Below are 144,179 nucleotides of genomic sequence, written 5' to 3' on the forward strand. Positions count from 1 at the left end.
TTTGACTGAATGCTGGTTTTTCCAATATGACAATTTGACAGAAGCCAGTCCTTGGAATGGCTTCTGTTGAACAGACATCAGTACACATGGACTGAAAGTGGACTGGTTCCTCCTGAACCAGAGTCTGTCAGTCTGTGTATACCCTGCTTAAGACAGAACCAAAAACATAGCGTTTCGAGTTCAGTACAGGTAGAATCCAATCAAGCTAAACTTAGAGCAACGCAATTCTGTTTGGGGACGAAGAATTCCAAGTGTCACTAAAGCTAGAGATAAGGGTTAATCCTCCAAAGAAGAATTTCCCTTCACTTTTGAGAGTTTTCCTCTCTATAATAGGCCACAGGTTTGATACAGAAGTAAGCAGTTGGGTTTACTTTGTAAAAGTAGTCATGACATCATCACTATGTTGCACATAAACTAAACCTAGTAGACCCACCCACTACAGAATCATACCTCCCAACTATCCCGGACTCCACAGGACTGTCATAGGCTATTAAGTCCCGGGGTCCCACGGATCTGAGCTGAAATCCCGGAGCCCACGGCCGGGCTCCACTCAGTGGGATATTTTCAATGAATGCAATGTGTACTCTCAAACGCCTCACCCAGTGAGGACTCCTGCTTGCCTGCGCTCTCTGCTTCTCCCCCTACACGTCAATCCTCTTCTCAGTGATTGGTTGCTAGGACTGCCGATGTCCTAGCAATCGATCATGAGCTTTGCAGGTGCCCAAGTTAGGAGCAAATTACTAAGTCAATTCAATGGACAGCACACAGGGCTTTTGCTGACATACTCCTGTGGGGTGCCCTGGGTCACGAGAGCAGCCATAACCAGCAACTATCCCCAAAAGCTGCATGTAATCGCTACACTCAGAATGCTTAGGAAAGCATCCCCTAGGCTTGTCCTGGCATCTGAATTCTGTGCTGTAAGGGGATCTTGGGGGGGACAGGGAATAAGAGGATTTGTGCTGGGGGATATCTGTAGGAGCATTTGCACTAAGGGGGGCAGAGGGACATTTGTACTTAGTGAAAAGGGCATTAAGAGGGAATGTGCTAGAAGGTGGTCAGGGTAATTTATGCTGGGAGGGAATAAAAGGATTTGTGCTGGGAGATAATTAGGAGACAAAAGTATTTGTATGGGGGGGGGGGGTTCTTTGTGTAGGGGGGATGTGGGGTAAAATAGGAGAATGTATGTTAGAAGGGGTGTGGGGGAAGGATTTGTGCTGGGAATGGGATGTAAAATAAAATAAGTTATGCTAGAAGGGGGGGTTTAGGAGGAGGATTTTTTTGCTGGGAGTGGGGTTTTGGAGAGGATTTGGGGTAGTAGGGGGGATTTGGGAGGGTACAAGGATTTCTGCTGGGGGTATTTGGGGGGAGGGGATTGCCGCTGGGAAGGGGGATTTGTGCCAAGAGGGTGAATTTGGGGGGGATAAGAGGATATGTAATAGGAGGGATTGAGGGGAGCATTTGTGCTATGGGGATAATTTGGGGGGAGAAGAGGATTTGTACTAAAAGGGGAAATGGGGGGATTGGGATAGAGAAGACCAATGCTGGAACGTGGGGAGGATTTGTGCAGGGAGGAGTGAGTGCAGATTTTTTTCTTTTTTTTGGGGGGGGGGGGGGGTACGCGTGCCGCATGCTTATATAGGTCTCAAGTGTCCCTCATTCTCAAGTTCTAAAACTGGGAGGTATGCAGACTGTCTGCAGACAACTACAGGCAGGGGCGGATACTAGACCAGTCACCCTGCACATGGAGAGAAAGCAGCAGTGGCTGGTCTTTCTTGCAGGAAACTCCCAAACAGAGGCAAAGTGCTGGAATTTTTTTAAGCTGAATTGCTGTACAGATGACACAAATTCAAGTAACAAATATGCATTGCTCTTGTATTTAGACAATATTTGTTTATCCTGGAGTTCTTTCTAAGTCATTGACAAATCAAGCAAGTCAGTCAAAATTTTTTTTAAAAACTACTGGATCCCAATCCACTTCTCTCTCATGACAATCTGCTTGTCCTGATGAAAAAAAAATAAAAACGGTGCTTTTAGCAATGTCTGGGCTTTTAAAAAGAAATGGGCTTTATGGTGACTTAAACTTTTAATGTTTTTAACATTGCGCTGTTTTTTGCCTACTTACCTCCCTGCCTGTCTCCAGCACTGCCCCCGGGGACTAACAGTGAGGAGGAAGAACTTGCAGTGTGACAAGCACTGAATGGGTGCCGATCAGGAAAGGGGAGTGTTGGGCTCTTTTAATGCTCAGCAGAAGCGCATCTGCTGAGCAAGTAAACAAGGTGCCGGACTCCATGAGAAAAAAAAAACGTTATTGCTTCAGGTTACCCTTGCACACGGAAACACTTGGGTGCTCAGTACTAGCGCCTACTGAGCAGTCAAATCAAGTTCCGGCATCTGCTCCGTTAGGCCCTATTCACACCTGGGCATTTTGGGATTGCATCAGAATCGCTGCGATTCTGCTCACAAACTCAAAACACACTACAATCACAAAACACAGGTTCGGGTATCATTTTCAATGGCACCTAAAAACGCGGTGTGGCTTTGTGTGTTGTGGCACTGATGTTGGATGAGAAGGCCTGGCTCCAGTCTCCGCTCTAATTCAGGTGTTCTTTCGGGTTGAGGTCAGGACTCTGTGCAGGCCAGTCAAGTTCTTCCACCCCAAACTCGCTCTACCATGTTTTTATGGACCTTGCTTTGTGCACTGGTGCGCAGTCATGTTGGAACAGGAAGGGGCCAACCTCAAACTGTTCCCACAAAGTTGGGAGCATGAAAGTGTTCAAAATGTCTTGGTATGTTGACGCCTTAAGAGTTCCCTTCACTGGAACTAAGTGGCCAAGTCCAACCCCTGAAAAACAACCCCACACCATAATCCCCCCTCCACCAAACTCTACACTTGGCACAATGCAGTTAGGCAAGTACCGTTCTCCTGGCAACCGCCAACCCACACATGTTCATCGGATGGCCAGACAAAGAAGCATGATTAGTCACTGCAGTGAACACATCTCCACTGTTCTGGAGTCCAGTGGTGGCGTGCATTACGCCACTGCATCCAACACTTTCCATTCCACTTGGTGATGTAAGGCCTGGATGCAGCTGCTCAGCCATGGAAACCCATTCCATGAAGTTTTCTACACTCTGTTGTTGTGCTAATCTGAAGGACATATGAAGTTTGGAGGTCTTTAGCTATTGACTGTACAGCCGGTGGCAACTACTACACACTGTGCGCTTCAGCATGTGCTGACCCCGCTCTGTCATTTTCCGTGGCCTACCACTTCATGGATCAGTTGCTGTTGTTCCCAGTTGCTTCCACTTTGTTATAATCCCACTAACAGTTGAGCGTGGAATATTTAGTTGCAAGGAAATTTCACGGATTGACTTATTGCAAAGGTGGCAACCTAACACGGTACCACGTTTGAATTCACTGAACTCCTGAGAGCGACCCATTGTTTCACAAATGTTTGTAGAAGCAGTCTGCATGTCTAGGTGCTTGATTTTATACACCCGTGGCCATGAAGGGGATTTGAACACCTGAATCCAATGATTTGGAGGGGTGTCCCAACACTTTTGGCAATACAGTGTATGTGTGAACCCAGGCTAAAAAAGCTACTTGCCCACAGCAGGGCTACATGTAAAAAAAAAAAAAAAAGCGGCTTGACAAGAGGAATACAAAATTTGAAGCCCATGTCCAGGATCTGTCTGTGTGTGGTGGCTCTTGATGCACTGACTCCAGTTTCAGTCCACTCCTTGTGAAAGTCCCCAACACTTTTGAATGGCCTTTTCCTGACAATCCTCTCCAGGCTTCGGTCATCCCTGCTGCTTGAGCACCTTTTTCTTCCACACTTTTCCCTTCCACATAACTTTCTATTAATGTGCTTTGATACAGCACTTTGGGAACATCCAACTTCTTTTGCAATTACCTTTTGAGGCTTTCCCTCCTTATGGGGGGTGTCGATGGTTTTCTGCACAACTGTCAGGTCAGCAGTCTTTCCCATGATTGAGATTCCTACTGAACCAGACTGATAGACCATTTAAAGGCTCAGGAACCCTTTCCAGGTGTTATGGCTTAATTAGCTGATTAGAGTGGGACACTTTGAGCCTAGAATATTGCACCTTTTCACAATATTCTAATTTTCTGAGATTGTGGATTTGGGGTTTTCATGAGATGTAAGCCATAATCGTCACAATAATAACAAATCACGGCTTGAACTATCTTGCTTTGCATTTAATGAGTCCACCTCATATATTAGTTTCACCTTTTAAGTTGCATTACTGAAATAAATGAACTTTTGCACGATATTCTAATTTTTCGAGTTTCACCTGTATGTGACATGCTGTCATCAGAGGTGTTGTCTTTCATGACAGCACTCTGAATGAGAACGGCTGTTCTAAAGTATTCCCCTCCGCTCCGACCATGGCTGCTACATATAAGATTATAGAGGGAGGAGCAGAGGAGCTAGGCCAGCACAGACAGTAATTACACACAGCCAGAAAATGAGAGGTCTATGACATGCAACGAAGGAGAGGGCTGTGCTGAGGAATTGACTAATCAACTTGACAGCAAGTTCAAAGGCACGTTGGAAGTGAATGTAACCTCCCTGGCGGTATTCCCGAGTGTAGCTCGGAGTAAAGTTTCAGTACCACAAGCGGTAGCCCCCGAGCTACACTCGGGCTTACCATGCGGCGCTGCTTTGGGATCCCTCGATCACTTACCTTGTCCTGCGCTCCTCCCCGGCAATGTAATCCGGCTGATGCCAGCATCTGTCTTCTGGGTTCCGTCCTGCGACGTCGGGACGTACGGGGGATGGAAAGGCAGGAAATTTGAAAATGACAAAAAGTGACATTCACTAAATACACTAAAATCACATAGTAAAACATTACTGTATCAAAGCATTTCACGTACATTTTGTCCCTAGTGCTTTGTTCTGTGCCCTGCCTGCATTTTTACTTTTCTTTCTGCCTGGAAACTGAGAAATGTCCATGGCGTCCAAAAAGCGTCCTTTTAGGTCAAAATCGGTTTTAGACCAGCTAGAGAACAGCGATAGTGAATTAGAACAACTTGCAGAATTGAGTGATAATGATTTGTGAGGAAATTCGTCATTAGACACTAAAAACGATTTTGTGACTTTGCTCAGTGATGTGCGAACTTGGCGCTATATTTCAAATTTCAGTGTTTTTGGTTTGATTATATTAGTGAATTAAAATTATTATATTATTATTTTTTATGATTATTTATTAAATTATAATGTATGATTTCGTGTTTCAAATTGTAACATACCCGGGATGTTTACTAGACTCTTGTTCGGACAGATTTCAGTGAGCTATTCCTAAAAATTACAGGCCTACAATAAAAAAAATACATATTTCCATGCAAAAAAATGTACCGCTTTGAGTCCAGAAATATGGACATAATCAGACCGATAGGGAGGTTAAATCATCTATTAAAAGGAAAAACACTGCAAGAGTTTGGAATCATTGAGTTTTGTGTGCTTTTACCTGTAGGGGCTTTTTCAAGACATAGTTCACCTCAACCAAAAACAAACTGTGCATCTTCAAGCAAAATTGAATAATGCTATAGGTGTATCCATTTATGTACTTAATGAAGCCAGACTGAAAATCTCCTAGGACATTGCTAAGAGACACCTAGCCGCTACTGTTCACCTTCACCATCACAGGAGCAAGCTTTTTCTCTAAGGGCCCATTCACACCAGAAACTGCATCTACTGCACTTTTTTTCATGCATAATTGCAAACATTTGATACACATTTTTATGATCGTTTACATGCAGTTGATGTGCGATTTCCAACTGCATTTGTCCTTTGAAGTTACTGCTTTCTTCTTTCGTCCTCTGGGTGTTAGGGTTTTATGTGCATGCGTTTTTGTGTATTTGCAGTGCAGAAAAATGCAGCTTGCTGTATTTTTTCTCACTGCACTGCACTGTAATGGTGTGAACTATGCTAATAGGATAACCTGGATTTTGAACTGCCTATACAGTTGGAATACAGTCAAGAAATGTATCCAACTGCATCTGGTGCGAGTGGGCCCTAATTCAAACTCATCACATGCTCTCTTTCTCCCGATGCAGTAGCTTTGAACTCAGCACTTGAGAGCTCACTCCTGTGATAGTGTAGCTGAAACAGCTGGGAGTCTCTTAGCAACATCCTTAGCAACGCCCTGGAATTTTCTAGTCAGGCTTCATGGGGTACATAAACGGCTTACACCTATAGCAAGGGCATTATTCAACGTTAGTTTGCCTTTATCTGCAGAAACCCCTTACCTACATGGGCCGTTTTTTTGTAAAGGTGAACTAACCTTTTAAAGTAAACCTAAGCATCCTTTTTCCCCACTGTGCTCTTCAGCCTCCATTCGCAGTAGTGCGGCTTTGAAATCGCACTACTTCAGATAGAAGTCAAAGCAAGTCACAATATCCGCAAAAATTAGTGCAGGAATCTTTTTCAAGATCGTTGCGACAAGAGTGGCAGCGATATGAACAGTTCCATTGCTGGCAATGGGGTGCAACTTGTCATGCGATTTGAAACTATCAAATCGCATGACAAGTCGCAGCGATATGAACTGGGGCTTAAGGCTAGGTTCATACCTCTGTGTGTTGCTATGTGTTTTTCCACCGCACTTTGAGTTATTGATGTGTTTTCTGAGGGGGTTTTGCAAATAGGAAAGTATTGACTTTGATGTGACTTGGATGTGATTTTGGATGGCTGCAACTTGGATGCTACTTGAGTTCCAGAAAGTGTAAAGTTGCATCTAAGTTGCACCCATCCAAAGTTGTATCAAAGTTGCACCCAACCAAAGTTGCATCAAACTCGCACCCTTCCAAAGTCTTGACTTTGATGTGACTTGGATGGGTGCAACTTGGATGTGACTTTGGATGGGTGCAGCTTGGATGCTACTTGAGTTCCAGAGAGTGTAAAGTTGCATCCAAGTTGCACCCATCCAAAGTCATATCAAAGTTGCACCCATCCAAACACGCAGCAAAGTCAATACTTTCCTATTGGCGAATAAAAGAAAAACACATAAAAACGCACTACATGCATTTCTGCCGTGTGTCCATTGAAGTCTACTAAACCAAAAATGTTGTGTTTAAAAAAGTCCCATATCCTTTCCAAAAATGCAACGGCTGAAAAACGCATAGATGTGAATGCGTCCCATAGGAAACCATGTTAAATGGACTGTCTACCGTGGATATACACTGTGTTCCAAATTATTATGCAAATTATATTTTTGTCATTTACCTAAATAATTGATGTAAATAACAGTCAGCATAATTCTCATGTTATCAACTATTAAGAGTACAATTCAAATTTTATTGAACAAACCTCCTAATGATAACAGGATTTTTGTGAAACATGAAAAACTTACAATGCACTGTTCCAAATTATTACGCACAGTAAGTTTCCAAACACTTTATAGGTTGTAAAGAACTGAAATTTGTCATTTGTTGTGTTTGCAGCATATTTACTGAAATCAAAAGCTATTTCAATCAAGCTTTTAACATCATTTTAACTTTTTAAACATTTTAACAGGTCACGTTACATTGTAACATAAGACCCCTTATTTGATAGCAGCTTCACAAGTCTTGCATCCATTGAACTTGTGAGTTTTTGGACAGTTTCTACTTGAATTTGTTTGCAAGATGTCAGAATAGCCTCCCAGAGCTGCTGTTTGGATGTAAACTGCCTCCCACCCTCATAGATCTTTTGCTTGAGGATGCTCCAAAGGTTCCCAATAGGATTGAGGTCAGGGGAGGATGGAGGCCACACCATGACTCTCTCTCCTTTTATCCCCATAACAGCCATTGATGCAGAGGTATTCTTTGCAGCATGATATGGTGCATTGTCACGCATGAAGATTATTTTATTACGGAAAGCATAGTTCTTCCTTCTGTACCAGGGAAGAAAGTGGTCAGTCATAAACTCCACATACTTTGCAGAGGTCATCTTTACACCTTCGGGGCCCCCAAAGGGGCTGACCAGCTCTGTTCCCATGATTCCGGCCCAAAACATGACTCCACCACCGTCTTGCTGACATCGCAGCCTTGTTGGAACAGGGTGGCCATCCACCAACCATCCACTACTCCATCCATCTGGACCATCCAGGGTTGCACTGCACTCATCAGTGAACAGGAATGTTTGAAAATTAGTCTTCATGTATTTTTCTACCCAATGCAGCCGTTTCTGCTTGTGAGCATTGGTTATTGGTGGCCGAATAGAAGGTTTATGCACAGTTGCAAGACTCTGGAGGACTCTACACCTTGATGTCCGTGGGACTCCAGAGGCACCAGCAGCTTCAAATATCTGTTTGCTGCTATGTAATGGTATTTTAGCAGCTGCTCTCTTGATCCGATGCATGGATCTGGCATAAATCTTCCTCAATGTGCCTTTATCTGCACGAACCCACCTGTGCTCTGAATCAGCCACAAGTCTCTCAATAGTGCAATGATCACGCTTACGTTTTTGTGAAATATCTAATGTTTTCATACCTCGTCCAAGGCATTGAACTATTTCATTCTTTTCGGCAGCAGAGAGATCCTTTTTCTTCCCCATATTGCTTGAAAATGGTGCTCTGCTTAATAATGTGGAACACCCTCCTTTAGTAGTTTTTCCTTAAATTGGGCTTACCGGCCAATCTAATTATCACAGGTGTCCGAGATTGTTTTCAGTGATCAAAAGAGCCCTGACACACAATGCCATCCATGAGATAAACTGAAAAACAAAATATTTAATCTTTGTGACACTTAAATAGAATTTGCATAATAATTTGGAACACGGTGTAACGTCTACACACCCCTGTTAAAATGTCAGATTTCTGTGATGTAAAAAAAAAAGACAAAGATAAATCACTTCAGAACTTTTTCCACCTTTAATGTGACCTATAAACTGTACAACTCAACTGAAAAACAAATTTAAATCTTTTGGGGGGTGAGTAAACATAAAAAACTAAAATAATGTGGTTGCATAAGTGTGCACACCCTCGTATAACTGGGGATGTAGCTGTGTTCAGAATTAAGCAATCACATTCAAAATCATGTTAAATAGGAGTCAGTACACACATGCCATCATTTAAAGTGCCTCCGATTAACCCCAAACAAAGTTTAGCTGTTCTAGTAGGTCTTTCCTGACATTTTCTTAGTTGCATCCTACAGCAAAATCCATGGTCCGCAGAGAGCTTCCAAAGCATCACAGGGATCTCATTGTTAAAAGGTATCAGTCAGAAGAAGAGAACAAACTAATTTACAAGGCATTAGATATACCATGGAACACAGTGAAGACAGTCATCATCATGTGGAGAAAATATGACGCAACAGTGACATTACCAAGAACTGAACATCCCTCCAAAATGAATGATAAGATGAGAAGAAAATTGGTCTGGGAGGCTGCCAAGAGGTCTACAGTAATATTAACTGGCTCCTGCCCGCCATATAAGGAAATGACGGACAGGCAGCGGTTCTCTTGTTCTGGAAGGACATCATATGACATCCTCCCACTCTAACTGCGCGTGAGCGCCCACGGGGGCACTCTGTGAGGTGATCGGTGGTGCGCCGTAACCCTGGGACACAGCGGATCACCAATCAGCGGAAAGAGATGATGATGTTGGCTCTGTCATGTGATCAGCTGTGTCCAATAACAGCTGATCGTATGTAAATAAGGAAATGCCGGTTATCGGTATTCCTCTCCTCACGAGCTGTCACGCTGACAGCTCGTGAGGAGAGGAGAGCCAGTAATTGGAATTCCTCAAAAGGGACATGTACACTGATCATCAGTGCCCTAATGATCAGTGTAGCCCCATCAGTGCCACCTGTCAGTGCCTACCAGTGCACATCAATGCTACATATCAGTGCTCATCTGAGCTGCCTTTCAGTGCCAGTCAGTGACGCCTATCAGTGCCATATAGGAGTGCTGCCTTTCAGTGCCCATCAGTGATACCTGTCAATGCCCATCAGTGCCACCTACCAGTGCCTCCTCATCAGTGCCACCTATCAGTGCCCATCACTGCAGCCTCATTAGCGCATATCAGTGAAGGAGAAAAAACACTTATTTACAAAATTTTATAACTTTTTTTTTTCAAAATGTTCATTTGTTTTTGGTTTGTTTAGCAAAATATAAAAAAAAACCCAGGTGATTAAATACCACCAAAAGAAATCTCTGTCTAAACAAAATGATAAAAACTTCATATGAGTACAATGTTGCATGACCACGCAATTGTCAAAGTGCGACAGCGCTGAAAGCTGAAAATTGGCCTGGGCAGGAAGGGGGTAAAAGTGCCCAGTAGTAAAGTGGTTAATGGAGCCGCAGGAATATCTGGCAAGTACTGGCTGTGTGGTACATGTGACAACAATCTCCTGTATTCTTCATATGTCTGGGCTATGGGGTAGAGTGAAATACTTCTTACGAAGAAATACATCCAAGTCCGGCTACATTTTGCAAAAACACATCTGAAGTCTCTCAAAAGCATGTGGGAAAATGTGTCATGGCATGATGAAACCAAGGTTGAACTTTTTGGCCATAATTCCAAAAGATATGTTTGGTGCAAAAACAACACTGCACATCACCAAAAGAACACCATACCCACAGTGAAGCATGGTGGTGGCAGCATCATGCTTTGGTGCTGTTTTTCTTCAGCTGGAATTGGGGCCTTAGTCAAGGTAGAGGGAATTATGAACAGTTCCAAATACCAGTCAATATTGGCACAAAATCTTCAGGCTTCTGCTAGAAAGCTGAACATGAAGAGGAACGTCATCTTTCAGCATGACAATGACCCAAAGCATACATCCAAATCAACAAAGGAATGGCTTCACCGGAAGAAGATTAAAGTGTTGGAATGGCCCAGCCAGAGCCCAGACCTGAAATTGATTGAAAAACTATGGGGTGATCTGAAGTGCACAGGATGACAGATTTGGAGAGTTCTTGCAAGGAAGAGTGGGCAAATATTGCCAAGTCAAGATGTGCCATGCTGACATACTCATACCCAAAAAGACTGAGTGCTGGAATAAAATCAAAAGGTGCTTCAACAAAGTATTAATGTAAGGGTGTGCACACTTTTGCAACCATATTATTGTAGTTTATTTTTACTTCCCTCCACCTAAAAGATTGCAGTTTGTTGTTCAACTGATTTGTGCAGTTTATAGGTTACATTAAAGGTGGAAAAAGTTCTGAAATGATTCATATTTGTCTCATCAGAAACCTGACATTGTAACGGGCATGTAGACCTTGTTATATCCACACTGTATATATACTGTAGTGTGTTTCACCAAAATGTAAACAATGTGTAAAAAGGATTAGTTGTGAGCCAGGCCTCACACGGACTTTAACAATAACAAGTGAGTCCTGACATTGGCAATGCATTGATTACAAGAGTCTGTATCTATGGCCAGCAAGGAGGACTTAGGAACTCCAGAGCTGGGTCTATGATGAAAGACTAATTCGGATTGGTCGCGTAGTCTGGCTCTGTTAAGACCTCCTATCCGTCAGCTGTGTGGATTGGTCGTACTGCTTGAGGGAGAGTTCTTTCTTTGTTCGCCCGTCCACGTGGTATCTTTATTACGGTAGCTTAGCTTTCTCTGGCTGCGCGTTTGTTAGAGGGTGTGCGGTATGTTGTGGCGGAGTGCGCGGCTGGTAGGTGATGCACGGTAGTCTCCCCCGCCCCATCTGTTCTGTACCGGGGAGGGGGGGTCCCGGTGTCTCCATCCCCCGGCTCTCGGTGATCGCCGCCTACAGGAGTCTATGAGCGGCCCGAGGTAAGCGGATGGTGGGGCCTGCGGACTGCTCCACTGCACAGGAGGGAAGGGGGAGGCGGAGGACGAGCGGCTGAAAAGGAGAAGAGCCAGGTAAGAAGGTGTGTGTATGAGGGCACAGGGAGGGAGGTCTCCCTCAGGGGGTGAGGACAGAAGCAACCAGCCGGGCCTGGACTCACCTCCCGCTTCACACTGAGCGGCCGCTCCAGGCCTTGGCTTCTCTTCACCTTCCCCGCATCTCCCCTCAGCACAACTGGCACGGCCTGCCTGCACTCCCCGAACCCACCTCAACACACTGCATGTCTGTCCAATGGGCACTACACCAGGACTACTGTACACCTTCTCTGCCAGAATACTGCGCACGGCCTGCCTGCACTCCCTGAACCCTACCTTGTCACTCGGCTCACTGCAACAGGCACAACTGCCCTTGGCCTGTATTTACATGCAGCTCTCTGCACACTGCTTGCAGGAAGCCGAGCACCCCACACCTTCTCTCCCAAAACACTGTGCACACTGGCCAGGGCAGGCAGAGCTCCCCCAGGGCATGTACTTGCCTTACCTGCTGCTGTGCACACAGGCCAGGACAGGCAGAGCTCCCCCGGGGCATGTACTTGCCTTACCTGCTGCTGTGCACACAGGCCAGGACAGGCAGAGCTCCCCCGGGGCATGTACTTGCCTTACCTGCTGCTGTGCACACAGGCCAGGACAGGCAGAGCTCCCCCGGGGCATGTACTTGCCTAGCCTGCTGCTGTGCACGCTGGCCAGGACAGGCAGAGCTCCCCCAGGGCATGTACTTGCCTAGCCTGCTGCTGTGCACGCTGGCCAGGACAGGCAGAGCTCCCCCGGGGCAATGTACTTGCCTTGCCTGCTGCTGTGCACGCTGGCCAGGACAGGCAGAGCTCCCCCAGGGCATGTACTTGCCTAGCCTGCTGCTGTGCACGCTGGCCAGGACAGGCAGAGCTCCCCCGGGGCATGTACTTGCCTAGCCTGCTGCTGTGCACGCTGGCCAGGACAGGCAGAGCTCCCCCAGGGCATGTACTTGCCTAGCCTGCTGCTGTGCACGCTGGCCAGGACAGGCAGAGCTCCCCCAGGGCATGTACTTGCCTAGCCTGCTGCTGTGCACGCTGGCCAGGACAGGCAGAGCTCCCCCGGGGCAATGTACTTGCCTTGCCTGCTGCTGTGCACGCTGGCCAGGACAGGCAGAGCTCCCCCAGGGCATGTACTTGCCTAGCCTGCTGCTGTGCACGCTGGCCAGGACAGGCAGAGCTCCCCCGGGGCAATGTACTTGCCTGCTGCTGTGCACGCTGGCCAGGACAGGCAGAGCTCCCCCGGGGCAATGTACTTGCCTGCTGCTGTGCACGCTGGCCAGGACAGGCAGAGCTCCCCCGGGGCAATGTACTTGCCTTGCCTGCTGCTGTGCACGCTGGCCACGACAGGCAGAGCTCCCCCAGGGCAATGTACTTGCCTGCTGCTGTGCACACTGGCCAGGACAGGCAGAGGTCCCCCAGGGCAATGTACTTGCCTGCTGCTGTGCACACTGGCCACGACAGGCAGAGCTCCCCCAGGGCAATGTACTTGCCTGCTGCTGTGCACACTGGCCAGGACAGGCAGAGCTCCCCCAGGGCAATGTACTTGTCTTGCCTGCTGCTGTGCACACTGGCCAGGACAGGCAGAGCTCCCCCAGGGCAATGTACTTGCCTTGCCTGCTGCTGTGCACACTGGCCAGGACAGGCAGAGCTCCCCCAGGGCAATGTACTTGCCTTGCCTGCTGCTGTGCACACTGGCCAGGACAGGCAGAGCTCCCCCAGGGCAATGTACTTGCCTTGCCTGCTGCTGTGCACACTGGCCAGGACAGGCAGAGCTCCCCCAGGGCAATGTACTTGCCTTGCCTGCTGCTGTGCACACTGGCCAGGACAGGCAGAGCTCCCCCAGGGCATGTACTTGCCTTGCCTGCTGCTGTGCACACTGGCTACAACTGGTAGAGTTTGATCACTGTGCACGTTAGTCACAACAGGCAGAGTTCCCTGAGGCCTGGATCCACCTTCCCAACCTGGTCACTGTCCACAACAGGCAACGCTCCCTGGGGCCTGGATTTACTTTTCATGTCTGATCACTGTGCACACTGACCGCAACAGGTAGCACTCCCTGGGGCCTGTATTCATCTTCCTTACCAGAACACTGTGCATACTGGCCACAACAGGCAGAGCTCCCCAAGGCACGTACTCTCCTTACCTACTGCTGTGCACACTAACTGCAACAGGCTGAGCTCCCCCGAAAGCTTGTGCTCATGTTACCTACTGCTGTGCACACTTACCACAACTGGCAGAGTTTCCCAGGGTCTGTACTGAGCTTCTCTACATGAACACTGCACACACTGTTCACAACAGGCCTCTGTTAACGTTTGGTGTCTGATCACTGTGCACATTAATCACAACAGGCAGAGTTCCCTGAGGCCTGTGTCCACCTTCCTATCCTGGTCGCTGTGCACACTGCCTGCAACAGGCAGCGCTCCCTGTGGCCTGGGTTTAGTTTTCATGTCTGATCATTGTGCACACTGACCGCAACAGGTAGAGCTCCCTGGGGCCTGTATTCATCTTCCTTACAGAACACTGTGCATACTGGCCACAACAGGCAGAGCTCCCCCATGGCCTGTACTCTCCCTACCTACCACTGTGCACATGGCCACAACAGGCAGAGCACCCCAGGGCCTATGTTCATCTTCCTTACCGAAACGCTATGCACACTGGCCACAACAGCCAGAGCTTTGCAGGGCCTGCGTTGACCTTCTCTACCTGGTCACTGTGCATGCTGGCCACAACAGGCTGAGTTGCACAGGACCTGTGTTTACTTTTCATGTCTGATCACTGTGCACACTGTCCACAAAAGGTAGATTTCCACCAGGTGTATGTTTACTTTCAACACTTTCCATGTCTGGTCACCATGCACACAGAGCACCTCAGGCCTGTTCTCACCTTCCCTGTGTGATCACTGTGCACACTGTCCACAACTTGCAGAGCTCCCCAGAGCCAGTGATCGCCTTCCTGATACTGTCTGTAACCTCTAGGATCATGATCTGGAAATATCCTGAACACAAGACCAGACATGTCTGTGTTCAATTGTATCCCATAGCAACCAATCAGTACTGATCTGACTTTTCTTTGGTTGCTCTGGGTTACTGCATGGAATAATTGGTACACTTTATGTGGTTAATCAGATTGCAGGCACCTTATGTCTGGGGTCACATGTGTGATGACATCTTTGTACTACTTGTATACCCAAATAGGGAAATCTGCCAATGCTCATGTTTCATTAAAGTAAATCAAAGTACTTATTTATTGTACCGCCTTTTGCTTTCTTTATACACATAGGGATCCTGCCTGTTAAATTCTCATCCTTTCTCAGGGTGACAACACTGGTATTTATTCACTGCAGAGCATTTAGTGTTGTCACCTGCTCGCTAAGGAGAAGGGTTGTCAGCATTGTGGCTGCTGACAAACCCCCTTCATCACCAAGTAGCATTGTACATTGTATATAGTAGGAAACCCTTCATCTAGAGCAGGGGTCTCCAAACTTTCTAAACAAAGAGCCAGTTTAATGTCCTTCAGCCTTTAGGAGCCTGGACATTGGTGTCAGTGGGAGGAATAGTGCCCCATCGTTGGCGTCAGTGGGAGCAATCGTGCCCCATCGTTGGCGTCAGTGGGAGCAATAGTGCCCCATCATTGGCGTTAGTGGGAGCAATAGTGTGTTATATCAGTAAGAGGAAAGTTGGCCCAAGGGCCAGATCCAGGCAAGCAAGCAAAGGGCCACAGTTTGGAGACCACTAATCTAGAGGGTGTGATACAGGCCACACTTGGATCCTAGCTTGGCTAGAAAGAAGACCTTGGTGTGATCACAGGAACAAAGCAGAGGGTGTCTTCAGTCTTGGGACAAGGTAAGTAAAAAATGTTTAGAAAGGTGTTAAAGGTATAGTCCATCTTTTGCAAAAATGTAATAAATGCACCCAAATGGATAAAGAAACTTGCATGCATTAGATTTGTGCATAGACGTCTGAAGAGCATTGCAGCAATGGCCTGTGAATCCTGTTGCAATGCACATGCTCCTGCACTGTCACATTCCAGCCCCAGGGCTGTACCAGAGGTGTTAGGCTAGGTTTGCAACATATGCGGGTCCTGCATGCAGCACCATGTATTTTCATACACTTGAAAATGCATCAGGTTTTCCAATGTGTGTGATGCCATTAAGAATTAATGGTACCCCCGCATGTCTAAAAAAGAGTAGCACGTTTTGCCAGCAGTTTGGGGAACATATACAATTTAGATGCTTTCCTGGACCCGTTACATGGAGCTGAAGGATGTAAACAATGGACTTGTGCTCCAGATGTGAGCTGTGTTGTAGTAGACTTGTAGAGGGGAGTTTAATGGAGCAGTTTTGCGTGGCAACAATTCAGCTTCCAGCTTTCATTTTCAAAACTTAACTGAACAAGCTGAAAATAGAAGTTGATTGTTTACCATGCACAGCTGCTCTCTGTTGATAAATTCCCTGACAGGCTGGTTGTACTGAAGTCAATCGATGGATCAACTTCAGTACAACCGGCCAGCCCATATGTGAATTGAATCTCAGCCAGTCCCTGCTGAATCCGTCTGAGATTCGATCGATCTATGGCCTGCTTAAATGTAAGAAATCACTGGAATGCTGCAGGGAAAGGCACAGGTCAGGTAAGTGGGGAGTAGTGTGTGGTGGTGGGGGAGTTGGGGAATATGACCATGTTTCGTGTTACACCCTAAATATAGGTGAAACATGTTTCCAAAGCTGGACTGAGCCTTTAACTGCTTGTTGACAATATTCTCATTCGCATCACAATAATTTTAATGCACAATAAGTAAGATGACCTCTAATAACTGTTAGGTTGATAGATGGTGACTCTGCCACTGGAAGTTTTCTGGAGTTGCCAGTAACAGGGTCGCTAGAGCCCGGCATATATATCTTTCTGTTCAGCCCACAGATCCCACAAACCGATCTATCCCTGCTACACAGTGCAGATGGATGAATTTTCTGCTGCAGCTATTTTATTTTGACAGCTGACCTGCTAGCTGTCACAGCACCTGAACAGTGCTTATTTCTGATAGGATTCAACCACTGTTCAGCTAACACTTTTCAGCCCAGTGCCTTTCATTGAGGGATGTCACCTGGGAGGCAGCCAACAGGGTCACCCACTGAACAAATTTAGGCTGGATCGTTGGGAACCGGCTGCAGTTTACTCCATGTATGGCCATCTTAAGCGATCACTGCATCTGGCTACAGAGGGAGAGATCCTTCACAGACAGACAGGCAGCCTCTAGCAATCCTTCCACTGGTGATTTTTCTCAAACAGCAGAATTGCCCGTCTGACATCAGCCCTACTTCTCTCAGTAGGAAGGAGATTTAATGGCCCGTGTAGCCCTAGGCTTAGACATTGTGAGCAATTGCCGATCCCTAAACCTACCTAACAGACTGAAGTGACAGGGCAAACTTTATCAATGGCTATTGCTAATTTACCCTCGTCGTCTTTAGGGCCTTAGAAATGCTGCTACATTTGCCCTTGTTGAAAATGTGTGCTCGGTACAGTTTAGGGCTCAGCTGTTGCTAAGGATGTGTTCCCCGTGCAGTTCAGGCCCCTGGAGATGCTTACAAGTATCTGTCAATTGAGAGAGGAGTGACAGCACATATATGCTCAGCTCTAGCATATGAAGAGCAGCAGGTAGGTGTGCAGTAGACTGGGAGTAGGAAATCTCTTGAGACTAGAAGCAGCTTGCTGTGGCCGTTTGTGCTGATGTCACTAAAAACATGTCTTCTGTCTGATAATGTTACTCAGTTGTACGAGATAGAGAGGTAAGCAGGAGGCAGGACACTTCTGGGTTTCTGATCTGCATTACTTGTTCATTATTCATTATCATTGTTGGCAGGCACGTCTCACAACAGGCAAGAGATTAATGTTGTTTAGGTAAAAAAAAAGTATACTGATGACTTTTTCTTTTTATGGCCTTGTGGCTGTTCTACATTTATGACTTTGCATGTGGCATCATCAGCTCATTTGCGGCATGTCATTTCAGTTTAGTATTTTACACCAGCATTTGCTCCTAAAATATACTTGTCTGGCAGTACAGTAGTTTTGTTCACCACTCTGGGTATGTGTAGGACAGTTGGGCATAATTCACATTGAGTTCTAGTGTGGTATATTTTATAAAATGGTGCTGCATTGAAAACACACCAAACTATACATAAAGGCTCAGAAGTGTGCACCTGTCCTTAGATGACTTAAGTCCTATAATAGTATTATGTTATCACCTGTATACCTTGTTTTCAGTGATAAGAATGCTTGTCGTTTGAATGAGCAACCTTTGTACAAACAATATCTATTGTAATATTTGTTCTCTTTGTTATTCATGCATAGTATTTCATGTTTCTGTTTTTATTTTCAGATATTGCATATTTCTCACCAAACTGTATTGTCAAATGTATTTCAAAGTTTAGTGTACTTTATTCTTGCAGTTTCTGATCATCTAAAATTCAGATAGCAATATCTGCCATGAACATTGTCTTCATATGTGAAATTGTAGTGTTTACTATGTTCATACTTAAGATGCCTTGTATATTTAGCAGGGACCGGACAAATTTCGAGCCATGAATGGGCAGGCTTGTTGTACAGAAGGTGATCTACTGATCGACTTCTGTACAGCCAGCCTGCCGGATTTCCCTTGCTTGATCAGTGCTGCAGGCTATATCTGTCAGTGCTGATCAGTGTATTCTGACGGTGGGGAATTCTCCCCGCTGATTGGAAAAGAAAAAAAAAACACTAATGTATGGGCTGCTTTAGTCAGGAGCACATTTTTCTATTTGACAGTCTTGGAAAGGGCTTTAAGCTTATCTCTGGGGAAAACAACCACTTCAGGACTGGCAAGTTACACATCCGTCATTACCAGGCCATTTTATTTAGTTTTCAGCACTGATACTTTGAGAATTACTTGCTCATAATAAATCCATTTCTTCATTTGAGACTGATAGAGCTTTAATTTAGTGGTACTGTATGTAGTGACCACTGGGTTTTTTTAGTTTTTTACCATAGAAAGGAAAAATAAGGTAAAACAGTGATCTTATTATTTGGAACTGAAGAAACATGCTGGCATTGAGGTGGTAATGTTAATGTTTGCTTAGGGCTCCTTCACACCAGCAGGTTTTTGTTGTTGTTGTTTTATCAAACTTTATTGAAGTGTCACAAGGTGAGTATCAGCCACCCTGCAGTGATGCATGCTGCGCTGGGAAACAATACTGCACACGGTACTTTTTTTTTTCAGCACATGCTACTGCAATTCAGTGGTTTGAACCGGCCACACCGGAGCCAAGGCTTTTTGCCTGGTCTTTTTGGACTGCGATTGATTAGCTGCCCAAAGCAATCCCACTGCATCTGGAGTAAATAGACCCTTAAAGTCACCCACTAAAACCAAGTGAAAATCTTCTGTTATTAGTGGATGAAATGAGTAGGATAAAGTTGTATTGTGTGCAGTGGCTAGATGTTGTGCATTAACCCAAAGCAATTAAATGCACCCCTCAAAACAATCCCACAATTATTGGTCAATAGCATTTTAACCCCCCAATCATTGGTGCTCAGTTCCTCCCCCCCCCCCCCCCCCATTCTGATTCAGGTAATGGGGTGGTTTGGGGATGATATATGGAAACTAGATTCATATATTGCCTTAACCTCCCTGGCGGTATTCCCGAGTGTAGCTCGGGGTAACATTTCAGTACCAAGAGCGGTAACCCCGAGCTACACTCGGGCTTACCATGCGGCGCTGCTCCGGCGTGTGTTCTTCACTTACCTTACCCTGCGCTCCCACGATGTGTCCCCTGCAGCATCCCCGGCCATCTTCTCCGGCCGATGCCGGCATCCGGCTTCTGTGTCCTGTCCCTGTGACGTCGGGACGTACGGCGGCGGGAAATTTAAAAATTTTAAAAAATGTCTTTTTTTTTTTTCATTTTACACAGTAAAACATTGCTGTTTCAACCTATTTCACATACATATTGTCCCTAGTGCTTTGTCCTGCGCCCTGCCTGCATTTTGTCTGTTCTTTCTGCCTGGAAACTGAGAAATGTCCATGGCGTCCAAAAAGTGTCCCTTTAGGTCAAAAGCGATTTTAGATCAGCTAGAGAACAGCGATAGTAAATCAGAACCACTTGCAGAATTGAGTGATAATGATTCGTGGGGGAAATTCGTCATCAGAAACTGAAAACGATTTTGCGACTGAGCTCAGCAATGTGCGAACTTGGCGCTATATTTCACATTTCAGTGTTTTTGGTTTGATTATATTATTGAATTACATTTTTTATTATTTTTATGATTATTTATTAAATTATAATTTATGATTTTGTGTTTCAAATTTTATCATATCCGGGATGTTTACTAGACTCTTGTTCGGACAGATTTCAGTGAGTTTTTCCTAAAAATTACAGCCTACAATAAAAAAAATACATATTTCCATGCAAAAAAATGGTACCGCTTTCAGCACCAAAAATCTGAAATAATCATACCGCCAGGGAGGTTAATATGGCTGTAACAAGAAGCATGGTCTAAAACTTGGCCTTTAAAGTGATACTAAAACTTTGTTGTTTGGTGTTTTTTTTTTTTTTAAATAACAAACATCATACTTGCCAGCTCTGTGCAGAAATTCTGCTCAGAGCAGCCCCGATCCTCTTTTTGGGTCCCCTGCTAGTGCTCCTGGCTCCTCCCTCTTGAGCAGTGCCCCCAGGGAAAGCTGCTTGCCCTGGGGGCACCATTACATGCTTGCTCACGAGCCGCTGCTCTATGCACCCCTAAGACACGTAGAGCCGTGGGTTGGTCCCAGCCCTTACTGTCTCCTCATTGGCTCACTGGCTGTGATTGACAGCAGTGGAAGTCAGTGGGCTCCCATTGCTGTCTCAGCCAATGAGGAGGGAGGGTCTCCATACAGAGGAGGCTATTGTGAACATCGCTGGATTGGAGGGGGCTCAGGTAAGGATTGGTTGATCCATGGAAGGTTAAAAAAAACCTTGAGTTTTTAGAACCACTTTATTCAGTATATCCACAATTGAATTTTGGTTTAAAAAAATAGTGGATGCAGTTATATATATGATGATACTGAGCTTTCCACAGGTCCTCAAGCCCTGGTTCATACCGGATCCCACTTTGACATCATGCGACTTCAAGTGAAGTTACACAATTTCAAAGTCATGTGTCAGAGTGACTTCAGTTGCAACTTGGAAGACATCTGTGCGACTTCATGCACAGGTCACACCTGAAATCACAAAAAGTAGTGCAGGAGCTACTTTCAGAATTGGAGCACATTCTTCCATTGCGAACAGTAGGGTGCGACTTGTCATGTGATTTGACAGTTTCAAATTGCATAACAAGTCACACCAGTGTGAACCAGGGTTTAACAGGGATTTTCCAATCTGGTTCACCTGTCAGTTTTTCAGGTGCAGGTCTATGGGCAGGCAAGTGTAATAGGACTTGCTTACATCTGCCTTCCTCTGAGTCCATCCAGGTCAAAAAGAAAAAAAAAAAACCTGTTTCTGTTTCCGGACCTATACGTGACAGCTCAGGTAGTCTGATATAATGTCCATTTACATCCGGCTACCTATAGAGCCATCATGTGCCAATCACAGTCCGTTGTTAAATGCTGCAAATACTGAATGGGCATAAAAAAATTACATCTGTTCCATCCTTCTCCCATTCGGCAAAGGATCTGCACATGGATTCCCAGCTGAATGGAGCGAAATGCTGTCATCTGGAAGGACCCTTAAAATGGCAAGTTGGTACAGAAATGTATGACTCCTTACACGTGGGCGTTATAATTTACTGATGTTTATTCAGGAACTTGTGACTCTCGTGTGCAAGGGGCCAAAAACTATATGTAAAGACCTGAGTAATGTTGAGTATAGACGAGTATAGACTATAGATCAGTATAGACTCAAATGTAAGATGTTCTATTTTTGTTCTACTGCTCTATACTCTATGCTGTATTACTGATCTTTAGTTAGCTGTGTGCAATGTCTTATAGACAACAATGCATCTCATATTCGATCAGTAAGAAACTCCAAATTTTTTACTCCCGTGTGCAACAGGCCTAAGTTGAGATCTCCATGGGTTCGGTGTGAATTTGGTGTCCTTGCATGTCTCATACTCTTCATCCGCTCAGGTCACTTTCCTAGTGGGAGGACCATGGGAAGTAACTTTAGATCAGTTAGGTGGTGCTAATGTTTGTGTTGAAGAAATCCTAGTGATATGTATGGCTGCAACTAATGATTATTTACATAATCGATTACTTGGTCGATTATTGCCTCGGATTTTCAGATAAAAAAAACCTCAAAAAAAAGTTAATATAATGTATATGTAGTGTATAATTTAGTTAATATGTACAGTAATTTGTTGAATATCTGTATGCAGTGGTAAATATAAATAACCAGCTATATGGTTAGGGAACCAAATATCTTGTTCACTCTCAGAATAACAGACTGAAAAGATACTGTATTGGATCTGGCACATACCAGCAGACTCAGATCAAAATTTTTATCTAATGGAAAAAAAAAAATATAAAAAGACCTAAAATGCTGTTTTGAAGATTTTCAAAAAAGATTGTAATATAATATTATAATAAAGCAAAAAAGGTAGCACTGCTATTAAATTAAATGTTTATATATATATATATATATATATATCTCTGAAGTAGGTTATACAGCAGGGTATTTTAACAACTGGGAGTCCAACATGCAGCTTGGGTGCAGAGGGGAGTATAAATCTTTTTTTTATATTCTAGTACTAAAAATTGAGACTTTTCTTGAATGGATATATTCATTTTAAATAGAATGCACAATACTGGTGAAGTTTACTAATTTAATTGTAATGCCTTCTATTACCTCCAGTCTATCAGCTTCCAGCTTCTCTGGGTTCAGGTGCTGGTCTTCTCTGCACAGAGCCCTTAAAGTGATTTTGTAAACTTTTTGATTTTTTTTGTTTTTGTTTTTGTTTTTAAACAGCAAACTTGTCATACTTACCATTGCACATACAAAACCATTGCACAGAGCAGCCCCGATTCTCCTCTTCTAGGGTCCCCCACTGTAGCTTCTGGCTCTTCCTGCCTTAAGAGTGCCTCTAGAGCAAGCCACAAAGTATAGTATGGAGTGCCCTCCTCACACATAGACATTCACAAGTTCTCGGGCACTTACTGACATGTATGTACAACATACTGAGCTGTATGTGTGCTGCACTGTATGCTCTTATATGTAAACATACATTATTTTGCCAAAAGTATTGGGACACCCCTCCAAATCATTGGATTCTGGTGTTTCAATCACCTCCAAGGCCACAGGTGTGTAAAATCAGGCACCTAGGCATGCAGACTGCTTCTACAAACATTTGTGAAAGAATGGGTCTCTCTAAGGAGCTCAGTGAATTCAAGCGTGGTACCATGATAGGTTGACTCCTGTGCAATAAGTCCATCCGTGAAATTTCTTTGCTACTAAATATTCCACAGTCAATTGTTAATGGTATTATAACAAAGTGGAAGCAACTCAGCCATGAAGTTGTAGGCCACGTAAAATGATAGAGCGGGGTCAGCGCATGGTGAAGTGCGCAGAAGTTGTCAACTGTCTGTAGAGTCAGTAGCTAAAGACCTCCAAACAGATTAGCACAACAGTCCATAGAGAGCTTCATGGAATGGGTTTCCATGGCCAAGCACCTGCATCCAAGTCTTACATCACCAAGTGCTATGCAAAGCGACAGATGCAGTGATGTAAAGCATGCTGCCACTGGACTCTAGAGCAGTGGAGACGTGTTCTCTGGAGTGACTAATCATGCTTCTCTGGCAATCCGATATGTCTCTGGGTTTGACTGGTGTCAGGAGAACGGCACTTGCTTGCCTGCATTGTGTAAAGTTTGGTGGAGGGGGGATTATGGATTAAGTTTGGGGGGTTTTTTGGGGGTTTTTTTTCAGGGTTGGGCTTGGCCCCTTAGTGAAGGGAACTTTTAAGGCGTCAGCATACCAAGACATTTTTGGACAATTTAATGCTCCCAACTTTGTGGGAACAATTTGGGGATGGCCCCTTCCTGTTCCAACATGTCTGCTCACCACTGCACAATGCAAGGTCCATAAAGACATGGACATGTTTGGGGTGAAGGAACTTGACTGGCCTGCAGAGAGAACTGACCTCAACCCATTAGAACACTTTGGGATGAATTAGAGTGGAGACTGCGAGCCAGGCCTTCTCATCCGACATCAGTGCCTGACCTCACAAATAAACCCTACAAAGACTGGGATGCCATTAAAGTTCATGTAAAGGCAGGCGTCCCAATACTTTTGCCAATATAGTGTATGTATAATGCAGTCTGTATGCAGGCCAACTAACTGGCTGACCACCTTTATGTCGATTAGTTGTTTCAGCCCTAGTGGTATGTCTTCATGAGGGTGAATTTCTGTCTATAGCTTTGGTCACTTATTGTTTTAGTAAACAGCAAAAGTTAGCAAAATCTTCTCAGAATCTTTAGACTGAAGGTACTGTAAGGATCTAGGAGTTTGCTTGTCACTCATACTCCCTGCATTCTGCAGTCTGGGGTATGAACAGCCTGTGTAGTACTACTGGGGGGGGGGGGGGGCGGCGCTCTTGAAAGTGACAGGCATTCATTAACATCTTGTTTGAAGATTTTAACAGCACAGCATATGGTTATATCCAGGCTTTTGAAAGATATTGTGGAAAAAGAACAAAGAGCAATTGTGTCAAAGGAATATATTCCATTTTACAGAAAATTTCACTGTCTAACAGGGTTTGTAACTGGTCGTTATTAGCTTGTCAATAAATTATAAACTCACATGAAGTACTACAACTCCAAACCTCAGTCAACATTTAATTAAAAAGTTCAGATGATATATATATATTTTCTTTTTTCACTTTTCTTACAAGAAACACAGCTGTCAGTAGCAGTAACAGTCTTGATTCTTATGTTTGGGAGAAAGGTGTATTGCATTGTAATGAATTCTGAAAGATAGGGAGTAGCTAAGAGAGGCTGTTGCTGGGTGTAGCTATCATGTGCTGAATGCAAAATATGTTAAATGATACACATGCAAATTAAAAAACTGATGTTTGTAGAACTCAGTTTCCTCTTTCTGTGCATTTGATCTATTATCAGACAAAGGTATCATTTAGGTAGGTGTGAGCGGCCATAGAGTACTAGATTTTCCCCTCCTATTAATTGTGCTCTGCCACCTTACCTAGTTGACACATGGCACGTGGTAAAGATTTTATTCCTCTTCCTGTGCACTGATTACTTGCAGCAGTCTTCAAGGATGTTGGGAAAAGCTCTGAATGTGATAATTAGTATATCCAATGCGGGCAAATTCTCATTATCACTTTGGAATTAACCTTCAAACTGCTCAGTTATCTCGGGACACAAATCAGTTGCACCATTTCTGAGCATTGGACTGTGTATAGCCATACTGCAGAACAGGTAACGAAGATTGCCAATTCACATCCTATGAATAAGCCATTTTAACATTTAATACCTAATGTTATTGATCCCACAGATAGAACTTTGAAAAGGTTAATATATAGTTCTAATTGTGTATATATAAATATACCCAGAAATATTACATTGCAATCCTAGAAGCATGCACAATAGGTTTACACTTTGCCCCTTTGTGAAAATCGTGCTTTGAAAGTCTTGCTTCTTCTTTCAAAACAATGAGCATGCCAGCTTTTTGTGCTATTTTTCAGAAACTTTTTTTTTCTAGGTGTTGCCCCAGGAATAGCCTTGCAATGCTTTTAATTACCATTGCGTTATTGACATCCATGCTGCTGACATATCTGTGCCTTCTTGAAGGTTTTCACATTCAGAGGACAATTGCTAATATCCCTTGAAGACAGAGTGGGGACAATGCACGATGCTGCTGCCCAGGCTAATCCCTATAGCAGAATTGACCTAGTTTTGGGTATATTGCAGGTTTGCGATCTAGTTTCTGCAGGGAGACGAGACAATCTGACTCCACTGGGAATAAATAAAACCATTCCTCTGGAACTGACTCCTCTGGTGATACTGTGCATAGTTTAGGAATTCTGGATAAATTATTTTCAGTGGTACTATTTCACAGCATTGCAAATATATCCGTCTACTGATTGTTACATTGTTCAGTGGTTATAATACACTGCAGTAAAATGTTTTTCACTAGTTTGGATACCTCCCACAAAACTGTAATACATTTATTGGTTAAGAGAATCCTTTTCTGCTGGTTGAATCCTGCCTATTGAAAATATTATAGCAGGTGTGAATGGAGCCATCTGTTAACCAATAAAACAGAAGAAGTGTGTTTTATAGAGTTTTGCGGTGACCTGAATCAGGAGGCCTTGGATTTTCAGTGATTGCTATAGCAAGAAGCTGAATGTGATACAATGTTTAGTATTTACCACAGGGAAATCTTGAGTAACATCGCATGGTGGCTGTGGGATTAAAGCAGGTATAGGCTACAGCTCCCAAGCCAAATATGCCAAAGTCCAACTGGGTAAAGCTAACACTGTTGTATCCATTTTCCACCCAGTGGGCTTTCCTTGTGACCCAGAACATGAATTTGGCCTTTTTATTAGAGGTAAACAACACAGAGCTCTCTACATACAGCAGGGATGTGCTGTTTTGTTGTTGTTTTCTCCTTGCAAAGCATGGAGTAAAAACCAGCACATTTCTTAGTAAAACGGCACACAATAATCATTGGTAGGCAGTAGCACACAGGTAACTCTTGATTACCCCTAAATGTTAACCTCTTCCCAGCCAGTGTCATTAGTACAGTGACAGTGTATATTAGCACTGATTACTGTATTGTTGTCACTGGAAATGTCAGCGTCATTTAGTCAGTTGCCACCCAGCATCAGTTAGTGTCAGATTGCCGCCACACTGTAACAGGCCCACTATAATTCACTGCTTGCCGCCATTATTAGTATAAAAGAAATAAATACATAAAAATTCCAGTATGTATACCAACATTTTGTAGACGCTATAACGTTCATGCAAACCAGTGAATATACATTTATTGGGATTTTTTATTTTATTTTTTACCAAAGAAATGTAGAAGAATATATTTTGCCCTAAAATTATGACTTTTTTATTATTATTATTATTGTTTTATAGCAGAAAGTTAAAAATATTGTTTGGTTTTTTTTTGGGGGGGGTGTCAAAACTTTTTTTTTTTTTTTGTTACCACCAAAAGAGAACTCCAATTTGTGTGAAACATTTATATAAATTGAATCTGGGTCCTATGCAATTACAGGTTAAAGTAGCACAGTGCCAAGTACCAAAAAATAGCCTGGTCATGAAGGGAGTAAAACCTTTCCGAAGCTTAAGTGGTTCATAGCCAATTATTTCTCACAGGTAAATACAAGCAACAGTGATGACTGCTTGATGGACCTGGCATAGCCTTGTTGCTTGTAATTACCTAGGGCTACAAAATGGCTCTTGGTTCAGTATGTGATGTGCTGGTGCTACTTTTTTTAAAGCATCCATGCCTCCGTGATTTATTTTTCTGAGATATTTCTTTGAAACCCCCTCCCCCTCCTAGCATTTCTGGCTGTTGCCCTCTTGAGTGAGGGCAGAGGATTCATGTGGCATTTATTTCCTGGAATTCATCTGCAGTTGGCTTAGATATGCCATAGTGCGGGCTTAGCTGGAGAGACCCCTCAGCTAAGCCCACACTATGGCATATCTAAGCCACACTATGGCATATCTAACCCTCTCCTGAAGACTCCTGGGATGTACAACATAATTTGCCTAGGCCTGGAAATCGGAAAGTAACTGGCAGTGGAACTTCACTCCCTCAATCAACACTGACTATTTTTAATCCATATGCTGGTAGCATTAGTAAATAGTTAGGAAAATATATCCTATTTTACATGTTTCAAACTATTTTTTTGTAAACATTTCTTCAATTACATCCTAGTTTCCAGGCTTAGACAAATGAAATGGTACATCCCAGGAATCTTCTAGAGGGGTTTCCTTGGCTAAGCACAACCTAATGTCTTCATGCCTGAGCTAAAGGCAGTTGGATTTCAGGAAGTAAATGCTACAAGAATCACCTGCACTTTCTCAAGATGGCCATGGTCAGAAATACTAGGGGGGGGGGGGGGTGGTTCAAAGTGATTTCTTAACAAAATAAAGCATGAAGACATGGATGTATGGGTGAGTTTGCTTTGAATATTTAAAAATAAATTAAGCAGCACTTTTGGTTTGTGGTGCTTAGATGAAGTGTATGCGCAGACAGCTTACACTGACCACCTGGAGGAGACCTGGATGGTACCAGAGATCTACTGATCGCTGGTGCAATGCTTTCCAGGTTCCTAAAACAAAAAATAGTGAATGTACAAATGTGCATTTTATTTATTTTTGTTAAAAGGTGAACTTATCCTTTAAAGACTGAGTTGAGCTTTAAAGCCCAACTCCAGGAAAAGTAAAAGTTACTTACCCTGATCCTCTGATTCCCCCATTATCTGGCAGTGGGCTGTCCCTTGGCCTCCTCACATCCATTAGAGAGTTGTGGGCCCTTCATCGGTCTTGCTGAAATCAGAGGACTTTAGACCACTGAAGTGCAAGGGAGTGGAGGCTGTATAGACCTGTCTTGCAGCTCAAAGGAGCCTGTGTGAGTGGTTGATCACTCTAGCCAGAAATGAGCAGTTAAATCTTGCAGTGCAGGTTAGTTTTTTCCAATGTTCGGATTTAAACCAGATTTAGACTGTGAGCAAGTAGGCTTTTATTGCAGAAGAGACATGCACTGTCTCTTCTGCAATGAAATACCCGTACCTGCCTGCTCACTGTCTCCTTCCGTACTGTAAACTAAGCTGCGCATGCACAGCTTACAGTGCTGGGTCAGTCTCTTAGTGCCCTGACGACGGCCTCCTGCAGATGCGCAGGAGTGATGTCACCCCGTCGGCCAATGAAGAGGTTCGAAGACCAGAACTTAGAAGATGATGCTGGTGCAGGACTGTTTGACAGGTAAGTATTGAAATATTAAATATTTCACCAACCAAATCAGTTTGTGCTTGCAGCTCCTCATGTAATCCTCTGCTTAACTCTCTCTGCATTTAACCACTTTGGCTCTATTGAATTAGGAGTGCTGTGTCCCAGCATACTTTTAAAACACAACATGACTTCATTAGCTTCATGTGAGTTTCATGGGGCACTCTGGTGAATCAATCAGTTCTAGGCTTCTGATCTTGCAATAAAGCAACTCTGTACAATACTGACCAGGTGCACAGGTATCTTGAGGTGCTTACTACTGAGGTGTCATACCAGTAAACATTTCACAGCTTCTTTCTTATTTCGGGCTCACTTTCAGTGAAAGTTAGCAAATACAAGATTTATTTTTGCTTACTTATTTAGATGAAGTCCCCAGTCACACTGGATAGGAATTGGAATGTGATTTGCATGCTATGCAAGTTGCACCCTGTTGTCCGCAGTTACAGCGGTCATATCAGTGTGGTTCTGACTTGGTAGGAGCTGCACCTATTTCTAAAGTAGTACATACACTACTTTTGGTTCGATTTACATCGATATCTGTGCCAGATGTCTTTCAAATCGCACCTGAAATGAGCATGTCATCTGACTTTGAAATCATGCAACTTCACTGTAAGTCGCATGATTTCAAAGTCGGGTTTGGTGTGATTGGGGTGCCCAGTCATACCGGTGCGATTTTGCTAATAGAAATCACACCTGAAATCGCATCTAATGAATGTGAATGTCAGTGTCTTAACATGTGCGATTTTCTGCAGCATGATTTCTAAAGTAGTTCTTGCACTACATTTTCTGCAGTTGTTGCAATTTCATATACATAGAATATAATGGAAATCGCACTGCAAATTGCAAGAAATCATTGGAAAGTAGCAATAAAGTCTTCAGAAATCGCACATGAAATTGCACACAAATCTCGTGATTTTAAATCTCAGCGGTGTAACTGGTGACTTACTCTATGTGAACCTGACACTTTAACTTGGGTTTTAGGGTCAGAGGTCAACAGCAATCTGACAGTTGCTGACCTGTCTACTGCTTGGCTATCAGATTGTCCCCCTAACTCCTACGAATACATAACATGGTGGGATAACGGAGCCCTGTCAGGCTGGATCTGCCCTGTTTTAGTTGACCTATGACGTTGACACCCGTGTGTGCGTGTGTGCGTGTGCGTGTGTGTGTGTGCGCGTGTGTGTGTATATATATATATGTATGTATGCATATGTGTGTGTGTGTATATATATATATATATATATATATATATATATATATATATATATGTATATGTACATGTATGTGTGTATATATATGTATGTGTGTGTGTGTGTGTGTATATATATATATATTATAAGCTCGAAAGAGCAGGGCCCTTGAACCCCTTGTGTATTGTACTGTTTTGTCTCATGTTCTGTCCCCCCCGCTATTGTACAGCGCTGAGCAAACCCTTTTTGGCGCTATATAAATACTGTATAATAATACTATAATATATATATAAAATTAGATTAAATATAAGTCTATACAATTGTAATTAAGACGTTCTGACTTTCTTTAATGCTTTCCCAACTCTCTGTATCAGTAGCACACCTGCTGACACCTGCCAAATAGGCAACACAATGACAGACCTCTACTGTGTGTGACTCACTTCTCTCCATAGAGAGGCTTTCTTTATGCAGTCAAATGCCTTTTTCTCCTGTGCATCTGTTACATTGTATCAATGATGGCAGCAGGACTGGCAGGACAAAGCCCAATGATTAATAACTATGGAGAGTCCTGTAAACACTGATTTTTAGAACCATACTAAAGAATGCTACCCTGTCTGCATTATCAACTTTCTGCAATATGATTTTACATTTTTTTGCATATACTTTCCTTTTAATCACTTTACAAGATTTGCATAGCTAGCTGTGTAGTTAAAAATAAATGCTTTAAAGCTGAGTTCCACTCATCCTGTCAAAAAATGTCAGCAGCTACAAAAACTGTAGCTGCTGACTTTTTAAAAAAACAAAAACAGCCACTTACCTGTCCCCCAGTCCTGCGGTGTGTACCCTGCAGCCATTTCACTGGCCGTCCTGTATTCCAGGAGGCCGGCATCTTCATTGTGGGCATCCGGATACTCACTGCGCATGCGCAAGTAGCAATGCGCTTCATGAATAGTCCTGTAGTCTTCTGGGACCTGTCACATGTCCCAAAAGACTACAGGGAGGGAGGACAGCTTCTGCTTCCCATCGCCTAGGCGAATGGACCTGAAGTGGGATCGGGTACCCGCTCCCCCCCGCCCCCCAAAGGTGCCAATCCTTAACAGGGAGTGGGGGAGCAGTCCTTAAAGCGGAACTTCCCCTTTTGGGTGGAGTTCCTCTTTAAAGTGTTTCTCCTAAGAATTTTTTTAAGTTTTGGAAGCATTGGGGAGGGTTAGACGCTATGCCAAGGTCTTATTGCTGCCTGTGTCCCCATTGGAGAGATTCCCCCCTCTGTTTGTCCTGATTACCATTGTCACTGAAAGTGAGGGGAAATCCAAATTTACAAGCTGGCTCCAAAACAAAGGTTAGGGGACAATCTTCCAATGGAATCCCCTGTTCTGGAGACAAAGGTCCAAGTGCCCATTCACCCCTTAGCCACTGAGCATTCCTACTGTTTCATTTCACACAAACATGCTGCAAAAATGTAGGATGCAGTTTTACGCAGCACAGCGTGTTATGACAATGTGTAAAATTGAAAAGAAATACCATTTTGCTAGAAAGTAATGAGTGCTTCCAAGCATAACGCTAACCATACACTTTCAAAACCAACTCCAGGAATTAGAAACAATAAACACCCTAGACTGTCTGAATACCCAAACAGTAACTGCATCCTGGTTGACTGCAATCATTGTTCAGCCAAGATTATTTTTTTTTTTTCCCAACAGGACCACTCATGACTCAAATTTTGACCGATTCACCAGGAATCTGTCAAAATTTGAGCTGTATATGCCATGCCTAAGCCCTCTTTGTATGCTGAGAGTCGAAACTGTTGCATGAATGTCTATGCAAGCAGGTGGTGTTTGTCTTTCAGTGCAGATTCTCATATTTATCTTTTCGTGCAGTCTTAAAAAACTGTGTTATTACCTTGTGATGCAGTGATGGGTGTAAAATCGGGCATTTAACCGAGTCTTGTTCTTGTTTAGACAGATGTTAATCTGTGGCAGCCCATAGAAATCACATAGTGGCATTTATTGGTGTATGTAAATGAACTACTAAGAGCAGGTTTTGTGATTGTTGTTATAGGTCGTTTACATGCTATAACTCCTTGAATCATGTTATTAAATAAAGGCCTTCATTTTGAGAACTGACACTGAACATGTTTTCAGTAAATAAAACTGACAAACATGGGAATAAACATGTTACTGAACTATAAATAAATATATCTAGCCAAATGTTTAATACATGCATAAGCCCCGGGCTTTTTCGCTTTGAAAAGGACTGAAGGAAAAATAGTCTGATGTGACTAAACTCCGCACGCTGTCCATCGTGAATTTGCGTTGAGACTTGAAGCTTTGCAGAAATCTCTATAGTGAAAGTCATTTAAAGGTCAGTCAGCAGACAGATGTAAACAGCAAGTAATTCCCCCCCCAGTGCATGCAGTCTGACTGTACTGGTAGGTGACACACAAGAAGAACTAGCAAGTATTTAAATATTCATTCACACTGTACTTAAAATAATCTGTTTTAAAGAAGGGTAAGGTTTAGGGCTATTCCAGGTGCCAAACAACAAGGTATTATTGGACTTGTAATATTCCGCGTGTGCAGCAGAAACTGATTCAGACATTGGGGACTTTTTTTTATGTCTAAAGGATGGATATAAATCTTAATTCAAGAACAGGAAATTGATATATTGCAGTTATAATACATATGTTATAGATATATTGCAGTCCTTAAATGTGGTGACTGCATAATTTTTTTTTTTTTTCTTTACCTGGCAATTTTGCCAGTAACACATTTTCTATCCTAAGGTCAATTCTGTTCCAGGGGCAAATGTGGCAGGCACACAGGCAGGCATGGTTGCCAGCAGCATTGTTCTCAGTGATGTTGAGCAAGCCCCATGTCACTGAAGGTGCTCTGCTGCTGTGACTGTGTAATGGGCACAGTGCCCAGGTAGGGAGCTCCGTAATGTTGAGCCTGTGATTTTATGAGGATGTGAGGATGAGTGTCTGGTATGGGCACTGTGGCCTCACTGTGATGCCCAACCTGATTGGCAGCATGGCCTTGCCCATGGTGAAAACTATCACTCACAGTACTATATCTAAGGGGAGCAGCATTGTCACTGCAGGACAGGAAGTGTTAGGACTACAAAACACATCCCCCTCTCCTCATATCCATAACTTTGGGGGGAAGTGTTCTGTAGTTGTCAGAGATCACCTAGGCAAAAAGATAACACATGGCAGCACTGAATTTCTGGCAGGACCAACACTTTTTTTTCCTTATAACAAATCACTTTTAACATATTTAACAGACCATATGAGAGCAAAAAAACCTCCAAGCGCAGTTCACACCTATGTCTTTATTATAATAATAACCCAATTTAGCATTTTCGGACTGCTAGTAATAGCATGGGGAAAAATAACAACATGGGGAAAAAAATCCAAATCCAAAATATGACTCTGCAAGTAATAAATGTGAATTGGCACTGGGCTGCCCTACAAACAAACAAGTGCTCCCCCAGCAGTGAAAACCTCCAGTGAAGTTGCATCTGTAGTCTGCAGAAAGAGGGGTGGATCTGCTCAAGACTGTCAGTTATTTTCCTTTCCTGGGGCAGCCCCAACCTCTGCACTGGACCAGCAGTGTGAACTGCCCTACTGCAAACATGGATCATTTTAGATGCACATAGAAACATACATTATTATTATTTTTTTTTTTGGGGGGGGGTTAACTTTTGTCTGAGTATAGATCTATGCTTGTCCCATGTTTAGCAATTTACTGTTGACTGACTCCCTATCTCTGCTGAAAGTTTATTCCGAACATAAACTACTCTTTCAGTAAGGTAGTACTTTCTGAGATTAGTTTTGAACTTTCCTCCAGTTTAAGGTCATGTCCCCGTATTTTTCATCACATTATAGTGGGTACTGTATTTACAACAGTGGGTATTTTTTTTACACCAGTGCACTACAAAATTACAGGTGATCAGTTACCAAGCAGCCTGATCCCAATTCTGGTTTACACTGTAGCATGTACAGTGTTACATAAATGTTTAGTGCAGTGCCTGGTACATGCAGCATTGTTAGTGAATTGTGCTGCTGGTCCACACATGTCAAAATGCACCTGTATGAATAAGCTATAGCAGTGCTTATCCCACACTTCCAGACAGGGAGTACAAATAGAATAATTAGTTCAGATTGGCTGGATTTGGTCAATAACAAGGGGGAATCGTATATACTCTTTTTTTATAAATGTGCCTTGAGTTGTAACTTGAACCGTATGCCAATTCTTACACAACCTGTCAGGAGTTCTTATTCAGTTCTGTGTCTCCTTTACCGTACCCAGAGGCCACCTTAGTGGAGTTGCAGATAGTTCCAAATGTACATTAGTTAAAGGAGAACTGCTGTTTTACTAAATAGTTATGCATTAGTACCAGCAACCTGTGAAAAACTGCCCATATAATGGGACACATTTTCTGAGGAGAGGCCCTATTTCAGAAATTCTGCCTACAGTCTCCTGACTCCTATATCCTGGCTCTCCTGAATGACATTTTTTTCTTCCCTTTTTTTTTTTTTTTTTTGTTTTTTTTTTTTTAAGGCATGGTCCACATTTTGATTTGAAGGTGGTGAGTTGGGGAATGTGACCACATTTCACACCCTAAATATGAGTGTGATGTGAAACATGGGCCTGAAGGTGAAATAAGATTTTAATGCAACCATACACAGCTCTATTATCACTTGTTCAGCCCATCCACAATAACTGACGCAGCTGCCTGAATACCTGAACAGTGACTGCATCTGAGAAGTTGTTTTTTTTTTTTCCTAAACACAAGGCATTTTCTTTTTTATTGTATTTTTATTTGGGCTTTCATAAGAAGCAATCGGCAATGTACAAAAAAACTACCATTCCTGACACTGACATGGAGAACAGAGGCTCTTCTTTAGATCATAACATTAACAAGAAGGCAGGAGGGACATAAAGTGGCAGAATGAGGCAGTAAATATTGTTGGGTTGATTTACTAAAACTGGAGAGTTCAAAATCTGGCGCAGCTCTGCATAGAAACCAATAAGCTTCCAGGTTTTATTGTCAAAGCTTAATTGAACAAGCTGAAGTTAAAAGCTGATTGGCTGCTATGCAAAGCTGCACCTGATTTTGCACCATCCAGTTTTAGTAAATCAACCCCAGTGTGTCGTATAGACGAGTACAGATGGCACTGAGACTGACCCCTGCTCATCTACACACAAAATGTAATACAAAGTAAAAAAAGAGAATAATTTTTGAGATATATATCTCAGTGGTGCTTTTTTTTTTTTTTTTTTTTAATGGCCTATTTATACTTGTCCATTTTTCCTGCTAAAAACACAATTTTTATTGATAGAAATGTCATTCTTTCCTGTGCATCTTGTTCACGTCAATCCACTGCAGTTAAATGTGTTTTAAATGAAAAATAGAAGGCTCCATTCACACCTGCAGTATGTGTTTGCACTACCATGTATGCTGCAACACAGCAAATGGGTATGAATGAGGCCTCTCCAATAGGCAGAGTAGACTTTTCATTATTAGTACTCAAATAGTGGTACCAGATAACCACAAGTGCTGCTCTGCATTGTTTGTAAATACACCCTATATATAATGAGCAGATACTGGTAATGAACTATGCAAATTGTTTCTTCTGTGAGTCTATGCAGAGAAAGGAACTTGTCAATTGCTGGGACTCAAATATTGTCATCTAAGCACGTTTAAAGTCCAACTTCGGGCCCTTTCCACTCTTGAACCCCACTGGCGTTTTTGTTTGCTTTTCAATGCTTACCTTTTCCAAAGTCTTCAAGTTGGTTATGTGACAGTGCATGTTTCTCTCTCTCTTCACCTCAATTCCAGGCTGTGCTCTCCTTGCTATTGCAGAGAGTGGACTATGGTAATGACATCAGCTCCTATCTATGAACCAGTAAGCGCAGAACCCCCTCACCTTTCATCACTCACCTAGGGTGGATGCGGCCATGACATCCTGCATTCATTGTAGAGTCCTCAGTCTTCCAGTTTTTAAACAAAATTACAGACTGAGGACATCTTGTGGCAAGAAAAAGTACTGTGGAGGACAGCTCCCTGTTGACCTATAACAAAAGTGTGTGCGTGTGTGTGCGTGTGTGCGCCCGCGCGCTCAGTAGGTGTATGGTACCAATGTGCACCACAGCATGCAACTCTATATAGTCTGTGAGGACTGGTTTGGGCATGGGACACTCTAGTAACCCCCAAGTCTATTTGACACACAGAAACCAGCCCGTCTAATCTGTGACCCAACAAGAAATGTTTAAAAATGTGTGTCTGTGGACAACAATAGAAACTCTTTTTGTAGATAAATTGGCTTCTGGTATTTTTCTGGCTGTATAAAACCTACGCATGCCAAAGTCTTTCTTTATTTTGTTGCATTAAGCCACTGCAAGGCAAAGTATGATTGCTATGTGTAAGTGTACATCACTGCTGTTCCCAGCAGTCTAACAAAAATGAAATAACGGGGAATAGAACAGTGCACTCATCTGCCTCTGCTCATCTCTATCCTCCCAGATAATGTGTTTGTGCAAATCCACAGAAACCATGGGTGACCCCCAAATGCACCAGACTGTTTCTGTGTAGATTATAGATGTGTTGTCTGCAGAAAAGACACATAAACTATCTATTTGCATCATTTCCTCATGAGCAGGATCAAACAAAAATTGCAAGTTTAACACCTGCAGACTGCGACTGACTTCCTCAGTTGTCTTTTCGCATTCACCTTCCACTGCTAGAATTGACTGCTGTATGAAGTAAACATATTTTGCAAAATATAAAATCTAAATTGTATTGTTGCTAAAGGCTGTTTTTAATGGTATACTTACCTGCTCTGTGCAGTGAAATTGCACAGAAAAGTCCCTTTCCTCTGATTTTGGCAGTCCCCCCACTGTGGTCCGCTCCTCCTTGTGCCTCCGTAACAAGCCAGGTGCTAAGGAGGCACGCATGCGCTGCTGAGCCAGACTGTGTGCATTCATAGACATGCACAGAGCTGTTAGGCTACGCCCCTACTCCCTCCTCACAGGCATTTAACAAGCAGCAGGAGTCTATGGCTCTGAAAATGGGAAGTGAGGGGGGTTGTGCTGGAGTGGTGACAGGAGTCGGATGGGGAAGGGAGGAGGTAAGACAAGTAGTCAGTTGTTTTTATCTTAATTCATAGAATGCATTAAGGTTGAAAACAGAAAAAAAACGTTTTGACTTCAATAGATAAGTTCACGTTTGGTAAGATGTTACACGTTTTTAGATGGAACAAGTAACCTGTTCCTGCTCCTGTAGCCGCTCTCTAATCCCTGCACTCCTTGTTACAGCAGTTTAGGAATCTTCTCCCTGTACCTGCTGTTACCATTTGAAAAGAGTGCGGCTATGCAGGGCTCCACCCACACATCTGCATTGTTTATTCAGAGTTCTGTGAATTAATGAAATACGAGTATCAATAGCCTTTGCTGCTGATGGCTAATAATTCTCAATGAACTACCAAGACGCTGTTGAGCACTCTAGGTAGTTCAGTGATTTCTCCTGTCAGTATGAACCTGCCTGTACAAGATGCCAGCAGACAGATAAACTGCATTGTTCCCATGATCTGCTGATCGCTGGTACAATGCTTTACAGGCTCCTAATAAATAAATGCACTTTCTTTCGCCTGCAAAGATACATGCAAATACATAGAGATATATTTCAGAGTATGCCCAGTGCCCCAAAAATTTGTTATGCAAATCTTGACTGTATCTAGGAAGTCTGTTTGGACCCACCCCCACACTTTATATTGAGAGGCCACCCATTAAACTGCTGGACCAGTTGAAAGGTGGGAAAGGGTGGGTCATAGGGCAAGCCTTAGGGGCCTGTTTGCGTTTCATGTGTGTCACAATGTATGATCACAGCTTGCTGAAAAAAAGCAAGTCACCATTATCATCTTTAGAAGCACTTCACATTTGTGAATAGCATTTTGGTATAAATGTGCCTTACATTTGTAATCAATAAGAAAGCATGGATAATGCACTAAAATGCAATACATGTTTTATTTAGGCCTGGTTCACACCAATGTGTTCTTTAGTACTTTTTGCAGAAACACACTACAGTCCATTCAACATGGTTTCCTATGGTACACGTTCACATCTATGTTCTTTTGGGCTGCTGCATTTTTTAAAAGGGTCAGGGACTTTTTTAACCACCTCCTGTCCGCCATATAGTAATATGACGGATGCAAGGCGGTTCTCTTGTTCTGCAAGGACATCACATGACGTCCTCCCATTCTAACCGCGCATGCGCGGCTCCTGGAGCGCGATCAGCAGTGCGCTGTGTTCCTTGTATACAGCAAATCACTGATCCACAGAAAGAGCCGAAGATGTCAGCTTGGTCATGTGATCAGCTGTGTCCAATCACAGCTGATCACGTGTAAATAGGGAAATGCCGGTTATCTGCATTTCTCCTCTTGAGCTGTCACGCTGACAGCTCGTGAGGAAAGGAGAGCCGGTAATCAGCATTCCTCAGAGGGGACATGTACACAGCACTGATGATCAGTGTGCCCTGATGATTTGTGTAGCCCCAGCAGCGCCACCTGTCAGTGTCCATCAGTGCCAGCTCTCAGTGCCCATAAATGCCACCTGCCAGTGCCCATCTGAGCTGCCTTTCAGTGTCACCCATCAGTGCCAGTCAGTGCCGCCTATCAGTATGCATCAGTGCCGCCTGTCAGTGCTGCCTATCAGTGCCCATTAATGCAGCCTCATTAGCGCACATCAGTGAAGGAGAAAAATCACTTATTTACAAAATTGTATAACAAAAACTAAAACTTTTTTTTTTGTTTGTTTTTTTCAAAATTGTCAGTGGTTTTTGGTTTAAGAAAAAATAAAAAAAAAACCCAGAGGTGATTAAATATCACCAAAATAAAGCTCTGTCACAAAAAACTATAAAAATTTCATATGGCTACAGTGTTGCATGACTGCGCAATTGTCATTCAAAGTGCAACAGCGCTGAAAGCTGGATATTGGCCTGGGCAGGAAGGGGGTATAAGTGCCCTGTTGGCTAGTGGTTAAACGCAAAAAGCACTGTTTTTGCTACAGTAGCGTTCAATGGAGAACCTGCTGAAACGCATATAGAGCATTTTTGCTGTGTTTTGCATTTTGTTGGGGGGTTTTTCTGCCTAGCAACAAAAAAATTTCCACTTTAACAAAAAAAAACGTGGCAAGAACAAAGCACAATGCAAAAAGCATTATAAAACTGATCAAAAGCAAACTGCATAGGTGTGAAGCAAGCCGTTAATGCAACATGCTAAAAACGCATGATGTGCTATGAGATAAATGCACACGTTTTCTAACAATGGTGTGAATGGACCTTTCTGGTTTCTCCTGAGGGTTGCACAACAGAGCATCCAGTACTCGCATTACAAATAGCGCCACTTTATTTATATTACCAACTTCTAATTATTATATATTAGTTTGTGATCCCAACATAGATGGATGAAAAAAAATAAAAAGTTTAGGCACTGTATGTAGACTGTGTAAAGAAGGGAATTTAGTAAACTTGCAACATCTGTTCATGGCAGCCAATCAGCTTCTACCTGTTCAGCTAGGCTTTGAACATGGAAACTGATTGGTTGCCTTGCACATCTGCCTCAGTCTTTTCTGCATGTAGGATGAGCGTGTGCTGCTCGGGGTTGAGCTCAGCCACTTGTGGGCGTGCTCGTGGAAATGGTTGGTGTCTGGGTTAGAGACAGATGACGCTGAGCTGTCACGCCTCCATTGGGCCGAGGACGTGCGCGCTCCCCAATGTTGTGAATTGAAGTTGCTCGTTGAGTCTCGGGGTCGCGCCCGGGGTCTTAAAGCGACAGGCTAGAGCAACGGGGGCGCGCTGCTCGTTCTGGAGGAGAGAATCTGCTTGCCCTCCCCGCTAGGGATTTTGGGGTGAGCGAGCAACCGCCTGTGACCTCCTGTGATCCTCACCTGCGGAGACGGAGTCGCTGTGGGCCCCGAGCAGGCAGAAGGTATGACGCCCACTGAGTGGCTGCATGTTGTGATGTGCGGCTCCTCCCCTCTGCCATGTAAACAGCGGTCACCTGGGTAACGTGTGCGGTGGGGTTGGGGGGCTCGGTCCGGTGTGTTCTATGATCGGGGCTGTCCACACGTGCAGAACAATGTGCGGCTTGTGTTATTGTTCCGCCGTGTGCGGCCCGCTTCCTCCCAGCACATCCCCCGCCCCTCTCCTCCGATCTCCCTCCTTTTGTGTCTCGGTGGGCTCCGTGCATGTCCTGGGCCCGGCGGGTGAGTGTGCAGCCGCTGCCACTGCCTTGTCTTTGTTGTGGCTTTTGTGTTTTCCTACTGAGCACATGGCCTGAGACAAGAGCCTCTTCTTAAAGACACAGCGGGCACATCAGTGCATGGTGGGGGGGGGGATAGTTCCTACACCTAGAACATCACCGAAATGTTAGGAGCAGGTCTGACAGCACACACCGGCCATCCATGCAGTCTGCAGACACAACACTTGGCTGCCTATTTATAGGACACAGACATTGGGCCTGCCCGGTGCTGAGGGCATGGGGGGGGGGGGGACAATGTGGTCGCACCATCTGCACTGCCTGATGTCCATGTCCTGAGCTAGTCATACACCAGGGTTGGGAGTCAGTGACAAGGCACGCTGATTGCCACTTCTTGTAGTCTTTTGTCTCCTTGTCTGTGGGCACCTGCAAATGTTGTGCACTGAAAAATCTTCCAGAGGAGTGACAGGAGCACTTGGAACAGGAAAAAGAACCGACTCTGATTGCTCTATACCCCCAGATGTCTCTGCTGGCCTGCACCTTTCTATCCCATAACTTGAGCAAATCGGGACATAAAGATGACAGCCAGCTTACCTTGGAACATTTTTGATGGATCTTTTTGGTATATGTTTTTGCACCTTTTGGGTACGGTTTACTAGGCATTTGCATGTGTTGTCTATTTGTAACCTAATGACTTAGAATGGTCCTATTTGTAAATAATGCTACATTCCTGAAAAACAAAGGCTCGCCTATACAGATTTAGATATCTGTACAGATTTAGATATCTGTACAGATTTAGATATCTGTATAGGCGAGCCTTTGTTTCTCAGGAATGTAGCATTATTTACAAATAGGACCATGGACATACTGGTACAGACCAAGAACATTCACCTTTTTTCCTGAATCTTTATCATAAGTCTTGGTTGGCACATCATCAGTGTCTGCCCTGACAATATCTGACACTACAACATTGGTTGTAATGTATCTTGTATACCACATGGCCAACATTGTACACAATCCGCTATAGCAACACAGGCTGTCTAGTTTTATCTGAATTGTATAGTAATACATATGTAAACCCTAAGAATGAGCTTCTTCTGTTTAGTCCACTTTTAGTATGTTAAAACAGAATTATTTCAATAATATGTTTATCTGTTAACAGAGGGAAAAAAAACCTGACCCGTGTTATCGCAAAGAGCCTTCTTAGTTCTTATCTTGGACCACAGAATGATCAGTCATTATATTGTGGAGATCTGAGAGTGGGAGTAGTTAAAGACACTGGGCATGCTGACACCACTCCGTTTATAAAAATGCTGTATGTTGTCAGGAGCAGAGTATATTTCTGACACATCAGCATTTTTTTCTGTACTTGTAGGGTGTTTAGAGGATACAACATGGGGAAATGTGTATGTATTTCAGAGATGTACTGTATAGTTTTTTTTTTTTTTTTTTTTTTTGCCCTGGCATATGTTTTAAAGGAGAACTTTATGGTTAGTTAAATCCAATATCAATAATGTTTTGTTCTTCTCTCTCCTCCACTTTATTGTAAGGCTATGTTCACACTGGCGATTTAGGCCAGTGCGTATTGCACTGGCAGGAATTTATCAGATTCCTTCTGTTGCTGTTAGTGGCTAGGTGCAGCTTCTGGCCCCATTCACTGGAATAACAGATCGCCAGCAGCCGCTGCTGTTTACTGCTCTCTGCGCAGCCAGACACTTTGGGGTTTATTTACTAAAGCTGGAGAGTGCAAAATCAGACTCCCTTCTGCATAGAAACCAATCAGCTTCTAACCTCAGCTTGTTCAATGAAGCTTTGGCAATGAAACCTGGAAGCTGATTGGTTTCTATGCAGAAGTGAGTCTGATTTTGCACTTTCCAGCTTTAGTAAATAAACCCCTTTGTGTGCATCCACCAGCAATCACCACAGGTAATTACTGGCTGTGCTGACATCTGTGAATAGCTGTGTCCATCAGCGACATGTCATTATAGTGAATGGGGCCAGCAGCCACACCTAGCTGCTCATAGTAAAAGAAGGAATCCGAAGATTCCTGCCACTGCAAGTTGCACCGGCCTAAATCGCCAGTGTGAATGTAGCCTAAGCGCATGTTAATGTAGTCATGTGAACATGCCAGAAACCTGGGTACTTGAAACTTACAGGGAAAAAATGATTTCACAGAGGCTGTTTCCAGTAGAAAAAAATGCTAGTATGTCTTGAAGAATTGTAGATTCAGAGATCTAATATCTGAAGTTGTATACAACTCTCAACTTTCACATAGAAGACAAGTTTGGTCCTACCTTTTCCAACTTGTTTAATTTCACTTTTAACATCACTTGCTGAAAATACATACATTTGTTCAGGTAATCCAGACGTGCCTGTCAGACAGCACTACCAGGATCTGATCCCACCTCTTCCTACTGCAGTTAAATCAATACAGCTTGGCCAAGGTATGCCCAGCTTGTGATTGAATATGGCAAGAGCACTAAAACATTGATGAGATCAGCCCTTTGCTCTGGCCTCCAACCACACATCTTCCTGTGACATGTGCAGTGAAATAATTCCTGATTGGCTTTTAGTGCTACACCTTCTTGTTCTAGTATGAATACTATCTCTGAATTCAAGAGGTTAGTGTTGACAGATATACTATTATTTCAAAATACATGTAAGGATATTTGTAAAGAAGTACCAGAATATAAATAATACATTTACTTTAAAGCAGTAGTAAACTCCACTTTATAACTTGTACCTACACGTAAGCATATAATAGGACTTGCCTGTAGGTACAGTGAATATCTTCTACACACGTACTGTTTAGGGGATATTCACATTTGCAGCAGCTGGTGAAAAAACCTTCAATCTTTACGACCACTTTAAATGGAGGTAATTATTGATGCCTACACTTTTCTTAAAGTAACACTGGGGTGCAGTTTGCCATATTTGCATCTTACAAAGTCCACTGGCTAGGTTGGAACATTTTGATGGTTTGTCAGCTGTTTCCATAGTCTATGCCCTGATAAGTTTACTCAACCAATTCCACCAACATCTTGCTTTGTTTCCCACAGCTCTTTGGCTGCTGAGAACAAAGTAAAATTATTATTTATTATTACAGGTACTTGTATAGTGCCGTCAACATTGATGAAATGCTTTACATATATATTGAACATTCACTTCAGTCCCTAACCCTCAAGGGGCACACAATCTAAAGTGTCTAACTTACATTCATACATACTAGGGCCAATTTAGACAGGAGCCAATTAACCTATCACCATGTCTTTGGAGTGTGGGAGGAAACCGGAGCACCTGGGGGAAACCCACGCAGGCACAGGGAGAACATACAAACTCCAAGGAGGTGGTGCCGGGGTTGGGATTCAAACCAATAATCCTATTACTGCCAGGCGAAGTGTTAACCATTTAGCCACTATGCTAATACCAGAGATTTCTGTGTATGGATGAGCATTTGACTCTCTCCTGTGGGACAGTTCTAGGTGCCTTCTGGTTGACCAAGTGCTGTCAAATGGAACCAGTAAAGGAGTTTATTTCCCCTACAAGTCAATTTGAAGATTACATGGAATGTTCTCAACAGAGCTAATAGGTGAATGGAGTGGTGTGAGTACAGGGAAAGTAAATATATGCTGCAGAGCAGAGGGAGCTACATGAACCTTTTTCTTTGTCCTACATAGAAAAAAATTAACTTTCAAGGTTCACATGCATTTCTGCAGTAAAAAATGTGGCCATCAAGTTTACCAGCATTGGCCATGCTGTCCAAAAGAAAAAGAAAATAATTTGGGCCACACACAGCATATTCAAAAGGTTTACAGCTTAGTACTCCTGATGTACATTTTTATTCTTGCATCCAAATACTGTAACTGCTGCATAACCTTTGTTATAATTGTTATTAGAATAGTTTGGTACTTATGCAAAACACCTTGGAATTTTAGGATGGACATATGGTTCATTCATGCCTGAATTATCCCAGGAGCGAGGTAGCCATGGAAATTAAAAATAAAATCACAGCTGCAAAATGATGAATTTTTTCCTTTACTGTTAGAGTGAACCTGTTGGAAAAGTATCAAAATAACATGTGCATCAGGTAGCTTACTGTATACAATGTCAACACATATTTTTTGCTTTTATGATGTGTTGCTCCCCTAGCACCCACAGCTCTCACGAACTCATAGTTCTCAAAACCGTATAGGCCTCCTACTTGACTGCACCAGTGTCTGCATGTAAGTGATACTAAAGTCTTATGTTTTTGTTTGTTTTTTAATAACAAACATGTTATACTTTCCTGCTCTGTGCAGTAGTTTTGCATGTAGCAGCCCAGATCCTCCTCTTCTTGGGTCCCTTACCAGCCTACCCCACCTCCACCTAAGAACTGTACTTGAATCACCTCCACCAGATCATTCCTCGCAGCTATCACCTTTTGTATTACCTCCCCCTTCCTTTAGATTGTAAGCTCCACGAGCAGGGCCCTCACATTCCTTCTGTACTGAAATGTATTGTAATTGTACTGTCTCCCTCATATTGTAAAGTGCTGCACAAACTGTTGGCGCTATGTATCCTGTATAATAATAATATTAATAATTCTAAAAGTCCATATACAGTGTAACTCCAGTGTTCAAAGACCTAGGGCATAAAAGTTAAAAGACCCTTTTGTGTGAGTCCTCCATGCAGCGTGAGTTTGGTTCCATGGCAGTCTGCACTCTTGCTATTTTGGACCTATCATCCAAGGTCAAGCTCAATCTCAGCGGATCCCTCTGTTTAGCACCAACTTGAGCTTTTACATGTGGCCTTATGTAATGCATGAACAGTTTGTGCTTCGCGAGATCTCTAGGATGAGCCTTCTCTTCATTTTGTATGTGGCAGATTCTTGGGTTGAAATGCTGATCAGTAGAACATAAGTGCAAAAAACTGCCCTTTGAGAGAGAACGACTGTTTGGTCCCTTCTTGGGACAGGTACATTAAAGAGATCATAGGAGGATTCTGAGGGTCCCTCTCAGTTCTCCAGCTCCAAGTTCACAGTGATGGGGCCACTCCTACTTGTCAGACGGGGGGGGGGGGGGGGGGGAAGAGATCTGTCTGCCTTTTTGTACTTCTGGCCCTAAGAAATTTCTGATGTTTTTGAGGTCCTTCCTTCTGATGTCATTTACAGGAGGTGCAAACTGGAATATTGGCATGTGCCCCCTCTCTGCTTCATGCTTTCAACGTGTGCTTCTCACTGCACAGATGTGTGGATAATCTTGCTGATTTCCAGAAGCTGCTCTCACAAACGATCATTGTCTCATTCCCAAACGTGGTCAAAGGTATCTAATTGAACAATTCCCTGGCCAAATGGAAAGTGCTGGGCCCATACGGGTTCTGAAGACTCTTGTGGGTTCTGAAGTTCTGGGAGAAATTAGTAATTGGCCAGGTCAGTCTTTGCCTGCTTGCTTCTGGAAGTTTTTCTGGTTCCCGTAGACATTCGGGATTATTATTTGAGCATTTTTATTTTTTCCACGCCATCTGCATTTTGCAGAGAGTGTTCAATATTACCAGTTTGTCACCCTTTCCATTGGCTTGTCCATGACCCTGTTTGTTTTCACCAACGTGCTTGCCTCAAACCTAGCTCTGCTTTGTTCTCAAGGGGTACACTCTTGCTAAAGGGTCAGACCTCATTAACCCTGTCAGCCAATGTCCAGTGGATAGTGCAGACTCCATAGAGATTAGGATGGATCCTCTACCTGCAGAGGTCATCACTGGAACACATTCGCAGATTAGAGTACCTGTTCCATCCATTTGATGTGGTCCTGTCCAGGAGATTCCTACCTTGTGACAAATGTATGTCCCCCCCCCCCCCCCCCATTATCATGCCCAGGCACTTCCTGTGCCAGGTTTAATCTGAAATTCGTGTCTGCCTATGAGGGTCCTTGGTGCCTGATTATAACCTCCTTTTGAGGCAGTGCTGTATGCCCAGTTACCACTCCAGGCTGTTTCAATTCAGCATTCTGCCAGCGCTTAATAAACTGATCCTTGGACTGCCCCATGCGTCAAGCCTGCAGGGTCAGGTTGGTGATCTTCCAACCCAATGCTGGAGTCGGTGAAATCCTTTCCTCTCAAATAAGGGCTCCTGACAGATGCCACCCTATTTGGCTGGTGAGGAGTCCTGGATTTTTTATCAGTACAGAGAACTTGTCTTCCCATCAACATCCTGAAATTCAGGCCGATTTGATTGGCCCATTAATCCTGGACTGAGTTGCAAGGTCACCTGACAAGGATCCAGTGAGACGATGCCACCGCTGTGGATTGCATGAGCCATCAAGGGGTCACCATAAGGCACTCTGTTCAAAGTGAAACAGACTTGAATTCTCTCCTGGGCAAAACTACATTTTTTTGGCCCTGTCTGCCATTCACATCTCAAGCTAGAAAATTGGCAAGTGTATTTCTTACTTGTCAGTGTCTGGATCTGGGGGTATGGACTGTCCATCCAGAGATGTTCCAAGCCCTTTTGCTGTCGGTGGGGTATGCTGAACATTGATCTTCTGTTTCAACAACCTGCTATTCAGGTTTGTCGCCATGGAATCTCAGGACTTAACAGTGGATGCTTAATGACTCCATGGGATCAGTTACACCTGATCTATACCTTTTTTGCTTCCCCAGCTTTTTCTCATCTGCTCCTTGGATCCTGATGGAAGGCATTCCGGTGATTCTTCTCACTCCAGACTGGCCTAGGATGATGTGGTACTCTGATGTGATACAAACCTTGTTCATTTTGTGCTGAGCAGATAAACAGGTCATTCAGAATGATTTCAAAGTGCCTGCATGCTGCATCTTTAGTGCACTTTCAGAAAACTCACCAAAAACCTGCAATCTAATAGAAGTCTATGGGAAACCATGGGTAACCCACACGAAAACAGCAGGTACACTGAGCTGCGGTCAGGCCACAGCAGGGCAGCATGAAACCACGCAAACTCATTGTGTTTATGTGGAGCTTCACTCCAGTATTCTAGTTTTTGTAGTTTAAACCCTCTGCAATCTACAATACTTTTTAGTTTTTCTGTTGGCCTGCCCACCTTAGCTTCAGTCTCACCTAAGTGAGAATGCTATAGCCACCTCTTCAGGAGCCTAGGTAAGAATGGAGCTAGGGCAGGAACAGAAATGTTTAAAAAAAAAAAAATTCAACTCATTTTTAATACAGCAGCTGTAGGAGGATATGGAGATTAAAAGAAAGGAGGGCCTTAAATAAAAAAGGTAGTGAATTTCCTCTATAAGCATATCTCTAGGCAAATATAAAAGACATATAAAGTATTGTTGCTCTCATTGGATGATTACCCTTACAATTCCAATTTTGGTATTCCCCATAGTTTGTGTTTTTTGGGGGGTTTTTTGGGGTTTTTTTTTTTTGTAGCTTTCTTGTCATTGACAACGATCACAGCAAATTTTTATTGGAGATTGTTTGTTTTTTGTTGTGTTTTTTTTTTTTTTTTTTTTTTATCGTGTTACAGAAAAAGAAAATAACAGATACAGATAAAATAATACAATGTGACTTCGGCTACATTCACGCAAATAATTCGTGTCGGTGCAAATTGTAGTGGCAGCTCCTGCTGCGGCTTCCAGCAGGTAGGTGCAGACACCAGCCCTGTTTACTATGACAGGTCGCTGGTGGCTGTACTTATTCGGGGCTCTCTGCACAGCCAGTGTGTCCAGCAGCGATCACCACAGGTAATCACTGACTATGCAGAGAGCCACTAATAGCTGCAGCCACTGGCAAACTGTCATTATAGTGAACAGAACCAGTGGGTGCACCTACCCGCTGAGAGCTGCAGCAGGAAACTCTTGATTCCTGCCACTACTATTTGTGCTAGCCCTTATTGCTTTTATTTGCTTTTGCTTGGTGGTAATAATTTGTTATGAGAACTGGCAAGTAAAGCAGTATGAATTTTTAAAACGATACCATTCTTTCACAAAGAGCTATGAGCAAAATTGGTTCCATTTAATGTATGTTTAACAGAATTTGGGAGAGAGAAGTGCTGTTAAAGTGGTAGTAAACTGTGTTTGAAAAAAAAAAAACTAGTCCCCCTGCAAGTTCCTGTCATAATGTGCTAGTATGCAGCGCATACTAGCACATTATGACAGAATTGTCTAACAAACTGATCCCTCCAGCGGCTTACTGTTAACACTGACAGGAATTTCATCTTCACCCTGTCTTCCTTTCTGTTAGTAGCCTCTGAATCATGATCCGAACTTGGATCGTGCTTCAAAGAAAAGGTGGATTTAGACGCGTCTGTCTAAATCTATCCTTAATCTGATTTTTTCGAATCAGTTCAGTAAGATATCTATCATTCCATAAAATGGGTATGCTTATTAAAGCCTTGATAATGAAGAAATAATTTTACATGGGGCCAGGTCTTATGGTGCAAAGTAAGACTGGGGAAATGTGTATAATTTGTAAAAGCACCAACATCTATGGTTGAAATCTGAGGCTATTCATGTATGTGTCAGATAAATAAAACTAGTAAAGTGAGCGCTCTAAATCAGCAGCTGTAACACTAAAGGTACCATAATAAACCTTCAAATTGATAATGTATATAAAGTGCAGCGCTAATAAAGGTGTAAAATATAAGTTCATCCAATATAAAAAATATATATAAATAATGAATAAAAATAGTTCATATAACATCAAGTGGATGATCCTTTCAGCAGCAGATTTTTAACAAACTTGTGACTGGAACCAATAGTAAAATTGCGCATTCACCGGAAGAGCGTAGGTAATGCGCATATATGTATAACCACCAGGATCTCTTAGATAGGCGGAATGTTTCAGGTGAGCTTTCTTCTACGGATTGGTCATCAAGTCTTGGGATAGTAAGGAAATCTGCTAGGTCCAGGAGGTCCCCTTAAGGATGGATGGGTACTCAGCCTGGGTACAGAGCTCCCTTCCTCTGCATGTTGAATTCAATGGGGGTAATCTGCAAGTTTAATCGCTCCATAGAGGAGCCAGAAAACAAGTGCCCATAGTGTAGTATTCCAAAAACGTTTATTCCAAAAGATAGGTAAAGTCAAACAGGGTAGTATTGCACAATAACTTCCAAATCAGTGCAGAGATAAGCAGCAACTGACCCAATTAAAGATGGCCACTGGGCTTCCTCGTGGCTCTGGCGGCAGTGACGTCATGTTCTGGGATTGCCGAAGAATCACTGTGATTACAAAAAGCAGATTCAGGTGCCATTTTTATTATGGTTTTGCCGTAATTGTCGTATGGCAAATCACATCGCATGAAGTCCCGAGTGCTGACAATCCTTGCTACACTAAAAAAAAAAATGCTGGCTCATAACTTTAGCTGGGTCCTAGATTCAAAACCAATTTTTCAGTCCCTGTTCTAAAGGCAATTATTCTTTTTTTGATTTCAAAGGGAATGTTCCTTTTAGTTTAGTGAATGTGGTGAAAATTCACTTTACAATAGCCAAGGAAAATTGGATGTTGAAAATCTGTATGTATACCCAGTGAAGTGATTAGCATCAAGTGATACACAGAGATGAAACAAATCCTCCTACATAAGTTGTGCTTGGTTATCCGCAGACCTCTCTTCTACACAGCCTTACAAAACATACATTTTACATAGCAGCTCTGAAGTTTCTCATTGCAGAACTCAGTGGGGGAACATGCACAGCTGTGGCTGTCAATCACAAGCTGTGTGCTGGAGCCCTTTTTCCCCATCACCAGTTATCTCTTGCACTGTGTAAAAGATCTCAGAAGTGATAAGAGGAATGAGGCAGCACAAAGAAATGAAGCTGCTTTGGATAGAGACAAGTACACAGTATAGAAGGATATGCTTTGTTCATATTTTATCTCTGAGGTTTACAACCAATTTAAATATAACACAAGCCTGAGGAGCATAAGGGGCAGTAGAGAATAAGTCAACAATCCTAATTTGACATGTGCTTTAAGAGATTAAAGGTGGAAGTGGGTCAAGTGGTAGTAATGTGGATTGGTGCCAATTTATTGCTAGGCCAGAGAATTGGCCAAAGGTTTGCACTGTGTTCATTATATTTTCCATTAACCACTTTAAGACCAGCCACTGCATTAAAACGTTTGCAGGGTGGCACGGCTGCGCAAAAGCACTTTTTAAAACGTGCTATTGCAAAACAGGTAGTGGGTGCACGCGAGGCTGCATACAAAAAAAAAAAGAACATAGGATATATACACAACAAGGACCAGCGACGTACCGGTACATCGCTGGACTTTGGTTATACCAGGATCATGCCTACAGCTGCAGGCATCATCCTGGTATCGTTTTTTTCAGCCGGCGATCAGCTTTCATGTAAGTGCAATCCTAGTGGCTAATTAGCTGCAGGATTTCTTTTACAAGCACTGGGAGGTGATGCCCCCCGTCCCTCCCCCGCTGCCTTCCACGGCCTTCTCGAGCAGTCTTGTGCCATCGGGGGAACCTGAGAATGCAGCCCGTGTTTCTGCCAGCTGACCATAGAGCTGATTGGAGACCAGAATGGTGCCAATCATGTCTATAGCCTAAGAGTTCGGAAGCTACAAGCATTTCATCACTTCAGTTTCGCAGGATATAAACAGCGCCATTTGTAAATTGGGAAAGCATCTGATCACACCGATTTTGGTTTGATTAGATAATGTAAGGGCAGAGGAGATATCTAGAGTCTGATAGACCCCAGATTTCTCAAAAAAGAATATATGACAATGCCCATTGAAGTTATAAGATATTTGCATTCCTTGTTTATATCATTAGAAGTGATCAAAGCAAAAAAAAAAAATGAAAGGTACAAATATAAAAATAATAAAAAAGAATCAAAATAACTAAAAAAAATAAAAAATCGCCCCTCCCATGCGCGCACACCTGTGTGCACAAGCCTTGACCCTGTGCCGGTATGTAAACAGCGGTTGCACCATGCATGTGAGGTATTGCTCAGGGAAGCCTACCCCACCCTCACCTAACGGCCATTCTCCCTCTTTCCTCCCACCCCTCATTCCCCTCAGCCACTTCCTACTGTACCTTTACCCCCTCCCTCCTAGATTGTAAGCTCGAAAGAGTAGGGCCCTCTTACCCCTCGTACGTTGTTTGTTGTTGTTGTACTATTGTCCCCCCCTCTATTGTACAGCGCTGAGCAAACCCTTTGGCGCTATATAAACTCGAAGTAGTAATAATAATAATAATATTGCCGTGAACGTCAGATCAAGGGCAGTAATTCTAATACTAGACTTCCTCTGTAAATTTAAAATGGTAGCTTTTAAAGCGCTGCCTATGGATATTAAAAATGTCTGCAGATTGTCGCCATTGCACGGGGCATGTGCAGTTTTAAAGCATGTCATGTTTGTTATCTATTTACTTGGCATACCATTATCTTTTATATTTTACAAAATAATTGACCAATATATTGTGTTTTTGTGCATTAAAAGTAAAAAAAGTTTTTCTTTTTTAAATTTGCTTTTGAAAAATCACTGCACGAGTACTATGTGCCATAAAAATTGTAGTACCCACCATTTTATTCACTAGGGTGTCTGCTTTAAAAAAAATATATAATGTTTGGGGGCTTAAATTAATTCCTTGCAAAAAATACTGATTTGTTTCATGTGAACAAAAAGTGTCAGAAAAGGCTTGATCTTCAGGTGGTTAGAAGAGTGATGTGTGGCATAAACTTCTAATGCTGGGCATAAAACACCCCCACCCCCCAAAAAAACGACCCCTCTTTGGAAAGTAGACACCCCAAACTATTTGCTGAGAGGCATGTTGAATCAATAGAAGAATTTATTTTTTTTACCACAAGTTTCTGGAAAATGACAAAAAAAGTAATTTTTTTTTTTACACAAAATTGTCACTTAAATGATTTACTGCTCACACATGCCATGGGTATATGTGGAATTACTCCCCAAAATACATTCTGCTACTTCTCCCGAGTATGGGGGTACCACATGTGAGAGACATTTTGGCAGTCTAGCCAAGCACAGGACCCCAAAATCCAATAAGCAACTTTTAAATGGCTTTATTTCCTCATTACACTTCCTGACTACCTATCACAGTTTTGGAGGCCCTGAAATGCCAGGATAGCACCTAACTCCCCCAAATGACCCCTTTTTGGAAAGTAGACACCCCAAGGAATTTGATAAAAAGCACGGTAAGTATTTTGCAGATCTCATTTGTTGCCACAAGTTTTTGGAAAATGAAGAAAAAAAACAAAAACATATTTTTTCTATTTTTTTAGATTTCAAAACCTTTGTGAGAAAAAATGAGATCCGGAAAATACTCACTATGCCTCTTTTTAAATTCCTTGGGGTGTCTACTTTCCAGTAAAGGGTCATTTGGGGGGGTTTGGTGCTATCCTGGCATGTTTGGGTCTTTGAAACTGTGATAGGTAGTGAGGAAGTGTAATGAGGAAGTTACGCACCTTCAGGCTTTCAAAGTGGTCATTGGATTTCAGGCTCCCTGTATGTGGCTATGTTCCCAAAAAGTCTCGCACATGTGGTACCCCCATACTCGGTAGAAGTAGCATAATGTATTTTGGGTGTAATTCCACATATACCCATGGCTTGTGCGAGAAATAATTTAAATGACAACTTTGTGTAAAAAAAAAAAAAAAAGTTTTGTCATTTTCCAGAAACTTGTGGAAAAAAAATAAATCTTTCATGGACTCAATATGCCTTTCAGCAGATAGCTTAGGGTGTCTACTTTCCGAAAAGGGGTCATTTGAGAGTTTTTTTATTATCCTCGTATTTTTGCACCTCAAGAAATGTGATGAACAGTCAAAGTAAAAGCTGTGTAAATTCCATTATCTATACCATATTTTGTAGACGCTATAACTTTCACACAAAGCAATCAATATACACTTATTTGGAATTTTTCAATCAAAAACATGTAGCAGAATACATTTTGGCCTAAATTTATGACAAAATTTTAGTTTTTGGATATTTTTTATGAACGAAATGAGAAAATATTGTTTTCAAAAACCATTTTTTTCAAAAAATTTTTCTGGTTTTAGCACCAAAAATAAAAAGTGCATAGGTGATCAAATACCACCAAAAGAAAACTCTATTTGTGTTAAAAAAAGGACATAAATTTCATGTATGTACCATATTGCATGACCGCGCAATTGTCCGTTAAACTAGCACAGCGCTGTATAGCAAAAAAAATGGCGTAAATTGCAGTATCTATACCATATAACTAACTTTGAGTTTACTATATATTTTTTATAGCTGAAAGTAAAAAATATCGTTTTTGTACAAACTTTTTGGTCTTTTCTTGTTTATAGCGTGAAAAATAAAAAGCGCACAGGTGATCAAATACCACCAAAAGAAAGCTCTATTTGTGTGAAAAAAAGGACGTAAATTTTGTTTGGGTGCAGCATTGCATGACCGCGCAATTATCAGTTGAATTAGTGCAGTGCCGAGTAGCAAAAAGAGGCCTGGTCATTAAGGGGGGTAAATCCTCAGGAGCTCAAGTGGTTAAGAAAACTGTCTCCCAGGAACAGCAGGTCATCATCAGAGTATAGGGTCATTTTATTTTCCCCATCTTGTCTAACAAATCTGGTGATATGAGGGTTTTGCCTGATGGCAATTGCATGGGGTTCAGCAACCATTGCAAATAGCGTAAGTGTGGATAACCTTGCCTAGTACCTCTTCCCAGCAGAAGGGGAGTGGAAATTTATTAAAGTGTTTTTGTTTTACTTTAATGCATTCTCTAAATTAATATAAAAAACCTTTTAATAGTAGCACCCTCCAGCCCCCTCCAAATACTTGCGTGAGCCGAATTTTAATCCAGCGTTGTGCACATCTGCAGCAGTTCTTCTCCCCTTGCTCCTGTCTCACAGGCTTGGCTGAGAGCAGTACCTTCACTATTCAGTCATATACTTGAAAGGTCCTGTAGCCCCGGTTATACTATAATATGGTGCGGGGAACCTGCGATCCGTGCATGTTTCCTGCATCGTGTTCAAAACTCGCTGCCCTTGCAATCTACAGCAGGTGACAGTGTTAAGGACACCCTAAATGGCAAAACCCTAGGTGGCAAACCACATCTACTACAAAACTACCATGCAATCCGGTTGCAATGCATTTCCAAAAGTGCATACACTACTTTGGTGCGATGCAGTGCAACCTGAGCCCATACGGTCAAAATGAATCGGTGGACATTCCTGTGCAAATTATTGGTAATTTCATAGTGTGAACCTAGACTTACTCAACTGTTTTTTACCTTGTAGAAAAATTAGGCAAGAGCTGTGCTGTGTTGCAGGGTTAAATGAATCTCAAAAAGTGGCTTCACAGAATTAAAAATCCTTTGACAGGTTAAACCATTCTTACAATATTATATTATTTATGTAATAATATTTTATTTAAACTATTTAGCTGCTTGCCTTTCGCTCAGTCTATATCCTGCTGTGCACCCTTCATTTTTTGACCCTCTCAACACCGTTTCATGAATTTTTACTAACAGTTTACTGTTGTGCCTTTTCCCCTTAACACCACTTCCTGTACAGAACAAAATGGCCACTCGTGTTTTAAAAGTATTCACCTAAAAAATAGTATATTTATTTATTTAAAGGCTCCTGCAGTGAATTGTACCCTTAATCAGCAGATAATGGGTGCAATGTCAGGCTCCTGCAGACTCTCGGGGTAACTGTATGCCTGTACTTCCCATATGGGCAAGTAGTTACTTAAGGGCTGCACAGTGGCTAAATGGTTAGCACTTCCGCCTGGCAGTACTAGGGTTGTTGGTTCGAATCCCAGCCACGGCACCTCCTGCCAGGAGTTTGCATGCTTTCCCTGTACCTGCGTGGGTTTCCTCTGGGTACTCTGGTTTCCTCCCACACTCCAAAGACATGCTGGTAGGTTAATTGGATCCTGTCTAAATTGGCCCTTGTATATGAATGTGAGTTAGGGACCTTAGATTGTACACCCCTTGAGGGTTAGGGACTGATGTGAATGTACAATATATATGTAAAGCGCTGCGTAAATTGACGGCGCTATATAAGTACCTGAAATAAATAAATAATAAGAGCAGGAAGAATCAATGAACTACAAGAGCACTTACCAGCGCCCTCATAGTTCATTGAGAACTACAAGCTGTCAGCCGCAATGAACTGACTATGCTTGTAGTCTATTGATTCACAGGAAACTGTACATGTTACACCCTAAATACAGGTATAACATGTTCAGAATGTTGAATTTGGCCTTTAACCTCATAACAAGGTCACCAAAGGTCGTGCATGCTGTGGAATTCGTGCTTTATTGCATTAGCATCCGTATGTTTACTAATATCAAAAATATTGAAAACAAAAATCGGAATGGAGACGATATCCTGGAAATCCAAACAAAATACATTGTCATATGTGTACTTGTTTCTTTAAAGTGGTTGTCCTTAAAATAAACCTGGCAAAAAATGGTTTATTGGAAATAATCGCCTCTTCTGCTACCCCCACTGCTTTAATGAAGAGAACTCTTCAGAATCCAGTACTTCAGGAGTGTCTTTCTGATGCCCTGCTGCGCTCTGTAGTTTCTCCCACCAACCCTTATATCAACACAGGACACAGTAGTAAAGTAGGTTCCGGCAGATCAAACCACTACAGGTAATGGAGGACCAGGATGCTGGCATTCCCAGAAGTTTTGACTTCTGGGGCTTTCAGAAACAGTTTTACTTTATTTCAATAGCAGACAGTGGTGAGAATTTTTAAAATTATCTTTCCAGGTAGCCTTTTTTTATTTTGGCAGCAGAGTTGCTTTATAGCTGAACTTGGGGTACAAAACCCTTTCTTTTACCATGTTCCTCAATAGCCACAAAGGACATAAATCTTCTTTGTGTGCACCAGATGCTTGTAAATGTAGCAGTTGCATCATCACTGTGCTGCACAAAGCCTTGGAGCATCACAGCAGGCCTGTCCACTGATCTGCTTGCAAAAAAAACTACAGGGGCGTCAGGTAAAAGACCAGTCACCCTGCACAAGGGGCAAGTCCAGCAGTGGCTGGTCTTTATTACAGAAAGCTCCTGTACAAAGGCAGTGTTTCACACTGAATTACTGCATAGATCTGAAAGAAATACCCAAAGTAAGAATACACACTCATGTATTTAGACAATAATTACTTATCCCAGAGTTCAGCTTTTAAGGTTCAGATGTATATTAAGAGTGCTTATCCAAGCATTATACATTGATCAGTTCTGGATTGGGCTCTGTTGGGTCCTTTTGTTAAACTAGTTAAAGCCCAGCTCCAGGATGGTATGGGAAAAAAAGCAAACCTATCCAAGTGTCTATTTTATTTACCGGAAGCCATGGTCACATGACAGTCCATCGCTCTTCTGTTTACTACCTGGTACCCTTCTTAAGGGGGCCACATCACTGCCTGCTTTGATATGCATGCCTCCTGTTGAGGAAGGTTGAACTTCCAGAGGCTGGATCCTCTGTCAAGTTTCAGCTTGAAAGCTGGAGAACTCTCAGGAACAGTGAGAGGACCAGTGCCCAAGAAGACAATGAGCAGGAAAAATGTCTGGTCCTCCGAGGAGGAAATTTTCTTTGCTTTATAGAGCAAACCATGACTTTGATTCATTACACTGTATGAAGAGGAGTTCTGAATCAAGGCTGTGGAGTAAGGTAATTCATGCATTATTTAAATTTCATTTTTTTCCTAGAGTTGGGCTTTAAATATAACAGCTTGTTGGAAAATCTTTGTTGTAGTGAGACATGTAAAGAAGAGTTTAACCCTGTGTGTACCTATACTTTGTTAGCCTGATTTGTACAGGTCTGTGGTTGAGTAGACGGTGCACCACGTTGGTTCTAAGTGAAACATCTTCCTGTCTTAAATTATGTGTGTATGGCTGTACACTGTAAAGGTTTACCGTGTAAAAAGTATGTTCTTTTATAATATTACATGTATATGAATGCTTGTTTGTTTTGGTAATCCTTGTTCAGTTTTTAAAGATTTCTTTTACTTAACAGAGGGCAGACAGCAGAAGTGAAGATACTGTGTATTGTGAAAGCCCATCTTGCCACTTCGCCTTCCCGACATCACAAATGCGACCATGGGAGCTGGCAGTGAATAGGTGGCCTCCTTCAGCGCCCATTAACCAGCGGAGGTTCTTGGGACCCTGCAGCGCCCCAGCACACCTCAGGCGAAGGTAGGAGCTGCGGGGCTCTAGAAAAGGTATCACCATCCAACATAGTGTGCATCACAGGCTACACTCCTTTTTAAAATTGTAACCAGAATCGGACTGTTCTGCTTCTAAGTTTCTATTATAAAGACAGTTTTTTTTTCGTTTTTTCTTTTCTTTTTTTTTTTTTTTCTCCTCTTTCTTTAGTTTTTTACGAGTAAACTTTTACTTTATCATACATAATGGGACATAGAGCCATCATATTGTTCCTTGCTCATTGGGTTATATGCTATAGCTGCAGGTGATTGAATGCTGGTAAAAAGACTGGAAGTCCGCCCCTATATAACCCCTCCCAAAGAGGAAGTTTTTTCATCAATGTCTGAATGTGGTGGTCACTGATGTCCAGCTCTTTGCACATGTACTATCACATGCTCAGATGTTTCAGGTAGGGTTCAAGAGTTTGGTGTTATCCCGATCCATTCCTATAGCTATTATGCTCAGATGAATGGTACCTGGGCTCTGTTTCGAGAGAAGTGAATGACACAAAGGGATTGCCTGTAATGCGACTGTTCAGCGCAGAACCCTGTGCAGTAATAGCTGACCTAGGTATTTCCAGTAGGGGGTTATACAGGCCCAGGGCACTGAACCCCAAGAAAGCGGATTGAGTCCCTGAAGGTCTGGTTAGACATTCCCACCATGATGGGTGAAGATCACAGACAGATCTTGTGATGAGATTAGTGAGTGGCCCTGTAGCCTTTTGGTTACTTGAGCCGTTGGTAATCCTTAAATATGTAGCATTGTGAAATGTTCCTTCTTGGTCTCCTCTCTAGGGGGGCAGTGATGTTATGGGCTTGGAGCTGCCTGTGTAAGAAAAGCCTTGCTGTATTAGTTGCAGCTGCTGTGTGCTTTTGTTCACATATGTTGTTATGCTGCTCGACTGCCCTAATGTCCATTTTGCCAGGCCACTTTTTTTTTTTTTTTTTTTTTTAATTTCAGCCCTGTGGTGCAAGGTGTGAGCGGAGCTTGTGCCCTCCTGCCTCCAGGATGCTTGGTCCACGTATGCACAGTGCGATCAGTAATGTGGGGGCAGAGCTGCTGGTTGCAGCCATCTTGGTACACACTGTGCCCGGATGTGCACAAGTAGTGCAATAGCAGAACGGCCACGCATGTTGCTAATGTAGTACCGGTGTGCTCAGAATGGAAGAGTGGACGCAGCACAGGGTTGTAGGAAGGCTACTTTGGGTGCATTCCTATGGGGACACGGCAGGTTTTTCAGCAGCTGTTTGGTTTCCGTGAGTACACCTACTTGGGAAGGGCACTGGCAGCTGGTTGAATCTACTAGAGTGACCTATACTCTGTTGCTTGTTGCACAGGTGTCCTTTTAGCTGTGTTGGGGCTGACCTTGTTTTGGGACAGGTCCGATTTTGATTATTACATAGTGGGGTAAGGCTCCAGAGGGCCACCATCAGGTCTGGGGGACATCAGACAGACATAGCCCTTCTGGTGCAGTTTTCCCTGAGGGTTTTTTACGAACGTCTGGTCCCATTCCCTTATCACTTGCTGCCTCCTGGGACACCAGTAAAGAGGGTTTGCCATTTGACTTAGAGGGATTAGTGCAGGATGCTTGCCGCTGCTAGAAAGAGTGTTAAAGGCAGAGGCTGTCTTTCTCCTGTCCTTTTTACTGGGTTTGAGGAGGAATAGGTGAACAATGGGGAAGCAGACAGTGCAGGACCAATGGAGGCATTTGGATGTCTCATCTGAGGATTCTGAGCCTGAGGAACCCCATGGTCAGAATGTAACCGAGTCCAAGAAGTCCTTAGGTAATTTTTCTGTGAAATGGTCCATGCTAATTTGAAACTGCCACTTCCTGATTCTGCATCATTAAAGGTTCACCCTTGGATTCATGGCGTCTGCCAAAAAGTACCCAGTTATACCCCCTTTGCCCTCACCTAGAAGAAGTGGTGTATGCATTAGACTCATGTAGATTGTTTGCCCTGCCAAAGCGGTTGCACAGCTATACCCTATGAAAGTAAATTTCACCTTTTCCCCAGGGGACTCTCGATGAGATGACCTTTCGTCGATGGATAACTAATTGTTTTACGACTGTTCACTCGTTAATTACGAGTCGAGATTTGCGTATGTTTGCGCAGCTTCGAGAGTCATTCTGTTCCTCCCTTGGAGTTATTTCGTTATTTGCAATTATTTCATTTTGTGGTACGTTTGATTCGTAGATGGGATTTCCCTCGCACCTTTTCGTGTTTTTGAATCGCTTTGTAAGGCGTTGGCTTCCACTAAAGGTGCCCTATCTCAAATTTATGTATCATTCCGGAATCATATGGCTGAACCTTTGCCTGCTTATTGTGCGCAATGGAATGTGGAGCTTCAGATGGAAATTTCTACTGAGGGTTGGGGGTCTATGTGGCAAGGAGTTTCTCTCTGCTCTCGCAACATACCGGCATTAGAGAATTCCTATAAAGTGACTTCAAGATGGTATTTTACCCCATCTTGATTAGCTAAATTTATACCGGATTATAACTGTATTTTCGAGGCTGCTCTCTGGAGGGTACGATGCTCCACATTTGGTGGACCTGTCCAGTGGCCTGCCGCTTGTGGACTAGAGTTTATAATCTTATTCAGTTACATCCATTAACCTTAAAAAGGATCCTATTGAGGCCTTACTTATTAAGCCACTTCGTGGCCTATCTCGTGGATCACGCTCATTGGTCAATTTTTTTTTTTAATGGCTGCTAAGCAGACTATCGCCGGTTCTTGGAAATACCCTACTCTACAAGTTTCTTTGTGTTTGACAACCGTGGGTGGATTACCAACCGGTTTCTCATTTTACCACGAAACTTACTAATCTATGATGTGTTGGGTTTTGCCTCTCCACTCACCTTATGTGGGGATCGTGTCTCCCGGCTCTCCCCCCTTCCCCCCCCAGGCGAACTCTTCTTCTTTGCTGGCCTGTCTTTTTTTCCTCTCTGCACTTTTTCTTTCTTTTTGTTTTCCTGTTTGCTCTCTCCTCTTTCATATGGTTTGTTTATATTGGACCGATTTGTCTATCGGTTGGTATTATTGTCATCTTACAGGTCTATGGTTCTCAGGGACAATATTGCCTCATGAGAGCATGGCTCTCTGTGTTTTCTTTTTTTTTTGCCTTGTATGTAGCTTTTATATTTCCTAAAGTGGTTGCGAGCCTTGCGGCCCTTTGCCTTTCATAGTGTTATCTGGACCCCAGTGTGGGTCTTGTATGTGTATCTGTGTTTGTTGTGTGATGTTTCACTGTCCTTTATTGTTTGTTGTCGCTTTGCATCATACAATTTGTTATGGTTTGTATGTTTCTTTTTTTTAACATGCTTAATAAAATCTTTGGTAAAAGAAAGTAAAGTTCACCAAAAAAGGGGAGCTTGTCCCATTTGTAGCGATGTCTTATCTTCGTGTCTTGCATGTCCAATGGATGATGCAGTCTTTTAGAATCCAGCTAACAATGGTTGGAGATGTTGCTCAAGGCATCCTTTGCTTTGGTTGGGGCTGCTATGCAGCCGGCAGTAGCAGCTATTGGCATCTCTGGAGTTCCACTGCTGGGATCATGGAGGCTAATACAAGAGTCCCATTAATTTCCTCTACGTCCTTGGCTTCAAGGAGGTGGTATATATGACTGAGGTTCACCTTGACAGTGTTTGATCCTCCAAATAGGGCTGCTAAGCTGTCTTCTGTGGAGGAAGCACTTGCTAAAGTGGAGTATGTCTTTGGTGGGGGTGACAGTCTTAATGAGAGCCTTACATACCCAGGGGATAAAATTCTGGTATTTAAGAATGCAGTTGTAGGGGTCTGCCAAAACCTTAGGCTGGGTTCACATCTATATGGCCTGTGCTCCATGAATTTCGCGGACATGGCAGCCCATGCATTTGAATGGGCTGTTGTGCATCATGGAACACATTGAAAATGTCCCTGCACGATTTTTTAAATCGCAGCCCACACGGGAACTACAAGTACATGCTGTTACCAATTTGGGTGCGATTTCCAGTGCCGGAGGCGTACCATTGCAGGTTAGCTTTGCTTTGCCGTAGACTTTTATTATATCTTACGAGTGTGGTGCACTTTATAATAGAAGTGCCCTTCCCTGGTTGGAGGTTGAGGAACACATCAGAGGGCTCTGGGGGGGCCAAAGGTTTGGCACTCCTGGTCTAGGAGGTAGTCCCTACAGATAGTGAACTGTGTGAAGATTTATCAGATTTCCCTCAGGCTCTTTATTTTTGCTAGAGTTGCTTTAAAGGTTTCCATTTAGCAAATTTTGTTTTTATTTTTTTTTTTTCCCCCTTACCTATGCACAAGACTTTTTGGCAAAAATGTTACCCTGCATTAAGCTGTTACAATTTTTTTTTTTTGCATTCTATGGGGGCCATCTTTTTGGGTCTGACTTGGGAAGTATATCCAGAGGGTTTCAGGAGAGAGAGTTATTTTTATCACTTCTTTGCCAGTTTCCACAAGGCAATCCTTTTGCCGCTTGCAAGCTTCAGCCTGTAGAGCGAAGCCTTAGGGCCAGTCCTGTAGGAAGTCCTGGTCCTTCAAGCCAGCAAATTGAACTCTTAAGTCTCCTTCTCAATAAAGTAGCATTCCCATGTTTGCAAGAGATTGTTGCTGTTTAATGGTTCTCGTTGTTTTCTGTCTCGAGAAGTGATCTTACTGATTCTAGTGGACAAAAGGTTTGCAGTTTTTACTCAAACCTATTTTTGGTTCCAAGTAAGAGGGCAATGTTCATCCTGTGCTTGGTTCTCTAGCATTTTAACAAATTTTGGTTTTTGAGGGTGCCTCCTCTGTCTCTTGGACACGCGGGCCACCTTTCCAGCTGAGTCTTGGCATAGGGTAGTGGCCTAACTCTAGCCAGAAGTTCCTGTCATCAGTGGACCTAAAGGGATGCTGCCTACACATCCCAATTTTTTTTCCTCACCAAAAGTTCTTCATTTGTTGTGGCATTTCTAGTGCAGGGCCATGCCATTCAGCTGGTCCATATCCTGAGTATTTTTGAGGATGTTGGACCCGATTCTAGATCCTGAGAACCCAGGAAGGTCCTATTTCTAGGATATCTGGAGAAGTTGGCTGTATTCAATCTCCAAAAATTGGAATATCTGGGCCTGTCTGTGGGCATTGTCCAGACAAGGGTAAGACTTCTTCCAGAGGGGTGCCTTGCATTGAGGAATTGGGTGGTTTTTCTCGGAACTTTGATTATTCCCTCAGTTTTTTCTTTTGCAGGAGAAGATTGGGGAAGATGGTTGCCACATTTTGAGGTGGTTCATTTTTGCACAGTTCCTCTAATGTCCTTGTATCAGATCTTCACACTGGTGGATGTGTTGCCTAGATTGGAGATGGGGAAATTCTTTCTCCCCTTTAATGGAAGCTGCTGACAATAGATGCCAGCTCAACAGGTTGGGGATGAATTCTGGGTCAATTTTCAGTCCAAAAAGCATGGTCTCTGCTGGAGAGGTTGCTGCCTGTCACTGCTCTTAAACTGGAGCAGTCAGATTAGTCGCAGGACTTTTCAGTGAATTTTCAGATGGATAATGTCATGGTGTTGGCATATATCAATAGCCATGGGGGCAGCAATAGTGGAGGCATCCTGTTTTGGGCGGAGCTCCATGTCTCCGCTCTGTCAGCAGTACCTCGGGGTCAAGGAATTAGCTAGCGGAGCCGACCATTGACGATCGTTGCTGGAGAGATCTTCAACATTGAGACATGCTACTAATAGACCTGTTGGCATCCATGCCAGCTGAAAATTGACAGGTCTCTGAATTTTCATACTCTGTAGTATTTTCCCTGGTGTTGCTGTGGGACCAGTTCCTCCTGATTTTTTGCCTTTTCTGGTTTTCAGCCGCCCACATGGCTGTTTCACAGAATCTAGGTGGAAGGAGTGGTATTCCAACATTGTGAACATGACGTTTGATAGTGTTTTCAACCCACTTCTATCCCTTCTTCAATAGCGTGACTATTGAAGCCAGAGTCTTGACGGTTGGTGGAGTGTCTGGTACTGTTATACACAGATTTTGGAGGGCCAGGGAGGCTACTGCAATAAAGATCATGGGGCCGAATCTTGATTTTTCTCCAGGCTGGAGTTGATATGAACATAGGAAAGATTTTAGCCCTGGCAATCTTTTAAGAGCCAGTTGCTTTCTGTTTTTGGGCAATTTTTTTTTTTTTTCCAAGGTTTCATGTGATTTCATGCGCATGTTGCCTCTGATTAGATCACCTTTTGTCCCTGTAGGACCTCAAATTTGTCGGTTTTATAAGAGACCTTTTTGAGCTAATTTGAGACTCCGATAGTTAGCGACTATCGGAACGTTGTGTTCTTGGTCACTATCGCTTTGGTAAGAAAAGTTTCTGAGATGGTGTTATTTTCTTTCAAAGAGCCATTTCTGATGTTCCATTATAACAGGGTTATTCTTTGGTGTCTGCTGTTCTTGCTGAAGGTGGGTTTTTCTTTTCATCTAAACCAGGACATTGTTTTACCTGCATCGTTTTTCCTGTATTTTCAGTCACCAGGAGATAGGGCCTTACACACATTAGATGTGGTTCAGGCTGCCAGTATATGTTTGAAATTGATTGCCATATTGAGGCAGTAAGACTTTCTTCCTTTACTTCTGGAAGAATCAAGTTGACTATGTATTCTACCACCTTGTGGTGGTTCCTTGCTTGCTACACAACTGTGTGGGAGGGGCTTATATAAGGGAAGACTTCCTGTCCTCCCCTTTTTTTTTTTTTTTTTTTTTTTCCTGTGTGCAATCACCTGGTAGGTGGTGCATAGCCCAATGAGTAAGAAGTAAGGAATATTATGGTGTATCTGTGTCCTGTGATGTACTCCTTTTTTCATTAATATAAAGGTTTGTAAGACATATTATCAGGGGTTAAGTTAAACATTGAGTCCTTCAAACAAAAGTCTTGCAGGTTTTACTATAACTTCACTTTATTTCATTTTGTTGAACTCTGATTATACAGGTTAGTAAACACATTAGTAGAGCTGAGAATGCTACATTTTTTTTTTTTTTTTTTTTTGTTTATGTTTTTTGTTCAACCCAGTGCACATCTGATTTCCTGTCTAGTAATCGACTATAAAATTCTGCCAGCCGGCTATTTTTTATCCTTTAATTTATAAAGGCTGCTGTATATATAATGGAAATTGTCTCATCTTTCTAAACACACACAGAGGAAGCGGGGATATAGCCCCAATCCTGTAGGGTGCAAGGTATTGTGAAACTGTCCCCCACCCTCTAACTACAGGCAACTTCCACCTTCCCTCTAAGTTATTAGTACCTTCTGGAGATTGTTTTAATATTTTCTGCTTTGCTTTCATAAAAAGGGTGGTAGTTTGTGGGGGGGGGGGGGGGTTCAATAGTGTTATAGTTATCATGGTTTCTCAGTTAACCGAAGGGTGATTATATAAAATGTGTTATTGTGGTGAATGGCCATGAGCTTCCCTTCCACATAAGCCAATTCTGCACATTTAATTCTATGTAAAATAACCAAGTGTTGTGAGAGTGAGGATAAATCAAATGTCCTTTAGGATATTCTTTTCTTATGATTAAATGTTCTTGAGCTATTTTATTTTCTGTGTAACTTGATACTTTGCAATAATTTTTTTAATGGCCTAAAGTGGATTTCCACCCAAAACCTGACTGTCAACCTACTCCCACCCCCATTCTAAGCCTGATCTATCTAACCTTGTAAAGAATAGATTGCTATACTATACCACGCTGAGCTATCAGTGGCGGCTTCTGTATAAAGCAGAGGCAGCCGACAATGGATGTCCCTTAGTAAGTCTATGGGATGATGTCACCTCCTGTTAATTTCCCAACTGTTGTCCCTCTGCACACAGTAGCCGCCGCTGGAGACTGGAGCCAGAGCTGCTTCAGAATAGGTAAGTATAGTGATTGTTTGTTTCTTAATGGGCTTCGATATATTAGGCCTAGAATGGGAGTGGGCATAGGTTTAGCATTTGGGTGGAATTCCCTGCCCCTGCCCCACCCCCAACTCCATATATACTAACTGGAGTCCTATTCCTATGTAGTGCTTGAGTCTGCAGTGATGCTAGTCTTTGTTCCTCTCCTCACAGAGAACACATGGGAGCCACTGGCTTATGCCACTGTCAATCAAATCCTGTGAGGAGAGGGCAAGGCCAAGCTACGTTTTGTATGTGTCTATGGACAGTTACAGCAGGGCTCGCTTACTATGGGCGCATGCACAGAAGAGGCAGATCCAAGAGCGAAAGTGGGGCATCCGAGAATAGGAAAGTTCAGGGCCGCTCTGTATAATACCATTGCACGGAACAGGCAAGTATACCATGTTTTATTTAAGGAAATAAATTAAGTCTTTACAACCACTTTAATCCTCAACTCTTAGCATGCAATTCAGTGTCTCTGGCTGTAATAAATGAATGAACTATGCCTGCGAGAGTTAAAAAAAAGTTAGACAAGACAAATAAACTGTATCTGTGAGGTAGGAGTTCGCGAAGGATGATATCTGAGTTTTAGAAGTGGTCTTCCTCAAAGCTGAAGCTGGCAGATTCACATCTATAACCAGGTAGATCCAGCGCATCCGTTACCTAATACTGCTGCAAGATCCACATTTTCTTCAATACCTGAATGGCTGAATCTGCCTGGTTATATCAGTGAATCTGTCAGCTTCAGCTTTGATTATGACCATTGGTAAAGTTTTTATATGCTATCCTTCTCAAACCCTCACAAGCACTGTTGATTCATTTATTATAACCAGAAACAATGGATTGCTTGCAAAGTACAGCCACGGGTTAAGCCAATGGGAACAGATTGCTTATTACGAAGCATAATTTTACATGTAACAGTGTTTCCTTTTTTTTTCATATCGCTGGAAAGCAGAGTTCCCTATTAGACAGAAGAAAAAAAATAGCCATTTGACTGGAAGGTGAAATGCTCTAAGAACATTCAATGTTGTTCTCCTTTCTCACATCAGCTGGTCACTTCACACAGAGCAAATGTTCAGGCGGTTTGTTGGATGGCTAGCTTTGCATTTATATATATATATATATGCACTCTCTCACACCCAAAGTGTTGGACATGACCTTAGTTTGTCTGTGTGTAGTTCGTTGGGAAGCATACTAATTATCAAACCTGATAGATGTGGCATCGCAACATGACAAAGACAAGGTTTAGTGATTAGACTAGGTACACACAAGCTGGAAGCACAATAAATTAAAATCATAGTCCTAGTAACAAATTAACCAAGTTATTTATCCTCTTTGTGCATGTGTAATAGATCACTTACAGCTTTAGAAATTGAAGTATCAATTTATTGAGGGACATAGTAATTCAGGAATTCTGAGACAGTCAGTTTATACTGCCACCTACAGAAGGTTGCAGCACTTGCAAACAGAAAAAAAGATTGTACGCCTATCCCCACATAACCCTCTTCTCTACCCAGCATGCCTCGTTTTTTGCTAGTGTCCTAGGAGGTTGGACACCATTTCTTTAGCTCTGCTAAACAACATTTAACAATTTTGCTAACTCGTGAATTTTAATAAAGTTTTATTTTTAGTTGCTTTAGCTGGTCTCTGCGTAGCAGCCATGTGGATCAGTGTACCATCAGCAACCGCTTTGGAGGCTCTACCCAGATCCCTACTGGACTGGACAATTGTAAAGTTAGCCTAGAAAGACCTTGACCTTCAGGCACAGGGCTTTACATTTTGTTGCGTTCCAGAACTTTGTGTTCTTAGCTGTAGAGCGCTTTCTGGGTCCACAGCCATGGCACAACGTCTGACCTTGTTTTTACAAATTTTCTTAGTAAGACCAGTAAGGCTGAAGCACCAAGAGCTACCTCAGCTATACTGCCAGGCGCTTTTTCAGATTTCCTGCCACCCATCAAGGTTGAGGAAACTGAGCACGGACATTATCTGCTGCTTGGAGTGTTTGCAAGTGTGCTCTTTTTCTTTCCATTCACCCTAGAAGAAGCACCTTCTTGCTCCTGCTCCAATTTGTTCCACTGCTTGTTTAAAGTGACCGGGCTACCTCCATCCACCTGCAACCATAATCTGCATCAGCTTATGTTTCTGAGTATGCTGGGCCTTGTTGTTTTCTGCTTTACAATACAACATTTCTTCTCAAAGATGCATAGAGGACACTCTTGCTGTAATGAGTGACCTCAGCCCATCCATTCTCCCCTAGTGGTACTGGGGGCCTGGTGCCCCACTTGGAATCCTGATTATTAATGGGGAGGTTCTCATTGGAAGCTTCAATTTCCTCATGCAAGGCAGAGGCCTACTAGGATTTCTGTGTCCACGTTAGATTTTTTTATTTTTTTTGTCTGTGGCCATTAACAATGTGTGTGCAGAGGCTGTAAGCAAACTCCAGTACCTTCCATGGAATCTAGCTTTGACCCTTCTGGGACTCCAGTTCAGACCATGCTGAGTCTGTTACCATCCCTGAATCAGAGTTAGAGCTCCCACAGCTGCAAAGACCTTTCTGTTTAATGCACTTTGAAAGTAATTTCTCTGTGAGGACTAGGAACCCCCTGCAGGCTCCTGGGCCCCTCAGGAGAATGTAGCAGAGCTTTTCCCCTTCGACAGGGAATTTTTATTGCTTAGTGGTCTCTTCCCACTTTAAATGTTCTAATGATCCACCTTAACAAGTGTACTACCAAAAGGGTTAACAGGCATTTAACTGACAGATTCCTTTACAGATCCCATGAATGAACTGGATTCACTTTGTTGGGTGTAAATTTGATTGCCATACTGTGTCAATATGGGTTAAATCCATTTAAGAGGACCCCTCCATTGCTAGAGTAGGTCCTCCCCATTATTTTTATTTTATTTTTTGAGAGTTCTGAGCAAAAGTCTGGAGTGTTGGCTTTGATGATCTAATATAAGCATCTAAGCTTGTTTTTCACATAGACTAATGTCCATGTGTGTAGGGCAATTTGGCTATGTGCCTGGGAGACCTAAGATGTGTCCAAGCCACATCTGACTCTGTTACCTGACTCTGTGTGAGGGAAGTTGCCTTTTTGGACCTGCTCTTGACATCATTAGTAGCAATGCCACTGGTGGTCAAAGAGACAGAACAACCCTATCTCCACCTACTAGGCAATACTGGCACATCGTGAAAGCCCTCCTCCCACTCATACCGTTGAGGGATGGGAGGGGGGATTCATTTGTTTATCTTGCCAGGTTCCTAAGTAGTTTACCTCCCTGCATTTGGGTACTCAAGTCAACCCTTGTAGCCTTCACCCCTGAACCTCAGATCTGTTATTTCCTTCAGATACCCCTGTTCACCCTTTTGGTTTTCTGCACCCCATTGTGCAACTATCTAGGTCTTCCTTCCACTTATCCTGAGACATCTGATTCCTACCCTTGGAAATGGTATCTTACTCTTAACTCACATTCTTACCCACATTATGAGTCATTTTCTCAGATGTGGTTGCATCTCTTGCAGTGCTTTACGCTTCCCAGCCTTATGCCTTTCTAAAAGGACCTCTTGACCTACATGGTCAACAGGAAGCAGTTCCTTCCCTGGTAAGCACTTGCCCCTCCAGTAACTCTGGATCTTGACTTACAGCACTGGTCCTTTTTTCCTGGCATCCCCATTTTGAAACACTCAGGAGACCTTTCTCTATTCTGAAGAGGTTGCTCAAGTTCTGATTAAGGAAGTCCACGTGATGTGAACTTTGACTCCTTCTTTTTGTGTATCAAACTCCCCCTTACCCTTTCGGGTTTATGCCCTTCTAGTATGGTCTTTTCTTTCTCATGTTGTCTCCCAGTCCCCTTTTTTGTTCTCTGTTAGGGAGTCTGGAATCTGGACAAGACGCTCAGATGATCTCTTTTGGCCATGGATGCTATTTGCTGTCTCAAGCGGGGGATGGGTTGGTTTCTTCTACCCTGGTAGAACCCCTCTTATAGGCATGTCCTCTTGACTGGTACTTACTTTAGCATGGTTCTCCTGAACAGGTAGTTCCCTAGTCGTCGTCGGAATCTTCTGTGGGTATTTTGACCTGACCTTCAGTGGACATCACCTGGGCATTGTAGGGCCTTCACGTTTGGAAAGGTTTAGGGACTTTCCCTGTGGCGGGTCAGGTGACCTGCTCCCTACACTGGGCACCACTGAGTGTGGTATTGTTGAACACATGGACTTAGAGTGAACATGTTTCCTTCAAGAGCCTTTTAATGCATGGAGTATTGAAGTATTTATTTTTGAAGGGTCCTCTATTCCCCTGCACAGTCAGCAGACAGGACATGCTCTGATTCTGCTGTAGCTTTCCTCTGGGAATAATGTAAGTCCAAGGGACTTCTTGGGACCTAACTACTGAGAGATAGGTTCTCCTTATGCAGCTGAGCAACAGTCTTCTATAAAAATCTCCTCCGATTCCTTCCTCTCCTACCTTCTGTCAGGTAAATGTTCTTAATAACACCGGGATTCCTAACCCTTGCTTCATCAGTGTAGGATGCTCTTTTGTTAGGTGGGATGCTTTTTAGAATTAAGTAGTTGGTAAAGGATTAGGAGTGCTTGCAGTGTGATCTGTCTTATTCAAGGAACATCTGGGTTATGGTATACTGTTTCCTTGCCTACTCATTGTGTAGGTGCATTTATCACGCTACCCTCTACCTTTAGAAAGAATCGGGGTTCGTACCCTTCAATTTCTACAGGCATTGTGATTCATTACCTTCTAACCATTGGGATGTTCGCTATGAGAGATTTCACACCCATGGCTATCGTGTTGGGAGAATAGTCTCACTTCAAGAGAGTCAGGCAAACCTTTTCTGTATCATGGACTTTTCTCTCCCTGAAGTCAAAAGATAGGAATTCTGGGATTGATGCTTGTATGGTTGCTTAAATGGCCTTCCTTTTTTTTTTTTTTTTTTTTTCCCCCACTCAATTTTTTTTTTTTTTTTTTTTACAGGTTTTCATTGTTGATCTAGTTTCTTCCTGTTTGGGAAGTGCATTTTCTACCTTTTTTTTTGGTGGATGTTTGGTTTCATACCTTTTTTTTTCCCCCTTGGCTTGATTTTCTGTCCTGGTTTGGAGCATCAGATTGATTTGGGGTTACCTCCCCTTTGTTGTGGCAGTTCCTCTTTTGCATAGCCTTTTTTTTTTTCCCATGCAGCCTTGATTCTAACATTGTTTCATTCAGGCTCTGTTGTGGGGTAGTTCCCACATCAGCTGATCCCATCAGTGGCTGTTGTCCACCTCTCAGTTGGATTGTTTCTGTCCTGACTGTTAAAAGAAATTTTTGTTTTTAGTGGAAAATATTTTTCTTGCTGTCCATTGAAGGACACGGGTCCCACCCTATATACTGTTTTGCATTAAACGATAAGGCATGCTGGGTAAAGGCGTTATACAGGGGGATGTTGTACAACTTTTTTTTTTCCAGTTTGCCAGTGTCCTAACCTCCTGTAGAAAGCGGTATAATCTGATCTTTTCAGAATTGCTGAATTTCTATGACCCTCAATAGATTTCAAGAAAAAGATTTTACAGTGTGTACAAAAAAATGTTGTTCTCTCGCGCAGGCAAGAAGCTCCAGCTCTTGTGCTTTTATCATTTGAAAAAAAAAGTGTGCTATGGATTGGGAAACACAAATCATACTCCATGAAGGAGAAAAACATATATGCTAGCTACTTTTGTAGTTCTTGTTAATTTTCCATATTTAGATGATAGAGCTTTTATTGAAAAAATATATATGTATTTGACAGTTGGTTATAAAGTTTCATATTATATTAACTAATAATATTTAATAATATTTACTGTGTTTGCCAATTAGGTATACTTGTTTTTGTCAGTACACTATGATAAAATATTGGTTCTAATGTGAATCCCTTTAGGTTGTTCCCTTTATTTCCTCTAAAAACAAATTCCATTCTGTTTCAATTCCATTACTATTTATTGCTCTTATTTCACCCCATCCAGCCCTCCAGTGAGGCGTCAGTGGGGAAGGAGGGACAGACCTCAACAGAGTATCGTCAGTCAGGATGATAGTTCCTTGTGGGCTGCCTTCTTTCCTGTAGATGAACATAGAGTTTACGCCCTCACCAGCACTCCACCACGAATGCTCCACCCCACTTCACACTCCACTCAGCAAACGCCATTCATGGTTGACCTTCATGAACAGGTAACCGTTTGCAAAATTGTTTTTTATTTGACTGATGGCTTAGTAAAAGAATACTATGAGAATTCCAGAGCATGTTCTAATGTATTTAAGGGGTACTACATGATTCATTCAGACTTCTGGAAGCTTTAAATGTTGGGCTTGCTAAAAGAAATGTACAGCAAGCATTTGCAGGCTTCAAGGAGCTTTGTTTCAAGCCTTCACTTCCAGTTTATAGAGGTTAAATACAGATATTTAATGAGAGTACTTTGTCACTTCAAAAAAGCTAAAGCTTGTTGAAAACCTCCTAGCTGCATGTTTAAAGTGACAGTTAGCATTCCCATTACCAGGATCTGAGTAGAGCCTTCCTGAAGTGAGGTCAAATCCTCTTAGCTGTCACTAGACCGGGTGTGACCACTGAAACTTCCCTACACCTCCCTGTTCCTGTGAAAACCTATAAAGGTTTTGATTTCACAACACTTTTTACAGAAGGACATAAAACTTCTGTCAGGTTTTATTACTAACTGTTCCATCCTCTATCCAAAAGTAGCAGTTTGACCTTGATTAAATGAGCATACTCATTTAGAGGGACAGTGATGATGATGATTTCTTTGATATAATTCCACTTGCAGAGTCACGTGTTTCAAGGTATCTCCAGACAGCTTTATCAGCCATTGAATCTGAACTGGCACAACTAGTGAGATTGTTGCAGATACAGGTCTTGTATCTGGTTCACACCTGTGCCGTTTTAAAGTCACGCTACTTCAGCACGATTTCAAAGCCACGGATCTGTGTGACTTGCCGACATCTGTGTGATTTCATTTACACAGTTGTCAATGCAGGCCGCACACTAAATTGCACAAAAATAGCACAGGAACCTCCAAAGTTTCAAAGTTGTTGCGACTAGAGTTGCACCAATTGAACGGTTCCATAGCCACAAATAGGATGCGACTTCGATCTGTCAGTCGCATGACAAGTGACACTGGTGTGAACCTGGGCCTAGGATAAGCAGGTGCATGAAAAAATGTGTTATTGTAACAACAAGATTAGTGCAGTTTTTCAGTTGCGCTTTGGCTGCTGTTGGGAACTGTATATTCATATATTATTATGGAAAATACCCTAGTAGATGCCATGTCTCTTGTTTTGTAGGACAGTCTACACGAATACATTGAAAAGTCAGTTTGTAGATGAACTGGAAGCTTGGATAAATTGTTTTGGGTAGAAATGAAAATTGATTGCCTTCAGAGAATAGAGCTGTACATATTGGCCCTAGTGCTATGTATGTTTTATATGTTTTACAACTTCTGTATTTTTTTCCAGGTGCACCAGGGACCTGTCCCTCTTTCATACACTGTTACAACAGTAACCCAAGGTTTCCCTTTGCACACTGGGCAGCACATCCCAGGGTGCAGCACGCAGCAGCTGCCAGCATGTTCTGTCATGTTCAGCAGCCAGCACTACCCACTTTGCTGCCTGCCTCCTCCAGTAAGTGATAAAAAGTAAAAAAAACTAAAAGCCACTAGTTGCTGTGATAATGTTTTTTATTTTTATATAGTTTTCAGTGGTATACATTTAATTGTAGAGACAAATACGGTTTTTGCTTAAATATTGTATTGTTTAGTAGGTGGTAAGTTAAACTGTCCTTTATCTAACAGCATCTCCCAAGGGACAGAAGAGACCCATAAAAGTGTGGCATCAAAGCTAGCCATAAACATAAATTGGCCTTTGGATGTGCTAGGACAATCTAAGCATGGAACGATGTGTTCTTAAATAACGTGTACATGTGCATGAAATGCTCACAACCTAGTTTAAACTTTTAACGTGTCTCCTGATAAGATTAGGCAAGGGTCATCTTATGTGTATGGGTACATTTGAGCAGGTAATGTTGGTGGAGTGCAGGCGTGCTTCTGAGCTGGGCTGTATGCGTCCATAGACACACATAGTGCAGCTTGCCCCAATCCTCACAGGATTTGTCTGAATGCAGCAGGAGCCACAGCAAAGGCTGTGAGAGCAGGGAGATGGTAGAGAAGAGTTGCAGCTGGGAAAAGTGCTGGACCAGTGTAGGACTCGGGTAGGTATTAGGGAGTAGATTGGGAAGAAACTAGTATTGGAAGTTTTTTGTTTTTTTTTACCTTTAAAGAAGAATTTCAGGCAAAATTTATTATTTTCCCATGCAGTGGGGCTGTGCCTGCACTGCATTGGTTAAGTGCTCTTTTTTGTCTACGGGCTTGGAAAGAAAAGATATACTTACCTAATGTGCCGATCCTCTGAGCGCAGTAAGAACAATGAAGAGGATGGGAAACCCTTATGCTGGCCTTACACTAGGCAGTGTTGTGGCACAGATAAGCAGATATCGGTTGGAAGGACAATGAAAAGAAGAGTGCAACCTACCATTAAAAGTTTTGATCCTTTTTCTGGTTTTCATAGAATCTGTTGGTGGTATTCAGTTTAAAAAATAATGAAAGTGGTTGCAGTCCTCATAAAACCAACCACCCGAGTGTATGATCCTCTTGAAATGTTACCTATTCTTTCCCCCTGCCACTCTCTAACCAAAGCTTACAAAAAGACTGTTGTAATACTATACTTTAAACAGCGGTAGGCCTTCAATTTTGAAACTGGTGCTGGGATAAAGCTAAACGGGGAATAATCTGTCTGCAGGCTGGGCTGCTTTGAGAGAAAAGGCCATTTATTGGATATGCCTGCACACAGACCTTGTCCCCTGCTGTGGATTTGTCCTGTTACCAGTACCTAAGAGGAGCCTGAAGCTGATGTTTACAACTTTCATGTTGTTCAGCTTTAAAGGCTAAGTCCACCTTTTTGTTTGTTTGTTTTTTGCCCAGCTACCCTATGTAGCACTATGGCAGTAGTGTGCTTCTTTTGCAGAAATAAAAAGCTTTCCATTTATTCTACACACCCTTACCTCCAGTGTCCACATGGCTGTATAAAAAAAAGTCCATTATTTGGAGAAGAGATGTGAATGGGGCTTGACAGCTGAGTGTCTCCATCCACTTCCTTCTATGTACTTTTATAAAGATGACCATACACTATGCAGTCTGATTATACAATCTCTGTACAATTTCCTTTAGATGTCCCAGAACTATGGAATAGGAGGACACTCCTATCTACCCATTCACTCTGTATCCAATCAGGCAGGCCCTTGCACTACATATTTGATGGTAGATCTAAAGGAGATTTTATAATCTGATTGTATAGTGTGTGGTGCGCTTTACAGAACCCAGAACACACGTCTCCTGTTTTCAATACTACAGCTATTCACACAGGCTGTTATCGGATCGCTCAGCACACTGTCAAATGAATGATCTATGCAAGGTGAAAGTTAAAGTAGGAAAAAAAAATTGATGTCTTTGTATTTAATGAGAACAGTGATCACTGCATTTCATTTAAAAAAAAGACGTGCATTTTGAAGTGGGTGGTAGGTAGGAGGGTAGGTGATGCAGGGTGTGTGCCAGTGAGGTCAGCTGCTCAACTCCCGTGTCATGACCTAAACGTGTCCAGGAAGTAAGGGAGAAATAATAGAGCAGCTTTTTTTATACAGCCATGTGGACACTGTAAGAGTGTGTAGAATAAATTGAAAGCTTTTTTATTTCTGCAAAATAAGTACATTAATGTTATATTGGTACATAGGAAATCTGGAGTTTAGGAAAAAAAAGTAAACAAAAGTGGTGAATTTAGCCTTTAAGTGTGGCAGGTAGTTGAAGTGAGCTGCTGAAATCGCAAGATGCACATAGCTGTCAGTAGGCCAATTAAGGCAGCAGTCAGCTAAGGGATGCTAATTTTAAAAGTTAACATTCGTTTCAATTCTGATTCTCACCCCTAATTTTAAAGTCCCTGCAAAAAATGCAGTAAAAAAAATAAAACTCTATGTCACCTTAATTTATCATTCAAGTACTGCCTTCTTAATTTTTTTGGTTTGCATCAGGATGGGCAAGGGATTTGCACTTTGACAGAAAACAGAGTTTTATTGCCTATTATGCAATTCTGGCATTCCTTAAGGTGACCCTAAACAATGACTTTATATTCCAAAAATAATCTATACACATCCACTGCTTAAAGATGAATTCAAGGTATGGATATTTTTATACATAGTTGCATGGGTCCAGTTTGGACCCATGTAACTATGTATATACCATACCTGGCTGCTGTCGCTTGAAGCTGGAAATCACTAAAGTAAACTACTTCTCCAGTGATCTTTACTTGTTTTTGGGTCTCATGCCAAGTGGATGCACTTTTGCTTACTTAATACAGGAGTTGGGCCACTAAGCATGGGCACAATTTTGAGAATATTGTGCATTTACTGAATGAATGTACAACGTTCTCTGATTGGACAAAGTAGGGTGGTCATGGCAAGTAGTTGATCTCCTGCGCTGAGAATGCAGCAGGGCTGCTGCTCGGCGCAGGATCCAGAAACAAGTGGAGATCACTAGGGTAGCGGTGTCTACTTCAATTATTTCCAGCTTCCAGGAGCATCAGCCAGGTATGGTATATGCATAGCTACCGTGGTCCAAGCTGGACTGATTTAATTATATAATATATTGATACCTGGAATTTGTCTTTATTGACCTTGTAATATATTTTCTCATGAAATTATTTCTTACAGTTTTTTCCTCCTTGCAACATCCCCTGTGAGCTCCTAAATCTCTAATTTCCCTTTCATTTACATTTGTTTGGAATTTGAAGTATACGTTGGTTGCAGTCATGTGCACTGCTCTATGCATACTACAAATCCCATACTACCTAATCCATTTTAGGAATAGTGGATGGCTACATTTTTACATACAATTGGGACCATGGAGAATGAATGTAGCCACCCTGTAACAGAAGTCCGGAGGTGGCTGAAAGCAATAGAAGGTACTTTAAGTTAAGAATACATACTTGGAATAGAATTTTTACTTCCAGAGTTTAGTGTCCTGCAGACTAAGTAAGGGTGGGGGGCAGTCTATAATTCAGTGTTCTATGATTTATGTTGTGTAATAACAAAAATGGTTAGGTTTTACTAATTCTAGCAATGGCTGATGGTGGCATATAGTTTTATTGATTAGTGTATCTTTTTAATTTTTGAAAACTATTAGGCATTTTCTTTAAGAGGTTAAAAATGTCAGGAAAAGTGCGGATGACATACTTGTCTTCCATGTGCTCCCCTTTCAGCCTATATCTCAATACTGGATTGGAGCTTACACAGAATTGGGTGCCCTTTCTTTTGCTCCCACTGAACAGCAACTAGGTCTATTGGTTAGCTGCATTGTGGGGAGACAGGGGAGAGAGTCAACTACTTCTATTCCCAGAAGCATCAGGTTTTACTCCAGTTGGTGAAGAGTTAGACAGGGGAATGAGTGGAAAGTAAATATGAAATTTTCTAAGGTGGACATGTTGCTTTGCCCTGAGTGAGCCTAGTACTCCGTTTCAAACAAAATATTTGTGCAAATTGATTTGCTTGAGTAATTTTAACAGTTTTATAATCTGACCATGTACAAATGAATGTCTAATTTAATAAAATAACCTGTGAATTGTTTGATGCTGTAATTAGTAATATATTTTGTTTGAAGCAATAACTAGTACTACTTTTCTTAAAGATCATCCCAGGGTGCACCATGCAGCAGCTTCCTGTCTCGTACCAGCCATTTCCTCCTCTCTTATCCAGCGAACATTACATCTTGCACCCTCACCCACCGCTGCCACCACACCAGCCGCCTCATTTGGCCTCTCTGACCCCATTTGTAACGGTGCAACCACAGAGAGTGGTAAGTGCCAAGATAACACAACATTTTTAATTTGTTTGCTTCAATTACAATCTTTGTGTGCTTCCCAACACCTTGTTTACAGCCTGAGGTTCTACAACCAGCTAGATAAGGGAATGTGATGCTCCTAATATTCACACTTCAGAATATTGACCCAAATTTTTTCTGGGCTTATATATCGTGATTCATTGTGTACCTATACGGCATTGTACTACTAAATTGACCCTTTCTTTCAGTGTGCATATGTTGTACTTAAGTTTGTATTATGTGATTCTTATGACTGATCTAGAGCTGGTTTCCATTAGTTTCATCACCTCTCTTGCGTGGTTTCTACTTCAAGTATAACTAAAGGCAAAACTTTTTAATTTTGGCTAGAGAGCAGAGGGATTACAACTCCTGTCAGGTTTTGGTTGCAGTCTGTGCCCTCATTAGGGAGATTCACCCTCTCTATTTGTGCTGTTTACCATTATCAATGAAAGTAAAGAAAATCCCAAATTGTGGGTTGTCCCCAGAAAAGTAATAGAGGGGAAATCGTCCAATGGGGACACTAGTTCTGGTGACCTGGGGATCCTCAAGGAATTCCCTTAATTTGCAGGGATTGCCTCTCACTCCCTGTTTGGCTATGGTACAGGAAGTTAAGAGAAATCTCTGGAATGGGACACAGATAGCAAAAATAACAAAAAACTGACGGCTTATAACCCTCCTTTGCTCTTTCCAAAATGAAAAAGTTCTACTTCAGGCGAAAAGCAGAGCCCTTCTTTCAACTTTTCAATGCAGTAGCCTAGAAAGGTACCCTGTGGGGTGGATTTACTAAAGGCAAATAGACTGTACAGTTGCATGTGCAGTTGCACTTATTTTCCTTGGTAAACGTAAATGTGGTAAAGCTTCACTTTTTAAGGAATACCCAATCGGGTGCAAAAAAAAAAAAGTTAAACATTTTTGCTTGCATATGATTCGGTAATGGAAATCTGCAGAGCTTTACCACATTTACTAAGCACTGGAGAAAATGAGTGCAACTGCACTTGCAAAAAATGCATAGTCTATTTGCCTTTTGTAAATCCACCCCTGTGTGTTTTCGTGCTTAACAAACCGCGTCTGGAATCCTGCCTCACTTATCTAAGGGGTCCATTTGGTTAGAGATATAAAGGATTTTACCCTCTTTTTCCAACAAAACCAACTGCTGCTGCAAGTTAGATCTTTAATGGGTGCGCATTTTAACTACTTGCTAACCGCTACTTTTACTGCGGACAGGCGGCAACTACAGGCAAAGCGATGTACGGGTATGTGACTCTTCCTGTACTAACACAGGATACAGCGGAATGCGGATCCCAGTAATCGGGGCCCAGTGATCATGTGATCACATAATCACAATGCTAGCAAAGCTGTTATGAATGAATCTGATTCATAATAGCTTTGCTTCTGTTCCTGGTGAGCTATGATTGGCCCACAGTTCTCACATGGTACATGGGCCAATCCCAGCACCCTGTACCATATGACCAGCTGGAGCCAATCACAGATCACTGTATTTTGAACTGTCAGGAACGTAACCCATTTATGACAGTTCAAAGCAAGCATTGCATTGCAGAGCAATAATCTTTATTACTCCTGCAGTGCAAAGTGTAAAAAAAAAAAAAAAACAAAACAAACAAAAACCCTGATCACCCCCCCAGAGTTGTACAATGTTACTATGGTAACATTGCACTACTGAGATGAAAGCATTTAGAATGGAAAAAAAAAAAGGTTTAAATAAAATATTTAGAGCACTTGTCAACAGTTCCAACACTTGCCGATGTGCGGGCGAGCGACAGCTTTGGGCAAAGCGGGGTATCCTGTCGCTTTCTATTTCCAGGTGTATGTGCGTCCCCCCCTATGCTGGTCCAAGTAGAGGAGAGAGAACACCACACTGAGTAAAAGCACTACATTTTATACACTTTTGATTAGCACATTTAACACTTTGATTGTCTCTATTAACCCCATCACTCACCCAGTGCCATTAGTACAATGTCAGTATATAGAATTTTTCACTGATCACTCTATTACTGCCACTAGTGACATCAGATAGAGTTAGGGTCAGTTAGCACCCCTCCCAGCCAAGGTCAGCTAGCGTTAGATTGCCCACACACTATCGCACTCACGCTATAGGTCCCTGATCACCGCCATTACTAGTATAGTATTTGTACAGATCAATATATTGATCACCAACAGAACTGTACTAGTGCCACCTTAGTATAGTGTCCCCAGAAACACAGTGTTAGCAGGATAAGACCCATTCACTGCCAGCATTAGCTGCCCCTCCGCTGTTTTTCACTGAATATTTGTATGAATTGATTGTGGGCCAAAGCAATTTATATTTCAATGTGTTTTTAATAAAAGTTTTCAACAGTACGTATAATTTGTTCCATATATGTTGCAGGTACAAATAGAATAAAGAAAAACAAAAATAAATATATCCCACGTATAGGGAGGGGAGTGCAGTATACAAATATTGACAACCATTTTGTTCTTAGAGGATGCACCTTGCAAACAGGTCACACAGCACGTTAGCGGGAGCATCCGTCATACAGCACATGCCAGGAATCCACTAAATCAATCAAAACCTAGCAGGTCTATATGAGTAATGAAATTAGGAAGTATGATGCTCCTTTTCTTAAAAAAGGGAAAAAAGAGAAAGAGAGGGGAGGGTGTCCCATTGACCTACTAGGAAGATCCATCCACTCTTGGTCCAAAGGAGAGATGCATTGAATCCAGGGTTCCCACGGTTTCTGAAATTTAGTAGTAGTATTATGGAGGGTACAGGTGAGTTTATCATTTACCATAATCCCAGTTTAATTCATGTTTAACATAATCTAAGTGCACCACTGTTGTCTTCCAACAACGCTCTATTGCGATTCTTGCTGCCAAGAGCATATAAAGTATAAGCACTTTAGGCCATTTTGGGATTTCAGCATCTAATTTCTAGAACAAGGCTATTTCTTGGGCTTGAGTAAGGTTAACATCCATGACCAAGGGTATGAGGTTGAAATTTGTATCCAAAATCAGGACACCTTGGGGTATTGCCATCACACATGAAACCTTGTTCCTGGCTGACCGCATTGGCAAAAACAGTTTGGAGAGAGTGCATCTTTGCTTTCCTAGTCGGTACTAAATACCAGTGTAATAGAGTTCTGTAATTGGATTCTATCAGTATAGCATTGAAATCTTGGATACGTCGTTTGCTGTGTCCTGCCAGTCCGACAAATCCCCGGAAATCTGTAAATCCTTTTCCCATAGCTTCATATAGGAAAGCTTACTGTTAAGGTCCATCAAAAAAAGATAAACTGTGGAGACCCGCCCCTTGGGGCCAAAGCAATTTATAAGCACAATAATACATGGCTGCCCACCCAAATTTTAGCTTTTGCCAGACAATTTGCATGGAAACAAAACTTTTGGGCCTAACTCTCAACATAGGCGTTACAAAAAAGAATAAATTGCAGTCATATTGGTCCACAGACCCAATTCATCATATGACCATGTTGTCTGCAGTTACATATATACACAACATGGACCTGCAACGTACTGGTACGTCGCTGGACTTTGAGTGGTTATACTGGGATGATGCCTGCAGCTACGGGTGTGGAAATGTTTGAAAAAAAAAAAACTACTTGACCAGGGACTAAATCAGGGTTTCAATCTACTTGTCCTGATAAAAAAACATAAATTTTAACCAGAAACCATATTTAAATCTGTTTTAAGTAATGTCTGGGGCTTTTAAAAACAAAAGGTGCTTTTTATATATATATTTTTTTTCTATATTAATTTAAATATTTATTAAATTTTTCATGTTAATACAAAAACCCAAAAAGGGAAATAATTCTCATACAAATAGACATTTATAGCATTTCTACCTTTCCCTTGCTAAAAACTCTTTTCTTTCCCATCCCACTACCCCCCCTTGCCGCCCCTCATCCCCCCTCCTCCCCCTCTGCGGACTCTAGCCCATTCTAATCTCTTGAGGCTTATTAATTTTTTTTTTTTTGCTAACATCTTAGTTCATATTTTCCTATATTTCTCTTTCAATCCTGCTCTTTCCCATTTTTCCCATCTCCTGGAATAAACTCTCATCTTATCTTCCTGTATATGGTATGATCTTTCCATTCTACCTATCTGGTTTACTCTATTAATCCAGTCTTCCTCCTTCGGTACCTTAGCTTTCCGCCAAAACTTGGGTATCAACCCTTTCGCCGCATTCAAGAAGTACCAAATACCTGAATCTTTATATTTATTTACAGATGTCTCCACATTGTGTAGGAGGCACGTCGTTGGGTCTAACCCTATGTCAATTTCAGTTATTTCTTCAATCAATTTAACTATTATCTTCCAAAAAGCCTGGATTTTCGGACATTCCCACCATATGTGAAACACCGTGCCTATCTCTCCACATCCTCTCCAACACATATTTGAGTTTTCCCCATTCATCTTGTGCTCTACACTCGGTGTAATGTGCCATTGTGTCACACACTTATAATTAACCTCATCCTCTCTCATACTAACATTATCGTGTATCAATCTAAACATCTTTCTCTGTCTATCTTCATCAAACTCAACTCCCATATCCCTTTCCCATTTTGTAATAAAATCTAACTTTGTGTTTGTGTCTAATTCTGTGAGTATTCTATACACTTTTGAAATACCGTGCTTCCCATCCCTTCGTGTCTCTAACAACCTTTCAAACATATTCCACTCCTGTTTTATTCTCGGGTTTCGGTAAATTTCCAATAAAACATTTCAATTGATGATATTTCCACTCATCTATTCTAATAAAAATATCTCCCTTCTTCTCTATTAAATCTTTAAGTGATCTCAATTCCCCCTCCACCAAAACATCTCTCAGTTGAGTATCCTCCTTTCTAAACCATCTCCCTGATATCTTATTCTTTCCCGGGGGAAAGTACTCAGTATTTGTGAGAGGCATTAATATAGAATTAAATTCCCATTTCATGTTTTTGTGTAAATTGTCCCATACCCTAAAGACATTTAAAGTGTAGATACTTGTGCTTTCTTTAATTCCCCTGAACTGTGGTGGAACCCATATCATCTGACTCAATCTAATGCCGCTAAGATCATTTTCAATTGTTACCCAACTTTTCCCCTTATGGTTAAATGTCCAGTCATATATTCTTGCTAAAACCACTGCTTTATAGTATCTCTTGACATCTGGTAGACCCAATCCCCCTTTCTCTTTAGTCCTGCTCAATGTTTCATATGCTATTCTAGGTTTTTTATTCTTCCATATGTATCTTGTTAACATTTTTTTCATTATCTTAAAGAAGGCTTCTGGAATTTTAATTGGTACCATTTGAAATCTATACAGTATTTTCGGCATAATTACCATTTTGACTAGGTTTATACGTCCTATCCAGGATGGATTTCCTTCTAGTCTTTTTAATTCTTCCCTGATCTCATTTATCAAAGAGATATAATTTAATCTATACAAATGCTTAGATGAGGCAGTGAGTTTTATTCCTAGGTATTTTATCTCTTTTTCTCTCCATATGAAGGGGAATTCTTTTTGTAGTTTTTCTTTTTCATTCTTTGATATATTAATATTCAGGATCTCTGTTTTCGTTGGATTAATTTTTAAATTTGATAGTTCACCGTACTCCTTCAGAATCTTCATTATATTTGGGAGAGTTATTCGGGGGTTCCCCACATAGAACAATAAGTCGTCCGCAAAGGCCGCTACTCTATGTTCTATGGATTCTATCTGAATTCCCTTTACCGATCCACTATTTCTTATTATTGACAACAGAGGTTCGAGTGACAATACATATAGCAGAGGGGACAGTGGACAGCCCTGTCTTGTACCATTAGACATTCCAATGGGTTCTGATCTCTCCCCATTTCAAAAGGTGCTTTATAGCAACATTTAATATTTTTAACATTGCGCTGTTTATCTCCTCCTCCCCTTCCTGCTTGTCTCCAGCACCGCACCTAGGACTAGCAGGGAGGAGAGAGACCTTGCAGTGTAATGAGCACTGATTGGCTGCTCGTCAGGAGAGGGGAGTGTTGGACTTATCCTTTATCCCTTTCGCTGCCAGAGCTGTTTTGCGTTGTTTGCACACGATTAAAAAATCGTTTTAGGCCTGAAGATGACACAAACCCCCCAAACGTATATTTTCTGAAAGCAGAGACCCTAGAGAATAAAATAGCAGTAGTTCCAATTTTTTGTCACACGATATTATCACAAAGGTCTAGGAAACGTAAAATTTCAGTAAAAAATACACTTACGTTAATTTTAGGGCACAAAAAGCAATAAATTATCAAATTTTTTTGTAAAATATAAAAGACAAGGTTGCATTGAGTAAATAAATATCTAACATGTAGGCGCCCAAGTACGTGCTTTTACATTTGTGCATGCGCACATATGTGGGGAGCCTTGAAAAAATTGGGGGTGTTCTATGCTTGGGTGTAACTTCCATTTTAAAAAAAAAAACAATTTACTTTTTTTTTTTTTTAATCACATACGGGACAAAAAGTCCGCTATTTGATGACTTTTGGTGACAGGTTCTCTTTTTTGAGACATGCAGGGTCTAAAAGATCAGGAGAAAAAGGGGTGTGTAGACTTTTTATATCCACTCTATAGGATGCCAGTGATCTTTGGGCCCTCGGACAGAACTGCATTAAAAACAGGCATGATTCTGTGATGAATACCACTATAAGGAACACTGCTAAAAATGACTGTCTGTGAACACAGTTCACCCTGCCATCCAAAAATGCATCTATCATGCAAAGAAGAAGCCATATCTTAACGTGATCCAGAAACACTGCCGTCTTCTCTGGGCCAAAGCTTAAAATGGTCTGTTACAAAGTGGAAAACCTTTCTGTGGTCAGATGAGTCGAAATTTGACATTATTTTTGGCAATTGTGGGAGCCGCTTCCCCTACATTAAAGAGCAGAGTTACTTCTGGCTTGTTATCAGTGCTCAGTTCAAAGACCTGCATCACTGTTGTTATGGGGGTGCATTAGTGCGTATGGAATAGGTAGCTTGCACATCTGGAAAGACCCCATCAATGCTGAAAAATATATCCAGGTTTTAGACCAACATATGCCCCCATACAGATGATGACTTTTTCTGAGAAGGCCTTGCAAATTTCAGCAGGACAATGCTAAACCATATACTGTATCTCAGACAACAGCATGGCTTTGTAGTAGAGGAGTCCAGGTGCTTAACTGGCCTGCCTGCAGTCCAGACCTTTCACCTATTAAAACTATTTGTTGCATCTTGAAATGAAAAATACAACAAAGAAGACCTAGGATTGTTGAGCAATTGGAATCCTATATGAACTGGTTTCTTCAGTTCCCAGATGTTTGCAGTGTTGTTAAAAGAAGAGGGAATGCTACACTGTTCCAACGCTTTCCAACTTTTTTTGGAGACATGTTGCTACCATCAAATTCAAAATTGCCTTTTTTTTTTCTTTTTTTTTTTTATGGTACATATTCTTCGTTTAAACACTCCATTGTGAGGGCAGGCCCTCATTTTATAGAACAGATAGAGCAAATGTATGGAGTCTTTTGTTTTAGCAGTGACCACTTGGTACAAGTCTCAAAACTTGTGTCTGTCATGGGACTGATGTCTGCACAAATGCTTAGAACACTGATTTGCTCATGTGGGAAACGAATGAGACATCCACGGAACATCTGAGGTGCTCACTCTTCAAAGAATGTTGTCACTTAGAACCTGCTCTTGACACTATCATTAGGAGTGCCACCAAGGCTGGAATGTGTTGCTGCCTTAATGCCGAAGATCTGTAGAAGGGACAGCTGAAACTTACTCCACTATGGGTAAGCCTTCAGAGCCTAACTTCTGTTTAGATCATATGGCCCTGAAACCAGAGGTCTGATAACTCCTCTGAAAGGTCTTTTTAATGAAAGTGCACCCTCCCCTATATATATATATATATATATATATATATATATATATATATATATATATATAATATAATGGAGGGTTTTACGCACATCTGAACAGGTTTTTGATTAGTTTGCGACCCTGGCATTTGGATGGTCAAAACACCCCCTTTAACTTGCTGGCTAAACACTTGCATGTGGTGTCTTCTTCAACTGCCCCCCCCTTTTGTTCCTGTGTAAGTGGGAACTTGGGATTGGGTATATTGCACTCCCTTGTTTAGGAAAATGGTACATCCTCGTATTCTATTAAAACCCCTTGTAGTGGGTGGTACCCCTCAGCATTCCCCTTCTCTTGAGAGTCAGGGTCACCTGGTAATCAGAACTCTTCTTAAGGGCATACCACATGCAAGCTTTGACCCAGTGGGGCATTGCAGGTGTCTAGTATTGGCAACTATCAGTCACCAATGGGTGAAGCTGCCCTTCCTAAATCCTTCCCAAATAAATCTATACCCTTTTCAGTAAGTAGACCTTTCCTTAGCTGTTATGGACTTTCACCCTTTTTCCTTTTTAGGGGATTTTGGGGTATTGTGGGATCATCCACCTAATTTTTGTCTTGCCTATTCTCGTTGACTGTTTTGACTTCTTCAGCCTTTGTAATGTCCTCCTGAATCAAGAAGTTCTTCTTTCAGGCTTTCCGCTGAAAATGAAACCTGATTGAGGAGACAGAATCTGGGGCATAACAACCAACTGGCTTCTATCTTCAGTTTGTTCAGTTAGCTTTAAAAATGAAAGATAGAAGCTGATTGGTTTTCGTGCACAGCTGCTCCAGATTCTGTCTGTTAGGGTAAATTTCCCTCACTGTCTGTGTTTGGGGCCACGCACCCGCTCCTACACCCTTGTCAAATTCAGCTGTGCAGGTGAGTCTGTCCAGCCTCTGCATCTGCTTTCACTTTCATAGGTTGCCTGCATGCAGCTCCAGGTGCATTAAAAAATGTTTTATTTATGCTTCAGGCCTCTGTGCCTGTATGAATGAGGCCTATAGATTCTCATTAGATGGTAAAATAGTTTTTACTTCTACTTTTTCAGGTTTTATTTTAACAACTTCTGTACAACTTACTATGTTGTATCAATTTTTGTTTACGTTTTACAAAACCGTAATGCTTAAAGTGGTTGTAAACCTCAGAAGTATGAACAAAGCATATCCTAGCCCAGGTTGGCAACCCATGGACCCCAATCTACCAGTCGATTGCAGCCAGATGACTGGCAAATTGCCTGGGTTTGCCGACCTGCAGTCACATACCATGGATGAAGGTGCAAAAGGACCTGCAGTCGCATACCATGGATGAAGGTGCAGAGAAACTACTTTCAAGTGTGTAGCACCAGCCACAGAGGTAGCAGTTTGCAGAAGCATTAGCCGCATAAGCTGATGCTTTGCCTAAAGTTCTAGCAGGAATGTAAGGTGGAGTGATACTAACAGCACTCCGCCCCTAGCCGTCGGATCCACAGCATGTAGCAGCGATGCAAGGTCAGTGTCACTGGACACAAGTTCATTGGACACAATAGCATTTTTTTGGGCACGTTAGCAGTTATATGGGCACAAAACCTTTTTGTGCTATTGTGCAAATGTATATGCATGATAGCATCTATATGGGTACAATAGCAGATGTATGGGCAGAACAGAACAGAAAGCTGCGGGTGCTAAAGCGCAGCTAACCTACAGGAAAGCTGCAGGTATGCTGTGCTGCACATGCAGCGCAGTGGTGAGAAAGCTGCCCAATAGTTGTTAAGCCTGTAATGGATGCTGTTGTGCCCATATAGATGCACAATAGCAGCTGTATGGGCACAACAGCATCTACGAGGGCAGAATAGCAGGTGCAGCACAGTTTACCAGCATCTTTCCTGCAGGTTAGCTGCACTTTAATAATAATAGACTTCTATTATATCCTGCAGGGCTAGTGCACTTCTAAAAGCACACCAAAGCTCCTGAACACAGAAAGTTTTGTGTGATTTCAGGAAGCGCACCAAATCCAGAGGATATCATAGAAGTCTAAGGCAAAGAGCAGCTAGCTCGCAGGAAAGCCACAGGTGCATCTTTGTGGGGCTAGGGGGCTCAGGACAGTAAGGGCTGTTTTTACATTTGTGATTTGGGGGCTGTAAAACTCCATAGTTGAGCCATGTTTTTACCACCACTCAATCTACCCATCCACACCCCCTTTAGTTGAAGTGGCCAGGTGTGTACACATGTTGCAGGCACAGCATGAGTGATACACCCTGTCGTGCTTTTAGGACCATGTGCCCAGTGATTTTTGATTTCTCCCATGTTGCTAAGGTAGATCTCCACCTCTGTGTTTGCCCTACCCCTGTTCTATGGTGTGGACGTGGCTCAGTCCATAGCACAAAGTGTCATTTCTGTCTGCTGCCTTGTTCCTCTATCTGCATGAGTCACTTCTGACAAGTTTTCCTGAAACCAAGAGAAAATAAAGTGACGGGATGCATCTCCAGCACGCATCCTGTGATTAACAGCCTCAGTTCTGTTCCTGTGTGAAGGTGGGTGTGTCCCTTTCCTCCCGTCAACTCCTCACTGAGCTCTACAGACTTCAAAGCTCTACCGCCAGCGGAATGCGACTCGTTTCGGTGAATAAGGTCACACTGCAATATGTACATAAACTGACATATACACACGTAGCCTGTTTAAAAAAATAAAAATAATAAAAATGCAATACCATACCTACACCTGCACTGCTGGGTACTGCACTTTACAGTAATGCACTGAAGGGGAAGCATGTCCGTACTCCTGAAGACGCCTCCTCCTTCCACTTTTTTTCACTCGCTGTCCTGATCTTGTTTTTGCTTGTGCTGATGTATTGTTTGGCAGAGCAGTGAAAGCTTGATCACAACCTTTCTCAACCAGAATTTCGTGGCACCCCTAGCAAACTAAAATGGCATCCCAGTTGAGAGAGGCTGGCTTAAACAAGTGATTTTCTTAAATGTTTAAGCTATTGAACAAATAATGCATACTGTGCAAATGTAAATAATATAGTTTCCTTGCCTTATATGTAGTAGGATTTGGCACAGTAGCTGAGTGACCATGTGGTTCCCCTCATTAGCACCAGCTGATGAGGGGAACCATCCAGATGAGCAGTGACAACTTATTTTTCTCTGTTACTGATTCAAAGTATAGTTGATGGTTTTAGAGGTGCTTTACTTTTTTCATTTTCTTTGGAGTTGGTAATATGATTGCAACCGATGGGGAGTGGCGGGACTGGATGTGGGATGGAGCCCATTAACCTCCCTAGCGGTATGATTATTTCAGATTTTTGGTGCTGAAAGCGGTACCATTTTTTTTGCATGGAAATATGTATTTTTTTTTTTTTTATTGTAGGCCTGTAATTTAGGAATAACTCATTGAAATCTGTCCGAACAAGAGTCTAGTAAACATTCCGGATATGATAAAGTTGAAACACAAAATCATAAATTATAATTTAATAAATAATCCTAAAAAATAATATAATAATAAATTTAATTAAGTAATATAATCAAACCAAAAACACTGAAATTTGAAATATAGCGCCAAGTTCGCACATTGCTGAGCAAAGTTGCAGAATCGTTTTCAGTGTCTGATGACGAATTTCCCCGCGAATCATTATCACTCAATTCTGCAAGTGGTCCTGATATACTATGGCTGTTCTCTAGCCGGTCTAAAACCGCTTTTGACATAAAGGGATGCTTTTTGGACGCCATGGACTTTTCTAAGTTTCCAGGCAGAAAGAACAGTCAAAATGCAGGCAGGGGACAGGACAAAGCAGTAGGGACAAAATGTATGTGAAATGTTTTGAAACAGCAATGTTTTACTATGTATTAATCATTTTTTAAAAAATGAAAATTTTTTTAAAATTTCAAATTTGCCGCCGGTTCCGGCGCCCGTACGTCCCGACGTCACAGGGACCGGAACACGGAAGCCGGATGCCGGCATCGGCCGGAGGAGATGGCCGGGGACGCTGCAGGGGACGCATCGCGGGAGCGAAGGACAAGGTAAGCGCTGCAGGGACTCCCTATGCAACGCTGCATGGTAAGCCCGAGTGTAGCTCAGGGTTACCGATTTTGGTACTGAAACTTTACCCCGAGCTACACTCGGGAATAACGCTAGGGAGGTTAATCTTCATCTCCAAAGCAATTCCTCTAACGATACAGAATATTAATTGTTTCCATAGCAGTCAAATTGAGGTTTCCAATGAATTTGCCATATGCTCCTAGCTACCTGCATACAATACAGTGACTGCATTATTTGACTGTGTATATGCCTTGGGTATTAATTTACCGCCACATAATTATCTGTTGAAATTGTGTTAACAAGCAAGTGTATCTCAAGTGGCCATTGAGTGTATTTGACTGCATCACTGGGTTGGTTGTACTTAGTAGAGGATGTATAATTTTTTTTCCCCAAAAGGAAGAGACCACATTAACAACCAATAAAGCTGGTCATAAAGTAATCATGATGGATTTTTTTTTTTAATTTTCAGCCAGTGGGTTGAACAAAAAAAAAAATATGAATGGATTCCCCCATCCACACAAGGGAGATGGATAGAAAAATCTTCACCATTGTATTTCAACAGCAGTACTCAGAATACACTGATCCTGTTGGCTGCAGTTGCTGGTTGGCCTTCCCATTCAACAGAAGTCAGTTGTTAGATCGGTTTCTGTTAAGTGGGAACAGCAATAGGTGGATCAAAATTTAGGCCAATTCCTTCTTAATCAGCTGAATTTGGTATTTGTGCTTTTTTTTAAATAAAAATTGTTTGCAATTCAAGGTATTTCGGATTTCACTTGTAATCAAGGCATCAAACTTACTGTACTCTGAAGCACTATATTAGGGTTTTTTTCAGTCAATTAAATCAATTTGTTGAATTAAACAATTTCTAAAACTAATTTTTTTGTTTGATAGCTTAGGGAAGGGTTAGGACCCATCATATTTTTTTGCCATCTGTTCCCTATTAGGCATTTTTTTCCCTTGATGTCCTGTAGGCACAAAAGGGTAAATGTTTAGTTGTAACTGGATTAGGTATCCCCTCTATTCCTCTACTGTTGACAACTCAGAATCTGGGATTTTCTGTGTCCTTGTAGTGATTTCACTTGTGGGAATGCATACGGCAATAAAAAACTGTTGAGGTTGCTAAGACTTCACTGCTTTATCTAAAACTAAAACAGTGGTGCGGTTGCACCCTTGTTTGTTCCAAAAAACCTATGAATATAGAAATAAAAAACACTTTTTGATTTTAGATAAATTTTAATAATTTTCATTAAGAGGTATAGAGGGGCACATGTATTGCTAATTGTACATCATATTGTATGTTTCGCTATATTGCCATGGCATTCATATTATGGTTTTATTTTTTTGCATGGCTTATTTTCTTTAATCTTCTGTATTTTCACCATCTAGCCACTGCAGAGGATAGACAATGAGTTAGAGCTTCGAGGGGACCAACATCACATGGGCAATTTCCCATTCCACCACTCTCACCCTGTGCCTGCAATACCCCATTCAGCGCCCATGCATTACCTCTCCCATGATGCACTGCACCAGGAGCTATCCTTTCCAGTGGTAAGTGCACAGTCAGACACGTCTCCAGTTAAGAGCTGGGTGATTATTACAGGTTAGAAATAACTACATTTTTAAAGAAAGTTGACATGTACATAGTATCCTCTTTAGGGTTTTGTTTTTTTTGTTTTTTTTAAAGTTACCTTGTTTTGCTGATAACATTAGGTGATTTTGTTTGTGAAGTCTAATTGTGTTTTACTTATGCAAATTTGCAGCCATATGCCCATTTGATGCCACGGCGAATAAATGCCCAACGATATCGTCTGCAGCAACCACTGCCGCCTCCTGCACTGCCACCTTCATATTATCCCAGCTTTCTCCCCTACTTTCTGTGAGTATTTCTTGCTATGAATTGTGAAATTGCTAGTTTTCTTCAGATGTCTTTTCATTAATTCATTTGTCCCAGTGATAGGAGTGCCATTATACTTAAAATTTAAGGGTTTTTTTCGTCCTTTTGTAGTAAAAAAAAAAAAAAATTTTAGTGCTGTGTTTGAATCATCCTATTCACATGCTTCTTACAGTTCCATGCTTCCTGTATCTCCCACTTCTGTTGGCCCAGCAATCAGTTTGGATTTGGATGTGGACGATGTGGAAATGGAGAACTATGAGGTTGGTTTAGCTCTGAATTCCTTCTATAATCTTTTCGTAGTTTTCCTGCAGGGAGACAGCATTAAGCATTTTGATAGATACAATTCAGTTTCGTGGTGTAAAAAAAAATATTTTGAGTTGCATGTAAACATACCATCATTTAATGGTCTTCAGTCAGTTGAATACCTTTATTAAATGTCTGTTCCATAGCTTCTAAAGCTTATCCAACCTTGCACAACTCTGCTGTTTTTTACATTCTGCCATCATTCTCCTGGACAGAATATAAGTTACTATATTGTTAGACGTGCCTGCTGTTATCCTTTTTAAATTTGTGACATCTGTTGGTGACATTATCCGATTTCCTTAATAATCTAAAAATAGACTGTTGAACTCACGCTCACTGCACCACATTCCAGCAAATTTTGGTTACTTGGCAGGAATTTCTGATAACTATCCAGCTCTCTGTAATTGCCAGGCCTATAAGTGTGCTCAGAGCTGTATTGCTTGGGTTACACTTCACACTTGAGTTTGTGGCATTGAAGCTCAGTGGTCTAAACACTATCTGCTCTATTTTTTTTGTGCCTTATCCCAATGAGCAGCTGCCAGCAAAGTGTGGGATGTTAATCTGCATTCAACTCTTTATCAATGAGAACGTTTACTTTCTAATTTAATTAATTTGATTTTCCTTTTAGGCACTGCTTAACTTAGCTGAACGCTTAGGAGAAGCAAAACCCCGTGGACTCACCAAAGCCAACATTGAGCAGCTTCCATCATACCGCTTCAACCTTGAGAGCCATCAGTCTGAGCAGACATTGTGAGTGATGAAGGGAAATGTCTCTACCTCCCATTATATGTTCACATTCCCGTGATCCTAAGCAGTTTTATAAACCTCTGTTTTATAAAAGAACACACGTCTTTTTAACCCCTTCACGCCTAAGGGTAAACAAATCTTAAAGCCTAAGTAAAATTTTACAACTTTGACATGCGTTAGTAAAACCGTACATGTCACAACTACGTTGTACATCCAGGTGACTTTATACCTTGTTTTTTTTCAGGACACATTGGGCTTTCATTTAGTGGTAAATGGTAATGGAAATCTCATGATTTTTTTTTTTTATTATTATTATCAAAGGAAAACTGGCCCAAAATAGTAAGAAAAAAAATGTATTTTTAAATTTCGCTGTGTGTTTCTTGTTACTACCATGACCTACCACCAAAGAACAACCCAAAATATATTTTCCAGCTCTTGACAATCGCAGTGATCATATATGTGTATGTTATTTGTTTGTACCTGTACTACTGCCCAGAAACAATAGTGTGCATTTTGTTTTTACCTAACATACAGACACTAACTGACACTGATACCAATTTAAAAAAAAAAAAAAAAAAAAAAAACCCTGACCTTGACCCAAACACTAACCCTGGCACTGAACTAGATCAAACCTTGATCTAGGTATTTTTTTTCTTTATTTTTTATTTTTAAATATTTATCTTTTTGTGAAAAAAAGTTTTGGGGGGGGGTTTTCTCTCTGCAAGGAGAGAAAAAAAAATCAAGGGGGGCGGGCTTCACAGTGACTATTCATTGTGATAGCCAATCAGAGGCTTTCACAGAGATCACGTGATCCGGAATTGGGGGTCCCGATCATTAGAACGGGACCCGGGGCTCTCAGTGACACCCCAGCCTTTGTGCTGGGAGCATGCTCCCAGCACAAAGCCAGGTACGCAAATATGCGGCCCCACGGAAAAAAGCCCAGTTCTGTGAGGCCGCATATTTGTGTGACTTTAGCATGAAATGTATAGTGTATGCTGTGAAATTAATAGGTGAATAACTAAAGCAACACAAGCTTTCATTCACTTGTGTGGACCCACACACACATGCAGTCCTATAGAACTTTCTAAAGAAAAAACAGCAATGTAATTTTATTTATCTATCCACTCTACTAAAGAATTAATAATTGCGGGCTTTGGCAGTAAATGGCTGTGATGGCTGATATGTGGTTCAGTGATGCTTCCAATGGTGTTCCTTCTACAGAAGCCACTAGCCATCACTAACTATGTGGGCAAAGGCATACCATAGCTTGTAAAACAATTGAAAAATTACAGTATAACCAGTTCCTTACATACATGTACACTTTTGTAGGGAAGAGGTTATCCCAGAATCATGGTCAAGGCTACAACTATGATCCCAGTATCGTTGTTTAGCCCCAGCAGTGGTTTTTCACATAAATGTATTCCAAGCAGCTAAGCAGACATTGGATTACTTTTACAGGTGGCGAGACTGGGTAACCCTCCTGCCATCGTCCTCCCTTTACTGGGCTCTCCCAAGCTATTGGGGAGCCCGCTAAGAATGTGACCAATGGCATCTGGCTACCTGCACACAGTGAGAGGAACTGAAGTTGTTCCTCCCACTGTGTGATGTCAAAAGCAGGAAGTGACGACTATTTAGTCACTTTGGTTCCGACTCTTTGTTCACTGGCTGATTACCGATCTGTCTATTAGACACCCCATCTCTCCATAAAGAGTACCTGTCACTGCCTATTGCTGTTACAGGAGATGTTTACATTCCTTGTGACAGTAATAAAAGTAATTTTTTAAAAAATGGAAAGAGGCAGTGTAAAAATTAAAGCATCCCCATGCTCACGTGCAAGTGAGCGCATGCATCAGTCCTGCGTGCATATGTCAACAGCACCGCACATGTGAGTTATCTCCATGAACGTCAGAGCAAGAGCAATAATTCTAGCACCAGACCTGTCCAAGAGGCAAGTGGTTAATTCGTGCACTTCAAATACTTCCACAATTTTGCATGACATTTCCAAAGAAAAGGTTAAAGCGGAGTTCCACCTGGAAAAAAAAAAAGTCAGCAGCTACAAAAACTGTAGCTGCTGACTTTTAAGATACAATTACCTGTCCCTTGGTCCAGCAGTGTCCTCACCACCGCTGGTTTCACTGGCCGTCTTCTCTCCCTGGCGCCAGCATCTTCAGTGTGGGCGCCCGGCTGTGACAGCTTGCGGATTCACAGCCGGGTGCCCCACTGCACATGAGTGAGAAATGCTGCGCTTTGTGAATGGCCCCGTAGTCTTCTGGGACCTGTCACGTGTTTCAGAATACTACGGGGAGGGAGGGGTGACAACTTCCGCTTCCGATCTGGATAACCGTGTGTACTCTCCAGCGTTCCAGGAAATAAATTGCCAACGGGAGGCCAAGGGAACCAGGACAGGAGTGGCTTAAAGATAATGCTTCAGGGATAAGCACTACTCAGATGGGGTAAATCAACCACTGGGAAAAGAGCAGACAGGTTGCGCAAACAGTGCATTATCGAAGATTTATTCAAAGGTATAAAAGACAAAAACATACTCACAGACATAGCTTGTATAAAGAGCTATGCATAATGGAGATGGCCGCAACAACAGGCAAGGTGTTCTGACTGTCAGTGTGGTCAGGTGGCTGATGCGTTTCAGGGATGAATCCCTTTCCTCAAACGCATCAGCCACCTGACCACACTGACAGTCAGAATACATTGTCCGTTGTTGCGGCCATCTCCATTATGCAAAGCTTTTTGTAATGTTTAAAACCTATTGGGATATGCTGAAAATAACTGTTGCTTTTAGAAATACAACCTTTTTGTGTGTTTGTTTTGGGGTTGTTGTTTTTTCTGGTAAAGCATGCCCACAATCCCCTAATCATGAATACATTATATTGATTTTGAGTTCTTTTATAAGTAAATCTGTTGATCTCTTACAGGTGCGTGGTGTGCTTTAGTGACTTTGAAAGTCGGCAGCTTCTTAGAGTGTTACCTTGTAATCATGAGTTCCATGCAAAGTGTGTTGATAAGTGGCTCAAGGTATGTATGTATGTTGCTGTACACTTTTTTTTTTCATATCAAGTATGTAATTTAGCCAGACAATACCAGAAAAAGGGTAAAGCAGCTCCAGCCACTTCCTGTTTGTGCAGATCAGCTGTGTGGTAACACCATTTTGCTTCTGTGTGCAGGGAAATCATCAAGCTAGTCAAGCCAAGTGTCACAGATCAGAGTACAGTTGAAACTCGAAAAATCAGAATATCGTGCAAAAGTTCATTTATTTCAGTAATGCAACCTAAAAGGTGAAACTAATATATGAGACTCATTACATGCAAAGCAAGATAGTTCAAGCTGTGATTTGTCATAATTGTGATGATTATGGCTTACAGCTCATGAAAACCCCAAATCCACAATCTCAGAAAATTAGAATATTACATGCAATCAATAAAACAAGGATTGTACATAGAACAGTATCGGACCTCTGAAAAGTATAAGCATGCATATGTACTCAGTACTTGGTTTGGGCCCCTTTTGCAGCAATTACTGTCTCAATGCGGCGTGGCATGGAAGCTATCAGCCTTTGGCACTGCTGAGGTGTTATGGAAGACCAAGATGCTTCAGTAGCGGCCTTCAGCTCTTCTGCATTGTTGGGTCTCATGTCTCTCATCTTTCTCTTGGCAATGCCCCATAGATTCTCTATGGCAGCGGTTCTCAACCTGGGGGTCGCGACCCCTTTGGGGGTCGAACGACCATTTCCCAGGGGTCGCCTAAGCCCATCGGAAAACACATATTTCCGATGGTCTTAGGAACCGAGACACCGCTCCTGTCTCCGGCGATGTGTGGGTGGGATGATATGCTGCCCCTGTCACCGCCTCCTTGCCGCTAATTGGCCACCGGAACTGTAGCTCAGGAGAGGCACACAGGCGGCCAATCACCGGCGAGGAGGTGGAGCTTGGAGAGGAGGAGCCGAGCGGCAGCGCGCGGAGATCGAAGAAGATCGAGGGAGCTGCAGGAGAGAGAGGCCAGAGAAGGAAGACAGCTGACAGGTAAGTGCAAATTTTGCTGCTGCAGCCAGGTATGCAGGCTGTAGATGGGAGAGGGAGAGAGCTAGCCCAGGCTGGAGCAGGGGTCAGCAAGGTAAGTATCATTGGTGTCAGTGGGAGGGATAGTGCCCCATCATTTGTGTCACTAATACCAACGATGGGGCACTATTCCTCCCCCCACTGACGCCAACGATGGGGCACTATTCCTCCCCCCACTGACGCCAACGATGGGGCACTATTCCTCCCCCCACTGACGCCAACGATGGGGCACTATTCCTCCCCCCACTGACGCCAACGATGGGGCACTATTCCTCCCCCCACTGACGCCAACGATGGGGCACTATTCCTCCCCCCACTGACGCCAACGATGGGGCACTATTCCTCCCCCCACTGACGCCAACGATGGGGCACTATTCCTCCCCCCACTGACGCCAACGATGGGGCACTATTCCTCCCCCCACTGACGCCAACGATGGGGCACTATTCCTCCCCCCACTGACGCCATCGATGGGGCACTATTCCTCCCCCCACTGACGCCAACGATGGGGCACTATTCCTCCCCCCACTGACGCCAACGATGGGGCACTATTCCTCCCCCCACTGACGCCAACGATGGGGCACTATTCCTCCCCCCACTGACGCCAACGATGGGGCACTATTCCTCCCCCCACTGACGCCAACGATGGGGCACTATTCCTCCCCCCACTGACGCCAACGATGGGGCACTATTCCTCCCCCCACTGACGCCAACGATGGGGCACTATTCCTCCCCCCACTGACGCCAACGATGGGGCACTATTCCTCCCCCCACTGACGCCAACGATGGGGCACTATTCCTCCCCCCACTGACGCCAACGATGGGGCACTATTCCTCCCCCCACTGACGCCAACGATGGGGCACTATTCCTCCCCCCACTGACGCCAACGATGGGGCACTATTCCTCCCCCCACTGACGCCAACGATGGGGCACTATTCCTCCCCCCACTGACGCCAACGATGGGACACTATTCCTCCCCCCACTGACGCCAACGATGGGACACTATTCCTCCCCCCACTGACGCCAACGATGGGACACTATTCCTCCCCCCACTGACGCCAACGATGGGACACTATTCCTCCCACTGCAAAATTACAGTTATGAAGTAGCAACGAAAATAATTTTATGGTTGGGGGTCACCACAACATGAGGAACTGTATTAAGGGGTCGCGGCATTAGGTTGAGAACCACTGCTCTATGGGGTTCAGGTCAGGTGAGTTTGCTGGCCAATCAAGCACAGTAACAGTCATTGAACTAGGTTTTGGTGCTTTTGGCAGTGTGGGCAGGTGCCAAGTCCTGCTGGAAAATGAAGTCAGCATCCCCATAAAGATAGTAGACAGCTGTGTTGACCCTGGACTTAATGAAGCACAGTGGACCAACACCAGCAGATGACATGGCTCCCCAAATCAACACAGACTGTGTAAACTTCACACTGGATTTCAAGCATCTTGCAGTGTGTGCCTCTCCATTCTTCCTCCATACTCTGGGTCCTTGGTTTCCAAATGAGATGCAAAAGTTGCTCTCATCAGAAAAGAGGACTTTGGACCACTGAGCAACAGACCAGGTCTGTTTTTCTTTAGCCCAGGTAAGATGCTTCTGACATTGTTTGTTGTTCAGGAGCGGCCTGACAAGAGAAATACAACATTTGAAGCCCATGTCCAGGATCTGTCTGTGTGTGGCGGCTCTTGATGCACTGACTCCAGCCTCAGTTCACTCTTTGTGAAAGTCCCCAACACTTTTGAATGGCCTTTTCCTGACAATCCTCTCCAGGCTGTGGTCATACCTGCTGCTTGTGCACCTTTTTCTTCCACACTTTTCCCTTCCACGTAACTCTCTATTAATGTGCTTTGATACAGCACTTTGGGAACATCCATCTTCTTTTGCAATTACCTTTTTGAGGCTTTCCCTCCTTATGGAGGGTGTCAGTGATGGTTTTCTGCACAACTGTCAGGTCAGCAGTCTTTCCCATGATTGTGATTCCTACTGGATCAGACTGAGAGACCATTTAAAGGCTCAGGAACCCTTTGCAGGCGTTATGGCTTAATTTGCTGATTGGAGTGGGACACTTTGAGCCTAGAATATTGCACCTTTTCACAATATTCTAATTTTCTGAGATTGTGGTTTACAGCTCATGAAAACCCCAAATCCACAATCATCACAATTATGACAAATCACGAATTGAACCATCTTGCTTTCTATCTCATATATTAGTTTCACCTTTTAAATTGCATTACTGAAATAAATTTAACTTTTGCACGATATTCTAATTTTTTGAGTTTCACCTGTATATGGATCCATCTTGAGAATTCACAACAATTTCAGCTGTCACACCACAACCTAACCTCGTCTCAAAGTAGATCATTTCCTCTACATCGCTTCCACTTTAAGCACTTCCCACTAGAAAAGTGTCATCTTTATGAGCTTTTTATCAAGCATTCTTGAAGCTTTTTCAATGCTTCAAAAACACATCATGAATGCAATACAGTAATTCCTCAGTTTACAAATTTAATTTGTTCTGCAGGACTTTTCTTATAGCGCAAAATTCTTAAACCGAAACACCATTTCCCATAGGATTGCATTGGAAATCAATGAACCCCTTCCGGAGGTCAGAAAAAAGTAAAGGCTGTTAAAATACCGCGTGAGTTATTTTATTAAGTCATGCGGTATTTTAGTAGTGACAACCATGTGTTAATGTTTCAGCTGTCAGCGGGGTTCCCCATTGACAGCTGAATGTAAAAGAATTGCTGGCAATTATTTAAAAAACGATGTGGGGTTCACCCTCCTATCCATACCAAGTCCTTCGGGTCTGGTATGGATTTTTAGGGCTACTCATTCACAAAAAACAAAAAGTGTAGTGTGAAAAAAGATAGGACACGGTCTATGACAAGTCCTTTATTAAAAGAAAAAACTAAGAGAATGTTCCCCGCAGTAGATCCAACGTCAGTCACGATGCCCACCGCCAACAAAAAAAAAAAAGGGGGAAAAAAAAGGTCCCATTCCCGAAGATGGCTGCCAGCCCTCTGCCTCTGAGCTGGCTTAAGAGTTCTTAAAGATGTAAGGGGCGGGGCTACCCGGGGACATCACCCAAGTGACCCTGCCCCATGTGACATCATTGTTGTCACTTGGGGTGGGGTCACATGCTTGATGTTCCCGGGTGGTCCCGCCCCTTACATATTTAAGAACTGTCAAACCATCGGATCAGGCAGAGGGCTGGCAGCCGTCGTCAAGAGCGGAGCCTTTTTTTTCTTTTCTTTTTTCGGGTTGGCCGTGGGCATCGTGATTGATGGTGGATCTACTGCGGGGGACATTCTTTTGGTTTTTTTTTCTTTTAATAAAGGACTTGTCAAAGACCGTGTCCTGTTTTTTTTCACACAACACTTTGTTTTTTTTGTGGATGAGTAACGGTACCATGTACCCCATACTCATTCATATGGAGGGGGGGTGGCCGGGAACTGGGGGCCCCCTTGTCTAAGGGGGCTTCCAGATTCCGATAAGCCCCCTGCCCGCAGACTCCCACAAACATCAGCCAGGGTTGTGGGGAAGAGGCCCTTGTCCCCATCAACATGGGGACAAGGTGCTTTGGGGGGGGGAGCCCCCTCTGCCCCAAAGCACCCCTCCATGTTGAGGGCATGTGGCCTGGTGTGGTTCCGGGGGGGGGGGGGCACTTGCTCGTTCCCTGTCACATCCCCACGCCATTTTTTTTTTTTTTTAAATTTTGGATTGGGAGTTCCCCTCAAAATCCATACCAGACCCGAAGGGCTTGGTATGGATAGGAGGGAGGACCCCACGCCTTTTTTTATTTATTATGGTGCTGGTTTTTAAATGTAATTACCGCTTTTTTTTTCTTCACTATAGCTCAGAAATTCAGCTGTCACTTTCCCCCAGCTAAAAGAGTTTTCTTTTAGTTTTTCCCCCAAGTTAAAATAAACAATGTTTCCTTTTAGTTTCTTAAAATAAAACAAAGTTTTCTGTAACTCCAGGGAAAGTGACAGCTAATCTTGTGAGCTATAGTGAAGGAAAAAAAAAAAGCTGTCAATTGAATTTAAAAATCAGCACCGACATACACTTCGTATTGTGAAAAAAATTAGTAAACCAAGGCATTATTTTCAATGGATTTTCATTCGTAAACCAAAAATTACGTTAACCGAGGCATTTGTATACCGAGGTACCACTGTAGGTACGTCAATGAATATAAGGAGGTTAGGTTGAATGAGAATTTAAAGTCTCTAGATATTTCACCCTCTACATGGGAATACCAGTGATAGAGATGTCAGATAAGTTTTTGCACTACAGTGTTTTGTTTTGTTTTTTTGATAGAACTGCTTCTTTTAAATGCCAGTTTTTGTCAGTGATTGAATCCCCTTCCCACTAATACTTGAGTGAAAGCATGGAGCCTTTTTTTTTAAACACAATGTGGCAGGACTTCAAATTACACTAAAATGTTCAGAATTAATGAGAGGAAGTCTTAGAGTCTAGCAGACTGGCCTCCCCAAAACTTTCTGACTACCTCACACACCTATATATCCTGCATAGATCCTACTTGACTCCTACCCAGTTGGTCAAGCATAGGCCTCGATATGACCCATCTTGTCCCAAATGTGGGGATCCTAGTGGATCTTTCTACCACCTAATTTGGTCCTGCCCGGATATTCAAGGTTATTGGTCTCAGGTGGTCCGGCTCCTACATAATTGCATGGGCTTTCCCTTAACCCTGTGCCCAAAATAATGTCTCCCCAATCGAGACAGCGATAAGCACTTGCATGTTATCATACAAGAAACACTTTTGGTTGCCAGAATGCTGATAGCAAGGTTTTGGCTTAGGGCCTCAACCCTGACAATTCAGCTTTGGCTTGCCGCTATTAATCTTACCCTACAAAAAGGTTACTGTGACAACACTGAAGAAATGACATTTAGCTTCAATGTAAAGTAGTAGTGAGTGTACAGCTTGTATAACCATGTAAATTTGCTGTCCCCTCAAAATATCTCAACACTCGGCCATTAATGTCTAAACCGCTGGCAACAAAAGTGAGTACATTCCTAAGTGAAAATGTCCAAATTGAGCCCAAAGTGTCACTATTTTGTATGGCCAACATTATTTGCCAGCATTGCTTTAACCCTCTTGGGCATGGAGTTCACAAGTTGCCACTGGAGTCCTCTTCCACTCCTCCATGATGACATCACGGAGCTGGTGGATGTTATAGACCTTGCTCTCCTCCACCTTCCGTTTGAGGATGCCCCACAGATGCTCAGTAGGGTTTAGGTCTGGAGACATGCTTGGCCAGTCCATCACCTTTACTCTCAGCTTCTTTAGCAAGGCAGTGGCCGCCTTGGGGGGGTGTTTAGTGTCGTTATCATGTTGGAATACTGTCCTGCAGCCCAGTCTCCGAAGGGAGAGGATCATGCTCTTCTTCAGTATTCACAGTACGTGTTGGCATTCATGGTTCCCTCAATGAACTGTAGCTCCCCAGTGCTGGCAGCACTCATGCATCCCCAGACCATGATGCTCCCATCACAATGCTTGATTGTAGGCAAGACACACTTGTCTTTGTACTCCTCACCTAGTTGCTGCCACACCTCACCTAGTTGCTGCCACACACGCTTGACACCATCTGAACCAAATAAGTTTATCTTAGTGTCATCAGCCCACAGGATATGGTTCCAGTAATCCACGTCCTTAGTCTGCTTGTCTTCAGCAAACTGTTTGCGAGCTTTCTTGTGCACCATCTTTAGAAGAGGCTTCCTTCTGGGACGACAGCCATGCAGACCATTTTGATGCAGTGTGCGGCGTATGGTCTGAGCACTGACAGGCTGACCCACCCCCACCCCTTCAACCTCTGCAGCAATGCTGGCAGCACTCATACGTCTATTTCCCAAAGACAACCTCTGGCTGTGACGCTGAGCACGTGCACTCAACTTCTTTGTTTGACCATGGCAAGACCTGTTCTGTTAAACCGCTGTATGGTCTTGGCCACCGTGCTGCAGCTCAGTTTCAGGGTCTTGGCAATCTTCTTATAGCCTTGGCCATCTTTATGTAGAGCAGCAATTCTATTTTTCAGATCCTCGGAGAGTTCTTTGCAATGAGGTGCCATGTTCAACTTCCAGTGACCAGTAGGAGAGAGTGATAACACCAAATTTTACACACCTGCTCCCCGTTCACACCTGAGACCATGCAACACTAACAAGTCACATGACACTGGGGAGGGAAAATGGCTAATTGGGTCCAGTTTGGACGTTTCACTTAGGGGTGTACTCACTTTTGTTGCCAGCGGTTTAGACATTAATGGCTGTGTGTTGAGATATTTTGAGGGGACAGCTAATTTACACTGTTATACAAGCTGTACACTCACTACTGTACATTGTAGCAAAGTGTCATTTCTTCAGTATTGTCACATGAAAAGATATAATAAAATATTTACAAAAATGTGAGGGGTGTACTCCTTTCTGGGAGATACTGTATATATGCACAGAAAATGTCCTGCCAAATACAATAAGATTTGGGATAGATGGCTAGAGCAACCCTCCACATGCAATATGGATGAATCCTGAAGACTCACATTAGGCACCCTCTCTGCTTATTTTCATGTATATCATTGCTGCATGACTAAGTTATCTATGTAAACCAACTGTTATCAAAACTGTTCATGGTATGAAGTTGTGTATTGCTCCTTTTTGTATTTCATATATGTCTGTCTTTCTTTTAATAAAGAATGCTTTTCACCAAAAAAACAAATGTTCAGAATTGGGGGAAGGTAATGCCTGACCTAATTTTTTGCAACAGTATGTCTTACAGGTCCAAGTTAAAAGCTCTGATTTCTTATTAAAGTATGTTAGAGTTTAGCATCATGTATAATGTGTTGTTTTTTTTATTTTTGTTTTTTTCAGTCCAACCGCACATGTCCCATCTGCCGGGCTGATGCCTCTGAAGCTCACAGAGATGGGGAGTGAGGACAGGAATTTGCCCTCTCACCTCCTGCCAGTGCACAAACCCAGAGGGATCAACATAAAGTAAACCAGCCTCCTTGCCTGTCTCGGATGCTTCAGCTTCCCCCTCCACTTGCACTTGTCCTAGCAGCTAGGACACAGCAGCTTTGAATTTGGAGGTGGTGTCAAGAGTCATACATTCCACTGTCTCCATCCTAGTACCTCTACACCCCAGTACTTCCCAGCTGAGCTCCTACATTATGTATTGTAGTTGTGGGACTTGGGAGGGATTTGAGGTGTGTTGGAGATGAATTGGGTTGCACATTGGAGGGTAACGTTTTCTCCCCTTCTCCAGTGTGAGTAGCTGAGGCTAACAGGTTAAAAAAAAAAAAAAAAAGACTGGATCTTTAAGGCCAGTGCTGTCCCCCGAATGGGAATTTGAGGCATTACCAGGGGCTCCCTGTCTGCAAAATTCTTCTGTTAGTCCCTTAGTTGAGGGGGATGTCACAGCTGCTTATTTAAATATGTTTGCACTGAAGCCCTAGAGGGCGGTTTTGTTATTTTCTTTTAATTCTGTGGACCAGCATTTTAAGTTCTATTACTTGATGCCATGAGAACTAATCGCGTTCAAAGAAGGTTGTAAAATCAGTTTGGCCTTTTTAAACTTTATATTAGTATTGTTCCGTAATCTGTTTTTAATCTTGTCTCCAGCTTTGTTCAAACGTGTGTGGTTTTAGCAATCCATTCCAGTCTACCTGAGAGCAATGAAATGGTGTGATTTGAAACAAGCATGATTTACAGTAACGCAATAGATGTTTTTTTGTGACCCAGTGAGAAATCTCAACCTTTGCTCTGCTTTAGATCAGCAATTTAATTTTCTTTCTTTTTAATGGAGCAGAGGTGAAAACTAAGAAGGCATCACAGTCTGTCCCTGCTATATAACAAGCTAAAGAAGACAAGGGGCTCTTCGCAGTTTTTTGATCACCAGCTAACCCTTTCTTTACCTCTTTGACCTTTACTAACGAGTCACTACTGCCATGTGCCATTTCATGTAATGCAAGTAATTATTGCTAATGCAGTTATGTTGCAGGACTCTCTGCTCTAGCAATATCCTCGGTTAGATAGTTTTAGACAAGTTGTCTAGCAGATTGTATTGGCCAGTCTAGTGGTGCAGGAGCTTTTTGTCCATATTCTTTCTCCTGTCTTCTGCTAGCAGAAGCCCTGGTAATGCCTCCATATTGTATGTTAGGCAGCAGATCACACAGTTGCAGGCTGGTGTGACACCACAGGGTCAAATCTGTTGTACGCCAAGCTGTGTTCTAGTGATTGCACTCGGCACCCGCAGTTTCCCCATTCAAGCTTCCCTGTGAGCAAACACTGGGTCACCTGTGGGCAAGCGGCTGCCTTATTTAATGATTTGTATCCGTTTTTAGTTCAAGTTTGCATGATAGAACAGCAATGAAAACAAGAAGAGCCAACCAATCATTTCCGATCTGTGTGCGCGTATTAATGGTCGGACAGAAAGAGTCTGTCTAAATGTTTCACAATATGCATGTCTGAGCAGCTTGGAATATGGTATCTGCTAACCCTTGGCCGTCTGTGGAGTGACGTGAGGGGGGTGGGTGGGACTGGGATAAGCATTATATAGGGGTATGTATCATGCTGAGCTGATTCCTGCTGTGCACTTGTTCGCAAGCAGAAGGCACCTGAACTATTTGTTGGGATTTGAATGTTTTTTTTTATTTTGTTGCCTGTAATGGTCACACTCGGGCAGGGATTGTGTGCGATGGGGTGTTCTTACACCAAAAGTAATTTAATTTAGCAAAAGAGTGGCCCATAGCACATTACAGTGGGTAACTGCCGGACATTTCACGGCGACTATGTAAACCAGTTCGACATAGTCATCCTTGCATTCACCACTGTTAAGCCCTACCCAACTCTGAGCCATAAAAACAGAAAGGATATTAAGTAGATCTGCAGCCAAGGTGTGGGGGTTTATTGGGGGGGGGGTTAATGTATTTATTCGGTTTTGGGTGGTAAGGTGCTCATTTTAGTCACCATTTGAGTATTTTACAGCTCTTTTGACTGGGTTGTTTTCTTAAACCATGACCGCTATTGTTTAGCCACACCCAAAACTGAAATACAACTTTGTACTTCAACAAGAATAAAAGCTGGTGACCAGTATAAAAAGGCAAACACCTAAAGATAACCAGCACAAAGCTCTAGCAGCTTTTAAAACATCAGGCTGTTCAAATCTGGTAAAACGTCAGCACTTCTGGCAAAGCTCAAATTTGCCTGCCCCTCCTGCCTCACACCTCCCCATTAGCCAGAGAGGCAGTCCATCATAATGATGGGCCAACAGCAATGTATAGGGAGACAGGAGAGAGTGCAAACTCACACTGAGTGCTAGTCTGATCAGAAAAGCATGGTATTCAGGCAGAATGGGGCAACTGAAAGCTACCACAAGTGTGCACTTTGTAGGTGCCTGCGTTTTATGCCTACCAGTTGTCTTTTTTGCTTGTTGAAGTGACAGAATCAGATGAATAAACTCAGTAATGGCCCACGTAAGGGAGCTTTCACACTGATGTGTGGTTTTCCTGCACTACGGGTGCAGCGTAGTGTACCCACAGTTTTTCTGCAGGTTAGCAGACCTTTGCCACAGATTTCTATTATGTCCTGCATGCAGGACTTTTTGAAAGCACACCAAAACTGCAGGACATAATGGAAGTCTATGGCAAAGCGCAGCTAACCCACCCGCACCCAAACCACGGATACACTGCGCTGCAGCAGCAGTGCAGGAAAACCACAGGGGATCAGTGTAAAAGCTTCCTAAGTATGTAAGAAGCAACTAATTGTAGTGTTCATAGCAACTGAAGCAGATTTTCAAAAAATTGTAAATCCAGTGTTTGCTTGGAGGGTCCATTCATGTAGTTACATGCTTCATTCATGTAGTTAGGGCTTGGATCCTTCAGCCCAATTGTAAATAATAGCAGGACCCTCATCTTGCTTACTTGGCATACTAGTTGCTGTGGACAAAACAGTTTTTGTTCTCCGCAAAGCCCTTTTGTTTTTTATTTTCCAGGACCCATCTAAAGTAGTAGGAACAGTGACAATTCGTGCAGTTACATGTCACAATTTAGAGGATTTGTTACCATCCGGCTGTACATGTCTTCCTTTCCACCATCCCCTTCGCTGTTCTCACTGTTGGAAGGTTTCAGGATAATTTGTATAGTTTGATAAATACTGATGCACTGAGCTGTAGTTACTTATTCTGCATGATGGATAAACGACAAAATGTTTAAATAATACACAAATTGCAAAGCACTGATCACTCATCTGTCATTCCCACCCTTGTATCAATCATCTGAATACGGTCCACACCTCACCCCCAAGCCAAGTCTATCACTTGTTGATCATACAGGTGATGGCTTCAGATGAACAGTTTTTTTTTTCTGCATATTGGCAGCCTATGGATATTAAAGCCATATGCTAATGGTGAGAACAGTGGAGAATGTAAACTGTTCCATATGCTGGAGCGTGATTGTATTTTTACCGGTTTCTTTCCCTTCACAAGCAAGTCAAGTTTGTAGAACTGCCACAGTGGGGCTTATGGAAGGAGGAAGCAGCAACTGCAGCAGAAACCCACATCAAGCCCTAGTTTTACAGCACACAAGTTACCAAAGGTCTTACTGTATATATCTATCAACACTTCAGAATCCTGTTAGCAGACTTACACAAGACAACAGCAGTGTCTGCTGCATATCCGTTAGACGTTCATCAGCTGCTGGGGAAGTGCTCAGTCCTGTTATAGAAGGCCTTCCTCAGTCCAGTCGCTAAAGGGGTTATTCTTTCATCTGCCCTCTGCTCCACTGTATAAAATGCATAGTTCTTCCACTAATCTTAGTCGGAACCCCACAACCATAGTTTGAGTGCTGTTTGAGCTTTAGCACTTAGCACCTCATCATTTTGCTAGAAGTACAACCCATTGGTTTAGGATGTCTGTGATTGCTGCATAGATGCGCATATATATATATATATATATATATATGTATATGTATGTGTAATTTTTTAATTTGTCATTACTTTCAAGCACCCCTATGGTGGGATATAGTGGATTGTTTACTGTATCATCCTAACCTCCTGGACCCCTACTCACATTGGGCTGATTGTTCATTTAGTCCCTTCCACTAACATTCCTGCCCCCATCCCCCAGAGTTGTGGCTTCCCTTACTCAGGGTCCCGGAGGTGTCTTCTGTGTTAGAACTGTATATCTATATGTGGGTATAAGCATATAGATATATCTCTATATATAAACTTTATTTTTGCTTTTGGTACTTGCACATTTACTGGTTACCTCATTTCCCATGTATGTATTTGAAAAAATGCTAATATATAGAAATGGTTCTTGAAGCTATCAGAGTGTGTTTTCTTTTCCTCCATTCCATTGGAATAATATTGGTTTGTAGCATTTAACATTTAACTAGTAATATTGTATTATATATATATGTGTATACTGATTGAAATTTTTAACAGATTTGTACTTTTTTTAAAATGAAAGTTGCTAGTTTTGCTTGACCTGGTAGTGCAATCATTTATTTTTTTTAATGTTGTGGCTGAATTGAGAGGGTTCACTAATAAATGTACAAGGACAATAGTGACATGTCTCTTGTGTGTTTTTGTTCTTCCTGCCTTGCAGTGTTCAGTTGGTCATAGCCACTATGTAGCAGTCAGGTATATAGGGATGATGCAACCACTATATTTATATAGCGTGCAAAATTCCTATAGGCAACAGTTTATCATCCATTGAGGACACAGGAATTCTTAAACAGTCAGGTTATACTGCCACCAACAGGAGGTTGGGACACTGACAAACATCAAGCCAGTTCCGTATAACCCCACCTCTGCTCCTCAAAGTGTCCTAGGAGATTGAATAAGAAAAGTACACAGCCTTTTGAGCACCACTACTTTATTTGAACACAGACAATGCTAAGCAGGTCCTAATCATAGCAGACTACAGCATAGTAACAAAGCATCAAATGAAGGCAAGAGATTGGATGCCTTTACTTCAGCTTTGCTGAAAAAAGTTTAACTGATGTTGCTAGCCTTTTCTTATTGTTATAATTGTATATTTTCTTCAGGCAGGATACCCCCTACATAGTAGATATGTTTTCTTCAGTTATGTCAATCAGCACTTTAGAATTGCAGCTTGAGCTAGGCCCTACACAGCAGCTCTCCTGCTAATTGGTGTAACCTTAGAAGCAGCTTTGGAGGACATACCCTGACCCTACTGAACTGGAGGATAGTCAGGACTTCCTGGAATGTAATCTTCAGGCACTGGGCTGTGAATTGTTGCTCTTCCCAGACCCTTGTGTACTGTGTTGGCCTATTCAGGTCCAGAGCAGTGACTCAATCTCGAAAGTGAAGAAATGTCACATGAAGGATTCCTTGAGACAGGTCCAAAGCTTTAGTCTCATGGTCACATGGTACACATAAGGCAACGTTTTGGAGCCATGCAGGGCCCCTTCATCAGGCCAATCTTGAAAGACTAACAAAGCCTGGTTCTGCTGAAGCACCAGGAACTGTTATCTTAAGATTAAAGGATATGTTCACCTTTTGGACAAAAATAATAAATGCACTTTTTTAAATTTTTATTATTTTTGTCTAAACGAGGCTGTAAAGCATTGCACCAGCGATCAGTAGATCACTGATGCCATGCAAGTTTTCTGCAGACCTATCAGAATATCTGTTTGCTGTATGGGATGTACGTTCAAGAAATATTCTGACAGGAAGTTTCAATGAACTACCACAGCGGTCCACAGTGCCATGGTAGTTCATTGAAAACTACAAGCCTACAGCTGCTAAGGCTGTTGGTACTTGTAGGCACTCATTCACAGAACACTGTGAGTGATGTGGCTATGTCGGTGGAGCCCTGCACAGCCACGCTGTTTTAAAATCTGACCAATAGTACGGGGAGAAGTTTCTCCTTACTATCTGTCGAAGGGAGGGTGGTAGGCATGGCTGCAGTCATGGGAACATGTTGCATGTTCCACCCTAAAAACGGGTGGAACATGTTACATGTTCCAAAGGTGAGCTTATCCTTTAAGGCTGGATTCACACGTGCAGTGAAGCTTTGAAGGTCCGTTTTCACAGCAAACTACAAAGCAGTTTTTCAGCAGTTCAGGACAGGATTTGAAGAGAAAAACACGTGTTCAAAAACTGATTCAGAAGCGGTTCCCTTAGGAGTCAATGAGCCTGAATTTACACCTAAACCGGACCACACTGCTCAGAAAATTGATGGGGCCCCCCTCTTCTTCTTCTTTTTTTTTTTTTTCTTTTCATATATTCGCACTGAATCTGCACTCAGGCTGCAATGGACATTGGTGAACAGGCACAATAGAAAGCAATGTTATTTGATAAGCCATGTGAATTGGATGCAGTTCAAAACGCATCAGATTTGCATATATGTGAACCAGCTCTGACTAATTTTCATGAATTTTTCAGTGTTCCATTGCCTGCCTACAGCAACTTGCTCACCTACAACCCTCATCAGCATCAGCTTCTTGGGTTTGTGAGGAGCAGACACCTGTAACCTAGACCCTGGGATTCCTTTTATAGGGTAGTCTTCATCAGAGTCACCATAATCTCTGCCAGGTGAGGTTGAGACCTCCGCTGTGTCCTCAAAACCTCTTATATCCACTTTAATTTTTTGTTGGTTTGTGCACAATTACTAGAACAATCTGCTTGCAGAAGCTCTAAGTACTTTCTGGTGCTAAGCCTGGCAGAGCATACCTCCTGACCCTTCTAGACCTCCAAGGGATTGTTTCAAACCTGACACATGCAGTATTAATTGCCCTGCATTTTGAGGATCAGCCTTCTGTTTCAGGACTAGATTCTCTTAGGCCTGGTTAACACCTATGCAGTTTGCTTTCGATCAGTTTTTGCAATGCTTTTTGCATTTTTTTTTACATTGCAAAACCACGTGTGTAGCAATTTTTTTTCAGCCTTCAAATTTTGTTAGAGGAAATTTTTTTTTTTGCATTGGTGTGAACCAGGCCTTAGAGTTCTAATGGCAGCAAAGACCTTCCCACCACACCTGGTATTTAAAGCGTTATTAAACCCAAGAACTGTGTGTGTCTATGTCTTTGAAAGTGTATTTAAACCAGTGTGCAGAAGCTTGTGACAAGCTAAATACTTGGTTGATCCTATCTTTTCCTTGGACTTCTTTACTGTGTGTGGCAGCGATATAGCAGCCCATTCTCTGACTGCTGCATTGCCACACTCATTGCATATGCCCAGTCAACTCCCATGTAAAAGGCTCCTTACAGCTTCTGTTGACACTGGCCACATGATTCTGTCTGCCAACTTAAAGGTCATGTTAGCAGATTGAGTGACAGGTGCCCGATCCAATCCCCTCTGTCCCTGCCTTTCTTCAGCCCACCCCTCAGCTGATTTAACCCTTAATGCAGCCAGCTCCCATCATACAAGTCTTTCTTCCAGCAGGCAGTGCCCCCCCATATCTGCCTGTGTTTTGATTTCTGGACAAGAAGCCTGGCTCTGACTGGACTGCCCCTTTCACTCTGGTTAACTGGTCAGCAAGCTGAGGAAAGAGGGACAGGTATTCTGACAGATACATGGAGAGAAAGAAAAATGACGGGGGTCTCCTTTAAAATGGTTTCTGATCCTCTCACTTGCTTTCCCTTACAGAGTTTTTTGGGGTTTTTTCGGGGGGGGGGGGGGGGTTTAGTTAATTCTACACCAGTTTTTTACAACTAAAGATTCTCCTTGCTTTTCCCCCTCATCTTGCAGTGCAGAGCGAGCACACTGCTGTGATCAGACTATATATACCAGCAAAAAAAAGTTATTTTACATTTTATTTTATGCTTTTAGCTAAACATTGCTTTAATTAGATTTGCTGCTTATAACTGAATTTGTTTAATTTGGTTTAATATCACTTTAAATCATTCCTCTATAGGACTGGCAATGAGCTAAACAGCTTCTGACAATCTGATGGAATTTATTGTGAAGTGATCTCTGCCCACTGTAGACGCTTCAGTGATCCATCTTAATGAGCTTACAAGCACTAGGTTCATGGTTTTCTAATTTTTTTAGGGGATTTTCCTGACCGGCAGGGGTAGATTTTCTAAAATTGGAGAGGGCGAAAGCTAGTGCATCTGTGCATGGAAGCCAACCAGCTCTAACTTCAGTTTGTTCAATTAAGCTTTGACAAAAATACCTGAAAAGCCGATTGGTTTCTATGCAGATTTGCACCAGATTTTGCACTCACCAGATTTAGTAAATCAACCCCACAGACTCCCTATTTAGGTCCTAGTTTTAATTACCTGCAGTAACGCTCTGTCCTCTGTTGGTGGTGAAATATTTTATTGAGGCCTCAAGATCTTGCCTGCTTGTCTAATAGGGGAAAATGGGAGCGAGACATAGGAGAGAGATGGGAACTTACTTGGGCAACCTTAAAATTAAAATAAATACTTGTGAGCCACTAGAAGTATTCTTACACTTTAAATAATTATGTCCTTATATGATAATCAAGTGATTATTGTGAATTGCTGGGATACTATTCTAATTAATTAATCAAGTGTTTAAATAAATTCTTAATAAAATTAAAATATATTAGATCGCTAGGTACTTATTACACCCTCTCCAGGTGTATGGATGTATATTAAATGTCAAAACTGTACCGCGCTCCAATGTATACAACTCTCAATAATAATACAAATCCAATTTTCTATAATAATGTTATTAAATGACTCCGTGTATCTTCAATATATCAATAATTAAATCAACCAAAAATCTTAATTGATAACACCATTAATTCATATATACAGAGTGAAAAAAATGAAAAATATGAAAAATATGAAAAAAATAAAAAAATATAATGTGCATATAAACCAGAAAAAATATATATGGAAATGACAATTCAGTTCATCAGAGATGCGATGGTATTAGAAGTTCAAACTAATCTGTATGATGGATCAGTGTTCACAGCCGTGAACCTCTCCCTCCTTTCTTCTCTCCTCTCTCCCCAACACAGCCTCCTCAATAGAACTTTCTCCACTGGCTGCTTATTCCTCCATGCTCGATACATATAAAGAGAGAAACAGAGACATAGTGTCTTATCCGGGATAAAAGTTATTTATTTAAAGCTATTGGTTTCCCACTCACATGCTCTAAACAAAAGTAGCGCTTTGTGTGCAAATGTATCCAAATAGTATCCAAATCCTACTATACAACCAGCCTTGCAGGTGTGTCTGCCTTCACTGAATGTGCTTTCCGTTCCTCCGTGGATGCGTGATGACGTCACCGCCCCTCCCCTACGCGTTACGCTACAGGGACTCGTAGCTTCCTCTGGGGGATGTAGTTTAAACTACATCCCCCAGAGGAAGCTACGAGTCCCTGTAGCGTAACGCGTAGGGGAGGGGCGGTGACGTCATCACGCATCCACGGAGGAACGGAAAGCACATTCAGTGAAGGCAGACACACCTGCAAGGCTGGTTGTATAGTAGGATTTGGATACTATTTGGATACATTTGCACACAAAGCGCTACTTTTGTTTAGAGCATGTGAGTGGGAAACCAATAGCTTTAAATAAATAACTTTTATCCCGGATAAGACACTATGTCTCTGTTTCTCTCTTTATATGTATCGAGCATGGAGGAATAAGCAGCCAGTGGAGAAAGTTCTATTGAGGAGGCTGTGTTGGGGAGAGAGGAGAGAAGAAAGGAGGGAGAGGTTCACGGCTGTGAACACTGATCCATCATACAGATTAGTTTGAACTTCTAATACCATCGCATCTCTGATGAACTGAATTGTCATTTCCATATATATTTTTTCTGGTTTATATGCACATTATATTTTTTTATTTTTTTCATATTTTTCATATTTTTCATATTTTTCATTTTTTTCACTCTGTATATATGAATTAATGGTGTTATCAATTAAGATTTTTGGTTGATTTAATTATTGATATATTGAAGATACACGGAGTCATTTAATAACATTATTATAGAAAATTGGATTTGTATTATTACTTGGGCAACCGTTTTGGCAATCTCCTTATCCACAACGCAAACATTAGCACAATTTACTCCTACTGCAGAGCTTATAGAATCCTGGCATAATTCTTTCAATGCAGTAGGAGAAATTCTCCACTATGTCCCAAATGTAATGGAGATGTAGGAGATCTACTCCATATGATATGGAGATGTCTGAAATGTCCTAGATATTGGATTGATGTTATTAGTATTATATCTGCAATTTTTTAGATTATGAATATACCACAAGACCCTTTAGTATATCTCCTTGGCATCTTAGATGTGGAATTATTCACACCCGACACATATATAACGGTCTCAAGACTTTAATACATTGCTCACAAATTAATTGCATAACATTGGTTGTCACCCCATCCCCCTACAAGACAATTATGGATTGATCAGGTGAACTCAGTGTTAATATAAGCATTGACACTCTACAACAGTGGTTCTCAACCTGGGGGTCGAACGACCCTTTCACAGGGGTCGCCTAAGACCATTGGAAAACACATATTTCTGATGTGTAAAGAGCAGCTACTGTGTTGAAAGCAGCTACTCTGTTAAAAGCAGCTACTGTGCTGAAAGCAGCAGTATTGGAGGTAAAACGACACTTCATGAATTATAATTACTGGGTAAATAATTTCATGGTTGGGGGTCACCACAACATGAGGAACTGTATTAAAGGGTCGTGGCATTAGGAAGCTTGAGAACCACTGCTCTACAAGGAAATTTATGAATATTTGGAATGGTTGGCTAGATGCCCCTAACTTAGTCCCCCCTCAATTCTTCATCGGCAGCTGCAAATTTAATACTCCCTCTAGTTAGACAGGACACGACTAGAGAATAAATAGCGCACAAAATCTGTTGGTTAGGACGAAAACCTTGGTATAGTTACCTGAATATATTTCTAACATGTAGATTTTTGTTTTGCTTTGTTCTGTTCAATGAAGCAAGTAGCCTAAATGGATAATGTCCTGGCATTATTTTTGAAGTGTCACTCTTGTAAGAATTCTGTACAGCTCCTGAGATGACCATGTAACATTTTGAACTGTGTACATGCATACTGTATATGCTCAATACAAAAGTACCTAATCAAAAATAAAAGTACCCCACTATCTCATGGGCAAACCCTCCACGTTAGGGTATTTGGAACAAATGGCTGGAGAGCTGTGCTTTTACAGTGAAAGATTATACCTCCAATGGGGGTGATGTACTTTCATATGCATGGGGCACTTTAACTACAAGCCTAGGACATCTGATTCGCTTGCCCTTAAAGTGAAGCCATGTCTTCAGTCCTTCCCTAGACAGTGTAATAAATGTTGCTACTGGTGGCTGGAGAGTTACATAGTCTGGCTGAAAAAAGACAAAAGTCCATCCAGTTCAACCATTAAAAAAAAGAAAAAAAAAAAAAAAATTATAATCCTACACCTACAGTTGATCCAGAGGAAACAAAAAAAAAAAAAAAAAGCCCAGCAAAGCATAATCCAATTTGCTCCTGCAGGGAAAAAATATTCCTTCCTGATCCCCTGAGAGGCAATCAGATATTCCCTGGATCAACTTTACCTATAAATGTTAGTAACCAGTTATATTATGTGCATCTAGGATAGAATCCAGGCCTTTTTTTTTTTTTTTTTTAAAGCAATCCACTGAGCTGGCCAGAACCAACTCTTGAGGGAGTCTATTCCACATTTTCACAGCTCTCACTTTGAAGAAACCTTTCTGTTTGGAGATTACATTTCTTTCCCTCCAGATGTAAAGAGTGCCCCCTTGTCCTCAGTGATGACCTCAGGGTGAATAGCTCTACACCGAGTTCACTATATGAACCACTGATGTATTTGTACATGTTGATCATATCCCCCCTTAATCTCCGCTTCTCAAGAGAGAATAAATTCAGTTCCTCTAATCTTTCCTCATACCTGAGCTCCTCCATGCCTCGTATCAGTTTGGTTGCCCTTCTCTACTTTCTCCAGTTCCCCAATGTTCTTTTTGTGATTTGCTGCCCAAAACTGAACTGCATGTTCCAGATGAGGTCTTACTAATGATCTGTACAGGAATACTGACTCTCTGGAGTCTATACCTCTTTTAATACAAGAGAGGATTTTGCTCGCTTTAGGAACCGCAGCTTGGCATTGTATGCCATTATTAAGCTTGTGATCTACCAGAACTCCCAGATCCTTCTCTACCATTGATTACCCAAGTTGTACCCCCCTAGTATGTATGATGCATGCATGTTCTTAGCCCTCAAGTGCATAACCTTACATTTATCAACATTAAACCTCATTTGCCACATAGTCACCCAATTAAACAGTGCATCGAGGTCAGCTTCTGCCTTAATGCAGGAGATCTGAGAATGGTACAGAGGAACCACAACCTTCATCTACTTCTATGGTAGTACCTTTTAAGCAGCCAGAGCCTACCATCCTTTCAGGCCCCAGGTCTCAAAGCCAGAAGTCCTCTATCTCTATGTCTTGTGGATCCCCTCACTGATGGTTCCCATTTTGCAAGGTTTCATCACACGAGTGCCCCTCCTTTCCTGCTTGGAATAAAGTATTCACCACTGGTCAGTAGACATGATGCACAGATTGGGTACTGGCTTCAGGCTTCTCCTATTGGCAGAATGTATAAATTCAGAGGCTTCATGGAAACCAATCACTGGCAGATAGGTCCTCTTTTTATGTCCACTCTGCAGTTGTCTGAGTAAGTCTTCTTTAATTCCTTCCCCTTTGCCATTCTTTATCAAATGAATACTCCTGGTACTACGACTTCGATTTGCACTCCCATCAAAGATATCTACTCTTTACAGGGGTTGGTTGGATGATTCCAAAAATCATAGTTAAGTAACTGGTGAGGCAGATTTTCAGTATGGTTATCACACCCCAGAAACAACTATAGGTGTTGACTGGTAGGAGGCCTACTCCTCTTTAAATGTTACTGTGCACCAGTTTGTTATACAACCCTTGGCAAAAAGTATGGAATCAACATTCTTGGAAAATGTTCATTCAATTGTGTAGAAAAAAAATCATGGATATGCCTCAAAACTATTTTCATTTAACATTCCAACCTTCTGGCTTTAAAAAACACTTAAAAAGAGAAATAAAACTGTAGTCAATTGCAACTGTTTTTACAGATTAAGCAGAGGAAAAAATTATGGAATCACTCAATTCTGAGGAAAATCATCACGGAATGTTGCAAAATATGTTGGTCTCTAGATTTTAGACACAGCTGACTGAACAACCAAGTACAAAGTAAATGGGAAGGTTGTAAAAGGGAAGTGTACCAAGGAAGACATCAAAGCTTCAAGATAGAAAACGTAAGGCAATATGCCTTGAAAACAGAAAATGCACAACAAAACAATTGAGGAACAAATGGGTAGAAACTTTAGTCAATGTCTGTGACTGAACTGTAAGACATCACCTAAAGGAAATGGAATTTACATACAGAAAAGCCAAATGAAAAACCATCATTAACACCTAAACAGAAAAAAATAAGGTTACAGTGGGCTAAAGAAAAACAATCACGGACAGTGGATGAAAGTGATATTCAGTGATGAATCCTGAATCTGCATTGGGCAGGGTGATAATGCTGGAACTTTTGTTTGGTGCCGTTCCAATGAAACCTATAAAGACGACTGCCTGAAGAAAACATGCAAATTTCCACAATCATTGATAATATGGGGTTGCATGTCAGGTAAAGGTACGGGGGAGATGACAGTTATTAAATCTTCAACAAATGCACAAGTTTATATTGAGATTTTGGACACTTTTCTTATTCCATCAAATGAAAGGATGTTTGGTGATGACATTTTTCAGGATGAGAATGCATCTGGCCATAGGACAAAAGCCGTGAAAACTTTCCTTCAAGAAAGGCATATAATGGCTTGGCCTGCAAATAGTCCAGACCTCAGTCCAATTGAATATCTATGGTAGAAATTCAAGAAAATGGTCCATGACAAGGCTCCAACCTGCAAAGCTGATCTGGCAACTGCAGCTAGTTGGAGCCGGATTGATGAAGAACACTGTTTGTCGATTTTTATTTTTGTCGAAACATTTCTTGCAGTTACCCAAATGTTTTGGGGGTTTTTTTCTAGTATAGTATGTCTGTTCAAACTTCCCCTTCACAGCTATGTTCTTTCTTTAGGATTTGGTCCAGCGACCATTCTTGTCTAGTTTTCTCCTGTTAAGGATAGTGTGTTGCTCTGTCTGTTTTAACAGTGCAAGGTTGGTTGCTCCTCCACTGTACTAATTGAGACCTATTGCTCCTTCAGGTAGCAGTTTCTGTCCTGTCCTAGTCTGGAGCACTAAGTTCATCCTCGGGGGGCCCCCATAGTCACAGCAATTTTCATGTTTGGCTTGGCCCTTTCTTCTAGCCTTGATGCAGGCATTGCTACCTTCAGATGCTCTTTTGTAGCATGATCTCCAGATCATTCTTTGTGACTATTGCCCACTCCTAAGTTGGGCTGTTTTTAGACATCCTGATTGAATTTTTGTCCCTTCAGGAACGATAACAAAAAATAAGATTTTTTTTTTTTGTACTTACCGAAACATCTTAAGGTCTTTTATGGGATACAGGTCCTGCCCTTCAGTGATTTGCATTTTAGACCATTTGCTCAAAAATCTGAGGCATGAAGTTTAGAGACGGGGCTGGCTTGCTGGGTTTTTTTTTTTTGTTTGTTTGCTAGTGTCCGACCCACCTGTAGGCAGGGACGGCAGCAGCTGCCTTATGATGCCAAAATGGGGGAGAGCAGGAAAATCTATGCCACAAATCCTATGAAAAAGGAGCCTTAGTGTGGCATGAAAAAAAATGCAAATGTTGATTAAAAACAAACTAAATGCACTCACAAAAGGAGAAGTGATCAGGGATTAAACAAAACTGTGAACTATATCACAGCCTGAATTGGGAGTCGGCTGCTGTCAAACAAGTCCCTTCTCCAGAATTGTCTCCTATGATGGTCATCACACTGGTCCAATGCTGGGAAACTGGAGGCGAGACCTTGTTTGACAGCAGCCAGCGTCTCAGCTCCAAGGGGTACGAGTCACAGCAGGAGTTCTCACATCTTTCTGCTCTGGCTGTCTCTCTTCTCCCGATACAGACTGTGATCCTGTTGCAGTGTGTCCTCTTCCATGCAGCTTTGTTTAATGCCTAATCACTTCTGTTTGTGCATTTAATTTTAATATAATTTGTTTTATTCTACACTTAGAGGCTCTTTTTGCACTGGGTTCTTTTTTTTTTTTTTTTCCTTTTTTATTTTTTTTCCCCATCACAGCTTGGGGCATTCACCACTATGAATCACACAGGAACGCGCAATTCCTGTGCAAATTGCATGTGATCCAGGTGCAGTACAATTTCAGTCCATTCATTTCAAATGGGCTTAAATCACACCACACTGAAAGTAGTGCATGCACTACTTTTGGAAATGCTTTGCAACTGGATTGCATGGTACACACTGCTTTTGTGACATCATTAACTTTGCACTGGCACCAGCTGCAGATCACAAGGACAGTATGTTTTGGAACATGTGTTTCCTGCAGTACGTTCTATTGTAAATGGGCCCTGAGAGGGTTTCCTGCTGCACCATCCTGGGCTGCATAGGACTGCTTCACAGTTTTAGTGCTTTTTCACCCTAGCATGCAGTGCGAGAAAGCCATGTTCCCATGTGGCTTCCCGCACCACATTCCAGTTGCACTGCCCTTTATAGAGAATTAATTTTACTCTGGTTTTATCCCCTTTACAGTTTAAGTTGTAGATCTGAGTGCATGGTTTTTCTTTGTGGTGTTTTTTGGAGTGGTACAATCGAAATCCTCAGCCACTTGCTGGGGATTCAGATTTTTTTAAATACCTGTCTTCCATCCCCTTAAGCCTAGTATACAAGGGTCAAAAATTGGCCAAAAACAGTTTGTCAGGAACTGCTGGACTTTTGGCCCATGTGTACAGCTCGCTATCCGAGACCTGCTTTCTGTCGAACAAGCATGCTGGAAAGCAAGTATCCAATCAGTGCTCACAGCCAATGGCTGCAGCACTGATCAATGTCTCCCTGTCAGAACAAAATAGCTCAGTGGAGAAATTGCTTCACCTACATCGGATTTGTTAGTAGGGTGATCTAAGTTTGTTTGTTTTTTTGTGCAAACTGCTGGGTTGAGGGAAAAAAAAAAAAACTTCCTGTGTGTACCTGGCTTAACTCTGCAACCTCTTCTACCCTGTGCAGCATGGATGTTTTAGTTTGCCTCACCTGCCATCTTCCTTGTATCCAGTAAAGGGAAGCAGGGAATGCATAATCCAGCCCCCTCATTACACACTGGAGCACAAATAAAGTGCATGCCATACCGTGGTGAGTGGTGGTGGAGATTGCAATGTGAGTGAGGGCGTAAAATGCTCCTTTGCCTGAGTTGACAAAAATCCTTGCACCAGCTCTGGGTACAACCAACTGAAGCCATTGGAGAAGAGAAAAACGTACAGCGATACTTTAGGGGTATAAGCATGCAGCCAATGAAGACAGAACTATGGATTTTCATACTAGGTTCAGCTCACAAGTCACTGAACATACAGGAAGGCCCTCAGAAGGGGGGGGGGGGGGCAGCAATGTCTGCTCCAATTACTCTCAGTACAGAGCAGATTTTTAGAACTAAAAAGCTCCAGCATGCCTCTCCCTGCAACCTAACCTGTTAAACTGCCCCCTCAAGCAAACCTGCTGGACTTGTATCCCTGAGCTCTAAGAATGCCTTAATAACAACCAGGATTTTACAAGTTGCTCAGTGCCAGCATCGTGCGTGTGTGTATGTATGTGTGTGTATGTATATATATATATACACACACACAGTTATGTTCAAAATAATAGCAGTCAGACATCACTAACCTGATCAATCACTGTTTTTGGTAGAAATTATATTTCTACATGGCAAATAATTTACTAGCAGGTGTAGTAGAGTAATAGAAATCCAACAGACCTAACAGTCATGACATGCATGCTGCTGATTCTGTGTAATTGAATCACTAATTGAAAGGGGCATGTTCAAAATAATAGCAGTGTGGAATTCTATTAGTGAGGTCATTCATTCTTTGAAAAACAGGTGGCAATTATTGCCCTTATTTAAGGAAGGAAGGCAGCAAATGTTGTACATGCTGGTTACAGTGCATTTCTCTCCGAAATTCTGAGGAAAATGGGTCGTTCCAGACATTGTTCAGAAGAACAGCGTACCTTGATTAAAAAGTTGATTGGAGAGGGGAAAACATATAAAGAAGTGCAGAAAATGATAGGCTGCTCAGCTAAAATGATCGCAAATGCTTTAAAATGACAACCAAAATCTGAAAGACGTGGAAGAAAGCGAAAAACTACCATTAGAATGGATAGAGGAATAGCCAAAATGGCAAGGACTCAGCCAACAATCAGCTCCAGGAAGATCAAAGAAGGGCTAAAATTACCTTTGAGTACTGTTACAATTAGAAGACGCCTATGTGAAGCCAAGCTATCTGCAAGAAGCCCCCGCAAAGTCCCACTGTTGGAAAAAAAGACGCGCTGAAGAGGTTACAATTTGCCAAAGAGCACATTGACTGGCCTAAAGAGAAATGGCGCAACATTTTGTGGACTGATGAAAGTAAGATTGTTCTTTTTGGGTCTAGTGGCCGGAGACAGTTGGTCAGACGACCCCCAAACACTGAATTCAAGCCACAGTACACTGTGAAGACAGTGAAGCATGGTTGCGCAAGCAACATGATATGGGGATGTTTCTCATACTACAGTGTTGGGCCTATTTATCTCATACCAGGGATCATGGACCAGTTTGAATACATCAGAATACTTGAAGAGGTCATGCTGCCTTTATGCTGAAGAGGAAATGCCCTTGAAATGGGTGTTCCAACAAGACAACGACCCCAAACACACCAGTAAACGTGCAACATCTTGGTTCCAGACCAACAAGATTGACGTTATGGAGTGGCCAGCCCAATCCCCGGATCTTAATTCAATAGAAAACTTGTGGGGTGACATCAAAAATGCAGTTTCTGAGGCAAAACCAAGAAATAGAGAACTGTGGAATGTAGTCCAATCATCCTGGGCTGGAATACTTGTTCACAGGTGCCAGAAGTTGGTTGACTCCATGCAACACAGATGTACAGCAGTTCTCAGAAACAGTGCTTATACAACTAAATATTAAGTGATTCAAAGGAAAGCAAAGTCTTCAAACATTTTTCAGTTTATATAGTGAATGTTTGAGTTTGTAAAGAATACAAACACTGCTATTTTTTTGAACAGTCTAATATTCACTTTTCTTCAATTTTTTAGAGGAACAACACAAATTTGATATATTTTTCTTCATGTTTTGATTTGGAATAGAATGTGTAGTGTTCCCAATGCATTTGTGTGTATGGAAATAAACATTTGTGGTTCAGAGGTGATTAAATACCACCAAAATAAAGCTTTATCTGTCACAAAAAAATGATAAAAATTTCATATGGGTACAGTGTTGTTTGACCGCGCAATTGTCATTCAAGTGCGACAGCGCTGAAAGCTGGAAATTGGCCTGGGTAGGAAGGGGGTATAAGTGCCCTGTAGGCTAGTGGTTAATAACCACACCTGCTATCCTGCAGCATTACTGTTTGCAGAGCGATGCCCTGCCACTTTACTCTCAGAGGGCCTTATATTTGCAGAGCCATGCCCACCAGGTTTTTTCTAAGCGCTTTCTGCAGTCTTACTATTTGCATAGCCTGCCTTTCTTATGGCCTAGTGGTATGCAGTGTCATATTTGCATGGAAACACCCACTGCCTTTATAGCTGTGTGCTCTGCAGCCTTACTATTTGCATGACCACGTCCCCACTAACCAACAAGGTAAATTGATATTCTTCCCACTAACCACCAATGTAAGGCACATTCTTCCCACTAACCACCAATGCCCCTAATGACATCCCTTAGGACAAAATGAGTTTGATGCACTGACATTCAAACGTTGTCACCTCATGGACAAGCACCAGTAGTTTATATAAGTCTATTGCAGCCATCTTCTAGATTTGTTTTAGATTTAAATAAGTGTAATCTGTTACACTCGGAGAGTGACCTCTCTTTTTGCATGATCCATCAGGGAAGAGCTGGTTCACAGCACCCAGAGTGCTCCAACCACCAGAGTAATCCAACCACCAAACAGGAGTAGTTTGTCCTTTGAAGAACCCTGTTAACTGGCTGATGACCAACTAGAGCTTCTAACTACTTTACCAACAAGGTTTGTTTGGTGGGGAAATCCCCATGGGTGGAAGATAATTTACAATAAGCTGATCTGACCTTCTCACTTTTGGGGTACCTGGTCAGTGGGGACACTTCTCATTGTTGTTGGAGTCGATATAAGGAATGAATGAAAAAGAGCTTTACGTTTTCATGCTAGAATCAGAAGATATAGTCATGGCCAAAAATTTTGGTACCCCTGCATTTCTGTCAGATAATGCAGCACTTTGCCCAAACAAATTGTTACAATCACAAATATTTAGGCATTCTCATGTTTGTTTCTTTTGTTTGTATTGGTATGACACAAAAGAGTTCAGCAACAAAAAGCCAAATCTGGCACATTCCATGCAAAACTCTAAAAATGGACTGGATAAAATTATTGGCACCCTCAATTTAATATTTGGTAGCACACCCCTTGGAAAAAATATCTGAAATCAATCAATTCCTGTAACCATCAATGGGTTTCTTACACCTATTGGAATTTTGGACTGCTATTCTTTCACCAACTGCTCCAGGTCTCTCAGATTGCAAGAGTTAATTTTCCCAACTGCTGTTTTGGGGTCTCTCCACATGCTCTATAGGATTGAGATCTGAATTCATTGCTGGCCAGTTCAGCACTCTCCAGCGCTTTGTCTGAAACCATTTCTGGGTGTTTTTTGATGCGTGCTTTGAGTCATTGTCCTGCTGGAAGACCCATGACCTCTGACGGAGACCTAACTTTCTGACACTGGGCCCTACATTGCAACCCAGAATTCTTTGGTAGTCTTCAGATTTCATAATGCCATGCACACGGTCAAGACATCCAGTGCCTGAAGCAGCAAAGCAACCCCAAAACATCAGTGAACCTCCAATATGTTTGACTGTAGGGACTGTGTTCTTTTCTTTAAAGGCCTCATTTCTATTTTCTGAAAACAGTAGAATGATGGGCTTTACCAAAAAGCTGCAATTTTTTTTTCGTCTGTCCTCCTAAAAAGGATTTTGACTTCCTCAGGTAAGTTTTGACAAACTCCAATCTGGCTTTTTTTTAATGTTTCTGTGTCAGCAGTTGGGTTCTCCTGGGTCTGCTACCATACCGTCCCTTTTCATTCCGATGGCAATGTATAGAGTGAGCTGACACAGTTGCACCCTGTGCCTGAAGGTTAGTTTGAATTTGTCTTTAAGTTGACTGAGGTTCTTTGACCTAGAGAGATTAGCTACAGTGCCATGGGCTGTAAACTTCTTGACAATGTTGTGTACAGTGGACATAGGAACATTAAGATTTCTGGAGATGGACTTGTAACCTTGAGATTGTCCATGGCTTTTTCACAATTTTTTGCTACTCTTTCTCTGCTCCATGTGGCACAAGAGAGACAACAGAAAAGTTGAGTCAGTTTTTTCACCATTTTAACTGGTTGCTGGTGTGATTTCTATATTGTCAGCATCTGTTAATTGATACAGGTGAGTTCAACTACAAATTACAGGAGCATCACAAACTTGGAATGCAATTAATTCTTACAATTTTGAGAAGGTGCCAATAATTTGTCCAGTCCATTTTTGGAATGGGGAATGGCGGACAGATTCCAGCTGAGCAGGCAGATCTACTGGCAAAGTCCACCTGTGTGAAAGGGGCCTGAGGGGCATTCTTTCCCCTGACCACCAATGTAAGAGGTATTCTTTCCACTTTTAATCTCATTAAGTCATTGCTGTCAAAACCTTTCAAAGATGAATTAATAAAAAAAAAAGGAAACTGCTGGATTTTTGACACATATACTTCTTTAGTGTCTTGAGGCGATTATGAATGAAAGAGCCGTTAGAATAAAATCACACTTTATTTTTTATTTCATTACACAATGGCTTAAAATAATACTGTAACGCGTATCATGAACAGTTCCATGTAGATAAAACTAGAAATATCAAGCAGAAGTTTAAAGATAAGTCACCATTATTGTCATGGCTGTCCGGCCATGTGCGGTTTGTCCTTCATGTGTTCTTCTCTTGTTCAACGCAGCTGAGTCCGAGCAAGAAGGAAGTGACGTTAATGGCTATTTTTTGTCTTACTGCACCTGTTCCAGCTTCTCAGAATGTTCGTGTGTGTGTGTGTGTGTGTGTGTGTCGGTGTGTGTGTGTGTGTCGGTGTGTGTCGGTGTGTGTGTGTCGGTGTGTGTGTGTGTGTCTTAGACTGTCCCTTAGGTGATTTTATAAAGCAAGTAAGCGTCATAACTTGTGATCTTGGGACATTATATGGAAAGCTTAGCAGAGCAATTTCATAGAAGGGAGGGGACGCTACATACAGGTGAAACTTGAAAAATTAGAATATCGTGCAAAAGTTTATTTATTTCACTAATGCAATTTAAAAGGTGAAACTAATATATGAGATAGACTCATTACATGCAAAGCAAGATAGTTCAAGCCATGATTTGTCATAATTGTGATGATTGTGGCTTATAGCTCATGAAAACCCCAAAACCACAATCTCAGAAAATTAGAATATTACATGCAATCAATAAAACAAGGATTGTACATAGAACAATATCGGACCTCTGAAAAGAATAAGCATGGATATGTACTCAGTACTTGCTTTGGGCCCCTTTTGCAGCAATTACTGCCTCAATGCGGCGTGGCATGGAAGCTATCAGCCTGTGGCACTGCTGAGGTATTATGGAAGCCCAGGATGCTTCAATAGTGGCCTTCAACTCTTCTGCATTGTTCGGTCTCATGTCTCTCATCTTTCTCTTGGCAATGCCCCATAGATTCTCTATGGGGTTCAGGTCAGGTGAGTTTGCTGGCCAATCAAACACGGTCATTGAACCAGGTTTTGGTGCTTTTGGCAGTGTGGGCAGGTGCAAAGTCCTGCTGGAAAATGAAGTCAGCATCCCCATAAAGCTCGTCTGCGGAAGGAAGCATGAAGTGCTCCAAAATCTCCTGGTAGATGGCTGTGTTGACCCTGGACTTAATGAAGCACAGTGGACCAACACCAGCAGATGACATGGCTCCCCAAATCAACACAGACTGTGGAAACTTCACACTGGATTTCAAGCATCTTGCAGTGTGTGTCTCTCCATTCTTCCTCCATACTCTGGGTCCTTGGTTTCCAAATGAGATGCAAAAGTTGCTCTCATCAGAAAAGAGGACTTTGGACCACTGAGCAACAGACCAGGTCTGTTTTTTTCTTTAGCCCAGGTAAGACGCTTCTGACATTGTTGTTCAGGAGCGGCTTGACAAGAGGAATATGACATTTGAAGCCCATGTCCAGGATCCGTCTGTGTGTGTGTGGTGGCTCTTGATGCACTGACTCCTTGTGAAAGTACAACACTTTTGAATGATCTTTTCCTGACAATCCTCTCCAGGCTGCAGTCATCCCTGCTGCTTGTTCACCTTTTTCTTCCACACTTTTCCCTTCCACATAACTTCCTATTAATGTGCTTTGATACAGCACTTTGGGAACATCCAACTTCTTTTGCAGTTACCTTTTGAGGCTTTCCCTCCTTATGGAGGGTGCCAATGATGGTTTTCTGCACAACTGTCAGGTCAGCAGTCTTTCCCATGATTATGATTCCTACTGAACCAGACTGAGAGACCATTTAAAGGCTAAGGAACCCTTTGCAGGTGTTATGGCTTAATTAGCTGATTAGAGTGGGACACTTTGAGCCTAGAATATTGCACCTTTTCACAATATTCTAATTTTCTGAGATTGTGGATTTGGGGTTTTCATGAGCTGTAAGCCATAATCATCACAATTATGACAAATCACGGCTTGAACCATCTTGCTTTGCATGTAATGAGTCTATCTCATATATTAGTTTCATCTTTTAAGTTGCATTACTGAAATAAATGAACTTTTGCACGATATTCTAATTTTTTGAGTTTCACCTGTATATGGCCGTTTGATTGACAGGTACATATGTGATGTTCATAATAAGCTGGTGATGTAACATCAGCTACTCATATTTAAATGATTATATAAATTAAGAACCTATCTTTACAACATCACAATAAAGTATAACCACTAATCTACATATGTAACAATATTACCAACTTATAAATCAAACTAAATACACACAGATAGTATTAAAATACATTATAATACTTATTCTATTCTGAGTCACTTCTAACACCCTTGTCATATTCTACCAGAGTCCTGTAACCAGCTATGCCTTTTTATAAAATATTCAGCTATCAGCTGGTTAACTAGCTCAGCTGTCTCAGTTTAACTGTCTCAGCTTATTTTACTGAAGAAATAAATATTATCATCGGCTTAAGGTGACCATTCAAACATTTAATATTAATTATGATTAATCATAAAAACCAAATATTTTGCAAGCTTGCCATTAATATAAGTGCCGAATTATACATTTGATATAATGAATTTTCTTCAGAAAGTGCACACCCTTATAAAAAAGACTGGTCACAAAAAGTAAAATGTCAATCATAAAAATGAAAAACTGCAAAATCAAGAGAATGTCACATTAGCAATCCCCCAAAGGGTTAATACAACCTTCTGAGAGTGTATGATCATTATCATAAAAGAACTACCAAACATCCTGATACCATGCTTCCACCAAATCACAGGAAGACAATTGCTTGGTCAAGCTGTATTCTAGGAATTGAACATTAGTTCACTGTGTATCACACTGGAAAAGGTCCCTCCAAAGTTAAAGAGTATGTAAATCCAACACTTCATATTCTTGATATGTGTCTTCTGTACCATGTACTTGTGTTAAAAAGTATCCTTTGTTTTGTTTGCTTTGTGTGAAATACCTGAAAGCCAGTCTCTCTGCTTTCCTATTAAAAACTGACCACACTAGGCATGAAAGCACAGTGTGGACAGTTTACATGTAATTTAAGTGAACACTTATTATCCCATTACAGTGGCACCTGAAAATAAGAGGAACAAAGCTGCAGCTCTTGTTGGATGTTCCCAGGCTCCAATGGTGAGAACCTACCAAAACTGGTCCAAGGAAGGAGAAATCAGCAACAGGGTCATGGGTGGCCAAGACTCATTGATGCATGTTGGGAGTGAAGACTAGCCTGTGTAGTCCGATCCAATAGAAGAGCTACTATGGCTCAAATTGCTGAAAAGTTAATGTTGATTCTGATAGAAAGGTGCCAGAACACACAGTATGTTGTGTATGGAGCTGCCTAGCTGCAGACTGGTCAGTGTACCCATGCTGACCCGTAGCCACACCCAAGATTGCCTACAATCCACATGTGAGCATGAGAACTAAACAGAGCAATGGAAGAAGGTGTCCTGGTCTGATGAATCGTGTTTTCTTTTACATCATGTGGATGACCGGGTGCGAGCAAACTGTTGGCGCTATATAAATACTGTATTATAATAATAATAATGTGCGTTGTTTAAGTGGGAAAGAAATGGTACCAGGATGACCTATGGGAAGCACGCAGGTTGGCGGAGGCTATGTGACTTACAGGACTTAAAGGATCTGCTACTGACGACTTGGTACCATATACCACAGTATACATTAAGAGGTCTAGTGGAGTCCATGACTAAACGGGTCAGGACTGTTCTGGCAGCCAAATCGAGGACCTACTGCATATTAGGAGGGTGGTCATAAATGTGTGTGTGTGGAAAGAAGAAACAGAGGGCGCACAGGCCTAGTGCATTACCATAAAAAATGTTTCATAAAAAATAAAGTAGGTGTTGTACTCACAAAACGACAATATAGTCAAGGCACATCATAAAGAACAGCAGGGTCAAAACCGCGCTGCGTAACAGTCCGCAATAGGGAGTTTAGACATCCAAAAGGCTGACGCGTTTTGAGGACTTGCCTCTTCCTCAGAGGCTCTGAGGAAGAGGCAAGTCCTCGAAACGCGTCAGCTTTTGGATGTCTAAACTCCCTATTGCGGACTGTTACTCAGCGCGGTTTTGACCCAGCTGTTCTTTATGATGCGCCTTGACTATATTGTCGTTTGTGAGTACAACACCTACTTTATTTGGATTTCCCCGGTCCATTTGAGGGCAGCAAGGTGTGCGTGTTCCAGGACATTCTTAATGTGGTTGTAGCCTGCATCGAGTCCATCCCCAAGCGCAGGAGCATTTGTGTTTGCTGATAAATGTGTGTGTGTGTTGTATATCATTGTTACCATTTCCGTTCAAAAATGCACCCTCTGCTACCTGAACATATGCCAGGTTCTTTTTTCAACTATCACTAAAAAGTAAAAATAGATCATGTTGGCCACACCATATATAACAGATGCGCCTAATATGAACTAAAATTTCCATGATTCACAATATATCTTCGGCATCTCTGCCATCACACACCTGTTGACTTACTGTGTATTGATTCCCATTACTGAGGTCACCAATTTTTCCCGATGGGTGATTTAACGCCTCTCCTGATGCAAAGTGATACACATGGAATACAAGCATATCTAATAAGAAACCAGTTCAACCACAATGCAGTGTAATCTGCCAGAAGAACATCCATGGCTTTGAAAGTAAAATCTGCTAGAAATCATACACACCTAAAGTAACCAAATACTGTAATCCTCTTATAATTGCATAAAACATACAATTACTGTTTTCGGAGCCCTGTGTCTGAACAGTCAGGAACGTGAGGAAGATTTAAAGTAGTATTAAACCCCCACATTCGTCCTCAGGATCAGATCTGGATAGATTAGCTGAGCTGAGGACAATGCATGTTTAGTGCACAAACACTTACAGTCAGATCTATTTAGTAGCAGCCCCCATCATGCTCTGTGCTGCTTCCCTGAACTTCTGGATAGGGAGCACACAATGAAAGCTGCACAGATTATCCCCCACCCTTCTCCCTGGGACTACATATCCCAGGATTCCAGGTGACACCATGCATAGTGCCCTATCCAGTCCTTTCTTGCTGCCTGGGCTTAGTGGCATAGGCAGTGTCCTAAAGGCAACCTGTGGCCTCTCTTGCAGAGATGTGTACTTAGAGAGGCTCCATAGGACCCCACAAGGCAGTGAAGCAAACCCAGGGGAGGGATTTTTGGACCAGCACAATAAAGATAAATAGCAAGCTTTTGAAGAACAAAAAGCAACAAATGAGAATTGCACAGGTAAACTGCTATAACTGCTTTTAAAAATGTAGGGTTTCATAACACTTTAAAAATACTTGTAGAAAGTCACTCATCCACAGAACAATGAAACTGCTGCGAGGAACAGGAACCTTTGCACTAGGCAAACTCTACAGTGGTCAACCAGTGAGATATAATGAAGGGGCAAGCTCAGAAATAGTATGTGAGGGTGTCAGTTCCCAAAGTGCAAATCTTTCTTTTAGAAGAGAAAGGAGTTAGATGGTCATTTCTTTTAGTCACTGTTTTCCATAATATCAAAGACAAAGGTAGTCTTAACACATAGCAAAACACCTGTAAGTGAAGCTCCAGATGGAAGCTGCCAGACTGCAAGCTCATATTAGAGCAGGAAGTTCTGTGCTGTACCACTAAGGGTTAGCTGACAGTTAGCTAACAAAACTGACAAAAGCAGGGATGTGTTTAATTCCAAAACTGAATTTACTTCTGTGAATAGTTCTGTAAAACTGCAATACAATTACATAAACTGAAGTTACAATATGCTTGTACAGTGAAGGAAATAAGTATTTGATCCCCTGCTGATTTTGAATGTTTGCCCACTCACAAAAAAATTATCAGTCTAAAAATTGAATGCTCGGTGTATTGTAACTGTGAGAGACAGAATAGCAACAAAAAATTCAAAAGAAATGCATGTCTAACAAATTATGCACTGATTTGCATGTTCATGAGGGAAACATGTAATTGATCCCTTATCATTCAGCAGGATTTCTGGCTACCAGGTGTCTTTCATACAGGTAACAAGCTAAGATTAGAAGTAGTCTCTTAAAGGGAGCGCTGCTAATTTCATTTTGCTACCTGTATAAAAGACACCTGTCCACAGGAGCAAGCAATCAGAGTCCAAACTCTCCACCATGGCAAAGACCAAAGAGCTGTCCAAGGATGTCAGGGACAAGATTGTAGATATACACAAGGCTGGACTGGGCTACCAAACTATCGCCAAGCAGCTTAGTGAGAAGGTGACAACAGCTGGTGCAATCATTCGCAAATGGAAGAAACACAAAACAACTGTCATTCTCTCTAGGTTTGGTGCACCATGCAAGATCTCACCTCGTGGAGTGTCAATGATCATGAGAACAGTGAGGAATCATCCCAGAACTACACGTGGGGATCTTGTCAATGATCTCCAGGCAACTGGGACCACAGTTACCAAGAAAACAATTGGTAACACACTACGCCGACAAGGATTGAAATCCTGCAGTGCCCGCAAGGTCCCTCTGCTCAAGAAAGCACATGTCCAGGCCCCTCTGAAGTTTGCCACTGAACATCTGAATGCTGCAGAGGAAGACTGGCTGAAAGTGTTGTCAGATGAGTCCAAAATCAAGCTCTTTGGCATCAACTCACCTCACTGTGTTTGTAGGAGGAGGAATGCTGCCTATGACCCCAAGAACACCATCCCAACTTTCAAACATGGTGGTGGAAACATTCTGCTTTGGGGGTGTTTTTCTGCTAAGTGGACAGGACGACTGCACTGCATCAAAGGGACGATTGACAGGGCAATGTATTGTCAAATCCTGGGTGAGAACCTTCTTCTCTCAGCCAGGGCATTGAGAAAGGGTCGTGGATGGGTGTTCCATCATGACAATGACCCAAAACACATGACCAAGGCAACAAAGGAGTGGCTCAAGAAGAAGCACATTAAGGTTCTGGAGTGGCCTCGCCAGTCTCCAGCCCTTAATCCAATTGAAAATCTGTGGAGGGAGCTGAAAGTTCGAGTTGCCAAACGTCAGCCACCAAACCTTAACGACTTGGAGAGGATCTGCCAAGAGGAGTGGGTCAAAATCACTCCTGAGATATGTGCAAACCTGGTGGCCAACTACAGGAAACGTCTGACCTTTGTTATTGCCAACAAGGGATTTGCCACAAAGTACTAAGTCATGCTTTGTGAAGGGGATTAAATACTTCTTTCCCTCATGAACATGCAAATCAGTGCATAATTTGTTACACATGCATTTCTTTTGAATTTTTTGTTGCTATTCTGTCTCTCAGTGTTACAATACACATACCATTCGATTTTTAGACTGGTCATTTCTTTGTGAGTGGGCAAACATTCAAAATCAGCAGGGGATCAAATACTTATTTCCTACACTTTATATGTCTCTCACAAATGCTACAATGAACACATTTCTTGCAAACAGCTACCTACAAGTCACATTAAATATATAAATGTGATGTGGATATATACGTGACTTTAACACAACGAATGAACTTACAGGCATATGTGTATCAAAGGGAGAGTGGAAGCCTTCACTGGTGTTCTTCAGGAAACTAAAATGACTTTGCAGTAGTAGATAATCTTTATTAACAAGACACTCACTATTCTTGTCGAAAGGCATATTAAAAATAGGTGCAGTTGCAGTGAACATCCAATAGATGGTTCCTTGCTCAACACAATGATGATATACAGAACAAGTTCAGCACATTAAAGTGTCAATAAATCTAAAAAAAAAGTCATTATAGTCTTTGTAATACATTTCTATATCATTTTGTGCTTCCTCCTATTTTTCAATAAGCAGATTTTGGATAAAAACACCCATTGACCCTGCCAGTGACTACTTCTTACCATTAGTGGTGGTAAGGAAATACAGGGTCATCTACCCTCTGCAGCATTAGCACCTCGTGTGTGCATGTTCCAAATGATGTGTCTATGGTCCACTCTGCCTTTGCTCTATTCGGGTCAGAATAGGCAGTAGGCAAGAACAGCCTGCCCTGCCATGAATGGCTATGAAAGAAGGAGCTGCCCTCATCAGGTGGTACGGGTAGTGACATGGGCAGCTGGTAACCTGAGAGGGAAAGTAAAAGCAATTGGCAGTGGCTCCTCCCGTCATAGCCATACATGGCAAGACAGACTGGTCCTGCCCACCATTAAAGCTATTTGGGTCCAAATAGATCAAAGCAGTTATGTGACCTGTAACTAGAGGAAAAAAATTAAAGATAATTTGTAATTTTGTTTTTATACTTGCAAATGCTTTATCATTTGATTCGGGAGTCAATTTACAACCTAAATTTGTAAAATTGGTGGCTTAGGTTTATAATCACATTAAAGCAAGTTCACCTTTTCACAAAAAAATGAAACCATGAACACACACACTACACCCTCCCTATGACCCATGGTCCCAATTCATTATCCCCCCCCCCCCCAGCGGATGATTAGCTTTCACTGCCCACTTAGCCACTGCAGTGCTCTGGGGACTTGAAAGCCATGGCCTTCTTCCCCCTTCTTTATTTAGCGATTTAGGGATGCTGGGATAGATCAGACTGAGTCCGATTGGTCAAAGTCATTACCTACAGCATTGACTAATCAGAAATCGCCCTGATTTGTCCCTGACATTTCTCATATACATGTAAAAATCTGCATTTTTTTGCTAGAAAATTACTGTAACCACTTAAGATCTGGAAGGTTTTACTCCCTTCCTGACCAGGGCATTTTTTGCTATGGGGCACTGCACTACTTTAACTGATAATTTCGCGTCCATGTAGTGCTGTACCCAAACGAAAAATTCATATCATTTTTTTCACACACTTTTGGTGGTATTTGATCACCTCTGGTTTTTTATTCTTTATTATATAAATGGGAAAAAACAATATTTTTTACTTTCTGCTATAAAACATCCCATCCCCCCCCCCAAAAAAAAAATCAAATCTCGTAATACATTTTGGCTAAAATGTATTCTGCTACACATCTTTGGTAAAAAAATTCCCAGTAATGCAGGCCATAGATGGGTCGAAAATCGGCTGATTTTTCGGCCGAAAATAAAATCGGCCGATTTTCGGATCGTTAGTGGGCGATTTGGTCGGCCGTTTTTTGGTATTTTGGCCGTTTTTTTTTTTCGGTAAAGTTGGAAAAAAAATCGGCCGATTTTACCGATCGGCCGATTTTCGCGGCAATTAGTGGGCAAATCGGCCGATATTTTACCGATAAAAAATCTGCGCATGAGCAGTGACCTGCAAGAGGAAGACAAAAAGAAGAAAAAGAAGAAGAGGAAGAGGATGAAGAAGAGGATGAAGAAGAAGAAGATGAGGATGAAGAAGAAGAGGATGAGGATGAAGAAGAAGAGGATGAAGAAGAGGAAGAAGAAGAGGATGAGGATGAAGAAGAAGAGGATGAGGATGAAGAAGAAGAGGATGAGGATGATGAAGAAGAAGATGAGGATGATGAAGAAGAAGAGGATGAGGATGAAGAGGGAGGATGAAGAAGAGGATGAAGATGAGGATGAAGAAGAGGATGAGGAAGAAGAAGAGGATGAGGAAGAAGAAGAAGAGGATGAGGATGATGAAGAAGAGGATGAGGATGATGAAAAAGAAGAGGATGAGGAAGAAGAGGATGAGGATGAAGAAGAGGATGAGGATGATGAAGAAGAGGATGATGAAGAAGAGGATGAGGATGAAGAAGAAGAAGTAGGATGAAAATAAGAAGAATTCCAGTCCAGCAAAAAGTGTCTCTGCAGAGAGCTCCGCTATTTCTGACAGTTCTCTGACAGTTCTTTGACATTTACAGCGGTTGCAACATTGTATCTATTTGTTTCCGAATAAAAACATCTGTATCCTAAATGGAAACAAATAGATACATTGTTGCAACTTCTATAAATGTCAAGGAACTGTCAGAGAACTGTCAAAGAAATAGCAGAGCTCTCTGCAGGGACACTTTTTGCCGGCTCTAGACGGGTAGAAAATCGGCCGATTTTTTTTACCATTGATGGTAACGTCGGCCACTTGAACGACCGATTTTTCGTTTTTTAAAAGAAAAATCTGCAGTTTTTCTCTCCATCTATGGCCTGCATAAGTGTACATTGATTGCTTTGTCTGAAAGTTACAGTGTCTGCAAACTATGGGATACATGCTCAAATTTTTATTTATTTTTTATACTAGTAATGGTGGTGATCAGCGACTTATAACAGGACAGAGATCATCAGTGACATTATTACAGTATCAGTGCTAATAATACGCAATGTCACTGTACTAATAACACTGGGCAAGAAGGGGTTGACATCTAGGGCAGTCACCAGGTGCCAGCATTCAATCATTAGCCAGGACCCAGTTATCGGCATGTGCTGTGACTAATCACAGCACAGCTGGGCTTGGCAGCCGCACCTCCTGCCCTAGCGTACTAGATATGTGATCCAGCACAGGGAGCCAGCTTTGCCGCCATACATCCTAATGATGCAGTCGGCAAGCAGTTACACCTCCAATCTTTATGTATTTTCTGAAATCAAAGGCCCTGGAGAAAACCATGGCAGCTGTTGCAATTGTTATTGTCACACAATAATTGTTGATATTCACAGTGATACCTCACGTGTGGTGCGATCACCTTTTACATATGCGTGCACGTTTGAAATTGTACACAAGTACAAAGGGACAGGGATGCTTTAAAAAAAATTTTTAACTTATTTATTTTCATAAAATTTATTTTTCATATTGTTTTATTTATTTATGCATTTAATTGTATTGCTATCACAAGTGATGAATATCCCTTGTAATAGCTGGGCATTGACAGGTCCTTTTTATGATGTAAATCCTTCTGCCTCCTGTAGCAGTGATCAGGACGCTCAGATCACTTTTACAAAAAAAGAAAATTGCTGCCTGAAAATTTTGATACCAAGACCTGCAGCCATGATCTTGGTATAATCGCTCCCTGATGAGGCCATATATATATGTATGTATCACACATACACTATATTGCCAAAAGTATTGGGACACCCCCCAAAATCATTTGATTCAGGTGTTCCAATCACCTCCATGGCCACAGGTGTATAAAATCAAGCACCTAGGCATGCAGACTGCTTCTACAGACATTTGTAAAACAATGGGTTGCTCTCAGGAGCTCAGTGAATTCAAGAGTGGTACCGTGATAGGTTTCCACCTGTGCAATAAGTCCATCCTTGAAATTTCCTTGCTACTAAATATTCCACGCTCAACTGTTAGTGGGATTATAACAAAGTGGAAGCAACTGGGAACAACAGCAACTCAGCCATGAAGTGGTAGGCCTTGTAAATTGATGCTTTAGCACACAGTGCGCAGAAGTCACCAACTGTCTGCAGAGTCAGTAGCTAAAGACCTCCAAACCTCATGAGGCCTTCAGATTAGCACAACAACAGTGTGTAGAGCGTTTTATGGAATGGGTTTCCATGGCCGAACCTCAGGGCTGTCTTTAATGTTGATGGGACCCTGGGCAAACATTTTCTTGGGCCCCCATAAAATTTTGCTCTCCATCTGCTCTGAGACATACAATAGATTGCAGCTAAACTCAAAATCAGTGTACTCCAGCAGATCAGGCAGCAATTGCAGATTTCTGCTTGCTGATTGCTTGCTAGAGGTTACTGCACATCCTTACTGCTCACTGATTGGTTGCTAGAGGTTACTGCACATCATTACTGGTCTCTGGTTGGTTGCTAGAGGTTACTGCACATTATTACCACTCACTGATTGGTTTCTAGAGGTTACAGTACTTAATTACATATCACTGATTGGTTGCTGAAGGTTACAGCACATCTCCGCACTGCTTGCACACCATGGACTGAGAAGGTTAGGGGACCCACCAATAGACAGAAAACTCCTAGGACTTCTCGGATCTTGGGCAGTGCTGGGGGGAGGGCTGATGGGATCAGTAGCAGTAGTGGGGAGGATGGGATAGGTGGCAGTGCTGGGGAATGGGATGAGTGACAGTGCTGATGAGGGGATGGGAGCAGTGGCAGTGCTTGGGGGAATGGGATCAATGGCAGTGGATGGGATCAGTGGCAGTGCTGGATGGGGATGGGAGGTGACATTTCTACACTGACCACCAATGTTAGGGGGAATTAAAACTGATGACCAATGTAATGGTGTAAAATCCCCCATTATATTGGTGGTCAGTGCAAATTCCCCTACAACCAATAAATTTCTACACTGGCCATCAGTGTAAGGGGGACTTTACACTGACCACCAGCAGAGATGTTGTTGGCTGGAACCTGGGGGGGCATAATATACATATGAATGCCGCCGCTATTTACATATCAATGCTGCTGTTATTTACATGTGCATGCTGACATGGTCTGCACACCTGAGTCATCTGTACATGGCAATAGGACAGAGCTGGGCAGCATAAGTGACAGCACTTCACACTGAGATATCAGACACAACCTGGGACAAGGACTTCCAGGCACAAGGGAATTTAAACTAGTAAGGTTGGCAAGTATGGGACAACTGCTCTGGGCCCACAACAAGGACTGGGCCTAGGGCAGCTGCCTCTTTTGCCCCTCCTTAAAGACAGCCCTGCCAAGCTGCTGCATCCAAGCCTTACATCACCAAGTGCAATGCAAAGCATCAGATGAAGTGGTGTAAAGCAAGCTGCCACTGGACTCGAGCAGTGGAGATGTGTTCTCTGGAGTGATGAATCATGCTCCTCTGTATGGCAATCCAATAGATGTGTCTTGGTTTGGCAGTTGCCAGGAGAATGGTTCTTGCCTGACTGCATTGTGCCAAGTGAAAAGTTTGGTGGAGGGGGGATTATGGTGTGGGGTTGTATTTCAGGGGTTGGACTTGGCCCCTTAGATCAAGTGAAGGGAACTCTTACGGTGTCAGCTTACCAAAACATTTTGGACAATTTCATGCTCCCAACTTTGTGGGAACAGTTTGGGGATGGCCCCTTCCTGTTCCAGCATGACTGGGCACTAGTGCACAAAGCAAAGTCCATAAAGACATGGATGAGCGAGTTTGGAGTGAAGGAACTTGACTGGCCTGCAGAGAGTCCTAACCTCAACCAGACAGAACATGTTTGGAATGAATTAGAGTGGAGATTGCGAGCCAGGCCTTCTTGTCCGACATCAGTGACTGACCTCACAAATGCACTTCTGGAAGAATGGTCAAACATTCCCATAGACACACTCCTAAACCTTGTGGACAGCCTTCCCAGAAGAGTAGAAGGTGTTATAGCTGCAAAGTGTGGGCCAACTCAATATTGAACCCTACAGACTAAGACTGGGATGCCATTAAAGTTCATGTGCACCTTAGATTGTACGCCCCTTGAGGGTTAGGGACTGATGTGAATATACAATATATATATGTAAAGCGCTGCGTAAACTGATGGCGCTATATAAATACCTGAAAGAAAGAAATGTGCGTGTAAAGGCAGGCGTCCCAATACTTTTGGTAATAGAGAGCGTGTGTGTGTGTGTATGTATGTATGTATGTATGTATGTATGTATGTATGTATGTATGTATGTATGTATATATATATACACACATACATACATACATACACACACACACACACACACACACACACACATATATATATATATACAGTGGGGATCGAAAGTTTGGGCACCCCAGCTAAAAATTTGTATTAATGTGCATAAAGAAGTCAAGGAAAGATGGAAAAATCTCCAAAAGGCATCAAATTACAGATTAGACATTCTTATAATATGTCAACAAAAGTTAGATTTTATTTCCATCATTTACACTTTCAAAATAACAGAAAACAAAAAATGGCATCTGCAAAAGTTTGGGCACCCTGCAGAGTTATCTTGTACTGCCCCCTTTGGCAAGTATCACAGCTTGTAAACGCTTTTTGTAGCCAGCCAAGAGTCTTTCAGTTCTTGTTTGAGGTATCTTTGCCCATTCTTCCTTACAAAAGTCAGGTGGGAGAATCTGTCCACAGGACAGCTATTAGTTGTGCACTTTACAAATCCTTTATGGAAGAGTGGCAAGAAGAAAGCCATTGTTGAAAGAAAGCCATAAGAAGTCCCATTTGTAGCTTGCGAGAAGCCATTTGGGGGACACAGCAAACATGTGGAAGAAGGTGCTCTGGTCAGATGAGACCAAAATTGAACTTTTTGGTCTAAGAGCAAAATGCTATGTGTGGCAGAAAACTAACACTGCACATCACCCTGACCACATCTTTTCTTCAGGAGGGACAGGGAAGCTGGTCAAAGTTGATGGAAAGATACAGTTGTGACCAAAATTATTCAACCCCCAATGCTGTAAAGGGGTTTAGGGACTATAGTGTACATTTGGAATTGTATTCAGAATCAAATCCTACAAGGACGTTGTAACTACCCAAATGCAACTAAAATGACATCAATTGTTTATGTAATACAGTAGTAAATGGTTCTTATGTGGTTTCTTCATTGCCACAATTATTCAACCCCTTAAAGACTACCACTCTGAAGAACAGAGGTTCATACAGGTGCTTTCCATCAGGTATTGAAAACACCTGTGGATGTCACCGAGCAGCAATCAAGCATAATAAGCACCAATTAGGCAGCTTTAAAATGACTGTGATACTCAGCTCCTTCTAGACATTTACTGGTGTGGTTACAAACATGGTGAAGGCAAGAGAATGGTCCAGGAAGACAAGAGAAGAGGTGATTTCTCTTCACAGGAAGGGCAATGGCTATAAGAAGATTGCAAAGATGTTAAACATACCAAGAGACACCTTAGGAAGCATCATTCGCAAATTCAAGGCAAAGGGCACTGTTGAAACGCTACCTGGTCGTGGCAGAAAGAAGATGCTGACTTCGACTGCTGTGCGCTACCTGAAGCGTAGAGTGGAGAGAAGTCCCCGTGTGACTGCTGAGGAACTGAGAAAAGATTTGTCAGATGTGGGTACAGAAGTTTCAGCCCAGACAATAAGACGCACACTGCGTAATGAAGGCCTCCGTGCCAGAACTCCCAGGCGTACCCCCTTGCTGTCTCCAAAGAATAAGAAGAGTCGACTGCAGTATGCCAAAAGCCATGTGGACAAACCACAAAAGTTGTGGGATAGTGTTCTGTGGACTGATGAAACAAAATTAGAACTGTTTGGGCCCATGGATCAACGCTATGTTTGGAGGAGGAAGAACAAGGCCTATGATGAAAAGAACACCTTGCCTACTGTGAAGCATGGTGGAGGGTCAATCATGCTTTGGGGCTGTTTTGCTTCTGCAGGTACAGGGAAGCTTCAGCGTGTGCAAGGTACCATGAATTCTCTTCAGTACCAGGAGATATTGGATGGAAACGTGATGCAGTCCGTCACACACCTGAGGCTTGGGAGACGTTGGACCTTTCAACAGGACAATGATCCCAAGCATACCTCCAAGTCCACTAGAGCATGGTTGCAGAGGAAAGGCTGGAACATTTTGGAGTGGCCATCGCAGTCACCAGACTTAAATCCGATTGAGAACCTCTGGTGGGACTTAAAGAAAGCAGTTGCAGTGCGCAAGCCTAAGAATGTGACTGAACTGGAGGCCTTTGCCCATGAAGAATGGGCGAAGATACCCGTAGATCGCTGCAAGACACTTGTGTCAAGCTATGCTTCACGTTTAAAAGCTGTTATAACTGTAAAAGGATGCTGTACTAAGTACTAAGATTGAATGTCACTTGGGGGTTGAATAAAACTGATAATGCTGTGAGCACAGAAAAGACATTTGTGGTTATTTCATTATAACTGTTATGTTATATTTGTCTGACCTACAAGTGCCTCTTTAATGTAAATGTAAGCAAGATGACTGAATGATCAAAAGCAATGTCAAACTGGCCAAAACACTCAATTTCAGTGGGGGTTGAATAATTTTGGTCACAACTGTAGATGGAGTAAAATCCAGGGCAATCCTGGAAGAAAACCTGTTAAGGCTAGGTTCACACCTACAGTCAGGTCCATAAATATTGAGACATCAACACAATTCTAACATTTTTGGCTCTATACACCACCACAATGGATTTGAAATGAAACAAACAAGATGTGCTTTAACTGAAGACTGTCAGCTTTAATTTGAGGGTATTTACATCCAAATCAGGTGAACGGTGTAGAAATTACAACAGTTTGCATATGTGCCAAAAGTAATGGGACAATTGGATTCTCAGCTGTTCCATGGCCAGGTGTGTGTTATTCCCTTATTATCCCAATTACATAGAGCAGATAAAAGGTCCAGAGTTCATTTCAAGTGTGCTATTTGCATTTGGAATCTGTTGCTGTCAACTCTCAAGATGAGATCCAAAGAGCTGTCACTATCAGTGAAGCAAGCCATCATTAGGCTGAAAAAACAAAACAAACCCATCAGAAAGATAGCAAAAACATTAGGCGTGGCCAAAACAACTGTTTGCAACATTCTTAAAAAGAAGGAACGCACCGGTGAGCTCAGCAACACTGAGCTGCAAAGGATTTGCAACCAAGTATTAAAAAGTGAAAGTTTGATTTATGATTATTATTCTGTCCCATTACTTTTGGTCCCTTAACAAGTGGGAGGCACGTATGCAAACTGTTGTAATTCCTACACCGTTCACCTGATTTGGATGTAAATACCCTCAAATTAAAGCTGACAGTCTGCATTTATAGCACATCTTGTTTGTTACATTTCAAATCCATTGTGGTGGTGTATAGAGCCAAAAATGTTAGAATTGTGTCAATGTCCCAATATTTATGGACCTGTGTTTTCCACAGCGTTTTGCAGAAACGCACAACAGTCCATTTAACATGATTTCCTTTGAGACACGTTCACATCTCCGTGTTTTCACCTGGTGCGTTTTTTGTATTTGGTCAGGGACTATTTAAATGCAAAAATTTGTGTTTTTGATTCTATAGACGCTGCAGAAAAGTATGTAGTGTGTTTTTGATGTGTTTTAGTCTGTCTAGCAACAAGGAAAAAAAAAAACGCAAAATGCATACAAAACGTGGCAAAAACATATGGGCGAAAACGCAAAACACACTGCAGAAACTAATCAAATGCAAACTGCATAGGTGTGACCCTAGCTTAAAGTGGAGTTCCAGTCTTTTTTTAAACTTCCAATATTTCCAATGCCCCTCCAATGTACAGTGCAAAATGGAAATAATGTTTTTGTTTGTTTGTTTCTAAATACCTTTATTATAATTGACTCCTGGGATATCGGCGTCATCTATCCCAGGAGTCTTTGATAAGCCTAATAATGTAATGTGATTAACAGGTTGCCAAAGCAACGGGGTGGGTACTTCTGCTGCCATTGCTACGGCAACCTGCATTAAACAAAATGTGGCGCGCAGTGTCATTACTGCGCAGGCTCAAGATCGGGCGGTGCGTGCTGGGTAGCCAGCTGCACCAAATCCCGGAAAAAGACACAAGTGGGCTTCAGATGCCCACATCCTAAATGGCCACCTACCTGCGTCTGAGATCAGGTACATTTTTAAAGATTTTAAGCTAACTAGCATGAATACTGTTCTAACAGTATTCTAATTTAAATGTACAAGTAATAACAATCACAAGGGAATTAAAAAAAAATTGATTATGGGGACTGGAGCTCCGCTTTAAGAGTCTGCAAAAGACTTGAGACTGGGGCGGAGGTTCACCTTCCAGCATGACAACGACCCTAAACATACAGCCAGAGCTACAATAGAATGGTTTAGATCAAAGCATATTCATGTGTTAAAATGGCCCAGTCGAATCCAGACCTAAGTCCAATTGAGAATCTGTGGTAAGAATTGCTGTTCACAGATGCTCTCCATCCAATCTGACAGAGCTTGAGCTATTTTGCAAAGAGTGGGCAAAAATTTCACTCTTTAGATGTGCAAAGAGACATCCCCCAAAAAGACTTGCAGCTGTAATTGCAGCGAAAGGTGGATCTACAAAGTATTGATTGGGGGGGCTGAATACAAATACACTCCACACTTTTCAGATATTTGTAAAAAATTTTGAAAACCATTTATCATTTTCCTTCCGCCTCACAATTATGTGCCACTTTGTGTTGGTCTATCACACAAAATCCCAATTTACAATTTTGGTTGTAACATGACAAAATGTGGAAAATTTCAAGGGGGTATGAATACTTTTTCAAGGCACTATGTACAGTGGGGAAAATATTTATTTCATCCCTTGCAGATTTTGTACGTTTGCCCACTTACAAAGAAATGAAGGGTCTATAATTCTTATCATAGGTGTATTTCAAGTGATAAAGACAGAATATCAACCAAAAATCCAGAAAAAACACGATACAAATGTTATAAATTGAGTTGCAGTTCAATGAGTAAAAAATGTATTTGATCCCTAAGCAAAACATGACTTAATACTTGGTGGAGAAACCCTTGTTGACAAGCACAGAGGTAAGACGTTTCTTGTAGTTGGTTACCAGGTTTGCACACATCTCAGGAAGGATTTTGGTCCACTCTTCTTTACATATCTTCTCTAAATCCTTCAGGTTTCTTGGCTGTCACTTGGCAACTTGGAGTTTCAGCTCCCTGCATACATTTTCTATTGGATTAAGGTCTGGATACTGGCCAGGTTGGTAGGGGATAAAATACTTATTTTACTCACTGAACTGCAACTCAATTTATAGCATCTGTATCCTGTGTTTTTTCTAGATTTCTGGTTGATATTCTGTCTCTATCATTTAAAATATACCTCTGATAAAAACTATAGATGCTTCATTTCTTTGTAAGTGGGCAAACTTACAAAATCTGCAGGGGATCAAATAGTTATTTTCCCCACTGTATATACACACACATACACAGCGCATTCATAAAGTAATCAGACCACCTTCACTTTTTAAAATTTTGTTATGTTGCAGCCTGATACTACAGTTGCTTAAATTCTTTTTTCTCTCATTAAGCAACACTTTAGTACCCCATAAATGACAAAGTGAAAATAGAATTTTAGAAATGTTTGCAAATGTATGAAAAAGAAAAAACTGGAATATCACATTGGCATGAGTATTCAGATCCTTTGCAACAACATTTGAAATTTAGCTCAGGTGCCTCCCACTTGTCTTGATCATTGCAAGGATGTTACTACACCTTGACAGGAGTCCATCTGTGATAAATTGATTGGACTTCATTTGGAAGGGCACTCACCTCTCTATAAAAGGCCTCACAGCTGACAATATATACTCTATCAGAGCAAAAGCCACGAGGTCAAAAGGAACTGCCTGCAGAGCTCAGAGACAGGATTATTGCAAGACATAGATCTGAAGAAGGCTACAAAAATATTCTGCTGCACTTAAGGTTCCCAAGAGCACAGTGGCCTCCATAATTCTCAAATGGAAGAAGTTTGGCACAACCAGGACTTTTCCATGAGCTGGTCACCCAGCCAAATTGAGCAATTTGGGGAGAAGGGCCTTAGTAAGAGAACTGACCAATAGCCCGATGGTCACTCTGACTGAGCTCCAGAAGGACAACAATCACTGCAGCCCTCCACCAATCTGGACTTTATAGCAGAGTGGCTGGACTGAAGCCTCTCCTCAGTGCAAAACACATGAAAGCCAGCTTGGAGTTTGCAAAAAGAACCTGAAGGGCTCTCAGACTGTATGGTGTGTGAAATAAGACTCTCTGGTTTCATGAAAACAGTTTGGCCTCAATTCTAAATGTTACGTCTAGAGGAAACCAAGCACTCCTCATCACTGTAGGATATTGTAATTATATATATATAAATATATATTCATGTTATTGACCAAAAGGATAGCCAAGGATTCCTTACTATGTTAATTTATGCACAAGGTAATTACCTTACTTTTGTTATGTTGGGTTAACCTGTTTTTGGATAAATATGTGGAAAGTCAGGGGGGAGTATCAAAGCAGGTTATTTGCAAATCTACCAGCTTTGTAAAATGCAAGTTTGGCTTAAATATTCACAAGGCCCTTGTTTATGAGAAATTGCCTTCTTGTATCTATGCAAGAAGGGTAAAAACATGTAATTTTCCCTTAAACAGCATGAGAGGTATATGGTAAATGGGTTTAAGGCATCTTAAATATTCATAGTGTACTTGTTTATGGTGATGAGAGTTTCAACATGGGTGTCCTGTCTACCAGGGGCAGACAGACAACTCATGGGGCCCCCGGGCAATAGGGGATCATGGGGCCCGTGTCCTCACCCACACTCAAACCGCACCCAAAAAAGCCTATGAAAGGCACC

The 144,179-nt window shown here is 42.1% G+C and overlaps 1 protein-coding gene across 6 annotated transcripts; it reads left to right on the plus strand.

Annotated features, from left to right (window-relative positions):
* The first annotated feature begins 11,545 nt into the window (after positions 1-11,545).
* LOC149471176 (RING finger protein 44-like) lies at positions 11,546-107,691 on the plus strand. Of its 6 annotated transcripts, none has more exons than XM_089693709.1 (11): positions 11,546-11,844; positions 57,164-57,342; positions 71,232-71,433; positions 72,730-72,894; positions 77,001-77,168; positions 90,490-90,651; positions 90,864-90,979; positions 91,170-91,257; positions 91,929-92,050; positions 94,978-95,077; positions 102,999-107,691. In XM_089693709.1, exons 2-11 carry the CDS (start codon positions 57,239-57,241, stop codon positions 103,059-103,061), a joined length of 1,290 nt encoding a protein of 429 aa, XP_089549835.1. In that variant the 5' UTR covers positions 11,546-11,844; positions 57,164-57,238; the 3' UTR covers positions 103,062-107,691. The 6 variants fall into 6 exon arrangements, with proteins under 6 accessions (XP_089549835.1, XP_089549853.1, XP_089549827.1 ...); XM_089693727.1 differs by having other exon boundaries at positions 11,546-11,746; XM_089693701.1 differs by having other exon boundaries at positions 11,547-11,836.
* The last annotated feature ends 36,488 nt before the right edge of the window (positions 107,692-144,179 follow it).

This window comes from Staurois parvus, unplaced genomic scaffold (genome assembly GCF_062004578.1).
Source record: "Staurois parvus isolate SC_StPar_1 unplaced genomic scaffold, SC_StPar_1.0 ptg000025l, whole genome shotgun sequence".
Lineage (NCBI taxonomy): Eukaryota > Metazoa > Chordata > Amphibia > Anura > Ranidae > Staurois > Staurois parvus.

Excerpts from the sequence above, each read along its gene's own strand:
- LOC149471176 (XM_089693697.1), top strand. Across the intron at positions 77,169-90,489 it reads CGGTGCAACCACAGAGAGTG|CCACTGCAGAGGATAGACAA; the intron begins GTAAGTGCCAAG and ends TTCACCATCTAG. Across the intron at positions 91,258-91,928 it reads TGGAAATGGAGAACTATGAG|GCACTGCTTAACTTAGCTGA; the intron begins GTTGGTTTAGCT and ends TTTTCCTTTTAG.